At 38.2% G+C, this 144,179-nt stretch overlaps 1 protein-coding gene across 1 annotated transcript; it reads right to left on the bottom strand.

Annotated features, from left to right (window-relative positions):
- Positions 1-29,508: 29,508 nt before the first annotated feature.
- LRRC69 (leucine rich repeat containing 69) lies at positions 29,509-126,671 on the bottom strand. Its single transcript, XM_021688396.1, has 8 exons — positions 126,489-126,671; positions 100,923-101,049; positions 97,381-97,453; positions 90,119-90,314; positions 86,895-86,966; positions 59,780-59,881; positions 46,160-46,339; positions 29,509-29,619 (listed from the first exon to the last, which is right to left on the bottom strand). Exons 1-8 carry the CDS (start codon positions 126,669-126,671, stop codon positions 29,509-29,511), a joined length of 1,044 nt encoding a protein of 347 aa, XP_021544071.1.
- Between the last annotated feature and the right edge of the window lie 17,508 nt (positions 126,672-144,179).

Below are 144,179 nucleotides of genomic sequence, written 5' to 3'. Positions count from 1 at the left end.
CCCTTTAATATCAATTTATCCAGAGAGCAGAAATCTGGTTTCTGAAAGCCTTCAGAATAACAGAGTACTTGGAGCCCTTGGCTACATCCAAGGTCCTCTGCTGTACCTTTTTCCATTGTTTTTAAATTAAGGTGGAGAACTATTCTTTCAGCTTTCCAAAGATCACATGGCTTTCTATCTGTACAAAAATAACTTTCTTTATAAATACAATAAATCCCACATACGTAGGGATGAAGGTACACTTCGTTCGTATGTATAGGATAGAATTCGCTTTGCATTTTCCAATTGTTTACATCATGTTAAGTTTACAAACTCTTCCTTAGCTTAGATTTTGAGTCCCATTAGAGACTGAGTCATAGTATTTTAACCCTATCCTTTGGTATGAAAGGTAAAACCACCAGATAAGTAAATCCACTCTTTTTTTTTTTTTTAAGATTTTATTTATTTATTTTTGAGAGAGAGAGAGCACTCACGGGAGTGAGGGGGGGCGAGGAAGGGGGCAGAGGGAGAAGCAGGCTCCCCACTGAGCAGGGAGCCCAAGGCAGGACTCAATCCCAGGACCCTGGCATCATGACCTGAGTCCAAGGCAGACACCCAACCAACTGAGCCACCCAGGCACCCAGTAAATCCATTCTTAATAGTGATGATACATTGCTTTTCCTTCACAAACAGCAATCTTTAACTTTGTTTTATATACTATATTCAGTATATAAATACTATAGTCAGTATATAAAACAAAGATATATATGTATGTATTACTTCTATAATCAAAATCAACACTAAAGATATTTTTTCAAAACATATCCAGATCATAAATTCCAAATCTATACTGACAAACTTAAAAAAAAAGCTTGACTGAAGTCACCAAGCAACAGCTATGATTTGTGTAATTTCAATCATTTTTTAAAAAATTGTTTATAACAAAGAATTCACATGAATGGACTTTTAGAATTGAAGATGAATCTGTATATAAGTACCTAAATACATTAGTACCAGCAAATGTTCTAAAACATCCTAAGACCAGGAAGGAGGAGAAATTAGTTTGATAAAATAGTTCTGTTGTATTTCAATCAAAAAACTCTTAAAAAATACAATAAATCTTTCCAAAAAATCTTTGTTTAAGTATAAATCTGGAATTCCAATATCCAGACTTTTTTCCAATTTGATATGCTTGCACATTATTTAAAACATGGCAACATCTCACTCCAAAGCATGGAATCACTCCTATTTATAATCAACAATACCAAAAAATCCTATGAAGAAATTTATTCACACCCACAAGATTCTCAGAGTACTTTGATCCAGCCTGTAAAATTCAAAAAGACTAAATATATTTATTCAAAAGTTTCAATGACTAAAATTAGCTTAAAGTTCAGTACTATGTATCATCTGTATGAGACATCTCTTCCCAAATGTCCAGGCAACACTTATACAATAAAAAGATGACCATATGTTCTACCCCCTATGCAGAATGACAGAAAAATTCTTCTTCTTAAAATAATATTTTGATTATATCCCTGACATGTTTGAACTTCCAGTGATGTCCAATATCAAAGTTAAACTCATTAGCACAAACATGTGACCCTACTCCACTCCCCTACCCACCTCTGACTAGCTTCTCATCAACTCCATTTAATTAAGTATTTATTGAACAACTATTTGCTAGATTCTGTGTGACGTGCTATAGAAGTAGAGTAGGGTGGTGGGGGTGGGCAGACTGTCTCCACTTTCTGGGAGTTAACATTTAATGAAGGAAATAGAAAATGTATAACTAACTAACTCAAAGCAGAATGGGATAAATTAATAAAAGTTCACACAAGAAATGTTACGGTTGCCCAGAGAAGGGAGAATTGCATTCCCACTGAGAAAAAAGGTTTCCCACCTTACTTAGACCTTCTGTTCCAGCAGATAAGTATACTCATGGTTTGCTGCACATTACTTGACTCTTTAGTAGATCTCTCTACTGATTTCCCTTGTTCCATGGTCTTTTTCCTCATCCAAGCAGTTTACTCAATACTACCTCTCCATAAAGCCTTCCCTGGCTTCCCCATAGTTTTGTTCATACTATACACCCAACATCCAAGTAGCCCTGAAGCAATTCATGGGTATATAGCTGTCACATTTTCACACATTTTCATTGTATTTCTTCTTTGAAATCCGTTTCATTTGATTTTATTCAGTTTGGCTCATGAGATTGTAAATTCCTTGTGAGTAGGGATTATTCACCTAACTTGTTTTGTCTCTTTTCCTTAGGATCTAATAGAAAGCTCAGCATACATAGGACCCACTCAAAAAAGTATTAACATATGAATGTCCCTACTCCTGAAAGTATGCAAGAATTATTTAGTCTGTCTCAACCTGGTTTCCAGGCTGTGATGTTAAATTAGGAAAATAGGTATAGAGAAAAAGAAAGTTAAGAGAATGGGAAAGAGATTTCATTATTACTTGCTCAACTTCTCCCTATTCTCTTACAATCTAAGGAAAGTTCTATCTTTTTCAATACAATTCCTTTTTCTTGTATTAAAGAGTCTAGAGAATGGAAGAAGGAAAAACTAGATAGTAAATGGAGGAGAAAGGGAGGAGACAAAACAAAGATAGAAAACCTCATGTGGGGCTCAGTAGTTAAGCGTATGCCTTCGGCTCAGGTCATGATCCCAGGGTCCTGCTCTGCGGGAGGCCTGCTTCTCCCTCTCCCACTCCCCCTGCTTGTGTTCCCTCTCTTGCTGTGTCTCTCTCTGTCAAATAAATAAATTTAAAAATCTTTAAAAAAAAAGAGAGAAAACCTCATGCACTGGGGTTTCAGAGAGAGTTTTAGAGGGTTAGACTGTGAGAACCTCTGAAAAAAATGTGAAGTACAAAGAAATTGAGTCAGGCTCAAATGAGGAATGAGCCTTTTAAAAAATGTTGTACAGGTTATAAATTGCACCACATTCAATGGTTTTTGAGAGACACTAGTAAAGATTGAAAATCCTGGGTTACTTTTGATTGTGGCATTATGCTTCTTTGAATGTGATTTAAAGACTGGGACACATTATTCTTGGAAATATAGACTCATAAATTTCAGAGAGCATCACTCCAAACTCATGCCTACTTCAAGAAGTTGATCTACAATATTTCTAACAAGAGGACACTACAAAAGGTTCCCATCTGAGAAGGAAAGTAGAGGCTATGAAACTAAGGCCATGTTCTGCTCACTAAGCCATGTAACTGGCCTGGGGATACATCCACACAAAGGAAGCAACTCCCATTAAGTCATCTACCAGGAAGGGTACCTTTTCCTCATTCACCCAAAATTTATATAGGCTGGTACAGCCCTGAATCCAACTACTGTTTTAATTCCTCTAATGACTAAAATTAACAGGCTTTCCAATTTTTAGACATTCTAATTGTTAAACATCTTTTCCCAATTATTGTGCCAAGATCTGCTACTGAAAATGTTCATTCTTTAGTATTTATCCTAATCCTTGTGATACTAAACAACCCATCAGCTTTAGAACTAATTCATTTAGTTCTATCCCAAATAAGCTCTGGGTTTTTTGGGGGGGTTTTGTTTCTTTTTTTTTTTTTTTTGGTTGTTTTGTTTTGTTTGGTTTGGTGCTCTTCATTTCAGAAATACTTTTAGATTTAAATGTTTAAATGCGGATGCATACATGTAAGTCAATTACAGTCCTGAACAGTACAATTAATATTTTATTCATGACAGACAAACCACTATAGTAGAGTGAGCGAAATCCTGTGCTCTCAATGCTGATTGCTAACGTGCCTTACTTTGCCTTCTTTGGATTAAATAGCACTTCCCAGTCTGTTTCTTTACCATGTTTTTTTCTTTCTGCCATTTTTTTGTGTTCTGTGACTTGTTTTGACTTATAATGGGAACCAAAAAGAGATAGCTCTGGTGAAATAAAAAGATACCCAGGGGGAAAAAAATCAAATGTGCATTCCACAATTATCCAAGGCATTTTCAAATACAAGGGGAAGAAGAAAGAAAGAGACAGAGAGAGAAAAACAGAGAGGAAGGTATTATGGACTACATGCTTATGTCCCTCCAATATTCTTATGTTGAAACCTTAACAGTAAATGGAACAGTATTAGGAGGTGAGAACTTTGGAAAATGATTAGGTTCATATGAGGTCATGAGGGTACAGACTCCATGATAAAATCAGGGTCCTTACAAGGAGGAAAAGAGATGAGAATTCTTTCTCTCAGCTATGTAGGATACAGTGAGAAGGTGGCTGTCTAAAAGCCAGGAAGAGAGCCCTCACCAAACATCTAATCTTTGGGTGCCTTGTTCTTAGACTTCCCAGACTCCAGAATTGTGAGAAATAAATGTTTGTTATTTAAGCCACACAGTCCATGGTATTTCTGTTATAGCATTCTGAGCTGAAAAAGAAAGAATGGAAGGTTGGAGGGAAGGAAAGAAGGGAGGAAGGAAGGAAAAAGGAAAGAAAGAAACAGTAAAAATAGTAGTTCATTGAGAATTAGTAAAAGCCTTTTTTCATTTCCGACCAACAATTGTTACACAATAAGTGAAATATACTATGGCTGGGGACATATCATGATTTACGATTTGAAAACACCAAAAGAGAGAATTACCCAGTACGGTACTAGAAATCCACCCTTCTAAGGGTTCCATGATTATGAATCTATAACCACTGCTTTAGCTGTCCTATTTCTAAGAACATTAAGCCCCTATAACCACTGCTTTAGCTCTCCTATTTCTAAGAACATTAACATTATACATGTTAAAGGAAATATGCATAAATTGGAAGATTGTGATTGTGCTTATGCATCCTCATTTTCCAGCTACATGTCCTAAGTACCTTCAGTTATTGGCATAGATTGCAATTCTTTGATTTAGACCATTTAAATTTATATGATTATTGATATGGTTGGGTTTAAATACACCATTTTGCTATTTATTTTATACTTATTCCATCAGCTCTTTATTTTCCCTCTCTTATTACCATCTTCTGGATTATTTTCTATGATTCTATATTATTTCATTTGTTGTTTTATTTGCTATAAAACTCTTAATTTGTTGATCACTTTAGGGCTTATATTGCACATCTTTAACTTATCAAAGTCTATCCTCAAGTGATAGCATATCACTTCACATTTAGTATAAGGACCTTACAACTATACACTTCCACTTTCCTTTATGCTATTATTGTCATAGATTTAAATCTACATTATTACTTTCTGTCTTAAAGTTGCTTAACTTTTAAAGACAGTTAAATAATTTAAAAATTCTATTATATTTACCCATGAAGTTATCATTCCATCGGTCTTCATTTTTCCTTGGATAGTTCCAGATTTTCATCTGGTATTATTCTTCTGCCTTAAGTACTTCCTTTAGCATATCTTCTTGTGCAGATTGCTAAATAAATTCTTTCAGGTTTTATATATCTGAAAAAGGTTTTATTTTGACTTTTTAAAAGATTTTATTTATTTATTTGAGGGAGGGAGAGAGAGAGTGCATGCACAAAAGAGTGGGGAGAGGCAGAGGTACAAGCAGACTCCCTGCTGAGCGGGAAGCCTGACTCAGGGCTCTATCTCAGGACTCGGAGATCATGACCTGAGCCTAAGTCAGACCAACTGAGCCACCCAGGTATCCCTATTTTGCCTTTGTTTTTGAAAGATATTTCCATCTAGGTGTAGAATTCTAGGTTGGCAGAGATTTTCTTTGTTGTTGTTGTCCTTGTTGTGTTCTTTTTGTTTGTTTTAGTACTTTAAAGACCTTGTTCCACTGTCTAGCTTTTTCCAACAAGAAATTTTTTGTCATCTTCTTTGTTCTTCTGTACATGATGTGTCTTTCTTCTCTAGATCTTTTAAGATTTTGTCTTTATCATTGGTTTTAAGTAATTTCATCATACTGTATCTTGGTATTTCTTCCTTCCAGCATATTTTGTTCCTTTTTTGATGTATGTACTTGGTGTTTGTCAAGCTTCTTAGATCTGTGAGTTTACAATTTGAACCGTATTTGGAAAAACATCTGGCAATTACTTATTCAAATATTTTTTTCTGCCCTACATCGTTTGGAGACTCCAAATAAATATATATTGGGCTACTTGATATTGTCCCACAGTTTGCAGATGCTTTTATGTATATTTATTTCAGGCTTTTTTTATGTTCCATTTTAGGTAGTTTCTATTGTTGTCTTCAAGTTCTCTAATCTTTTATTCTGTAGTTTCTAATCTACTGTTAATTCCATCTAGTGTGTTTTTCATCTCAGAGATTAAAAGCAAGACCTGAAAGCACTATACTGATAGGTGGGACCAGAGGAACATTTATTCCCACTATTAAGGTAAAATCAAAGTTGCTACCTGATGCTCTGTGGATCATGAGATTTTCACTCAGGCTGATGGAAACATGAACAATTCCTGACACTGTATCCCTAGGATAGCTCCTTCTAGCCATTTCCCTAGTGTCTGTAGATTCCTCACACTCTTGTGTTGACCTTTATTTAGCTGAACACTTTGCATGTGCAGATTTCTGAGACTGTCTCTCTGTCACTATTTTCTCTCATACTCTGTGTGAAATCTATCTGCTTTGGCCTCCCAGTCTCCAGGATCCTTCTCTTCAAGTTAGGAAGACTACCAGTCTTCTGAGCTCTCATCTACCCCCATGCTCTGCTATACCCTGGCTTGGAAATTCTCCTAGCCGTAAGCTGGGACAATCAGTGCCTCATTTAGTTTGTTTCCAATCTTTCCAAGATTATGGTCCTTTGTTGCCTGATGTCCAAATTCTTGATTGTATTGTTTCACATACTTGTCAGGTTTTTATTTGTTCCAGGCAGAAGTATAAGCTTAGTCCCTTAGTCCATTCTGGTTGGAAATTAAAGTTATTCATCATATAATATGGCTTTCAAACAGTTTACCATTATGATCACTTCCTTATGATCTGCTATACCTTGCCAATTTTCTTTTTAGAATGTGGTACCAAAATTTAATAGTGATTAGCTATGTTCTGACTTGAGAAGTGTAAACAATACCATACAATTAAATTCTAATTTTTTCCAAACCACTCTGTTAAATGATTTGTTCTCCATCCTTTTTATGTAGGAGCTTTTCGTAAAAATCTAAGCACTAAGTTTTATATTAAAACTTATCTGACATATTGAATCTATTAATTCATTGGGCCAAAGTCTTTCTGAATCTGAGACAGTCATTACTAATACTGATAATTATACACTTCACTTCAACATATTAGTTATTCCTTCAAACATTGTGTTACCTATATTAGTTAGCTTGGGTTGCCATACAAAATATCATAGATTCAGTAGTTTAAACCTCAGGAATTTATTTCTCACAGTTCTGGAGGCTGGGAAGTCCAAGATTAAGGTATGGTCAGTTAGGTTCCTGGTGAGGACCTCTCTTCCTACCTTGTAGACATCTACCTTCTCACTGTGTCCTCACTGTGTCACATAGCAGGGAGAGAAAGAAGAAACAAGTTCTGATATCTCTTCTTATAAGGGCACTAATCCCATCAGAAAGGCCCCATCCTCATGACCTAATCTAAACTTAATTATCTCCTGAAGGCCCATCTCCAAATATCATCATATTGGAGGTTAGGGCTCTAACACAAATTTAAGGATACAATTCAGTCCATAGAATTGGGAAAAAATGATACATGTTATATGTCCTTATTCAAATCAATAAATAAGAAAAAACAGGCACATCTACTAGAATGTCCTTCAGATTAAAATTTATTCTTTAGTAGGAATTATTTGAGAACAGTCAGTCAAATATAATTGTTCTCATTTTGTCTAAAAAGGTATCTTAAGAGTTTATATCAGACTTATTCCTGAAATCAAATATACTATGTCTTCAGCAGTCATGTAATTATGTAACCTTTCAATCTAGTACTTCTATTAAGAGAGATAATGGGAGTTTTTCTAATAGCTTCATTAGACTCTCCCTCTGGGCACAGAGTCCTCATCTAGAAGGGATCATAATATCAGAGAAAAAATGAACTCTTTGGAACTGTTGTGATACTCAGAAGAAAAATAGCTAAAATAGTCCATATAGCCTATATTGCTGCATAAGGATCAGCCTCAAAAAATTTCCCCAACATTATCAATATTATTCTCCAAAATTATCAGTGTTTAATTTATTAAATTACTTTTAGTGAAAATTCAATACTAGAATGGATCTTGTACTGTTAGCCTTATTCAGTTTTAAGTCTTAAAGTTGAAATAGTACCTAAAGATGATTCCTAATTTAGAAGATCCAAGCAGTGTGGAAATAATTTTTATAGCATTTATGAGATGGTCACTCAGGGGCAACAAGAAGTGTTTTTCTTTTAAGTTTATTTCTTTTGTTTTTAGTAATCTCTACAAGCAACATGGGGCTCGAACTCATGACCCTGAGAGCAAAAGCCATTTGCCCTTCTGAGTGGGCCAGCCAGGCACCCCCAAGAGATATTTTTATCAAAAGACAATTATTGTATACATGTAATATGAGTAAACTTACAAAACTGAAAAATAACCAAACTACTCTCATAAATATATATGTATTAAAATATCAAAAATTAAAACTCAAGTTCCTTCTCATTCGATTGCTTTTAATTTCCATAATTAACCTCATGGCTTTGTATATGTTGTGTGAAAGATGAATAGAGCAAAATGCAGAACACTTATACTTTAACAAGAATTCAGAAATCATTTATTTTTTGAAATATTTTTCTTCATTTTCTAGTTATTAGATAATCAAATTACTATTATAAAATAGAAAATTTTGTAAAGTATAGAAAGGTGTTAAAAAATAGAAAAAGAAAAATATGCTCCAGAATCATACTGATGATTGAAACTTTGGTACATTTGTCCTATTTTTTTTTTTCCATGAAAAGTTTTCCTTTAAATAGTTGAGACATTACTGTAAATATAATTTTTCATTTCACTGAGTAGTATATCATCAGCCTTTATCATTTCATAGAAAACTCTTAGGGAACACCATTTTTTAAATGACTGCACAATATTCCTTCATAAAGATGGTTTGGTTTACATACCCACTCCCCTAGGAGTACTTTAGTTCTTCTAGTTTGGGGGCTTTTTTTTTAAATTACAGATAACACTGGGATACACATCTTTGGACGTAAATCTTAAACCAGATCTTGGACTATTTCCTTAGAAGTAGAATTATTAGGGTCTAACTGGCAAAGAATCATTACTAATGATGTCATTTTTATTGGTGGATATTTTTCCCATGCTCCAAGGCACTTTTTTGGGTTAACATCTTACACCAGCCCTGATTTATAATAAATTCATCTTTTGAGTGGTCTCACTGGGACATTCTTCCACCTATCCCATGCTGATTTCTACAACACTTAATGATGTCTAGTTTTCTGGATCAATTGATTCTCCAATAAAAATTTAAAGCACCATGCTTAGAATTTCTTGGGACCTTGAAGCCACAGAACATATTTTTCTTTTGAGATAGTTTTTACTTGCTGGTTTACATTCCATATCTGACAACATAATTCGAATGTGGGCTACCACTAATGTCTTGTTACCAAAAAGCACATAATAATATTCAGACAGCATAGGGAATATAGTCAATTATATTATAATACACTTACTGTGGTGAACATTTCATAACATATATAATTGTTAAATTACTATGTTGTACACCTGAAACTAATTTAATATATGTCAACTATACTTCAATTAAAAATAAAAAATTTTAAAAACAATAATATTCAGAAATTCTCAGTGCTCAACTTTATTTGTCCATAGGAAGTCAAATTCGGTGACCACATACATATAACTGGCAGTGGAGCCAAATAGAAAAAGAAAGAGTTAATAATTACAAATTTATCATTTATTGGAATATGTGAACAAATACCCAAGCCATTTTAATTTATTGAAAATTCAAATTTTTAAGGGACTTTTTAGACCTTCCTTAAAGCACTTCTCTTGCTTCAGGAAGTAGTATATAGGGAATAGTACCAGAGTTCTCATTCTCCCAATTAATTATTGGCATTACTGAAATTTACACTAGAAATTGCATGGTTTACATTGCACACAGATTGCAATGATATTTTGCACCATATCCACTATATTATTGACAGTAAAAACTATATATACTAGAGCAGATAAACCAAACCCTAGAGAACATTACTTTTTATTCATGTCAAAAGGAGAACAACAAAAAAGAAATATTTGAAGTGTTATACTATGGAGCCAGACAACCAACCAGCACATTGGCAAGCAAAGCTGAAATGCTATGCTAACTTTTCAAGGTCTTCGAGGGGAGGATTTAGATAAGTAGAGTACCAAGGACAATGCCTGGCACCTGGGAGAGGCACTGATAAATGTTAGTTGTTAACTCTTATAAATTTCTTTCATTGGTTGCTAAGATGATTTGAACAATGTGTGTATTTCAACAGTTTTGAATTGAGCTTTTAATATGCCTTAATGCATTAAAAGCACAGAAGAAGAACACCATATATGTCTTATTTCCCGTCATTATTCAATTAGAATGGAATGTTTTCTTCTTCTGTAATGGATACTCTTACCCAGTTTATAATTTTTTTCAAACCAGTCTACTTAGCCTCCAAGTTGAGTAACAACCCAAATCTATTTCCATCTGCCTTGCTTGAATCTGAAATTCTGACTTGGACTACAGCTTTATTTATCCTCAGAACATGGTCCTGTACTCCTGTCTCTCTAGTCTGAAGATCTGCACTCTCTCTGCTCAAACCCTAAACATTGTCATGTCCTCAAAGTGGTCCCGAAATTCCTAAACTCTTGACATTATCTTCTGGTATTTATCCTCTACATTCTGAGTATAATTAACAAAAGGGCCATCCATATCCTATGTCAATAGAGATGAATTTGTTCTTCAGTTGAATTACTGAAATTTGAAGTTGAGAAAAATTCTAAAGCAGTGCATCATGCTCAGCAAGAAAGTTTGCATAGATCTATTAGTGATGTCTGCCATGGGCATTGGCAGGAGTGACCACCCATACAGTGTAAACTTACCATTATTGCTCTAAGAATTTTTAATCTAAGGCAATTTTCTCATATTTTTATCTATAAATCGCCTTTAACAAATTGAGTCTCAATGCAATCTATAAAAAAACAAGGTTTTATTATACTTAGAAATTTAAAATTAGTGCAAAGTAAAAAGTGATGAATATGCTTAGTAGCACATAGTACTTATGCCTATCAATTCTTTTAGAGAAGAAATTCTTTAGAGAAGAAATTATTTTTAATGGACAGTATACTAACCTGTACTTAAAAGAAAATCTCCACCTAATTAAATATATATTCCCAAAGTCTCCAATCCAATGAACATTCTTATTATTTGAAACCACTGTTTTAATGGGTTGCTTAAACAATTTTGCAGAATGATCAGCATGTTTTCTGACATATCTCCATGGATTACCCATCCCCCAGGAAGTCTCAAGATGAGGAAGCATTATACTTTAGGATACCTAACATAATTAGGGTTGTAAAACCAAGGGCAAAAGATTTAAGAGTTCAAAGTATAAACTGCCCTTCTGAAATTGGTTCTTGAGATTAGAAATAAGGCAAACTGTATATATGATCTTTCCCATATTCTAGACCACATTTTGAGTAGATAATGCTCAAAACAGTGAATGTAATGGAAATACCTATATCATATTTATCAATAGAGCAATTTCTGAACCTGTTGACCCACTTCAGGTACAAGATAAGAAAAGTAGTTCATCTCCCACCTCGATTTTCATGGGTCAGGGGATCACTGCCCAAAAGCAACCAGCTGAAAGCAGAGAGCTCAGCAACTTATCCGTAAGTCCAGAAAAATAAAGAACCCCATCACAAGAATACACCTTTTATTCCTGTCACCCCAGAATAATCATCAGCTAAGGAGACTAAGGTGGGGAATAATGGAAAACAATTCCTCTCCAATCTTAAATTTTGAAAAATCTCTTTCCTTTGTTTGATTAATGTAATCAAATTAAAAATCAAAAGGAATGGATGGATGCAAAAATGTAGAGGCAGAAGCTGCATAATAAAGCAAAAAAAAAAAAAATGGGGGCCAAAGAATGTCAAAGACAAATCTTTCTAGTATTTGGGTCTATGGTGATACCATTATTACAATAGGGATAAAGACACTGAGAATCTCAGAATGCACCACAAGAAGGTGATGATGCAACCATGGGAAATAGTATGGAGAACTGAAATAAGGGATTAGAGATGGAACACCATCAAATAGAAGGAAAAAAGAAAGATGAGGGCTTAGAAAAGCATGGAATTTAGCAATCAGAAAGTTGGTGAATGCCTTTCAGGAGAGAAGTTTTATTACAGTAATAGGTACAGACACCAAATTGCAGCTATCTGAAGAATGAATGGATGGTAAGAAAATACGAGCTACTTTTTCAAGAAGTATAAGCAAATAGGATGCAGAGCAAGTTTGAGGTTCTTTGAGGTAGAAATCTCTAATCACTTTTATAAATGGAAAAAAGACAAAGTAGAGAGGGGGAGAAAAGTGAAAATGAGACATGCATGATGATACCAGATGGAGCAAGTCTGGAAAAAGTCAGGAAGCAAAACGATGAGGGGCACAGATCACAGGATCATCCTCTAAAAGGACAAATGTATATTCCTCAGACAGGAATGGACAGAGAGATATAGAGAAAAGGGAGAAAGTCCAAGACAGAGAAAAAGGAAATTTAGTGAGTTTTTGTGAAACTGCCTCAAATTAACTGGAATAATAGGTAAGGTGATATTGCCAGATCTAGCAAATTAAAATACAGGATACCTAGTTAAATGTGAATTTCAGATAAACACGGAATGATTTTTATTTTTTTTAAATATAGATATGCTCCATGCAATATTTGGAACAGACTTATACAAGAAATAAATGTATCTGTTGTTTGTCAGAAATTGAGATTTGTGCATGGGACATACTTACACTAAAACGTCATTTATCTGAAACACAAATTTAAATGGGGATCCAGTGTTTTATCCAGCAATTCTAAATTCAGGTTATCTGCTGTGAGTAAAAATATTAATCGGTATATCAAATAGACACAGAAGTTTTTTGTTTTTTGTTTTTTTCACAAATATGAGTTCCCAAAAATACCTTTTAAAAGTAATGTAAAGGAAACCATATTATGTTTATGTTAAAACCTGCTCTACTATTTTTTCCCTAGGCCCTGTTATTTTGGGTATTTTTTAATATTTTATTTATTTATTTGTCAGAGAGAGAGTGTGAGCATGAGTGTAGGGAGAGGCAGAGGGAGAAGCTGGCTTCCTGCGAGCAGGGAGCCCGATGTGGGGCTCCATCCCAGGACTCTTGGATCATGACCTGAGCTAAAGGCAAGATGCTTAACTGACTGAGCTACCCAGGCGCCCCTAGACCCTGTTATTTTGATCTAGAGAACTGGGTTGGAAATGCCATGACAGGCTCAGATCATGTCCTGCCACCAGCCTTTCAGGTGACTGGCCACCACATTATCAATGAAGGGGCTGGAGTAGCAGGGAGATGGGATCTGAATTCCCGTTCTGCCGCTTCTTGGCTGTGTCATCGTTAGCAAGCTTGACTGACAGAAGGACCCAATAAAATAATTTACCTAAAAGGCTAAGCACAAAGGTCGTCACAGACCAAGCAGTTGATAAACACTAGACATTGGTGTAGCAGCAGAAGTAGTAGTGGTTTGCTTTATTCTTAGCATGTGTAAATTGTATATAGTAAATAGTATTGTTAAAACTATTTTCAATAATATTGACAATCAATATTAGGTCAATTTCAGGCCAGTAAATCAAATATGCTTATTTAAACATTAAAAATATGTTTATAACAAACATAAACAATAGAGCTTCTCCTATAGCTTACATGGTTAATGGAATGTCCTGCGCTAACTCTGAAGCAACAGTGTCACCTAGTGGTTGTCAAGTCAAAAATAAACACTTGGGGCGCCTGGATGGCTCAGTCGTTAAGCGTCTGCCTTCCGCTCAGGTCATGATCCCAGGGTCCTGGAATCGAGCCCCGCATCGGGCTCTCTGTTCAGCGGGAAGCCTGCTTCTCCCTCTCCCACTTCCCCTGCTTGTGTTCCTGCTCTCGCTCTCTCTCTCTGTGAAATAAATAAGTAAAATCTTTAAAAAAACAAAAACAAAAATGAACACTTAAGAACACTAGGTAGGGGCGCCTGGGTGGCTCAGTCGTTAAGCGTCTGCCTTCGGCTCAGGTCATAATCTCAGGGTCCTGGGATCGAGCCCCGCATCGGGCTCCCTGCTCCGCAGGAAGCCTGCTTCTCCTTCTCCCACTCCCCCTGCTTGTGTTCCTTCTCTCGCACGCTCTCTCTCTCTGTCAAATAAATAAATAAAATCTTTAAAAAAAAAAAAAAAAAAAAAGAACACCTAGGTAAAGACTGTTAAGGGCTTGTATCTGCAAAGAACTTCCCAAATTTATCTCAGTGATGATGACTACTGATGCTAGTTAATATTTTCTGTAACATGATACATCATTTCTTCTCATTTTGTCTAATTAAAATGATGTGTGCGCTACCATCAAGAGAGTTTTGGGGGCGCGTGGTGGCTCAGTCGTTAAGCGTATGCCTTCCGCTCAGGTCATGATCCTAGGGTCCTGGGATGGAGCCCCGCATTGGTCTCCCTGCTCCGCAGGAAGCCTGCCTTTCTCTCTCCCACTCTCCTTGCTTGTGTTCCCTCTCTCGCTGTGTCTCTCTCTGTCAAATAAATTAATAAAATTTTAAAAAGAGAGAGAGAGAGTTTTGGCTATTTGCTGCTTTTACCTACTTCATCTGACAGTCTAATATACTTTGTTAAAGAATTTAACTGCCCAGGATACTTGAATTATGAAATGATTCAAATGGATTTTGGACTTCTCATAGCTTCTTCTAACTCTTACTACCTGAAACCTCGGCAGAAGGGGAAGGAGAAGTGCGGAGAGCTGGAAATTTGAAGCTTGAGGCTTACTCAATTACCAGCTTCAATTTTTCCCCCTTCTATTTAAGTTAGAGGTTTCTCTTTTCTTTCTCATGCAGTCAAGAGGATCTATGCTTTTCTTTGGGAAAAGAAAAGATATGATTTTCCCAAAGGTCAAACTCAGATATAAATAGACTACTGCAAATTTTGTTTCTGTATTAATTGGGACTAATGTCTACTCCAGATATATTCTACCACTTCTGTCCTGAGGGCCTCTCAAAGAGATGAGAGATTTATAGCTCACAAGGTTATACATGTGAGTAAAATGTTTAAAAATAATGAATAGTGTAGGGTTTTTTTTTTCACTTCCAGAAATGTCAAGAGACATTAAGTTAAGAATTCTAAGTAATTTGGTGGGGGGGAGGGTGGATTTTACTCTGACTCTATTTATTCTATTCCTTCTATGAGAATATTACAGAAGTTCCAAACCAAAATCTTAGTGGTTAGGAGATGATTAAGTAAACTTAGCATTTAAATTGGTAATATATCAATTCAAATATGACTTGAGAGTTATTAGTCAATGGCTGTTAGAAATTCTTCCTGTGTTTGTGAGAAATATATATAGTTGGAACATCCATTAGGAACCAGTCCTTTTAAAGAACCAATCTTTTTTTAGCTGTATTTTTTTAAATCCCCAGACAATGATTCTCAATCATCAAAATATCTGTGTCTCTCAGACCTTTCTCAGTCCTTTCTTCCCCCAGATTCTGCTTCATCCAGAATCTTTCATAAATATTTCATGGCTGACATTGTTTCACAATGTTCCTAGACTGGTAGGAATTTTGATTTTCTCTTTTTCTCCCGAAAGGAATGAGTAAGGATAGGCACATGGATAATTTATTAGAAAGTGCATGCCAGTGTCTCAAAAGTCCCCCTAAACATGAGGAAGAATATATCTCTTGCAATATTTCCTTCCATCTCCTCTAGTTGCTCCTTCTTCTCTGGAGGCTTATTTTCAGAATGTAGGGACTAAGCCCTTCATGACCAGAGGTAGACAGCTAAGACGACACAATTGTACATTGTAGAAATCCCAGGTACAGAGCCAGACCACTGAATCCTCTTAGGACCTCCAACTCCTGCACACCTGGGAAACCTGCTCACTAATTTATGGCATGTCTGTTTGTGGGGCATGAATGACTGCTCTTAGAAAAGGTAAACTTGAAGTAACAGGTAATACTGCACAGTCCCTTTGAACTCATCCATGTGAGTCAGGTGAGGAAAGGAATGACATGTTGTTCCTTGAGCATAGTGCTTATCAGAATATGTCTGAGAAAACCAAGTAACAGTACAATGATAGCTGGGTCATAATATGTCTATTCATAAAATGGGAAGACTGTTTTCAATCATGATCATTTGCTATCTGAAAAAATACAGAATTCTCATTCAGGTTTGGCTGTCTTATTTAAGAGCATCATACACTTCAAATTTGGTTTCTCAATTCCCTCATTAGAAGTGAGAATGAGCCAGTATTTTATGCAAGTGAAAAATAGGCAAAGACACTTGCCCTTTGCTGCCAAGTCTTTCTGTACCATTTTTGTAAATAATAACAAAGGGGCCACCTAAATTCAATCCATGCAAGGACAATTATATATATGTATATAGATAGATACAGACATAGACATAGATATGTATCTGCTTTGCTTTAGTAATAACTTAATGTTAAGTAACTACTCTACTTCCTAATCTACTTCTTAAGAAACCTAGAAGAATTTCCTAATACACCAACCAACTATAAAGGCTTTGGGAAGCCACTCTGAAAAATAATGGGTTTAACTCTTTGAGCAAGAATTAAAAAGAAAAGTTTGTGCTATGACCAACAGACTTGATTAAAACCAATTAAGTTATAAAGCTAGTAATCTCCAAAATATATTCCTGACTAACATTCCACCCCTAGAGGTGGTCATACTTTGAAGAGCAAGAAAAAAAACAGAAACTGAGACTTTCAGAGAATTGAGAATTATAGTCGTTGAAAAGAATTAAACTAAGTTAAATATGAAAATTAATTCCAGATTCATGGCAAACAAATTAAATCCATTCTTCTTATTGCCTTGGTCTTCTACATCTGCTATCTGATCTATTTGGAATAAGCAAATGTTTCTGAGAACTCAAAGTTGGAATATCATCTTTAAGGGTGTTAGAGAAGAGAAGAGATAAAAGAGGGAAGGACAGTGACAGGGGCTGGAAGGCAATAATTACATTTAAGGGTCTAAAGAATAGCACAAAGAATGGCCTTGTGTAGCAACAAGTAAGTTAAAATGATATGTTATAGGAAGTCTGGCTCTCTGGAAGACTCTATGGGCAAGGCATCAGTATATTTAAAAAAACATTGAACTAAGCAGGAAACTAAGAGTTTAGGCATTTCCACTGATATACTGAGTGATTTGGGACAAGTTACTTTACATTTTTGGATTTCAGGAACATATTTATTTCAAAAGTGAGATGATATCAGGTTATGTGTCCCTCCCCCACATTATCTGAGGGCAAATCAGCCTACTGCCTTCCACACTGCCTCTGCAGAGACCAACTTTTTTGTTGCTTTTTCTCTTCACATTTCCTCTTCTCCCCTTTTGGGCTTATCCTGCTTTCTATTTTGCCAAGAGTCAACCTGATGCATCTTAACTAGGCTGAAAGAAATGATCCTTAGGGTTTCAAAAGGATCCAAAAAACACACAATTTAAATACAATCAGGCAAGACCATGGAGGCATCTTGCAAACCCAAGGCATTCTCCACCAACTTAGAAATATTCCCAATATACTTCAGTTCTAATGAACACTGAGCAGCATTCTTGGCTAGAATTGTCAAACCTTAATTTGTCAGTAATCACCAGCTTCAGAAATGCATAGCCTTTCTTAGAATCACAGGACTAGAAAGATCAACATTCTGTTTAGATTGAGGCTTCATAGGAATATATCATCAGCCTGCTAAACATAGGCAGTGACTGATTCCTTTATACAATACTTCCCATCCCGTGGATGTTCTGTCAACAAACACAAAATAGGCCCATTTACCATGCCTGGCAACATCTTCACTGGTTCTGCCCTCCTACCACCTACACAAGCACTCTGGCACTCTGGTTGCTCCACGTCAAGCCACTGTGCTTTGCTTAGATGTTTCTGAAATTCAGCAAGACATGTTCAACCAGAACTGATTCTGGGACATATGCCCTGGAAAATTTATGAGTACTAAGCTAATGGGAATACCCTTAGCACTATAACAATCATAGTAGAGTGGAAAAGTACTTTTCTAACAATAAGTAATTCCTTTCATGAAATGAGAAGTTCGGAATCAGCAGTAAGATACCTGGTGTCTATGACATGAAAGATTCTCTCAGTTTCTCTAAATAACGCTTTTAAAACATAATGTATCATATGATCTCACTGATATGAGGAATTCTTAATCTCAGGAAACAAACTGAGGGTTGCTGGAGTGGGGGTGGGTGGGAGGGATGGGGTGGCTGGGTGATAGACATTGGGGAGGGTATGTGCTATGGTGAGCGCTGTGAATTGTGTAATAAGACTGTTGAATCACAGACCTGTACCTCTGAAACAAATAATACATTATATGTTAAAAAAAAAAAAAAAGAAAGAAGAAGATAGCAGGAAGGGAAAAATGAAGGGGGGCGGGATCAGAGGGGAGACGAACCATGAGAGACTATGGACTCTGAGAAACAAACTGAGGGTTCTAGAGGGGAGGGGGTTGGAGGGAGGGGTAAGCCTGGTGATGGGTATTAAAGAGGGCACGTACTGAATGGAGCACTGGGTGTTACACGCAAACAATGAATCATGGAACACTACATCAAAAACTAATGATGTAATGAATGGTGATTAACATAACATCATAAAAAAAAACAATGTATCAGAATTCTGGTTCACAATACAAAGCCTTGTATGAACATAAATACACATACCATATTGTGAGTAGATCCACTTGGTTAGATAAATAACCCCTGGAAATGCTTAGATTGAAACAATTTGATTCCATGACTATTTCTATCAGGAAGGCAATACTTTTTTATTGCTGTGTATTTCTAAAATACATCCAGAGGAAAAAAAAATAACTAAGATCAGTTTCTTTTTTCTTAATGAGTAATTCTGTCCTAAAAGGACTTTTCAGTTCAGAAATTTTTATTACAATACACGCTAACAAAATTATATAGAGTAATAGATAAAAATTGCATACACCTAATTCTCTAAAAAAGTGACACAAAGCTCCAGCATGATGACTAGGAAGTTTTTATTAGATCAAAGGAAGACCACAGTAGCAATGCCAGATCCTTCTCTGATCTTGGGTTCCTGCCCAGCAGTGGAAAAGAATCAAAACAAGGAAGACAGACAACACACATACACACACACACTCTTCCCTCTGTCATGTATTACTGGCCTCTTGACTTGAAATCAGGAATCTAACGGCTACCTACTGACTCCATCTTTTTCTTCTCAGTTTTGGGATTTAAAATAATCCACACTAAGCTGCAAATTGGAACACAGTGATTCAAAGTGCCAAAGTCTTAATCCTTGAGAAGAAAAGAAAAGAAAAAAAAAGAAGAAAGAAGAAAAGAATCACAGCCAAAGCCAGACCTCATTAAGTGGTTCCCTTCAAATACTGCTTCTTCTGACTTTTAAACAGGCTCCTCAGGTGAGCCCTTGGCCCTCTCCTACTAAAAGAGCCTTCTCCACCTGTCCTTGTATCTCTGCTACCTGAGACTGTGATGTGGAAAGAACAGAGCTGTCTACTTATTGGAATCCTATCCAGGGTTAGTCTAAATGAGGAATGAGATTTATAGAACAGCAATAAAAGCATCACCATTTTATTTCCTTGAAAACAAAATCCTCAGATGATACAAAGATATAATTGTTTCATGATCAAAATCCGTGCTTTTGATTGTATTTTTCCTCTCCACCATTCTGGTGGACGGTTCCACAGGTGTCCAGTAAGCATCCTGAATTGATCATGTCTAAAATCAAACTTATTTTTCACCAAATCCAGTCCCTCTACCTGAATCCCTTATCTCGTTACTTGGCACCAACCTTGTCACAGATAACCAAGACAGAAAACTCAGAGGTATCTGTCTCCACCATCTACTTCATTCTGACTTTCAGTCAGTCAGTTCTGTCTCCAAAATAAAGATCTTCTGAATCTCTCACATTTTCCATTCCTACTGCCATTACCTCAATTCCCACTGAGTGTACTCACACAGACTATTACTATAAACTCCCATCTGGTCTTTACCCCACCCCCGTGTTGGCTTTTGCCCCTAATTTCTCTTCCATTCTGCTGTCAACCCCTTCACTCCCCATCCATTCGTATGCAGTACACGTAAAGCATAAGCTTCACTCCCCATCCATTCGTATGCAGTACACGTAAAGCATAAGCTTCTCAAAATTCAAGTTTTCCACAACATAGAGTACTAACATTGAACACTTACTGGGTTGCCTGGCTGAGTACTTTCCGTTTGTTAATTCAGTTGATCCTCATAACAACCCCTTGAGAAAGGAACTCTTATTATTCTAGGACTCTGAACAAGGGTTACAGATAGAGGCCCACAGAGGTTAAAAAACTTGCCTACAGTTCCACTGTAGTAGGAGGAGCCTGAGCAAAATGTGCAGGCAGCCGGCAGGAAGCCGTATTCCAATCGGAGGGAACTGCTCATAAAAGGCCCAACGTCGAAGCAGCATAGACGTTCCACTTCAGGGCACTGAAAGGAAGATGACTGGAGAGGAGTAAACTTGAGAACAGAATAGTGAGAGGTAAGACCAGGGAAGAGGTAGGGAAGGCTAAAGCAGAAAGTGCCTACGAGGCATAGTAAGGAGTTGCTACTTCATCTAGAACTTGGCTGGCAGCCACTGGATGTTTCCAAGCATGGTTTGGTTCTTAGCAGATCATTCATAATAGACAGAAACTGGAAAAAAGCCCAAGGTGAGGAATGAGTGAACAAACAGTACTAAACTTATATTATGGGATACTATTCAGCAATAAAAAGGGACAAACTCATGAAATATATACACAACATGGATGGATCTCAAAACAATCACGCTGAGTGAAAAAAGTCTCATGGAAATTGTACGACTCCTTTTATATACGCTAAATCTATGGTGGAAAAAAATCAGAACAATGGTTCCTCTGGGGGTTGAGGCACGAATTTACTAAAAAATAGGGTTGCTAGATAAAATACAGGATTCTCAGTTAAATTTGAATTTCAAATAAACAATAAAGTCTTTTTTAGTATAAGTATGTCCTATGCACTATTTGAGACATTATTAAAATAAAAATGTGCTCATTGTAATTAAGAAAACAATCCCATTTACAGTTGTACCAAAAATAATAAAATACCTGGAAATAAACTTAGCCAAGGAAGTGAAAGACCTGTACTACAAAAACTATAAAACATTGATGAAATACACTGAAGATGACACAGACAAATGGAAAGAAGAGTCCATGTTCATGGATTGGGAGAACAAATATTGTTAAAATGGCCTTACTACCTAAAGCAACCTACAGATTTAATGCAATCCCTATCAAAATACCAACAATGTCTTTCAAAACAGAACTAGAACAAATAATCCTAAAATTTGTACGGCATCACAAAAGACCCCAAATAGCCAAAGCAATCTTAAAAAAGAAGAACAAAACTGGAGGACTCTCAATCCCAGATCTCAAGATATCCTACAAAGCTATAGCAAGTAAAACAGTATGATACCTGCACAAAAATAGATGCATAGATCAATGGAACATAATAGAGAGCCCATAAAAAAACCCACGATATGGTCAATTAATCTATGACAAGGGAGGCAAGAATGTATAATGAGAAAAAGATAATCTCTTTAACAAATGGTGTTGGGAAAACTAGACAGCTAATTGTTTTAAAAAATTAAACTGGACCACTTTCTTACACTATACACAAAAATAAGCTCAAAAATGGATTGAAGACCTATATGTGAGACCTGAAACTACAAAATTCCTAGAAGAAAACATAGGCAATAATCTCTTTGACATCAGTCATAGAAACACTTTTCCAGATATGTCTCCTTTGGTAAGGGAAACAAAAATAAAATTAAACTATTGACAGTACACCAAAATCAAAAGATTTTGCAGTGAAGGAAACCATCAACAAAACAAAAAGACAACACAGCGAATGAGAGAAGATATTTTTAAATGATATATCTAATAAGGGGTAATATCCAAAATCTATAAAGAATTTATACAACTCAAGACCAAAAAAACACAAATAATCCAATTAAAAATGAGCAAAAGACATAAACAGTTATTTTTCCAAAGACGACATACAGATGGTCAAGAGACACATGAAAAGATGCTCAACATCACTAATCATCGGGAAAATGTAAATCAAAACCATAATGAGATATCACCTCACTCCTGTCAGAATGGCTAAAATTAAAAACACAACAAACAACAAACATGCATTGGCGAGGATGTGGAGAAAAGGAACCTTCATGCACTGTTGGTAGGAATGCAAACTGGTGCAGCCTCTGTGGAAGACAGTATGGGGGTTCCTCAAGAAGTTAAAAATAGAACAACCTATGATCCAGTAATTCTATTACCTGGGTATTTACTCAAAGAAAACAAAGACACAATTCAAAAAGGTATATGTACCCCTACGTTTATAGCAGCATTATTTACAATAGCCAAAATAGAGAAGCAACCCAAGTGTCCATCGATAGATGAATGGATAAAGAAGATGTAGTGTACACACACACATACAGTGGAATATTAGCCATAAAAAAGAATGAAATCTTCCCATTTGCAACAACATGGATGGATCTACAGGGCATAATGTTAAGTGAAATAAGTCAATCAGAGAAAGACAAATACTGTATTATTTCAATCATGGGTGGAATTTAAGAAACCAAATAAACAAAGAAAAAAGAGACAAACAACAAAACAGACTCTTAAATATAGAGAACAAACTAGTGGTTGCCAGAGGAGAGGTGGGTAGGGGCATGGGTGAAATAGGTGATGGGGATTAAGAGTACAGTTACCATGATAAGCACTGCATAATATATAATTGTTGAATCACTATATTGTACACCTGAAACTAATATAACACTGCATGTTAATTAGACTGGAATTAAAGAAATCAATAAAAATTTAAAATAAATAAAAATGTATTCTGATATGTCATTTGCAAATATCTTCTCCCATTCTGTCGGTTGTCTTTTGGTTTTGTTGACTGTTTCCTTTGCTGTGCAAAAGCTTTTTATCTTGATGAAGTCCCAATAGTTCATTTTTGCCCTTGTTTCCCTTGCCTTTAGCAATGTTAAATTTAAAAAAAAAATGTAAAAAAAAAGTATTCATTGTTTTGCTGAAATTCAGATTTAACTGGGTGTCTTGTATTTTTATTTGTGGAATCTGGCGACCCTACAGGAGAGAATTTTCTGGGGTGGTGGTAATACTGAATATCTCAATAAAGGTATATAAATGCATTCGCCAAAGTCATGTAACTTTGTGCATGAAAACACATGCATGTAAATTTTACCTCAGGGAAAAAAAAGAAACAAGTATTGAACTCTAATTAGTTACATGCACACTGAAATATTAGAAGAAAAATACGCTGATGTCTCCAACTTCAAATTACATGAGAAAAAAAATGGTTAAATGGATTTATGCCTGAATAGAGGGATGAATAGATATGTAATAAAAGGAAATATAGTAAAATGTGAATTGTAGAATCTAGGTGACGGGCATATGAATGTTCACTGTAAAATTCTCCCAACTTTTCTGTATGTTTGAGAATTTTTATAATAAAATGTTAAGGGGAAAAGCCCTGCCCAGCTCTCATGGATTTACATTAGAGTGGAATGAGACAGACGATAAAGAAAATTGGTAAGTCAATTATGGAGTGAAATAGAAAGTGACGACGCATAGGGGAAGCTGAAGGTAAGGGGTTTAGTTATGCTGGGGTCAAACTCACAATTAAATACGCGGCCAGGAAGTACTCCCTGCAGGATGGGGGGGGATGTTGTTGTGTTCAGAACAGACTGAACCTCTGTAAGACCTTATCTATTCCTAGCTTTAAAGAGTGTCTTCCCAATTGAAGGTATCAAGAAACATGTGTTGGATGAACAATTATAAACATAAAATGGAAGACTTCCGATGGAACATGGATATTTTAGTCTCCTAAGTACTTTTTTTTTAAGCCAATATTACTTACTTGATGAGACATTTGAAGTGGTAAGCTTTAAAACCTTTTAAATGCCCTTCTTTTCTTCTATTTGGAAAGATAAAATAAAATTAAATGCAACCCCTGATTTACATGAGAAAGAAATTAAAGTTTAATTCAATTGATTGGAAGCTTTTTCTAATTTTACCAGGAGAGTGGTGGCTATTTATGATCCATTTCCCCTGCATCCAGCTCCCCCATCCTCCAAAACACTCCTTTTTCCTCTCTCCAAATTGTTATCAACTATTTAAGGGAATAAAAGGCAGATTTCCCATAAAATGGCCCTTGTGAACATCCTGCCCCACACAGCCCCGGCCCCATGCTGTTTGCCTGCAAACTGCAATTCAGGCTTGTCCTCACCTTGAGTCTGCAGTGATGCTGATGAGCCCCACCTCTCTTTGTGAGGCCCAGACAACAGCCCTCGGTATGTCTGATCTTTCACTCCCCTTGGGCGGCCTGACTTGACAACATTATAAATCCTTTGTTTTCTCTGCCTACCTTCTAAAGCATCCTCCCTCTTTCACCTCTTGTAGCTCATTCATCCACCACCAGCCCAGGTGTTTACTAATGCTGTTGCCCTATTAGCCATCCTCACTCACTCCAACCCTGTATGCAGAAACAGGGCATGCATCCTGCCTTCTACCTCAGGTGAATGCTCTGCCCCTTAGGATACCCACTCTAGCAGGATGAGGGTTATTTAAAAGTCCCCTCATAAATCCTGGGGTGTCACAGCTGGTCTAGGTGTCTCAAAGTCCCTTCTGAACTGCAGGTCAGGAGACTCCACGTGATTCAGAGTCCTGTGGCCTGCAGAAAGCTCCCCAAGTTCCAGGACTGGGTTTGCAGATTAAACTGCCTGGGAACTTTCTTGGCACCAAGAAGCAAACCATTCTTTTTAACAAGTGCAACTGACTTCCAGCTATTTATTTTCTCACAGCTACAGTGTGGGAAACAACCTAGACAATAAGGAACATGCAAAGAGGTATTTTATGGAGAAATACCAATGAGAGTTCCAATGGTTATTTTAGAGTTTTTAGAAGCTTTATCAGGCAAAAAACCCCTAAATCTCCCTTCATCTAAAACTTTCTCAGTGGGGCACCTGGATGGCTCAGTCGCCTAAGCCTCTGCCTTCAGCTCAGGTCATGGTCCTGGGGTCCGGGAATCGAGGCTTGCATCGGGCTCTCTGCTCAGCGGGGTGTCTGCTTATTCCTCTCCCTCTGCCCCTCACCCCTGCTCATGCGCGCTCTCTCTCTCTCTCTGCTCTCTCTCAAATAAATAAATAAAATCTTAAAAAAAAAAGAATATCCACCTTTAAAAAAATAATAAAAATAAAACTTTATCAGTAATCACCACTAATAAACATTAACATAAAGAAACAATTTTTTTTTAACCAAGAAGGTTAAAAAAAAGGCAAATATCACAAATATCATTAATGGCTTATTGCGTTGATTATACAAAAATAGTATCAGTACTTAACTAGATTTATGATTCTTTGCCCACAGGAACGGGATTCAACAAGCACCATTCTGAACAGTTTAGAAATATTGAGTAATTAATACTGTGAGAAAAATCCACATTGGATTGTGTAGACAAAGGGGATCCACAAATACAAATAACCAGAGATTATGCTTGAATTATTCATAGTAACTAGACACATAAAGAAATTCACTAATAGAATAGGAATAGAATAGAATAGGAATAGAATAGACTGGGAAGAAATTAGTAACTAGGGACAAATAGAATTCATTAATAACCCTAAAATAATATATATATTCTTCTGTTTGAAACTACTTCCCAATAGCTGATGATATGAGTTTATGAAAAACAGTAAAAGAGACTTAATTTCTCTTTCCTTACGCTCCTATATCCTTCTGAGGCAAATGTGAGTAAGCCAAAAAAATTACAGAGAGCACCCACAAGAGGCAAAAAAGGGAAAAAAATGAATCCAAATAATCCATAAAAAGTCAATGTTTCAGCTGCTTCAACTTCACCTGAATAAATAAAGGGTGGTTGTAATTGTTAGGAGTAAAAATATTTTGCAGTATTTCAGAATCTAATAGTGTCTCAGATGGATTACAGATTGGCAAGAAGAGACCACAAACTTACATGCACATACACACTCACATATGTAGGGAATAAGATTAACTAAATTTCTGATTTAATTAACCAATGATTCAGAACATGGGGTGGCCCCACAGGGTAGAAGCAGGTGCATCCTTCCCCAGTCTGGTTGCCATGGTGACATTTGATACATGACCATGCATCCAATAACACTAAATTTTCTGACATCAGAGTCATGATTTTTCTTTAGCACACCATTAGTTATTTGGCACTTTTAGCATCATCCTGAACTTTTTGCCTTTCAAACACTCAACTGATTCTGATTCATTATATTCTATCTGTAGAGCTCATGTCCTCACTTGCTTCAGATCTCTGATCAAATATTACCTTATCAGACCCAGACCACCCTCTATAAAAAGTATTCCCATCATTCTCTGTCTCCCGAATCTTAGTTTACTTCTCTTCAAAGTTTATATATCACCATATTGTCTATTTTTCCTCATTTGCCTCCCCTGCCTCATTAGAATATAAGCTTCCTGAGAGCAGGGGCCCTGCCAGTTTGTTCTGCTATATTCCTAGGACAAAAACACAGTGCCTGGTAGATAGTAGTGCCACAATAAATATGTGTTTACTACACGGGAAGAAAACAATTTGTGAAAAAGAACAATTTGGGTCCTGGGAGGCTCAGTCGGTTAAGCATCTGCCTTCAGCTCAGGTCATGATCCCGGGGTCCTGAGATCGAGCCCCATGTCGGACTCCCTGTTCAGCCGAGAGTCTGCTTCTCCCTCTGCCCCTCTCCCTGCACATGTGCTCTCTCTTGTGTTCTCTCTCAAATAAACTTAAAAAAAAAAAAAAAGAAGAAGAGAGTCAGTCCTATTTTAGAAATGTTGAAGTGGGGGAGCTTGGAAACATGAGCTACAGCTAAAGAGACTGGGGAGCTACCCACCCAGGTGTGATAAATGAAACTGGTGGGAGTAGATGAGTTCCTTCAGGTAAAGAAAAAGTGTTAAGAGAAGAAAATGGTACTGAACAGAGAGTCTCATAGAACCCTTGGTTTTGAAAGAAGCTATAGAAGAGAATTCAGTTAGGGCGCCTGGGTGGCTCAGTCGTTAAGCGTCTGCCTTCGGCTCAGGTCATGATCCCAGGGTCCTGGGATCGAGTCCCACATCGGGCTCCCTGCTCAGCAGGAAGCCTGCTTCTCCCTCTCCCACTCCCCCTGCTTGTGTTCCTGCTCTCACTGTCTCTCTCTCTCTGTCAAATAAATAAATAAAATCTTTTAAAAAAATAAAAAATAAAAAAAGAAGAGAATTCAGTTTAAAGGATGGGGAAGAGGCACCAAAGAAATAAAGAGTGAACCTAAGGCATATGGTTCCAAGAGGCAGAAGACAGTCAACTGAGCTCTGAGCTCAAACTTGCAGGGAAGACCAGCCAGATGAGGAGCAGGTGGATTGGTAGGAAGTCACTGATGACCTCCAAAATACCAGTTTTGGAAAAGGGGGCAGAAACCGGGTCTCAGAACCATGAGACAGAAGTAGATGAGGTGAAAAAGTATAGAGTTAACATTCTCTTTTCATGTCACCTGAGGTTCAAGGGTACTTAAAATATTTGTTGAACAAATGAGTACATAGATGAATAAATGGATACAATGTTCTCCCCAGAACTAGAATGGCACATAAACTGTGGCTGAGGTCAAGAGATTAAAATGGTAAACAAAACACTCTTGAACAGCACATGTTGCATAAAAATATTTCCCTAATCAAAATCAATTTTCCGAGTGGTTTTCCCTCAATAAGCATACATGGTTTATTCCTGTGACTCATTTTTAATGAGCTCCTATGACTTTCATTTGTACTTTGTTTTTTATTTTTGTTTAAAATGCATTCTTGATTAATGGAGCCTTTAGAAATTTTCTTGAGGCCCCATCTCTGTCTCAGTGTGGTCTGACTCCTGTATTCTTTGGGACTTACGGCCTTTCAGCTGTGCTCCATTGATTTAGCTTTCCAGGTATGCTAGAGGCAAGTCTGATACATAAAGGAGTATATCCTGAAGTGAACTAACAAAAGGTAACATAAATAATAAAATAAATGGAAAATGAGAATCCACTCAGCTTTCCACCAGAAGTACTGACAAATAGTTATGTGAAGAAACATATTTCTAGTGGGGTTTAAACATAAAATTATGATTAAATTTCTTGCTTTTCTGAACCTAGAGCAAATTTCTCCTCATCAGTACCTCTGGTTCTCAAATGAGAGCATGGCTCGAAATCACCTGGAAAATCTGTTAAAACACAGACTGCTGGGGCGCCTGGGTGGCTCAGTTGGTTAAGCGACTGCCTTCGGCTCAGGTCATGATCCTGGAGTCCCTGGATCGAGTCCCGCATCGGGCTCCCTGCTCGGCAGGGAGCCTGCTACTGCCTCTGACCCTCCCCCCTCTCATGTGCTCTCTCTCTCTCATTCTCTCTGTCTCAAATAAATAAATAAAATCTTAAAAAAAAAAAAAAAAAAAAACACAGACTGCTGAGCCATACTCCCCCAGTTTCTGATGTAGTAGGTTTGGGGTAAGGCCAGATAATCTGTACTTTGAACAAGTTCGCAAGTGATGTGGCTGCTGGACAGAACCACACATACAAAGACCCCTGGTCTATGCGACCTATCTCATAAATTTTCATAACTTCTTTCTCTACTTCTGTTGTCCTTCAGAGAAAATGAGTCAAATTCTCATTTCAGCGCTACTGCCCTGGCTTCCGTAAGTTTCTCTTGTGAAAAACAAAAATAAAGAACAAAACTTTAAAAGTAGAAACAAAGTGATGTTAGGAGTAAACAAGCCTGAGTTTCCAGGTTTCTACTCAGCTTTAAGTGGAATAAAGGTTTTATCTTAGTAAGACGTTAGTGCCTCTTAAAAAATAAGAGCTCAGCTGAAATCATACAAATGTGATACAACTGTCTCGCACTAAAAGGTAATTCTCTTTCACTTGCAAAACGTGCATAAAATAAATACTTGTCCCCATCAAAGTCTCTTAATACTTATCCAGAAAAGGAGGGTGGTGGTCATAAAATGACAGGAAAAAATAACACTCACTTGCCACACAGATCTTTATTTTTCTATTCTTTATTTTGTTTTTAAGTCAAAGAACAGCACACCTAGAGTCTAAACAAGCTAAAGGTAGGTTATAGTGCTTAAATTGGGATCTTTACAAGTAAATTATTTTTCTTCCTTTGCTTAATGTACCGGGAAAGGGAGGAGTCACAGCACGGTATCATAAATAGGGCATAATCTGACTCTGTGTGCAGAGCTGATGGGGCAAGTCATGTGAGGCTCTAAGTGAGCTGCTCACCAGCTCTACGCTTGAGCAATTCCAAAGAGGTTAGGGCCACGCTGATTAAAACATTTGTAAGAACAAATTAATATTCGAAGAGGTACCAGCTGTAGATTTCTGCTTATCTTCCAGTTCTAAAAGGTAAAGATTAAAAATAAAATTAAAGCAGTACTCAATAAATATTTTTGAATAAAATAAACATTAACTTTCTCCGAGATTTCACAACATTAATTTCTAAAGGGCGGGCGCCTGGGTGGCTCAGTTGGTTAAGCGACTGCCTTCGGCTCAGGTCATGATCCTGGAGTCCCGGGATCGAGTCCCGCATCGGGCTCCCTGTTCGGCAGGGAGTCTGCTTCTCCCTCTGACCCTCCTCCCTCTCATGTTCTCTGTCTCTCATTCTCTCTGTCTCAAATAAATAAATAAAATCTTTAAAAAAAAAAATTCTAAAGGGCACACTACTCTATTTATGCTTGATTTGCTCTTTTCCCACACACAAATTAACTAGCTAAGAAAGGCATATTCAAAACTATTAACTAGCTAAGAGAACAAATTAACTAGCTAAGAAAGGCATATTCAAAACTAAACAAAGGGGTACCTGAGTGGTTCAGTCAGTTGAGTATCTGACTGTTGGTTTCAGTTCAGGTCATGATCTCAGGGTCCTGAGATCCAGCTCCACATCATTGGGCTCAGTGCAGAGTCTGCTTGAGAGTCTCTCTCTCCCTTTCCCTCTCTGTCCCTCCTCCCGTTCTCTCTCTCCCTAAAATAAATAAATCTTTTTTTTTAAAGATTTTTATTTATTTATTTGTCAGAGAGAGAGAAAGAGAGAGAGCACAAGCAGGGGGAGCAGCAGAGGGAGAGGGAAAAGCAGGCTCCTCACTGAGCTAGGAGCCCGATGCGGGACTCAATCCCAGGACCCTGGGATCATGACCTGAGCTGAAGGCAGACGCTTAACAACTGAGCCACCCAGGCATCCCAAAAATAAATAAATCTTTAAAAAAATAAACAAAATTCAAATGATAAAGGATTATCTATGCTTTTATCCAAATATATTATTATACTGTCTAGCCATAATGTGTTTAGGATGAAGATAAAAAACAATACAGAATCCATACAAACCTGATTTCTGTCCTACAGGGATGTTAAATTGATCAATCAGCAGACATTTATTGAATTCCCCAATGAATATCTTGGTTTGGCCCGTCCAGCATCCATTTCCCATGGAAATTAATATTCTTTGCTCACTATGCATAATGTTCATTAAGACTGGCTGGATTTCAGACAATTTGCCCAATACATGACTTAAGTTTTCGTACTTCAAATCTCTGTTTTTCATTCTCAATACACAAAATAGGCAGTCAAAAACCCTGTTAGCCAACTTAGTATACATGTCTTCACCACTAATGCTGGAAATAATGGCAACTTCAAAAGCCTACCATCTGTATGCTTTATAAACAACTTCTGAAGTCAACATAGCTCTCAAAGAATCCAAAACAGTCACACAACTAGTAGTTTAACTCATTGACAATGCTACTTACTTTTATCATGGACTCACTGGGCTGTCATCATCACAAATCACAGTGAGAGATTTCATTACTGTTTGGTCCACTCTTCCACAAATGAACTGTGAGGGCCCATTTAAACGTTCAAACACCAAGGCACAGTTATTAATCCATCCTTGAGAGAGTAATAGCCTTTCAACCTTGGTGGGGAAGTCAAAGTCATATGTCATATCAGCTTCTCATCTACCTCCAACCACGACTATGAAGTACTCAGAGGATACATGGCACTATCTGATGATAAAATATTTGGGATTAAGGTAGAAAATGGTACAGAATCTCTACAAATCTGACTTTATTCCTAAAAGGAAGTTCAGTTGATCAATCAGCAAACGTTTATTGAAATCTCCAATCAGCATCTTGTTTTTGCCTGTCCAGCATCTATTTCCCATTCTGCTGGCACAAAAGCCCATCTTTTCCCTTTTGGGAAACATCCCTTCACTGATTTCAGTGTTTATGTTATGGAAGAGAGAGGATAACTGATTCCACTCCCTGGCTTAAGACTTAGCCATATAACTCAAATCCGGCACATAACCCAAGACAGTCCAATAATGAACATCAGCCCTAGGGCTTTCCCTGGATCTACTAAGAGAAGGAAGCTCTACCTCTATTGACAGAGGGCGTAGTGTAGGGTGCAATGAGTGCAAAACCAAACAAAGGAAAGCAGAGACAATACACATAGAAGGACAGATTCCTGATGATAAATTTGGGTTACCTGACTGAGCATGACTAAGTATTCAGCCAGACCCATTCCTAGACCTTCTTTATTACTTGTCATTAGTTAGTTAGTTAGTGCATAAGTTGGGTTTCTTTAACTTGCAACCAAAAGTTCTAAAAAATTATAAGCAACCTAAACTTGAACCACATTAAGCAAAGTACCAAGGATACAAAGATATATAACAATCTCTGCCTCAAAGAATCTTTTCAGTATCTAGTTGGAAAGCTAATACATAAACACAAAAAATAACTAGAAACATAAGGCTCAACACCATGATAGGTTCTATATTATTCAGAGAAGGGAGACACCACCATAGGCTGCACATTAAGCAAAATTTCACGGTATAAGAAAATGGTGAGCTGGGTTTTGAAGGATGACTAGGTTGTGACTGCCTGGAAAGGACACGAAAGGACATCCAAAAACAGGGAGCTCTGAGAGCAGAAGTTCAGGAATGTGCATACTGTATCGGGGAAACAATACAATATAAACAATAAACAGACCATAAAATGTTGAATCATGGACTATCAACAATAAGTGAATACATTAGTCCAGGGGTAACAATTCATAAAGTTCTCCAATGATATACAAATTATGTACAGTATTTTAAATCTATATGAGATCATAGTGATCAACTGGATTATAGTGGCTAAGTGTTGAAATTGTGCTCAAAAGCTAAATGTGTTTTTTCCCCTTTGCATATGGGTCCAACCAGCTACCCCTGCTTACTACCGTAGCACATTTCATCCACAACTAAGGGCTATCAAAATAAACCATGCTAATACACTTCACTTAGTTGTTATTTAAGAAACTAGAACAAAGAATAGAACCATCAACTAAGATGAGGTTATAGAAAGAGAAACATAAACCAAGGAAACAAGTGGGGCCATACAGTTAATCTGATTTGCTTTGTCCAGTTTCTCCATGAGGTAAAAAGGTTACAGTAGAAACTATTAAAAGACATTTTCTATTTCCACTGTGGTTTTAGCCATTTCCCTTGTGTCAGTAAGAAACTATATGGGCAAGGTTCGCATTGGCTCTTGTTGCAGGCAGGAATGCAAAGGGTCTGTATCCCTCTTTCCCCTTCTTGGGGGTATCAAAGTTTAGTTAATTAAAATAAAATGTTTTGTTTCAGTTTTGTACTGAATATGAATCTTTGCTTATAATTATTCTATAACTTAATAATTACTATTTCTGATATCTCTCAGTACTCTGATTTGTTTGCTGGAAATTTTACTAAGAAAAATGAACTTGGGGCACCTGGGTGGCTCAGTTGGTTAAGCGACTGCCTTCGGCTCAGGTCATGATCCTGGAGTCCCAGGATCGAGTCCCGCGTCCGGCTCCCTGCTCGGCAGGGCGTCTGCTTCTCCCTCTGACCCTCCTCCCTCTCATGCTCTCTGTCTCTCATTCTCTCTGTCTCAAATAAATAAATAAAATCTTTAAAAAAAAAAAAATGAACTCAACATAATTCCTTGGGAACATACTTTTCCATCTAGAGTCACTGGATGAAGTAATGTGTTTTCATAAAGAAAAAAAAAAGTCTCAAATACCTGACCTGTTGATATCCATTTAAATTTCTATGCCCATTTGTGGCATCATCACAATGGTTCCTACCAGTACACTTGTCCATTTGACATGAGCATGTTACAAAAGAATAACGACACACCCTCTTATGGAGGACCTCTCTTCATAAGCCTCAATTAACATAACTTCAAGATTCTGTGGAAGATAATTACTGGTTTGCTTGTTGTTTACAGATAGAAATTGAAACATCTGAAAGCTCCTTTTTGTCAAGCTGAAGATAGAAAAGGAAAAGGAATTGGTCTATAATTAGGCATGCTTTTATTCTGAAGTATCTTTGTAGCAAAAGGCTTTAATATGTGAAAATATACTACAGTCTAATTTTTCACCCTTTACTATTTATAGTGAAATGCATTATTTCCTAAAGCAAATGAATATATGATTACATCCTCTCCCTATTTTAGGAAAAAGTAGTTTTGCCCTTTCCCTTTAAGTTTAAAAACATGTATTTACTAAGTTTTATATTTTTTGAATGGTGGAATTGAGAGTTTTTTTTTAAAAATTCAACACATGCCTTATCAGTGACAATGACTGTCATCTTTTAAACTGAGAAATAAAAAGTTATCAAAATATATATTAATATCACAGTAAAAGTAAAGCTTTGAATAAGGTTTCAGTATTACATGAAGCATAAAGCATAAGAAAAAAGAATAAGATCGTTTCCTGTTTTCTTTGGAAAAGTATCATAGTAGGCAGAGCAAAGATGTTCATGTCCTAATCCCTGGAACCTGTGAATATGTATGTTACCTTATATAGCAGAAGGGACTTTACAGGTGTGATTAATATAAGGACCTTCAGAGGTCCATAATTATTCTGTATTATCTAGGTGGACCCAATTTCATTACAGGGATTGTTAAAAGTGGAAGAAGGAGGCAGAAGAGTAGATCCAAGTGATGTGATGTGAGAAGGACCAGATCTGCCAATGTTGGCTTTGAGGACGGAGGAAGGGGCCATGAGCCAAGGAATGTCAGTGGCCTCTAAAAGCTGGAAAGAACAAGAAAATGGATCCTCCCCTGGAGCCCCCAGAAAGCAATGGAGCCCTGCTGACACCTTGATTTTAGCTCAGTGAGACTCATGCTGGACTTCTGACCCACCAAACTGGAACATAATAAATTTTCATTAAGATACCAAGTTTATGGCAATTTGTTACATCAGCAATGGGACACTAATACCGGTATCATGCTCCAAATTAGCAGAACCATGAAAAGCATGACTATGACAGCCCCTCGGACACTCTGAAGCTAGAAGAGGCTTTGCTCTAATCCCTTCATTGCCCAGATGAGGAAATTAGTCCAGATACAGTGAGAAGGAAGGTGGTTTACCTTAAGTCTCAGGGTTCAAGCTAGAGACAGAACTAGACTCTAAGTCACTAAACTCTTACTCAGTGTTAGTCAGAGTATTCTTCCCACCTTCTTTCACCAAAGTAGGATTTTGACTGTGGTTTAATAACAATGTGCAGAGCTCTCTGAAAGAATGAACAGTTGTTGGAAAGTGCACACATTTTCAGATAATGTACAGAAGTACACTGCTTTGCTGTTCTGATCTATCTCCCAACTGGCCAAACATATTCACTTGAATTATCCGCACAGCACTTGAAACTCAGTATGTCTGAGATAAAAGTTGGGGTCTTGCCTCCCAAATCAGCTCCCTCTGGAGTTTTCTGGTTTTTCTCCTTCACACCCTTCTGCAGTTTCCCTTATCCAATCAATCAGGTTCCATCAACCTTCCTCCTCCCATGAAGGTTCCTTTCCTTGCATTTTCTACTGCTACACCTTACACCCACACTAGACAACCACTAATAGGTCTCTTTTCCTCAGCTTCTCTTCTCTTCAACCTCCAGTTAATCCTGCACAGTACTGCTAAATTATTCCTTCTAAAATACATCTTTCTTTATATCAGTGGCTTGTCCCCACACATTCAGTAGGACTCCCATTTCCAAATGGGATCAAGTTCAAACTCCTTATTCTGTCCTTTGACAGGTTCATAGAATTTGACCTCATTTTTTTTATAATGTCTCCTCCTCTCATTCCATGAACCAACTTAATTCACTGCCCTATGAACAAGATCCATTCTCCTCCATATCATTCTCTTCTAAAATATCCGCTCTGCTTCCTTCTCCATGTATCTGAATTCTACCTACATCAAGGCCTTGTAAAGTCACAGCATCTTTCTGGGTACCTTCCAGGCCCGACAACTTACAATGATCTCGTCTTCCATTTTGAAGCACAAAAGCTCTTACCACTCATTTAACATTTAGTTTGTATTGCTAGTGTCTTTTTCATCTTTAAAGTTCTTAGATTTTAAACCATTTGGGACCAACTAGGTCCCCTACTTATTTGCCCTATACTTAACTCCCAGAGTTTCCTGTTTAAAGCAGGACCTCAAATATTTACAGAGTGACCGAAAATAATTTTTAAAATCTCAGATGAACATTTAGAATGACAACTCCTCCACACCAGCAGTGATAAAAGCCAGCAATGAGCACTACTCTAGAGTTAACTGCTCCACTTAAGCAGGGGAGACACACATTCAGATTTGCCCAGGATAGTCCTGGTTTCCTGCTGGTTTTCCAGCTTATTAATAATGTTCACTTTCACTCTCAAAACCATCTTGACTTAAGTAATACATTATATGGTCATTCTGCCTGTAGGGCACTTTGGACTGTGGTAAGAGCAGAAACCAAAGCAAGCAGCATTCTCTCCTCTACAGAGTGATCCTGCTCTACAACACCATGTCTTCATCATCAATGTCCTTTGAATTTCACGTGGGAGGTTCAAACATTTTGGTGATGCACAGCTTCAGATAAAGGTACTGAAGTTGAATGCAATTTGAGATTCTTTAGAAGAAAAAACAATCATAGATATTGAATACAATTGTGACTCTACCCAGCAGTTTAAGAACAAAAGGGAGAGTTTTCTAAAGAGAAAAGAAAATTCAATGAGTTCCCATAGGAGTAGAAGTAATCAAGATATAGTGTGTGAGTTCGTTTATACTATAATTGTTTTGCTATTTTCTGAATAAAATAATAAAGAACATTCATACCATTTCAATTTTTCTGAATAAATACATATTACTTTCACGACTGTTTAGAATTAGAAATGTGATGCCTTCTGATCCTCTTAGTGCCTAATGTACATTAAATTGACTAACCACTGCATAAATGTTTTAAAACCTACATTCATTTTCACAGTTGGCTGGCTGAAATGATCAGTTTCATAAATGAATGTCAGTGGTATCTAAACAGTAATAACCTTTTACTGCAAAGTAAGATTTTGCTCTATAAGTAATGAGTAAAATTATTAAATGTAATCTTATATTATGTTTCATTACTGGCAGCTTGTCATAAAAAAGGAATTAAGGTAGCAAATTTTCATTTATTTTCATAGAGTAGATCAGCATTTTCACTCATTTGTAGTGAAACCTACTCAATCTAATCTCTTCTGAGGGTAGTTTTAATTACATTACATCATTCAATACAGGGTTGAGAGTTCATATTCCAAACTGTTCCCTCCCTAAACTCTTCAATTTTAAAGGTATCTGGGGAAATGTTAAGTTCAACTAACGTAACTATACAAAATGAAAACTATCAAATGCATATCTTGGGCCCAGGATCACTCTCAAGTGTTTGGAAAGGATTTTATGAGACTATTTAGGTTACCTCTAAGTTACTAGTTCAAATATGGCCCGAGTTGGTAGTAACTAAAAAGGATTAGCTTTGTTGCTATTTCAAAGATTTATATCATTAGCAGTTAATACTTAAATATCAATTACGCTGAAATTATTGATAATTCTATCATTGCTAAGGACTTGCTGAACTCAGATGGCAAGAGCTGTAACATTTGGAAAAACACAAAAGCATCTGGATGAATTATGGTAAAGGTTAATATCTGATATTGAGCGGAACTTTTCATCAACTACTTTTCAGTCCTCAATCTCACTATTTCATAAGTACCACATAATTTCACATTCACCTGAATAAAAGCAATTACAATTTGATATTTGGTTGTTTCTAGTTGTTTTATGTAAAGAATAAAGACCCATTTGTCATCAAGGGTCTCCCCCCTTCAACTGTGCCTTCAGATGGCAAACTCCGGCAGAGACAGAACATTCTGTAAAGCACAACAAAGCAACCAGACGTTGGCATTATCAAATGGGCTCTCCCTTCATGATCAAGTATTTACTCTAAAGGTCAGCATTCTCTAAGTTTCGTTCCTGAAAAGATAATTAAGATATAAATTTTTTTAAATAGAAAGGAAGGCTTCTAGGCCAACTAGTTTTTGTATAATCTCCTTCTACTTAAGTGGAAAGGCAACACACAATCCTAAAGATATATAAAAGCAACTGTTTACCAACGTGGTTAATCTGATTATCATCCCCACATATTCTGTGTACATTTTCATTCTAGAAACAGGGAACTAAACAACCCCACTAAAATAAGATGTTTCAATTGGCAAGTACCTGGTAATATATATCCAATCTATCCAATTTTTAAAGATCCTTAAATTTATTTGGCATAATTTATAATTTCATACTATACACTTATTCTAATTCCATTGTTACATACTTTTTTCACTGTCACAAACTTACTAAAGTTACTTGTTTAATTTTTTCAATTATTTTAATAAAGTTAGGATCAGTGGTTGTTTCAAAGCAAAACAATTTTCCTTTTCAAATTTTTTCTTCTCACAATTTCCTGATACCCCAATGTCTTTTGCCTATCAACTTATCTAGGCATAGAATTCTAGATTTTGAGTTATTTTCTCTTAGTGCTTGAAGATATTATACCATTTTTTCCCTGGCATCTGCTCTCAGTCCACTGTCATTTCTTTGTAGATGATCTATTTTATTAAAAATTTATCTTTAAAAAAATTTACCTTTAGCTCTTTTTTTTTTTTTAAGATTTTATTTATTTATTTCAGAGAGAGAGAATGAGAGAGAGCACATGAGAGGGGGGAGGGGCAGAGGGAGAAGCAGACTCCCTGCCGAGCAGGGAGCCCGATGCGGGACTCGATCCCAGGACTCCAGGATCATGACCTGAGCCGAAGGCAGTCACTTAACCAACTGAGCCACCCAGGCGCCCACCTTTAGCTCTTAATGGCTCCTCTTTGGCATAATGCAATTTTACCAAAATGTGTCTAGAGATGGATTTGTTCTTTTTTATTCTGCTTGGCACCCAATGTGCTTTTTCAATGTGAGGGATCATGTCTTTCTCCAATAACTGAATATTTTCTGCCATTTGCTAGGTCTCTGGTTTATTTTTTTAACCATTATGTTTTTAACCCATGCTATATTCTTAAGCCATTCTGTTGCTGTTTTTATAATGCACTCAGACATACTTAGTTGATAAAAAGGTATTCTTATCACCCTTTCAATTTTTTAAAGATTTTATTTATTTATTTGTGCGAGAGAGAACATGAGTTGGGGGGAGGGGCAGAGGGAGAGGGAGAAAAACAGACTCCCCACTGAGCAGGGTGCCCGATGCAGGGCTTAATCCCAGGACCCTGAGATCATGACCTGAGCCGAAGGCAGAAGGCAGACGCTTAACCAGCTGAGCCACCCAGGTGCCCCTCCCTTTTAATTTTTAAAATGAAAGTATGTAGATACCAAATCTCTTTATTCTCCTATTCTTTCTTCCATCCTTATTGTTTCTTCAGTCATGACTAATGTTAACATGCATGAGTGCATGTGTGTATGCATCTGTGTAAAATCCCGTAGGAAAATTCTTCCCTTCATCTGGCCTGAATATCAGTGGTTCTATGTTCCACTCCATGAGTCAACAGAGGAAAGGCCTCATCTCTCTTCCACCTTTCTTTCAAATATGGAAGGCAGCTGTTGTGAATAATTATACAACCATCAATCAATGAATTTATTTGCACTTTCTTTTATGGTTCAAAATAAAAATGTATATGCTATAGAAGTACAACAAAAAGAGACCTAAAGGGGGTATCAGGAGGCATTAACTCAAGTCCTGTTACTTCAAAGATTTGAAACTTAAGATGAACAAGCTGCTTATCTTATTTAGTTGCTTCACCTCTAAATGGAGGCAATGAAAAACAAGTCATAAAGTTAATATGAACACTGTGACTTCATGTTACTCAAATAACACCTCCTCAGCAAAGTTTCCCTTAAGCCTCCTGTGTCCTTCCAAAATTCATGCGTTAGTCCTCATAACTAATGTCATGATTTTAGGAGATGAGGCCTTTGGGAGGTGATTAGATCAGGAGGACAGAGTCCTCATGATTGGGATTAGTGCCTTTAGAAGAGACACCTCTAGCATCTTCCAACACTTGAGAATACAACAAGAAATATGTGATCCAAAAGAGGGCCCTCAACCAACCATGCTGGCACCTTGACCTCTGACTTCTAGCCTCCAGAACTGTAAGATATAAATTTCTGTCATTTATAAGCCACTCAGTCTGTGGTATTTCATTATAGTAGCCTGAACAGACAGGGACACCTAAGTAGTTGCTTGCTCTGTCTGTGATGTCATAGTATGAGTATATAACACCTTATTACAATGCTTATAACAATGTATTTTAATAAACAGTATGTGATTTCCTCAACGGCATGGACTGTCTTATTCATCTTTGGATCCTAAGAGACAAGCACAGTACCTTGCACATAGTAAGCACCCACTAAAGGTAACAAACACATACAAATCATACTTAAGTGGGAAACTACCACCACTATCCATTTTCTAGTTGGTTTTTTTTTAAGATTTTATTTATTTGACCGAGAGAGACACAGCGAGAGAGGGAACACAAGCAGGGGGAGTGAGAGAGGGAAAAGCAGGCTCCCCACTGAGCAGGGAGCCTGATGTGGGGCTTGATCCCAGGACCCTGAGATCATGACCTGAGCTAAAGGCAGACACTTAACAACTGAGCCACCCAGGCATCGCCCCCATTTTCTAGTTGTTTAAAAACTTTCGTATCTGCTCTTTTTAGCTTACTCAATCCCTTAAGGTGATGGAAAAGATGAGGCTCATCATGTGGTAACCAAATTCTAGCACTATTAATTCCTTAAAGTAGGCAGTATATAATCAAAACACTAAACCCTTCCTGAATTAGCACACAACACAGACTAATTTTAAGTTCCACCTTTTACTAGCCCTTTCCACAGCCTACAATCATGCACATATTTCCCCATCCTCAAAATCTTTCCTCAAGCCTTCCTCACCCTCTAGGGAACATCTTATTGCTCTCCTACCTTTACCCTATACATTTCATGGAGATTAGTTAAGACTTGTAGACTTCACTTCTGTGTTCCAGTTTGGTTTCTGATCGAGGCAATCTGCTTCCCATTTAATGACACAAAGGATACAATCTTCCTCTCCCAATTTTCCAGCCCAGTTTTTTCTCCTCAGCTCTGAATCTCTCAACTTGGAACCTTTAACCAACTCATGCTTGAGCCCATAGTAGAGTAAGGGAACAGCCAAATTATCTCATCCAGAGAATACTGTGGTAGGAAAGGACCAGCAGGACAGAGACTCCAAGGTCAGAACTAGAAGGGACAGGGCACAGAAGAAATAAGCAGAAGTCAATGATAGTGGGCAACTCAGCAGACATTGTCATGAAGATACAACCACATCTGAGGTCTTGACAGGATGACCATACCCTTCAGAGGATGACCACATGGGACAGTACTCAAGAGCTCCAAAAGTTGGATAATACAGGAAGAAAGGGAGGAGAAGGAAATCCTGAATGATCAAAATTATATCTTAAATGACCAAAAACTTCCTAAAATTACCACATAAACTTGGAATTACCTAAAATAAGTTTTCCAGTAGAATGAGGGCCCAAATGGAAGATAAGTTCAGCAGAAGAAAAAGTAAGAAAATCCTCTTTCTCACACATCTGTGTTTTATAGCTAGAAAATCTGTGCTCACACTACCTGATTTTGGCCCTCACTGCCTCCCTGATATTTTCTCATTCCCCTTTGCTGACTCCTGCTATTGTTCACCCCTTTGATAGTATGGTATTATCATCCTCAAGGGTTCTGTCCTTCTGACCTTCTCACCTCACCATATAAGTCTCCTTGAGCAATCTTCATTCCCCTGGCTTCGAGTATCTTGCAAAAAATAAATAAATAAATAATCTCATCTGGCTACTCCACTGCTTCAACAACTATAAGTAGGTGTTATGGGCTGAAACATGTCCCCCACAAATTCATATGTTGAAATCTTAACCCCCAGTACTTCCAAATGTGACTATATTTGGAAATAGGGTCTTTAAAGCCTTAATTATGTTAAAATGAGGTCATTATGGTGGGCCTTAATTCAAGATGACCATGTGCTTATGAGAAGAGGAAATTTGGACACAGACATGTACAAAAAGAAGATTATGTGAACACACAGAGAAGATGATCATCTATGAGCCAAGGCGAGAAGCCACAAAAGAAACCAAGGCTTCTCATGCCTTGGTCTCATACTTCTAACCTCCAGGAATGTGAGAAAATAAATTTCTGTTGTTGAAGCCACTCAGTCTGTGGCACTTTGTGACGGCAGCTGTAACAAACTGTAACAAACCAAGAGAGTAGCTTTCAAAATTAAGTTCAAACTTCACACACAAGAGCCATCGTGATCTCACACCTGCTTCTCTCTCTAACCTCATCTCCCATCTCTGCGAGTTTCTGGCACTCATTGCATAATTTACTTGCACAATGTTACTTTGCACAGGCAGTTCCCTTACCAGAAATGCCTGTCCACTGGTACTTTATTCTAATACCTTCCTATCACTCCAAGCACATTTACAAGCAATGCTTATTAAAATGATGTTAACATGTATTATGTATTCAAGCACCAAGAATGATCACTGTGCTAGGCCCCAGGGATAGAGAGAGAATGTCCCCATTTAAATGAAATGACTTCTTTATTTTATTTTATTATGTTATGTTAGTCACCATACATCATTAGTTTTTGATGTAGTGATCCACGATTCATTGTTTTTGTTATAGCACCACCCTGTGCACTCCTCCATCATTGTACTTACATAAGAATGTAATAATTCTTTCTTGTCTGAAGGCCTTAATTTTTTTTAAATCTATCCTATTAAGTATCTATTATGCACTACCTTTATGAAGCACCTACTATGCTAAGCACCATCTATGAAGTACTTCATCTCATCCCTGTGAGATATGTACTATTATTATTATTGCAATTTTACAAATGGGAGTTTAGCCCCAAAGGTAAATTAAGATGACACAGGTGGTTAAGTGGCAGGGCTGGTCATCAAGCCTAATTTGTCAGATTCCAATCACCTTCTTATACCACTTCTCCTTGGAACGTGTAAGTTCCTGGGAGGCTGGAGCTCTATATTCCCAGCCCTTGGTAAAGTACCTGACACATACTAGGAAAAAATTCATGAGTTTGAGTAGATAAATAAATAATGACAGAATAAGTCTCTTTAACATGAATGCCTTAAATTCAGTTGAAGCAAATGAGAAATAACTGGGTTGAAAAGCATAGGAAAGATGGTCCACCATGTCTGGTTAAGAGCAAGGAATCACATACATGGGTTCCCTCCGCATAGCCTCTATTCAGCAGCTTTGTGAACTGAGCCAAAGTATTTTGCTCCTCTGAACTTGGATTTATCACTGGTGTCATGAGGTTATTTTGCACATTAACGGAGGGATGCCAAGGCAACATGCTTAGCATGACATGAGACACAGTACCAAATAAGTGTTGGATGCAGTTACTATCATTAGGTTGTGACTTCTCTACTTGAAATGAGACTAGCAGCTCATCAGATGATTTTAAGAAAAAGTCTATTAGAGCAAGAACATTCTCCTCAAGAAAGACTGAAAGATGTTCATTGGGAAAAAAATGAAAAATGGCAACTTCTCCAAGGTGTTCGTGTCATGACCAGTGAAAAGCAGAGTGTTTTGACAACTTTTACCAAGTAATATGGCATGTGTTATACTCATTCAACATCTCTTGAATGTAACAATTCACAGATAGGTTACATAAGCAATCAAGATTACAGATTTACTCCCATCTTGAGAATCAACATACATTTCTATTTTCATTTTTCCACTGATGATCTCTCTCTTCTCTTGGTATTTCATGTCCAGATGGTTTTGACTTTTAAATTTCACTTCAACCATTATTTTACCTTGATATTAGCCCTCATTGGCAGCAGTTCTGCCAGATTTTTCTCTAAGATACATTTGATATAATATATTAATAACCTAATAGAATGGAAGAGCTGGTTTAAATCCAGATCTTGTGATTCATCAGCCTTTCTCAGAAATAAAATATGTACCAAGCACTGTGCTAAGCTCTCTATATTCTTACCACTCCTGTTCAACAGAGTACTGAAAATCCTAGCCAGAGCAGTCAGGCTAGAAAATGAAATAAAAGGTACCCTAATAGAAAACAGTAAAATTGTCTTTGTTTGCAGATGCTATGATATTATGTAGAAGAAATCCTAAAGACTCCTCCAAAAACCTTCTAGCACTAATCAATAAATTCAGTAAAGTCAACATACAAAAAACAGTCATGTTTCTGTACACCAACAACAAAACATCTGAAAAAGAAATAAAGGAAGCAATTTCATTCACCAGCACATCAAAAACAAAGTTCTTAGGACTAAATGTAACCAACGAGGTGAAAGTTCTCTACACTGAAAACAATAAGACTTTGATTAAAGAAACTGAAGGCACAAACAAATGGGAAGATATCCTATGTTCATTGATCAGAAGAATTAATGTTGTCAAAATATCCATATTACCCATCTATAAATTTAATGTAATCCCTATCAAAATTCCAATGACATTTTTCACAGAAATAGAAAAACAACAATCCTAAAATTTGTATGAAACCACAAAAGATGCCAAATGGCCAATGGAATCCCCCCAAAAAGAACAAAGCTGGATGCATCACACTTTCTGATTTCAAACTATATTACAAAGCTTTAGTAATCAAAACAGTACAGTACCAGCATAAAAACAGATACTTAGGCCAAGGGAACAAAATCTAGATCCCAGAAATAAACCCTCACATATATGGCCAACTAATTGACAAGCAAGCAAGAATACTCAATGGAGAAGGGATAGTATCTTCAATACTGTTGGAAAAACTGGACAATTACATGTAGAAGAATGAAATTGGACCCCTATCTTACACCACTCATAAAAGTAAACTCAAAATGGATGAAAGATTTAAATTTATGAATTGAAACTGTAGGGGTGCCTGGGTGGCTCAGTTGTTAAGCATCTGCCTTTGGCTCAGGTCATGATCCCAGGGTCCTGGGATCAAGCCCCTCATCGGGTTCCCTGCTCAGCAGGAAGTCTGCTTCTCCCTCTCCCACTCCCCCTGCTTGTGTTCCCTCCCTTGCTGTGTCTCTCTCTGTCAAATAAATAAATAAAATCTTAAAAAAAAAAAAAACTGAAACTGTAAAACTCCAAGGAAAAAACTAAGGGAAAAACCTTTTTACCTTGGTCTTGGCAGTGATTTCCCGGATATGACACCAAAAACACAACAAAAGGAAAAAAAATAAGTGGGACTACACCAAACTAAAAAGCTTCTGAAGCTTTTTAGCAAAAGAAACTCAGTGAAACGAAAAGGCAACCTACAAAAGGAGAGGAAATATTTATGTTATATATCTAATAAAGGGTTAATATCCAAAATATATAAAGAACTCATATAACTCAACAGCAAAAAAATTAATAACCTAATTACAAAATGGGCACAGGAACTGAATAGACATTTTTTTTTAAGAAGACATACAAATGGTCAACAGGTACATGAAAAGGTGCTCAACATCACTAATCATCAAGGAAATGCAAATCGAAACCACAATGAGATATCATTTCACCAATTACAATAGCTATCATTAAAACGACAAGAGATAAGTATTGGCAAGAATATGGGAAAAAAGAATTCTAGTGCACTATTGGTGGGAGTACAAATTAGTACAGCCACTATGAAAAACAGTATGCATGTTCTTCAAAACCTAAAAATAAAACTATCATATGATCCAGCAATCCCACTTCTGAGTATATATCTAAAGAAACTGAAATCAGTTATCTCATAGAGGTATCAGTTCTCTTGTATTCATTGCATCACTACTCATAATAGTGAGTAGTAAAGACATGGAAACAGCCTAAGTGTCTGTCAGTGGATGAATGGATAAAAAAGATGTGAGATACACACACACACACACACACACACACACACACACACACACAGAGGAATATTATTTAGCCATGAGAAAGGAAATTCTGCTATTTGTTACAACTTGGATGGATCTTGAGGGCATTATGCTAAGTGAAGTAAGTCAGACAGAGAAAGACAAATACTTTATAATAACACTTAAAATATAATATCACTTATATATCACTTATAATATCTAAAAAAAGGACCAATTCAGAGATATAGTAAAGTAGTAAAGTGGTGGTTGGTTGGGGTGGGAAAAATGGGGAGATATTGGTCAAAGGGTACAAACTTCAAGTTATAAGATTAAACAAGTCGAGGGATCTAATGCACAGTATGGTAAGTACAGTTAATAATCTGTTTCATATACTCGAATGTTGCTAATTTAGTAGATTCTAGGTGTTCTCACCACAAAAAAGAAATAACTATGGTGGTAATCATTTTGCAATTTATAAATGTACCAAATCAACATGTCTTACGTAAACCTTAATACCATAAAACCTTACACGATGTTATGTGTCAATTATATCTCAATAAAGCTCAATAAAAAACATTATACTATCATAGAAGTCAATTCTTAGATAAAAATCTAGTTAGTACTGGTTGATTTAGATAAGGACAAAGAATAAGAGAAGGTCTTAGGCTCTATTCACACAAAAAGCACCATTTACCTTTGGTGGAGGAACAAATTCAACACATTCCAGCCATATGGTTAAAAAGCACTTTCCACATATTGCGCATTTTCTTCCCTGAGAGATTATGTTCCTGACCTGTGGGTGCTGTTCTATGACGTGCATTATGAAAGGATTCTTTCCTGCTAGCTCATTCATTATAAATCTTGATGTTATTTCCTAGATAAAAAAAAAATGGTTCCTCAGATTATTTTTAAGATAACTATTTTATATTACAATTGACATTTCACTAATTGACATTTTTGGCCTATTTCTCACAGTTAATTATCCATTATATATATGTTATAAATTATATTGCTAGTGACTGACATTATAAATTCATTTTCAATAATATAAGAAAAACAAGTTACTTCCATTTCAATATCTCCATGTCTTTTATGTACAGGAATCCAAATTAATAAAAATTTACATCATTAAAGTTTAGGTTCAAATTCTGTACCTCTCATTAAAATAAGCAAGGTATAAATTATAGGTTCAAAAAATAAAATAAAATAAAATAAGCAAGGACTGTACAAATATTCAGACTGGACTCAAAAATTGAGTCTGTCATATTTACTAACGTCTACATCCTTACTACTTAAACTATGACTCATGGACCAATAGCATCTGCATCACCTCAAAACCTATTAGAAATTCAGACTTCCTGGGGTGCCTGGGTGGCTCGGTTGGTTAATCTTCCAACGCCTGATTTCAGCTCAGGTCCTGATCTCAGGGTCCTGAGACTGAGCCAAGCGCCAGAGTCCGCGCCCAGCTGGGGGTCTGCTTCTCTCCTCCCTCTCCCTCTACCCTTCCCCCTGCTGCCTCTCTCCCTCTCTCCAATAAATAAATAAATATTAAAAAAAAAATAAGAAGAAAGAAATGCAGACTTCCACCTGCACCCCAGACCTACTAAACCAGAAGCTGCAATTTAAAAAGTTCCCCAGGCAATCAGTATGCCTGTTGAACTTTGAGACACACTGGTCTAAGTTACCCACTGCAGCGAGTACTGGAATAGAGTCATATTGGTAAAGAGCACTGATTTCTATTACCCAAATCTCTGAATTCAATAGGTATTACACCTATCCACCCAGCTATATCCAGAAACTTCACTTTAGGTAATAATTAGAATATTAAATAACAAAAGGGGTGGTGAGAAAATATAAGCTGGCTTTTGCCATGACCACCAACAATATCATCATCTTGAAGTAAAATACTATATAATACATAAAATCAAATCTTCACTGATGAAGCAAACAAGATAAACACTTGATTTACTCCACTAAAGGAGCCTCATTGTTTGTGCCGGTAGCATGGAAGTCCTGTATAAATGTTACACAAACACTGCGTGAATTTTAACAGTTTGTGGGACTTTTTTTTTTTTTTCCTGGCCAAAGTGAAAGATTTCCCTCTGGTATTATAATAGCCCACATCAGGCTCTAATAGGAATCTCTGGGAATATATACATTCATACATATGTACATACATAATCTTCACTCATTCACCCCAATTAAAATCTTAAAAAATAACAACAAAATTCTGTAACTTGTTGCCTCCCTGTTCCTTATTACTTTATCCCTTCCATTTACCAAGCATCTGAGAAAGCTGCCTTTCTACCGCGAACAGCCTTAAGCTTGGGTTCCTTAAGTGTCTGATCCTTCAATAGCACAACCTCCTACCTACTTCAGCTCTTTCTCCTGGATGGTTACATAATAAGGTCAACCTTTCTGAAAAAATACTCTTTCACACTAATATTACCAGGACTCCTAAATTAGATGTCCATTATCAAATCCTTTTCTTTAACTATTTACACAGAGCAGGGTTTGTGATTCAGAATGAAACACTGATTTTAGAGGCAAGTTTTTAGCTACCAGATCTCAATGGCTAGGTCTCACAATAAAGCAGAAAACAAATAAGGATTCACTCCCAAAACAGCAGATGGTAGAAAAATTTGCTGAAATACATCGGACCTATTTATAAATAGGTCACAATTCATACAGTTCACTTTTTCCATTTATGGTTTCTGGAAACCAAACATGTTTGTTGCATTTGATATGTCTCTTGACAACTCTTATGTTACCCATTAATTATGTTCTTCTCCTACTTGCTGCCAATATATTACTTTGGAAGAACAACATACACCACTGAAACATAAAGTTATGACTTGGAACTGCTAGTATATATAAAGTAAGATACTATTAGCATGACCACTAGTATCTTTCAGGACACCTCTTAAAGATACAGGCAATGCAGTCTTCGATAACATAAGACTTAATGATGGCCTAATTCTAGTGTTTAAAAGTCAAGAAATCTTTTGTGAACAAATAAATTGTTCCTTTTGAATAGTTTATATGCTATTTTGTTAGAACATTTGTTAGCTAACTGTATGTACATCAGAGATTATTCCTATGCTTAACCATCATATATTAAAATCAGTTTCAGCTGAATTCTTTTATTTTCCTTACATATGATTATTTAATTTTAATTTTAAAATTATCCATATACAAATTATATCTTTATAAATACTAAAAATTATAAAATGTACAACAAATATGAAGGTTTAGAAGGAATGATGAACTTTGAAACTGATGCATTACCAAACATTACTGTGTATATGACAGGCACTAAAACATCATCAAGAGGAAAGATTCTGAGGGGGGAAAGATGGCGGAGGAGTAGGGGACCCTATTTCAACTGGTCCCCGGAATTGAGCTGGATATCTACCAGACCACTCTGAGCACCCACGAAACCAGCCTGAAATGTAAGAAGATCTAGATCTCTAGCAAACAGAATATCGCAGGCGGTTGGTTTCAAGGTACAAAGCGGGGAGCAGTGATTCTGCAGGCAGATATCAGAGAATAAATGGCAGCGGGAGGGTGCCTGGCCATGGGGATTCTACACCGACGGTGAGTGACAGCCTTGCAGCTGCGGACGGGGCACAGACTCGCAGACCGGTAGCAGCGGGGAAAGGACTTTAGGGCAGCCCCCGGGTCAGAAACCCGGAGCAGTGGGGACACACACGCCCGCGAACTAGGAACTGCTCGCGGTTTTAGAAGCACAAAGGGCAGAGATGTGCCCCCACCTGGAGGCAGGACTGGGAGCACTGCAGAGGGGCGCACAACCTAGGCCGCCGCAGCCACACGGACAGAAATGGAGATGGTGTGGCCTGGAGAGCTCACTGAAGAACAGATTGTGGTCTCTCTGCTCTGAGGCAGAGGATTGGAAAGGGTCTCTTCTGCTCTGACTCGCGGAAGAGACGCGGAAAGCCCCCAGGGAAAGCCGCCAGAGAACAAAAGCCCCAAAGACTGATTCCCGCTGAGCCCATCCCCCGCCACAGGGGGGCAGGGCAACTCCGCCCAAACAGGGTTGCCTGAGTAACAGCGCGGCAGGCCCCTCCCACAGAAGACAGGCTGGGAAAACAAGAGGCCAGCAACCCTAAGGTCCCAAGAAAACAGGTGCATCTTGCTTGGGTTCTGGTCAATAATTTGGACTCTATACATTCCCTCAAACACCCATCAACAGAATGACTAGGAGGAGGAGCCCCCAAAATAGAAAAGACTCAGAGATTATGACTTATGCTGCATATTTACAAATGGATGCAGATATAACCAAGATGTCGGAGATGGAATTCAGGCTAGCAATCGTGAAGACAATGGCTAGAATGGAGAAATCAATTAATGGCAACATAGAGTCTCTAAGGGCAGAAATGAAAGGTGAATTGGCAGAACTTAAAAATGCTATCAATGAGATCCAATCCAATCTAGATAATCTAACAGCTAGGGTAACTGAGGCAGAAGAGCAAATAAGCGATCTGGAAGACAATATAATAGATAAAAAGGGAAAAGAGGAGGCCAGGGAAAAACAACTCAAAATCCATGAAAATAGAATCAGAGAAATAAGTGACACCATGAAGCATTCCAATGTCAGAATAATTGGAATCCCAGAGGGAGTGGAGAAAGAGAGAGGACTAGAAGATGTATTTGAGCAAATCGTAGCTGAGAACTTCCCTAATCTGGGGAATGAAACAAACATTTGAGTCCTAGAGGCAGAGAGGACCCCTCCTAAGATCAAGGAAAACAAGCCAACACCCCAGCAGGTAATAGTAAAACTTGCAAATCTTAGAACCAAGGAAACCACCTTAAGGGCAGTTAGGGGGAAGAGATTCCTTACGTACAGAGGGAGGAACATCAGAATAATGTCAGACCTATCCACAGACACCTGGCAAGCCAGAAAGGCCTGGCAAGACATATTCAGGGTACTAAATGAGAAGAATATGCAGCCAAGAATACTTTATCTGGCAAGGCTGTCATTTAGAATGGATGGAGAGATGCAGAGCTTCCATGACTGGCAGAAACTGAAAGAATATGTGACCACTAAGCCGGCCCTGCAAGAAATATTAAGGGGGGTTCTATAAAAGGAGAAAGACCCCAAGAGTGATATACAACAGAAATTTACAGGGACAATCTATAGAAACAACGTCTTCACAGGCAACGATGACAATTAATTCATATCTTTCAATAATCATTCCTATCGTGAATGGCCTAAACGCTCCCATAAAACGGCACAGGGTTGCAGACTGGATAAAAAGACAGGACCCATCCATATGCTGTCTCCAAGAGACTCATTTTGAACCTAAAGATACATCCAGACTGAAAGTGAAGGGATGGAGATCCATCTTCCATGGCAACAGACCTCAAAAGAAAGCTGGGGTAGCAATTCTTATATCAAACAAATTAGATTTTAAACTAAAGTCTGTAATTAGAGACACAGAAGGACACTATATCATTTTAAAGGGTCTATCCAACAAGAAGATCTAACAATTGTAAATATCTATGCCCCCAACATGGGAGCAGCCATCTACATAAGCCAACTGTTAACCAAAATAAAGTCATATTGATAACAATACATTAATTGTAGGAGACCTCAATACTCCACTCTCAGCAATGGACAGATCATCTAAGCAAAAAATCAACAAGGAAACAAGAGCTTTGAATGATACATTGGACCAGATGGACCTCATAGATATTTACAGAACGTTCCACCCTAAAACAACAGAATACTCATTCTTCTCGAGCACACATGGAACTTTCTCCAGAATAGACCATATTACTGGGTCACAAATCAGGTCTCAACCGATACCAAAAGATTGAGATTATTCGCTGCATATTCTCAGACCACAATGCTCTAAAACTGGAACTCAATCACAAGAAAAAATTTGGCAGAAATTCAAACACTTGGAAGCTAAAGACCACTCTGCTCAAGAATGTTTGGTTCAACCAGGAAATCAAAGAAGAACTTAAACAATTCATGGAAATCAATGAGAACAAAAACACATCGGTCCAAAACCTATGGGATACTGCAAAGGTGGTCCTAAGGGGGAAATACATAGCCATCCAAGCCTCACTCAAAAAAATAGAAAAATCCCGAATTCACCAACTAACTCTACACCTTAAAGAGCTAGAGAAAAAGCAACAAACGATGCCTAAGCCATGCATTAGAAGAGAAATAATTAAAATTAGAGCAGAGATCAATGAATTAGAAACCAGAAACACAGTAGATCAGATCAACGAAACTAGAAGTTGGTTCTTTGAAAGAATTAATAAGATAGATAAACCACTGGCCAGACTTATCCAAAAGAAAAGAAAAAGGACCCAAATTAATAAAATTATGAATGAAAGGGGAGAGATCACGACTAACACCAAGGAAATAGAAACAATTATTAGAAATTATTATCAACAACTATAGGCCAATAAACTGAGCAATCTGGATGAAATGGAGGCCTTCCTGGAAACCTATAAGCTGCCAAGACTGAAACAGGAAGAAACTGACAACCTGAATAGGCCAATAACCAGTAACGAGATTGAAGCAGTGATCAAAAACCTCCCCAAAAACAAGAGTCCAGGGCCTGATGGATTCCCTGGGGACTTCTACCAAACATTCAAAGAGGATACTGAAGCTGTTTCAAAAAATAGAAACAGAAAGAAAACTTCCAAACTCATTCTATGAAGCCAGCATTACCTTAATCCCCAAAACAGGCAAAGACCCCATCAAAAAGGAGAATTTCAGACCGATATACCCGATGAATATGGATTCCAAAATCCTAGCTAATAGGATCCAACAATACCTTGAAAGGATCATCCACCACAACCAAGTGGGATTTATCCCCGGAATGCAAGGGTGGTTCAACATTCGCAAATCAATCAGTGTGATAGAACACATTAATAAGAGAGGGAGAAGAACCATATGGTCCTCTCAACTGATGCAGAAAAAGCATTTGACAAAATACAACATCCTTTCCTGATTAAAACTCTTCAGAGAATAGGGATTGAGGGAACATTCCTCAAGTTCATAAAATCCATCTATGAAAAACCCACAGCGAATATCATCCTCAATGGGGAAAAGCTGAGAGCCTTTCCCTTAAGATCAGGAGCACATCAAGGATGCCCACTCTCGCCACTATTGTTCAACATAGTAATAGAAGTCCTAGCAACAGCAATCAGACAACAAAAAGAAATAAACGGTATTCAAACTGGCAAAGAAGAAGTCAAATCTCTCTTTTCACAGACAACATGATACTTTATGTGGAAAACCCAAAAGACTCCACCCCCAAATTGCTAGAACTCATACAGCAATTCAGTAATGCGGCAGGATACAAAATCAATGCACAGAAATCAGTTGCTTTCTTATACACTAAAAACACAACTGTAGAAAGAGAAATTAGAGAAACGATTCCATTTACAATAGCACCAAAAACCGTAAGATACCTTGGAATAAACCTAACCAAAGAGGTATAGGATCTATACTCTAGGAACTACAAAACACTCATGAAAGAAATTAAAGAAGACACAAAAAGATGGAAAAATATCCCATGCTCATGGATCGGAAGAATAAACATTGTTAAAATGTCTATGCTACCCAGAGCAATCTATACCTTCAATGCCATCCCGATCAAAATTCCAATGACATTTTTCAAAGTGCTGGAACAAACTATCCTAAAATTTGTATGGAATCAGAAAAAAACCCGAATCACCTAGGAGATGTTGAAAAAGAAAAACAAAGCTGGGGGCATCACGTTGCCCGATTTCAAGCTATATTACAAAGCTGTGATCACCAAGACAGCATGGTACTGGCACAAAAACAGACATATACACCAATGGAACAGAATAGAGAACCCAGATATGGACCCTCAACTCTATGGTCAAATAATCTTTGACAAAGCAGGAAAAAACATGCAATGGAAAAAAGACAGTCTCTTCAATAAATGGTGCTGGGAAAATTGGACAGCCACATGCAGAAGAATGAAACTCGACCATTCTCTAACACCATTCACAAAGATAAACTCAAAGTGGATGAAAGACCTCAATGTGAGACAGCAATCCATCCAAATCCTAGAAGAGAACATAGGCAGTAACCTCTTTGACATCGCCCACAGCAACTTCTTTCAAGATACATCTCCAAAAGCTAGTGAAACAAAAGCAAAAATGAACTTTGGGGACTTCATCAAGATAAAAGGCTTCTGCACAGCAAAGGAAACAGTCAACACAACAAAGAGGCAACCCACAGAATGGGAGAAGATATTTGCAAATGACACTACAGATAAAGGGCTGGTATCCAAGATCTGTAAAGAACTTCTCAAACTCAACACTCAAAAAACAAATAATCAAGTCAAAAAGTGGGCAGAAGATATGAAAAGACACTTCTCTGAAGAAGACATACAAATGGCTAACAGACACATGAAAAAATGTTCATCATCATTAGCCATCAGGGAAATCCAAATCAAAACCACATTGAGATACCACCTTACACCAGTTAGAATGGCCAAAATAGACAAGGAAAGAAACAACAAATGTTGGAGAGGTTGTGGAGAAAGGGGAACCCTCTTACAAAACCCTCCCACTGTTGGTGGGAATGCAAGTTGGTACAGCCACTTTGGAAAACAGTGTGGAGGTGCCTCAAAAATTTAAAAATAGAGCTACCCTATGACCCAGCAATTGCACTCCTGGGTATTTACCCCAAAGACACAGATGTAGTGAAAAGAAGGGCCATATGCACCCCAATGTTCATAGCAGCAATGTCCGCAATAGCCAAACTGTGGAAAGAGCCGAGATGCCCTTCAACAGATGAATGGATAAAGAAGATGTGGTCCATATATACAATGGAATATTACTCAGCCATCAGAAAGGATGAATACCCAACTTTTACATCAACATGGATGGGACTGGAGGAGATTATGCTAAGTGAAATAAGTCAAGCAGAGAAAGTCAATTATCATATGGTTTCACTTATTTGTGGAACATAAGGAATAGCATGGAGGATACTAGGAGAAGGAAGGGAAAAATGGGGGGGGAATTGGAGAGGGAGATGAACCATGAGAGACTATGGACTCTGAGAAACAATCTGAGTGTTTTAGAGGGGAGGGGGGAGGGGGGATGGGTTAGCCTGGTGATGGGTATTGAGGAGGGCACGTACTGCATGGAGCACTGGGTGTTATACGAAAACAATGGATCGTGGATCACCACATCAAAAACCAATGATGTATTGTATGGTGACTAACATAACATAATAAAATGTAAAAAAAAAAAAAGAGGAAAGATTCTTAGAGCTAGACAGATAAATAGGTACAAATCCTGGCTCTACAACTTATCAGCGGTGTGACCCTATCTGGCCAAGTCCTTATTAACTTCTCTAATCTTGGATACCACACCTGTAAAACAGGGATTTTTTCCTAATACAATCACATAGAATTCAGAGAATTAAATTAACTAACATGGATAAAAACTCTACTGGTGCAGCATCTACTGGTGCAGTATGCTTTGGTTAATATTTTGTTATAATCTAGTCATAAACATTAAATTTATTTCATAAATCTTTGAGGTGAAGAAAAGTATTTTAAAATCTTAATCAAGGCATAGCCTAAATCAAAGCTCTACAATTCTTTGACAGATCAAGTAGTTTAAATCAGGGGTACCTGGCTGGCTTAGTTGGTGAAGCATGTGACTCTTGATCTCAGGGTTGTGAGTTAAGTAATCTCTATACTGAGATACTTAAAAAAATAAAAAATCATAAAAAATATTTTTTAAAAATAGTTTATATCAGTAACATTACCCAAATATCCACTGGAAATGACTTTTACTTTAAGTACAAATATGAAATATATAATAAATTTGGCACCTTCCTAAGAAAAAATCTTAGAGATACTTTCAAAAATACCCAAATCATTGGGGCACCTGGGTGGCTCAGTCATTAAGTGTCTGCTTTCGGCTCAGGTCATGATCCCAGGGTCCTGGGATCGAGCCCCACATCGGGCTCCCTGCTCCGCGGAAAGCCTGCTTCTCCCTCTTCCCATCCCCCCTGCTTGTGTTCCCTCTCTCACTGTCTCTGTCTCTCTGTCAAATAAATAAAACCTTTAAAAAAATACCCAAATCATTAATATAAGTAAAAATCATTATTTCTACTAAGTACAAATGACCCTTTTGAACAACACGGGTTTGAACTGTGGACTCATCTATCAATGGACACTTGGGCTGCTTCCATCATCTGGCTATTGTAAATAATGCTGCAATAAACAAAGGGGTGCATGTATTTCTTTGATTTAGTTTTTTGCATTCTTTGGGTAAATACCCAGTAGTGGAATTACTAGATCATATGGTAATTCTATTTTTAACTTTTGAGGACCCTCCATATTGTTTTCCACAGTGGCTGCACCAGTTTGCATTCCCACCAACAGTGCACAGGGTTCCTTTTTTTCCATATCCTCACCAACACCTGTTGCTTCTTGTGTTTTTTATTTTAGACATTCTGACAGGAGTGAGGGAATATCTCATTGTGGTTTTGGTTTGCATTTCCCTGATGATGAGTGATGTTGAGCATCTTTTCATTTGCCCCTTGGACATCTGTATGTCTTTTGAAAAATCTCTGTTCATATCTTCTGCCCATTTTTAATTGGAGTATTTGTTCCTTTGGTGTTGAGTTGTATAAGTTCTTTATATTTTTTGGATATTAACCGCTTATCAGATATATCGTTTGAAAATATCTTCTCCCATTCACTAGGTTGTCTTTTTGTTTCATTGATTGTTTCTTTTACTGCACAGAAGCTTTTTATTTTGAGGTAGTCCCAATAGTTTGTTTTTGCTTTTGTTTCCCTTGCCTCAGGAGACTATCTAGAAAAAATGTCAGAGAAATTACTGCCTGTCCTCTCCTCCAGGATTTTTATGACACATGTCTCACATTTAGGTCTTTAATCCATTTTCAGTTTATTTTTATGTATGGTATAAGAAAGTGGGCCAGTTTCAATCTTTTGCATGTAGCTGTCCACTTTTCCCAACACCATCTGTTAAAGAGACTGTCTTTTTCCCATTATATTCTTGTCTCTTTTGTTGTAGATTAATTGATCCTATAATCATGGGTTTATTTCTGGGCTTTCTATTCTGTTCCATTGATCTATGTGTCTATTTTTGTGCCAGCACCATACTGTTTTGATCACTACAGCTTTGTAGTGTATCTTGAGATCTGGAATTGAGGTTCCTCCAGTTTTGTTCTTTTTTAAAATTGCTTTGGCTATTTGGGGTCTTTTGTTGTTTCATACAAATTTTAGGATCATTTGTTCTAGTTCTGTGAAAGACACTGTTGGTATTTTGATGGGGATGCATTAAATCTGTAGATTGTTTTGGGTAGTAAGGCCATTTTAACAATATTTGTTCTCCCAATTCATGAGCATGGACTCTCTTTCCATTTGTTTGTGTCATCTTCAATTTATTTCATTGATGTTTTATAGTTTTCAGAGTACAGGTCTTCACCTTTTAGGTTAAGTTCATTCCTAGGTATTTTATTATTTTTGGTGCAATTATAAATAAAATTGTTTAATTTCCCTTCCTGCTGTTTTGTTATTAGTGTACAGAAATGCAACAGATTTCTGTATACTGCTTTTGTATCATGTGAGTTTACTAAATTCATTTATCAGTTACAGTAGTTTTTTATAGTCTCCTGCTCTTACAGGTAGTGGCCTTATGAAGGACAGGTCCTGCAGTGTCCTTTAGTGTAATGTCCCCTGTTCATCAAAATTTGGGGTTTCAGGGATGTCTCCTGTGAGCTGTGTGGGCCCTGCTGTTGTGGCTGAGCTGTATTTGTCTCAGTCCAGTTGTCAGCAGTGGCTTACTTTCCCTGTTGTTGGAAGGGTTTGGTCCCTCTGTCGTTCATGGGCCAATCTGGGGCTGCCCTGGGCCTGAGTTGGGTCAGACCAAGTGTTTGTCAGAGCTGCAGTAGCACCAAACTGCAGGGCACTCTTCCTGTGTTGTCCCGGGGGGCCGGGGGGGGCGCTCTCACTGATGGGTGGAGTCTGTAGTTAGACCAGATGTTTGCACTCAGCCCACTGCTGGGGCTGCAGTTTAACTGGTATGCGTGGTTATCTTCCAGTCTCCCCAGGACAGGAGTCACTTTGGAATGGTGCTGCCCCCTACTGGGGCTGCTTGCACAATACCACACTTGTGGCCTAGCTTTGGACTCTTGTGGGGGGCCAGGATGGAGGGGTCTGCTCAACAGGAGAATGCAAGGGCAGGGCACATAGTGTCAGGAAGTTCTGTGCAGGTCTACTGTGGGAGGGGACCTGTAGCCAATTTGGAAAACTCCTGCAGGGTTGGAGGGAGTGAGGCTGCAGAAGAGGGTGGGTGTGGGGTACACTGTTAGCAAGCTAGGTGGAGTGTTCACACTCTGCTGGTTCCTGCATGTGTTGCGTATCTAGGCTGGGGTGTGGGCCTTCCAGCTCTTTTGTTCTTAGAGAAGTCTCCCAAAGATCCCTGCGCCTCCTGCACAAGTTCTGAGATAATAAGCAAATCTCTCTCCCATACCCCAAGTGTTGTTCAAACTGCTGCTTCTATGCTGTATCACTGGGGCTGTTTGTTACGCTGTCTCTTTAAGGGTGGGAACTCGGTGTTTTTCACCCCCTGGCTCTCCCACAGCCAAGCTGCTGAGTTTTAAAGTTCCAGGTGGTAAGCTCCACTGATTATAAAATCTCACAATGTGCCAAAACAAAACAAAACAAAAGTTTTAAAAACTCATGATATTAAGCCCCTCTGGTTTCCAAAGACAATGAATTTTTTCAATATAGTATAGTACTGTATTTTCTTTTTTTTTTTTTAAAGATTTTATTTGTTTATTTGAGAGAGAGAATGAGAGAGAGAGAGAGAGAGAGAGAGCACATGAGAGGGGGGAGGGTCAGAGGGAGAAGCAGACTCCCTGCTGAGCAGGGAGCCCGATGCGGGACTCGATCCCGGGACTCCAGGATCATGACCTGAGCCCAAGGCAGTCACTCAACCAACTGAGCCACCCAGGCGCCCTGTATTTTCTTCTTTATGATTTTCTTAATATTTTCTTTTCTCTAGCTTACTTTATTGTAAGAATACAGTATATAAAACATGTGTACAGTAACACCTATTTGTTATGTGTTAATATGTTAATCCACTATTTATATTATTGGTAAGGCTTCCAGCAACAGTAGGCTATTAGTAGTTAAGTTTGGTGGAGTCAAAAGTTATACATGGATTTTCAACTGCATGGGGCTGGCACTCCTAGTCCCTGTGTTGTTCAAGGGTCAACTGTATTTGTGTGTGTGTGTGTGTGTGTGTGTGTGTGTTTGTCTAAAATGTTTGTGCTCCTGGGTCTTTACAGTTTTAAAAAAGAGGAAAGAAATACTGCTCTCTCACTCTGCATCTTCATCCCAGCCACAGGGCAACACTCTTGAATACAAGGGCTCCCAATGAGACCACTGCCACATTGAGTTAACTGCTCATTCAGTCCCCTCCATAAATCAGAACCTCTTCCAGGAAGGGACCACCTCTGTTTCCTTTTCCCTCACCTTCCAGCAGCATCTTTCTGAGACAATGGAGCTTTCTGAAAATGGAATCTGAAGCCCAGCTGCTTAGGTTGGCATCATCATCCCAACACCTACTAGCTCTGTGAACTTGGACAAGTTATTTAACCTATCTGAGTCTCAGTTTATCTATAAAAGGAGGACAATAAGGGTACTACCTTTTTAAGATTATTAGAGGACTAAATTAGTTCATTCCTGTGAAGCACTTAGAACCTGAGAAGTCCAAATGCATGATGGAGATGCATACTCAAATGTGGAAAGATCTACAATCTTTAATTCACCTGTCACCAAAAAACACACAAAGAGAGTCCTCTAATATGCTTTTCTATTCCATCTTTTAATATCATCAATTTGTCTGACTAAAGTCAACATGATTTCTGGATCATATTCTTTCATCCACTAGAAATAGGGACGAGTGAAAATACAATGGAAGAGGCAAAGATCCTGGTAAGAACAAATCAAATACATCTTTATATAATACTGAAAAAATACTTGGAAGGTTAAAGTGAAAACCAATTCCTCTCTTTTCTTTTCATCCAACAAAATGTTTCCATTTCTCCAAATTTGGTCACTCTGGAAATCAGGATTACATTGGATTCTGTAAGCAAGTCAAAGAGATTATGTCTAGGATCCACACTGCCAATGGACTAGGATTGCAGTAATCATTTGCTGGCTTACAAGAATATTTACAGAAAACTCTTTAAAATGTAAATCATAGCTTTCGTTTGAGGACTTGTGTAAATGACATAAGGCTTCACCTGTAGACTCCAGGCGTCCTCCTGTTGTACAGCATTAACTGGCTGCTTCAGGAACAGTGGGTTTCCTTCACAGTAGAATTCCTTCAGCTTCAGATTCTGAAACTTTCAAAACAAAATAAAAACTTCATTGCATGATAAAATAACAAACTTCACTTTTGAGGCTACATCTTATTTAGGACTTACATTCCATGTTAGTATTTTAACAGCAGGACGTACTCTAGTTGTTAGAAGCCTAAGAGTCTTCATGCTGGCGTGAATGGCAATGACCTTACAAGTCCCAGGTGGCATCCCCCATACTAGACAACTGCGAAAACTTATTCAGGATAATGGGATTGATTAGTAATAGAAAAGGGGCCGTTAATTAACCAAATGCTAGGGATATTTTGCAAATAACGTATCTGTTAGAAAACCAAGTATGATGAAAAATAACATTCTAATATACACCAGAATCCATGTCTCAAAGACTGTGAACCATGATCCATTTATGTTCAGTGAAAAAGGTAAGAGAAACAAAGGAAAATCAAAATGTTCTCACTATAACCTATTGTGCACAGTGAAAATAAAAAAAGGAAAACAGATTTCACAAGGATATTTAATCTTCTATGAAGGAATCCTAAATTCAATTGTCTGCCATTTAAGTCTACCGTTTTAGTAGAAAAATAAGGGATTCGCTCATATTAATAGCATGCCTTGCTTCCCAGGAACCTATGTGTTTTCCAAGTTAAATTCATTTAGAGAATTACTTTTCTGAGCCTCAGTTTCAGCTGTGAAATGGAAAAAATAAGACCCATCTTCAGTGGTGCACTGGTAAAACAGTTCTCTGGAGATAAAACATTTTTAAAAGCCCTGAACTGTGGCATGTTTTGATTCATTGGTGTAAATACTGCTACCACGGCTGATTCCAGTCACCAAACACAGAGTTGGGAAGAGATGTGGAAAATTGGTTCCTGTGAGCCAGGATGAGCCGGCATCATCACACTTATGGAGGGATTAGATATTTCCCTGATTTCAGCTTAGGGTTTGAAATATAGCAAACATGCAACAAATTAAAATAATTGATTTAAAACACCTTTCCAGGTCATCATGTCACTAGACATTTTGAAATAAAATACAGGGCTCAAGGTTATGTTGGAATCACCTTGCCTCCTGGTCCCACAACAGACATTCTGACTTTCCTAAGGCAGTTTCCTATGTTGTCTACCATCAGGAAGCAAACTAGAGAGTTGAATCCAGTGGTAGCCCCAAGTCAGTGCTGGATGTGCTGAAATCAAGAAAGCACTCCCAGCATATCATTTTTTCCTTTCTGTCCTAAAGAACACTCCATAATTTATATCAAAACTCATAGCCCTTTTTCAAACAGATACAAACTTGAATACCTTGCTATATGTGAGTATCATTAACATATATGAACCTCATTTCAAATTTGACCATGGTTCAAAGGGCATACATTTCTCTTTAGGGGTCATCCTTCTCTTCCTTTGAATCCTATCACTACCCTTCCATCGTACATGGTAATGAGTGACTCAGTTTGCTAACTTGCTACACAAAATATTTCAGAAAGAAGTTATCCTCAGGAAAGGACATTAATTAATGAAATTCACTAGCATGTGTTTCGAGCAGGTAAGTTTCAATAACCTGAAGTCACACAATCTCTCAATGTCCACTCTGAATATTCCTCAGAACAACATTTTTTTCATACCCTCTCTCTATGTGCACTACTGGGTTTCCGGTCAGCCTTGCTTCTTACTAGGACAATATTTTTGGTCATTGTCGTCACCCCAGTAGCACAATTAGCTACGTTCTCTTCTGTTTAATAAAATGTTGTTACAGCCTTTCAGAGTCTTTGCACCTGCCTACTCAAACAAGAGTTTTGAGTTTTATCTCAAGTGGAACAAATCTGCCCCACTCCCATAATAGATATTTTTGGTTGTCATAAATGGGGGCGGGGGAGTATTACTGACATCTAAATAGTAAAGAGCAGGAATGCTGCTAAACATCCTACAATACACAGGATAGCCCCCACAAAGAATTATCGGATGCAAAACAGTGTTCAAGTTGGAAAACTCTGATATAGAGGGAAAAAAATCATAAACATTCACTGATCTGTCGTATCTGGAGAGGGGATTTGCAGCTTCAGGGAAATGAAGGTTAAAATGAGGGGTTTTATTTTTTTAAGATGAAGATCACATGAGCACAAAGAAGGTAAGTGCCAACACAGAGATTAACAGAAAGGAGATAAAAGGATAATTGAAATAGTAATGATCAGGTGAACACAAATGACCTTTGAATACTAACATCTTTGAATTACTTCCTCTTCTGTGGCCAGAAGAAAGGAAGTGTAAATGCAGGCAGGCATATGTCTGAAGGTGTGGGCTTGGATCACTGAAGAAGTCAGACAGGTTCCCTTCAATTCTGTGTCTAAAATAGAGAGTAAGACCATCTGTCAACTGAATTGTGAAGCAAGGCGTCACTGTGGAAGGAGGCAGGAAGAAGGAGGTGAAAGTTTGGAATGTACTACAGATTTTTGAAGAGAAACGTGGCCAGAGACAAGCAAAAATATCATACAGAGGTGCTGAGGGACCTGCTGGAATCCACACATTTGTGGTGATCCATGTCTACACACTGTGTGCTTCCATTTAGCACCCAGCGTCCCAGATCCAACACTGAGAGTCTGCAGAATGGATACATCAGAAAGCAAGGGAATGGGTGCACTGCATGTACTAAAAAGTAAATGCTTTGGGCTTTATGGTCTAGGCTAGATAGAAAAAGAAGTAATAGTACAAAGTTTCGATGGACCAGGTACTAAAAGGAGAAATAAAGGGATATGAATTGTCACTGACCTAAAAGATACGGCTGTAAAGCAATAGGGAACTGGAAAACAGGAGGAACCAGTGCTCAAACTGCCGTACTAGACTTTCATCCTTCCAACTTAGAGCAGGTGAAAATGATGGTAAAAGCCAGACATGAACGTGGAGGCGGTTTGCTCAAGTGCAGACTGGGAAAGCTCATTAAAATCAAGGATTCAAGGAACTTTGTGCTGAAGTTGTTTGTATCGACCACCTTTACAAATGAACTTCCTGAGTAATGCTCTCAACTATCTGGCTATCTATGGAACATCTCCAGCTGGAAGTCCCACAGTCACCATAAATTCCAACATTTGAAACTAAACTCGTGTTTCCTCTACATTTTCCTCCTTCCTTTGCCTCATCACCGACATCAAATCTCTTTCCATGTTCTGTCAATTCTACGTTCTTAAAATTTCTGGAATCTATCTTTTTTTTTTTTTAAGGTTTACTTATTTATTTGAGAGAGAATGAGAGAGACAGCACGAGAGCAAGGGCAGAGGGAGAGAGAGAAACTTTAGCAGGCTCCATGTTCGGCACAGAGCCCAAAGCAGGGCTCGATCTCACCACCCTGAGATCATGACCTGAGCCGAAACCAAGAGTTGGACACTCAACCGACTGTACCACCCAGGCGCCCCTGGAATCTCTCCTTTATTTCCATCCTGCTCTCCCACCCACCTCCTCACTACCTCTGCAGAATCTCCTCCTACTCCCAACCCCAGCCACTAACCCTCTGCCTTGATTAAGGCCCTCACCTTATATGAATTATTACAACAGTACTCAAATTAGTCTCCATGCAAACTTCTGCTGCCAAAGTTGTCTTTTAAAATGAGAATCTGATCATAATACAATCCTGCTTAACACTTTTCAGTGTTCTCTTTTGTCCACAGAATAAACTCAAAAGCCCTAGTATATCATAATTGGGTTTTCTCGGCCAGTTTCTCCAACCCTATATCCTGGTAAGCCCAACCTTCACCCTTATACGCCAGTCATCCTAAGTTACTTAGGGGTCTCACAAGAGGCCTGTGTCTTATCTCACAGTTATTACTCATGCTGTGCCTTCTACTCACCCTATTCCTGGATCACCTCTTCTTCAAGATGAAATATTACCCACCTAAGCTTCTCCGGCTTCTACCAAATGTTTCCGTGTCTATGCCTTGGGCCTTATATATAATACTATGAAACAATCATTGAAAAGTCTATCTTCATCTCTCGGGCTTTGGTCTCTTTAAGAACCACATCTTAAGTGCCTATGTAATGCAATTCAGTACTTAGAACACAACTGATGCCCAGTAAATAACTGGTAAATTAACAAATGTCTTCTCAGAAACCCCAGGCACACACAGCTCTCCCTAAGAACTCAAAATTTTCAAAGGCCTTTTTCTCCAGAGGTGGTCAATTGTAACTGTTCCTCCAAAGCCCCAGGCCTCAGGAACAATGTATAAATTCAGCAAGTCCTTCTGTTGCTTCAGACTAAAGTAATAAGGGAGATCAGAAGGGTCTGGTTTAGCAAGAACATTGTTAAAGTAAACAAGAAAAAAGGAGGATGAGATTTCATATTGACTAAAATAGAACTGACAAGTAGGCTAACAGCAAATTACCATGGACTCTTCGGACCATCCCAAAGCTCATGGGTTCCTGTTAGCAAGAATTAGAATTTCTAAATAAGCTAAAGCCCAACTTGTAAAGAGGATAAGATCTTAAGTGTGGGGCTATGGCATTCAAAAAATATATGAACAATTCTAAAAAGGACAGAAGATATGTAACCAATGAGAAATTTAAGAAAATATATGATAAACTTCATATCTAATCAGAATTGTATAATGAGTAGGCTGATGATAACATTTGAACATAAGAAAGCCAAAAACTCTATTCTGGGAGTGGGAGTGGAAATAGGCATAAAGTGACCTAAAGTCAGGATCCTTCAGTATCAGTTGGATACTTGTCCCTAAAGAAGACCCTGAGAAGGAGTTGAAGAATGGAGGCCAAGAGAAAACTAGAGGAAAGGAGATTACTAAATTCTCTGGCTCTAAACACACACACACCCCTTCCTCAATTCTGGCCAGGGAGAAGTGGCCAAAGCCCCAAGCCCAGGCCCTTTCCTGCCTTCAATACACTGGGCCTTAACCTGATGGGACAATGATTCCAGCATCCTCTTCAGGCCTCTTGATTTAAACATCACTGTAAAAAGAACAACTGGTCTACAAGGGCTTGTTTGTCTCTCCTCACGATCCCCACCCCACCCCTGCTTTAGACCCCACTTCTGTCTTCAAACCACCTGAGAACCAGCAGAGGAAGAGGCTTCTCTTTCCACAGGCCCTGAGTGCTCCATCCTCAACAGTGTGATCGCCTTACAATGTAAATTAGATCATATCACTCCCTTGCTCAAAATCATCCAGTGGTTCTCATCTCACTCCCCACACTGGCCTATAGGACTCTTATGATTGGACCCTGCACTATCTTTGATCCCATCTTTGACCCCTAGCCCTCACTCTCACTTTCTCTAACCCAATCTCCATTCTGGCAACATTGGCTTTGTTTCCACACGTTCTTCACCTCAGATCATTTGCACTTCCCACTTTTTAGCGCTCTGCTCTCAGATTTGTCCATACCATTAAAATTTAGAAAAAAATGTAATCTTACATTTAGCCATTTGGGAAGGAAAATCCTGATGACCCATGGATTCGAAATCCAGACAAGTTTTCATTAACATGCAAAAACAATGGAAAGACTTCTACATGTATGAGCTAATTACCTTAACCAAAGAAAATTCCTCAAGATACAAAGCAGCTGAAAGAGAGTAACAAAAACAAAGAATTTGGGGAATACGTTTATTTTGCCAACCAAAATGCAAAAAATAAAAATTAGGAGGTGGGTGAGGAGATGGGAAAAATAGATAAAGGGGATTAAGAGTCCACTTACAATGATGAGCACTGAGTAATGTACAGAAATGCTGAATCATTATATTGTACACCTAAAACTAAGATAACACTGTATGTTAATTATACTTCAGTAAAAATAAATAAAGTACCTTCTTAGAAACATCTAAAGAAAAAAATTTTTAAAATAAAAATAAACATCAGAACATCCACTGCCCAATGTAAACAAGATTAGGGCAATCTGCTTATAAACAAATTTGCAATGTCATCAAAAAGCCTAAAAGTCATTCTTTCCCTTTGTTAATTCTACTTGAAGGAATTCGCCCAAAATAAATATTTGAAATAGGAACAAATATTTATGCACAAAATGTGTTTCTCAGAATTACTTAAAAATTTAAAAGATTCTCCTATATTAAAAAAAATGTCTGGTAAATTATATGACATACCTGAACCCTCTGGCCCTCTGTCTTTTCACTACCTGTGTTTAAGAAAACCTAACCCTGGGTCATCCCTGCCATCAGCTTTCCCTGTCTCTGCACTCAAGCAAATAAGTCCCATTTGCAGAATCACACTGCAGGGTAGACAGGAACCACAGTGACCACCTTCCAAAATGCCCTCAGGGGTTGCCAGAAATTCTTCTCTACTCAGCATGCTAGCCAACATTAACTCAGCTTTTTCTTTGCTGTCCTATCATTCTTTGCCCAACCATGAAATAGTTCTCCACAGAGCCCACCACATTCTCTTTTTACTTTATTTTCTTTTCCCTAGGCAATTTTACCCACTTCCACAATTTCAATTAAATCTCTAAGCCAATGACTCTGATTCCACATCCGATAGCCAATTGCTTACTCAAAATCTTCACTTTCATGTCTTAAATACAAGTCAAACTCACCATGTCCAAGATTGAACTCATGATCTGCTCTCCTAAGGTTGGTCTTTTCCCAGCATTTTCTATCCTAGACCATAGAAAGCTTATAACTCATCACCATTTCCAAATTTACCTCTTAAATGTCTCTTGAATCTGTTCAAGTCTTTCCACTCCTACTGCTACCACCTTAGACCAAGTTACCATAATTTTTTACTTGGCTTCAGTAAGAGTCTACCTGAAGTGTACCCAACATTCCCTCTGGTCTCCTCCAATAGGTCTTCCACCCTTCAGACAAAATGATCTTTTCAAAATGCAAATCTGATTATATCACCCCCTGCCTAAAATCCTTTGAAATTTGTGTTGCCCTTCAAATAAAGATAAAAATCCTTACACATACCCTATATTCTTTGGCCATGGTCTCTTCCCATCCAATCTCTGAGCTCCAGCTACACTAAATTATTTCCAGTTCCCTGAACATCCATGTTCCTTCCCAAGCCCTTTCCACATGCTGTTTTACTCTGTCTGAAATGTGTCTTTTCCTTTCACCTAAATGATTCCTACTTATTCTTCAGCTCTCAGCTTATGTTACTTCCTCCTGGAAGCCTTCCCTAACCTACCTGTTGACTACTGCTCTCTCTCTCATAGATCAGGGATTCTTCCTTTTAGTGGATGGATTTCAGTTTGTAATTATATATTCATAATATTAATTAGTTGATCAATATGTTTTCCCACTATACTACAGCTCTAAGAGAGCAGAGACCCCATCTGGTTCCTCACCATTATATCCCCAATTCCTAATGCAAGACTCAGTATATAACATGCATGGGTCTAGGAAGACACACTTGGTAATCAAATTGCCTTGTTTAAATTTCAGCTCCATTAAACATATACTAGGACCACCAAGCTTTTCCTACTCTGCTGATGCTGCTCCAACCCCCACTTTCCACCACTACCCAGGGACCCTGCCACCTATAGATTTTACATGGTATGATTCTACTACTTGGACACTTAAACAGGGGCTTGACTCCTGAGCCAAAGAAAGCTAATCATAGGCCTGATCCAATCATATGCGATCCAACAGACTTGCCTAATCATATACTCTTTTGGGAATTTAAACCGAGAAACATGGAAATAATTTGCAACTGAGTTCTGGAAGCTGGAATAAAACAGCTATTATGTCAAGTTTGTGCAAACTCCACAGTACGTTATATGTATGCTGATCTTATAGGAGACCAGAAACAAGGTATAAACAGAGCAACGTTTGGAATATGGCTACATTATAACAACATACCAACATTATATCAACAAGTGTGATGACCTAACAATTCATCCTCATGCTGCTGAACATCCCAGCAGCAACCTGAACTGAGAACACTCTCTCCAATCCTCTGAGCCCTGCCCAACCTTACCGTAGCTGCTGCTTGAATCCCCGTGAGATTCTCCTTACTCTTCCCTATGTAACTTTAGTTAAATTCTATTTATGTTGCAACCAAAGAGCCAAAAGAAATCATGCACGCCAATTTCAACATGTCATAGAATTCTTTTGTCCCACCATCAGCAGATAAACAATTCTCTCCACTGTTTCTAAATTACTCCAACTAACCTTCCTGGGTGCTTTTCTTCGAACTCTTCTTTGCAAAACATAAAAATCTACTCCTCCCTTCTCTCAAACTATTTAAGACTTTCAAATACTCACTCTTTAGAAACAGTTTCAGGCTTCTGAAAGCAAATTATGTAATAATTAGTACCTCTCCACTGGATAGGGAAGCCATATACCTTATGATATTCTTTCATCCATATTTCTAAACCTCACAGATCTGGTTACAGATAAAAAGCAGTCATGAGCAGCAACCAAACTATAAAAGGCACTTTGCTTGGGGAATAACAAAGAAATCAAAGTCCCCAACCTCTGCCTTGGGATAGTCTACAATTTAAACTAAAGAATTACATATTAAAATTTATTCAGACCAGGCAACAATTCAGAGTAGTGAACCAGAAGAAAGATATTCAAAGATTTTATGAAAGCTGTTTATGGTTTAAAAACCAATTGTGAGATATTCAGTCTTCCATTTTTTTTATTCTGACAGGAAATTAAAATTTTAGTGGCCAGATTCATGATGAGAAATGCAGAAAGAATGCCAGTTTGTAGCTTCTGCCTTGGTTTTAATGCAAGTCCCAATGTGGTTTTAAATAAAGCACCTAAAGGTAAAACACCTTTAATTCCACTCCACATATCTTTGTTGTCCTTTACTCAAATTAGATATCAATGTTTCAAGAATTCTGGAATGCTTTTCTTTACCTTCCCTTAAGTCACTGTTATTTTAACTAAAACACCCTTTCTTTTAAGCTTTTCCTATAACTAAATCTATACTTAGTTGCAGAACAGAGAAAGCATGGTCTTAAAGGCTGGGGACTGGGATCAAATCCATTTCCTCCACACAATCTCTTTACACAAGTCATTTAAAGTATCTTAGCCTGTTCTTTATGTATAAATATAACAATAACTATCTTACTAATTGTGAAGGTCAAACGAGGAAGTATAAAGTATGTGGTAAACTTTGAAGCATTCTAGAAAAATTAGGTACTACACCAACATGTAGTCCGTTGTCTACAATAGGCAAGTTACATTTATTGTTCTTCTGGCTTGTTAAGATCAGCCATTATTTTGTCTTCCTTTTCTTCCCCCAATACTTTGCTTGATTTAAGTGCTACCAGACAAGGGTAAAGGCATTTCCGCATGCTGCAAATGTATTAGCAAACTGATATAAGTACTTCTGGTTTCAAGATGGTAAAACTAAGCACAATCAGCAATATCCCTCTCCCATGACAAATCCTAGAAATGACACAAAGATACCTTTTAAAATAAAAAATAGCCACTTAAAAACAGGAAGAGAAATTCTCACAGGAACAAAAACTATAAACAGTTATCATCTGAAGAAAGAAGTATCAACCCAGGATGCAATGGAAGCCCAGGGGGAAATTTCTACACACACACAAAAATGGAACGGAGGGACAGTACACAGAGGTAGTAGAGGTCTCCAGAAAAGAACAGGTAGTGAAACAACAGACAGGAGGATTACCATACTAAGAAGCTGGCAGATACCATAGATTCATCCACCCATTCTTATCACACGGCCACACTCCACCTCCCACCTCCATACCTCCTTTCCCTGAATCCCACACACCTATAGCTTAATAGGAGCAGTGCTTTGAATAGAGAGAGGTGAGAGGGACCCTGAGTGGCTGGCAACACCGGGGAAGAATGAGCAGCTATCAGAATGCATTACACCGGCTGGAATATATTCTCAACCATTTCTCTACTGTCACTGACCAACACAAACTCCTGTAAGAACTTTATCTTCTCCCATAAAGTGAATGGCAAAGACAGCTGCCAGCTTTCAGGAAATCTCAAGTGTCTCAAATTCAAAAATAAGATGAAAGCTTAAAAATAAAATGACCTGAAAATCACTGAGTGTCAATACCATTAGAAATAACAGAGGCAAGAACTTATATCAGAAGAAACAGAGCTAACAGGACAGGACTCTAAAGTAATTAGTATAATTAATATTTTTAAAGAGATATGTGAAATACTGCCTAGGTAAAGCAAGAATAAGAACCAGTTTTAAAACTTGAAAATGTCAAGCTTTCTGAAGCAAAATTTGACATTTATCAAAGCAGTAAAAGTATGCATAATTTGGATCTAGCAATTACATTTCAATGAATCTTTCCTGAGGGAGTAACTAACGGTATGTACAAAGATTAGTTACAATGACATTCACTGAAGCATTTTAATTGTGGCAAGAAGTTTGAAATCTCCTACCTGTCAAAAAAACAGGAGACTGCTTAAATATAAACAATATCAATATGATGCACCCACCCACTAGAAATAGAGAGGTAGCGTCGAATGACTGTCACACACCTGAAACTAATGTAACATTGTACACCTAAAGTTAATGTCAACTATAATTTTTTAAAAGTTAGCACAAATTGACCTAGATAAAAGAATATTCAATAATTAAGTCAAATTTCCACAATAAATCTAGATACCCAATGGGGGGGGGAAGAAGAAAGAAATAGGAAAATACTTCAAGCAATGGGGAAATGTTCACAACAGAAGTTGAAAAGGCATATTATAAAACATGTACATAAGAATAATACACTAATATGTACAAGTAATACTAATAATACTAACACATTAGCATGTATGAATATTCCTTTTTTTTTTTTTACAAAAATCTATATCTGCACATACACACATGCATTCATAGACCTAAAAAAAAACCTGGGAGAATAGGAAAAAAATAAACCAACATGTTAAGGTATAAGCATTCCCCCCTTCCCCCGCCTAGCATGCTTAGATTAAGGGTAATTTTCCTTTTTTTCTTTTTGTTTATCTCTATTTTCCAAATAATTCACAGTGAAAACAAATTCCCAATTTTTTTTCCCAAAATGATCAAACTCACATCACCCTAATTCTGATTTCTGATCTGCAAACTTTCAGAAGATGCATTTGGGAATGGCAACAGGATATAGACTCTTTCTGTACTGGGTTGAAAGACTGAAAATACAGCTTCCCAAAGTGGATAAAATTTTCCCAGGACTAAAAGTATTTCAAGGATTTCAAGCAAGCTATCTCAACATCTGTGCTGATTCTAAGATTCTCTCAGAAGTCTGAAAATTCTCCCACATATCTGGCCCATGAGGTATAAAAGGAAGACTGTAAGAAATATTTTTTCAAATTCTGTGCTGGTTCGGCTCATGCATTTCAATAGTGAGGGCTGATATGATCCTCAAGGAAATGAAAATTGGTTAATGGAGGAGGCAAAACAATCTTAGATATTATTACAATGGCTCGTGGCCCTCCAAAACTCAATCCTACCTGACAATATAAACATATGTACAGTTTCTCTCCAGTGCTAAAATGTAATGGGGTGGGGGACAAGTTATTAGGGGAAAAAATGTCTAAAAAGCTTCGGTGGAAGGGGGACAATAATGAAAAAAAGTTGAGAAACACTGGTTCAGCTACAGGAACTTAAAACCCAAATTCTTTTTTTCATATATCCTCTCTTGGTTAGGCTGCTTAGAGCATTCACTACTGTTATTTATTTTTTTATTACACATGTTCACACATACATGTTCACATGTTCCTTTGCTTTAGAAAACTCAATCAACTGACTCTTCAACAATTTGCTTGTATACTGAAGTTTGTAGACAAAAAGAATACTCATAAAAATGCTAGATTTTTTCTAAGCATTGTGTTGCTTTCTGTTTTCAAATATAAGTGTTGGAAGCTTTGAAGAAGTATCTCCTGACAACTATTAACATTAGTTAATAATAAAATAATAATAATAAAAGTTTTTCCAGAAACCCCACCCAAAAGATTTCCATTTCTTTTTCTCTGGCCAGAACTGTGACACATGGTCACTCCCTGCAAAAGTAGTTCAAGAGAAGAGGGTTTGAGATGGAGCCTTCAACCAGCTTCCCAGCAGCACCTGCCACATGGATTCTTCTATATCATTCCAGTCTCTCTGATCACATGTCAGCCGCACTTAGAGTAGGAGACCCTCCTTTATGATGATTTGTTCTTGCAGTGGTGTAAGCACTGAGAATAGAGCAGTGCACAAAAAAATAATCCATAAAATCTCCCCTTCTGGGCTTATAATGCCCTGTGTGCTTTCTTCATGAACTACCTAAAATTATATTTTTTGTGTATTTCCTTATTATGTCTTCCCCTCTAGAATATAAGATTCAAGAGGGTACAGAGTTTATTTTATTCGCCTCTGTATCCAGAATGCCTAGAACAATAGTTCCTGGCATATAAAAGATATGTAAATATATATTTAATAAATGAATTAATAGTAAGGAAATGAGACTAAGGGAATTGAAGGATCTCTACCCAAGAATAGACAGCTTGTAAATAACAAAGCTAATATATTAAGAATCTCTGGCACAAAAGAAAGACATATAATCTCTTTAAATTCTATACCAGTGGTACCAAGGTTTACTGCCATTGATTTGCTGACTGGTACCAGATCAGGAAAGCCAAATATGAGCATCAATGTTCAACCTGGCTTCCAGTGATATCATGTTGGGAACCTGATACAGGCTGTGGGAGTATTTACCCCACAGAACTTGGTGGATGCCACAAAGAGAGCTAGTTGTCAAACATTTAACACCACTGGTTATCTCCTTCCCATCTCACTTCCTTGTCTATTCATGCTGAAAACACTTACATGAGTTACCCAGACTTCTCTCCCTAGGGGCTGTCCTTATTTTGCTGTTTCTGTGGGACTCTGAGTCTTCAGCATGGTGCCCTCCTCTTGCTTTCTCCACTTTCCAAATCTCTAAATTTTTGAACAAGGATCACATGTAGCTCAACAAGGGTGGGGCAAACCAGTAACTAAAAATTGTGGCTATTCAGCAGGCAAGATCACCAGGGTGTAGGTGGAGAAAAGAGAACAGCAGAATTTATAACCAGCTCTGTGTCTATGAAAATGGGCAGGGGCAGAGCTTTTATTGAAAGACAGCGCCTGGTTGGCAGTCCTGGGCTTACTCCAAAGACACATAAATCCTCTTGTTCTTTTTATATGAGGACAGTTAGTGCTGGACTGACTCTACTTATTCCCCAGGGGACATTCAGTGGAATGTACTCCAAAACACTGAATACCTGAATAAAAATTACATGGGAGCGCTGTAAAATAATTTCATAAAATGGCCTCTTCCATATTAAATGCAAGCTACATGCTTGTTTCACTTTATTTTGTTCTTGCTTTACAGAGTGTATATTTGATCCATAAGCATACATTATAACTGTTCTTCCTGCCATAAAGTTGAAAAAATTGCTAGCATTAATTAGATTTCTAACAATACCCCCTCAAGTACGCATAGGTTATATATTTTTTCCATTTAGTATTCCCCCATCCCCTCCCCACATTCATTCTCTCATTGTCTGGGTCAGATTGCCCAGGGGGCACGTAGATCTGTAAGGGATAATCTAGGACAAAAGTAGGGGAGGAAGCAGCAATGACATCTGGCATCACACCTCTAAAGCCTTCACATCATGGTGGCAATCCAACACCACTGTCATAGTGTGGGCAGGGGCACATGCTTGTGCTTTGCTGGTGAAAAGCAAAGACAGGAGTCAGGACTAATGTAATATATAAAGCACTAACTAGGTTTCTGACGTCTTACACTTGCCAGCTCAGTTAGTTATTACAGCAGCCAGCATTATTTGTATTATTAAAAGCAAAATATTTATACTCTAAAACAAAGAACTGTAATATCAAGTGTCCCCACAGTGACACACTCAACCTTCCTCAATGTCACCTACTGTCTCCCCACCTGTGAGTGGGTTCCCTGGTAACCACTGCACCGTTTAGCTGCCTTAAGCCTTCTACAAATCCAGTGTCTTCGGTCTGGAATTATTGTCTTGATTTATAGCTCTGCTTTCTCTTTAGTCTACCCTCCTAAGAAGTCACACCTGCAGTTTCTTTGATAGTTCCCCCCCTTTAATCCAGGAATGCCAGCAACAGACTCTCCCACATGGTATCTAAAAATATATTCCAGGGCACCTGGGTGGCTCAGATGGTTAAGTGTCTGCCTTCGGCTCAGGTCATGATCCCAGGGTCCTGGGATCAAGCCCCACATCGGGCTCCTGGCTCAGTGGGGAGCCTGCTTCTCCCTCTCCCTCTGCTCTCCCCCTGCTCATGCTCTCTCTCTGTATCTCTGTGTCTCAAATGAATAAATAAAATCTTAAAATATATATATAAATAAATAAATAAAAATATGCTCCAACCCCAGTATGTTTTCTTTCCCTCAATAGTAAGGTTAGAGGTTCCTTTTGTAGAGGGACTTCAGATGTTACCAATTGTTCCTCCTAATTAGTAGGCACAAAAAGCAAGAGCTTGCAGAGTTAATTGCTAATCTCCACTCCTCATCTCAGATGAAACTATGCTTTTACTTCTCCTAAAGAACACATTTCCAGGGGTCTTGACTTGAATTTTCTAAAGTTAGCCAGAGCCTATAGGAGTATAGCAGGCTACGCAGCATGGGTAGAGGGTTCAGAGGTCAATCCTTTCTCTGGCTAGTTCAGCTCAGCCACGCCTTCCACAAAAATCAAAAGAATATACAATCTTGACAAATAGAAGCCATCTATGATAATCAAGCATGGTATATTTATATAAATTACTACCAGTAATTAAGAATATTTGGACTTTGAAGTGGCCTAGGTTTGAATTTCAGCTCTGTTATAGGTGCATTAATCTCTTTCCACAGCCTCAGTTTTCTCATCTGTAAAATGGGAATTGCAACAGTACCCATCTCACAGACCTATAATGAGGATTAAATAAGATGATGTTTCTAAAGTGCTTAACACAAAACCAAACACACAGTTTTCAAAGAATATTAGTTATCACATTTTGTTTTTACATAGTAACTTTTATATATCTTCCTTAGCATAATACTGTTTCCAGCAAGCATCCGTGACCCAGGTAGACAAAACCCTTACTAACAATATAACAATACATTCACAAATGGAAGAGCATCCCTCCTATGATGGCCTTTGCCAACCCCTGCTGGTTCTTCCCCTCAGACTCTATCTAGTCCAGGGAAGTTTCTTGCCAGAACTTCCTAAAGGGAAGCTGCCCTGGTACTAACAAAAGAAAGAACCACTTCCTGGGCCGAGTTCCCTGACACCTCGGGGTAGCTGTCTTCTTGATACACAAGTGTATCAAGAAGTATATCCCCCTCGGGGCGCCTGGGTGGCTCAGTCATTAAGCGTCTGCCTTCGGCTCAGGTCATGATCCCAGGGTTCTGGGATCGAGCCCCACATCGGGCTCCCTGCTCAGCGGGGACCCTGCTTCTCCCTCTCCCACTCCCCCTGCTTGTGTCCCCTCTCTCGCTGTGTCTCTGTCAAAATAAATAAATAAAATCTTTAAAAAAAAAAAAGTGTATCCCCCTCATTATGTTCCAGAACCTTGAGTCTTTACTGTCACTAATCACTATACATACCTATCTCCCCATTGTATCTTCTCTGCACACTATTGTGATTTTTTGCATATGGGCACTTAGAGGGAAAAAAAAGTGAGAGAGAAAACTAACATTTATACAGTGAGTAGTTTTCTATAAATTTATTTGATCCTTGCCTCATAAAAGTCTTATAAATAACGAGAAAAGTGACCCCCTTCACTCCTACCCTCACTGCTGATTATAAATAAAATGTTAAATGCCCTGTAACTTAATATAGGGAACTTTGGAAGTCTCCTGGGATACCTACTCAGCCAGGGCTTAGGTTTTTATTTTTGTTTTGGTTTGTATTTTAATATATTACCAATTATCTTCCAAGAACTTCAGGTGGCTTATGATAGAAGACTTATAAATTGTGGCAAATAAAATTAGAGTTCAAAAATATGAAAAAGATGAGGATTCTCAAATTAATTTCTCAGGGGTACCTGGCTGGCTCAGTCAGTAGAGTGTGCAACTCTTGATCTCGGCGTCATGAGATAAAAGCTTACATTACCATCTGCCAAGCACTCCTCTAGGCACTAAGAACATAGTAATGGGGTTATCTGCTGGCTCACCTCCTGGGTGTACAGCAACAGGCCTACCACACCTCCACCTTGCTGGGATCCTTCAGCTTCTCAGACTCCTGGGCCAGGTATGTGTGTTTGCTCCATGACAAAGGGTCCTTGCTTTTGCAGGACACCCACATCAACAAGAATGACACCTCAAAAAAGAGAACAAGAGGTAGTACTGACTGCCAGGGACTTTATCAGTAGGGATATTAGTAAAATGTCACAACTAGAGTTCAGAATAACGATTATAAAGACACTAGTTGAGCTTGAAAAAAACACAGAAGATTCTAGAGAATCCCTTTCTGGAGAAATGAAAGAACTAAAATCTAATCAAGTCAAAATCAAATAGGCTTTTAATGACATGCAATCAAAAATGGAGGCTCTAACTGCTAGGATAAATGAGGCAGAAGAGAGAATTAGTGATATAGAAGACCAAATGATGGAAAATAAAGAAGCTGAGAAAAAGAGAGATAAACAACTACTGGATCACAAGGGGAGAATTTGAGAGATAGGTGATACCATAAAGTGAAACATTAGAATAATTGGGATATCAGAAAAAGAGGAAAGAGAGAGAGGAGCAGAAGGTATACTGAAACAAATTACAGCTGAGAACTTCCCTAATCTGGGGAAGGAAACAGGCATTCAAATCCAGGAGGCACAGAGAACCTCCCTCAAAACCAATAAAAATAGGTCAACACTTTGACATATAACAGTGAAGCCTGCAAATCTCAGAGACAAAGAGAAAATCCTGAAAGCAGCTCGGGACAAGAGGTCTGTAACCTACAAGGGTAGAAATATTAGACTGGCAGAAGACCTATTCCTTTCTGGCAGGCCAGAAAGGACTAGCATGATATATTCAGGGTGCTAAATAAGAACACAGTAATGAATAAACAGACAAGCATCCTGCTTTCATGGGAATTTATATTCCCTTGGACATAGAAGAATGGATTGTGGATAGACATACAATAAGCAGGTGAACAAATAAACATACATTTATAACAGTCCCATAAAGAAAATTTTAAGAATTGAGATATTAGAGTAATGAGATGGCTACTTTGGGTATCCAGGGAAAGCCTTCCTGAGAAGTTGATACCTGATCTGAGACCTATAACGATATAGAAGAACCAGGCATGCAGAGAGGAGGGAAGACTATTTCCTCAGGAAGGCAGGAAATAAGGAGACCATACATACCTCTTAACCAGAGAACCAGATCTAGTATCTATTTAACAGCAAGAGAATGGTTTGAGTGAGTCAAAGTTAGAGTACTTTGCTACTTCATATTCTGATACCTGCAGAAGAGTCCTAGAAACAAGCAGAAGTGATCATTAAAGAAAAGGAAATGCACTGGCTGTTGAAGAAGGTAACTGAGTTTTTTGGAATGAAGTCACTCAAGTTTTCTCACTCTCTTAATGAAATCTATCAAAAACTTCCAAATCCAGTAATGGAAAAAAAGGTAATTCAGACAAAATATCTCAATAAACATATCTCAGAAATCTTCAAGGCATCAAAGAACAGAAAAGACCAACAAAAAAACCAAGACAGGATCTAGGAGCACATGGATATCCAAAGATTTGAGTCTCACATTTTTTCTCCTGAGAAAGAAGTCTCACACTTTTTCCCCTGAGACCAGAAAGAAATTTTCACCTAGGAATAAGGAAAATAAAAAAATATCCACCCCACACAGATAGCAGTCCAACTTTGACTATTCTGGGTGTCTCTTAAGCAGTGAAACTAAAGTGAAACCATATTCTTATTTCCATTGTACTAAAGGGTGCCATTACATCACTGTCAAAGTGGCAGAAGAAAATGAAAATGTCTCTAGGAAGTTACATCATCTGAGGCCTCAAGTAATTCTCAAAAATAGTTTTTCAAATACAATGTCCTGAATATAATCAAATATAACCAAGAATTATAGCATTATACAGCTAAAATATCACTATGTTGTACACCTGCAAATAATATTGTGTGTCAACTACACTTTAATAAATACATGTGTTCAATATATATACATATATGTGTGTGCATTTATATACAGAGAGAGAGAGAATATTCATCTATATATATCACTAAGCACATAAAAAGAAAAGATGGTGCACTGGGTTGAATAGCATTTCTCTGGAGAACTCTGACTGATACAGGTAAATTAAACTGCACAAACAACAGACAACAGAAATCAACCCAAAAGTACTTCCCAATAATGGAATTTATCAGACTCCAACATTAAAACAACTATATTTAACATGTTCCAGGAAATAAAAACCAAGCTTAAAATTTTCAGTAGATTACTGAAAAATATAAAAAGTAACATGGGGGCGCCTGGGTGACTCAGTTAGTTGGGCGTCTGCCTTCGGCTCAGGTCATGATCTCAGGGTCCTGGGATTGAGGCCCACATCGGGCTCCCTCCTCAGTGGGGAGTCTGCTTCTCCCTCTCCCTCTGCCGCTCTCCCTGCTTGTGCTCTCTCACTCTCTCTGTCAAATAAATAAATAAAACCTTAAAAAAAAAAAAAAAGTAACATGGTAGCACCACCTAGGTGGCTCAGTCAGTTGAGCATCCAACTCTCGATCTCAGCTCAGGTCTTGACCTCAGGGTCGTGAGTTCAAGCCCCCCTTTAAAAAGAAAAAAAAGTAACATGGTAGATATGAAAAAGGACCAACCAAAAATTGTACCACTGAATAAAACTGAAAGAAATAACCTAATGGATGGGTTTTAAAATACATCAGACACAGCCAAAGAATAAATTATTCCATTGTAAAATATATCAGGAGGAAATATCTAGAATGAAGCAGAGAGAGAGAAAAGGAGAGAAAACAGTGGGGGAGGGAAGGGTAAGACAAGAGATACAGTGAGAAGCTGTAACATATAGCAAATTAGAGTTGCAAAAGAAGGGGGAGGTAGAAGCAATACTGAAAAAGACAATGACTAAGAATTTTTCAAAAAACAATGAAAGACATTAATTTACATATCTAAGAAGCCCAATAAATTCCAGGTGGGATAAATAAAATGAAGTTTACATCTAGACACATCATATTTGAAATGCAGAATATGAAAGACAATGAGGAAATGTTTAAAGTTGCCAGGAAAAGAAAAACAGGTTACCTAAGGAGGAGCAACAAACTATACTTCTCCCAGACCTCTCAACAGCAACAATAGAAGCTAGAAGATGATGGAACAAAGTTTTGAAAGTAGTGACATATAATACTGTCAATTTAAAATTCTATACCCAGTAAAATTTATTCTTCAAAAATAAAGTTCAAAGAAAGATAGTTTAACTCAAACAAAAACTGTGAAACTGAATCACAGGTAGGCTCATTCTCAAAGAGAACTAAAAAAAATGTGCTTTGAGCTGGAAACAAATATAGAATCCCAAAAGGAAGACTGGAGATATGGGAAGAAATGAATAACAACAAGAATGTGAAAACTGCAGATAAATCTAAATGAATACTATCTGTGTAAAATAATAATAAAACCTTTTAAAATAAAAAATTATATTTAAAATATAATTGTATTTAAAATGCAAAATTATAGTACACACAAAATATTTAAGAATGGAGGTGGACAAATAGAGTTAAAATGTCATAGTTTTTACACTGTCTAAGAGGAGGGTGTAAGTATTAATTAATAATACACTTTCATAAAGCAAGTAGGATTTTTTAAATTTTAAGGTAGTAAGTTAAAAGAATAACAAAACTGTATAAAAATGCCTTATAAAGATTCTTAAAAATGGAATCACAAAAATTTCCAATCATACCAAAAGAAGAGATGAGAGAAAAAGGAACGCAGAGTTAGTGGAACAGATTACAAATATACAGGAAGATACTGAGCTAGCCCAAAATAAATCAGCAGCTACATTAAATTTAGATGAACTAAATGCTGCAATTTAAAGACAAAGGTTATCACACTGAACTTCTTAAAATGAAGAGTCATATGCTATTTATAAGAAATATATCCAAAACCTAAGGATATAGAAAGGTTGAAAGCAAAGAATTAAAATAGATGTATCCTGCAAACATGAATCAAAATAAATGTAGCTGATAAAGCCACATTAATATAAGAAAATTCAACTTTAAAGCAAAAAGCATACATAATTCAGAATACATAAGCATGAAGCCAAGACATCAAAATTTTAACAAGCACCAATGCCGATTCTTACACACTCTCAAATCTGTTTGATAAGGATATATTTTATAAGGATTAAGATCTGGAAAACACAGAGGAATAAATAGTAAATCTTTAAAACCAGGGTTTCTAAACCAAGACATTGACGTTTTAGACCAGATAATACTTTGTTACAGGGGACTGTCCTGCACATAATAGAACATTTAGCAGGATCTCTAGCCTCTACCCACTATATGCTAACAGTACCACCACAATTCCTCAGTTGTGACAGCCAAAAATGTCTCCAGATACTGCCAAATGTCGCTGAAGGGCAAATCTTCTCTGGTTGGAAATTACTGCCTTAGACCAACTTCTTCGTTACTCATTCTCACCAATCAGTGTTTTGATTTTTCTAGCAGAACAAAGCCGTTATGTTTGTTTGTTAGGTAAAGTCCATATCCACCCATCCACCCATCTGTCCATTTAGCAAGTATTTATTGGGTGCCTAGTTTGCAAGACACACTGTTCTAGGAGTTGGGAATACATCAGTGAAAAAAGATAAAAATCCCTGCTTTCATAGAGCTTACATTTGGGGGTAGGGGTGTGCGGTAGAAAAAACTCACCATCTAAATCAAAATGAATGCTTAAATAGGCTGCCTAAGAACTACATTACTGAATTTCAGTCCAAGTCTCTCTTTAAAATTTTTCTTACTTTTTATTAGGTTTACCCTTTGAAAAACACTGGCCCTCATTTTGAAATCATTTAAACTCAGCTTTTATCACACAGCAGAAAAAAACAATAGCCCTGACTTGACTCTATGAGCAAATACCCCTATGCTCCCTTTTCTCTCAACAAGTGAAGTGTGTGTTACTTAAATTTTGGAGTCTACATTTTGAAAATAAAAGCATCCCCTTTGTCACCTCAATCACTCTTTAGCCACTTGGCTAGAACAATAAAACTTCCAAGAGTAACGAGCGACAGTTAAACACTGTTCACCACCCATCACACCATGTGGAACGGGGTACTCCGGAGCAGTTACAGTCAGTCATTCGGGACCAGCCCATCCCTAATTCTGAGAAGAGCACATAGAGAAGTAAAAAGGCAGAACTCAGATGATTTACTTTAGCTAAGCAGGGAATATCAGTTACACCTGTAACTTAACGGAGCCCTCAATTTTTGAGCTAGAGTTTTAACAAAACCCTCACTGCATCCAGGGTAATATTTTATGAATTTTCTCTATGCTTTTCATTTCAAAAAGTCTGTCTCGTGAAATTTTAGAATTCGAAGGGTGAAAGAAGCAATCACATATAATTCGACACTCTCCTCCCTGCCTCCCCCCATATAAGAAACAGCAGAAAACATGATCTCATTCTCGTAAAAGCAGCGACAGGCATGCATTTCGTCAAGTTTTGGAACTCACTGATTCTCTATTAGCTAAGTTTACATCACTTACATAAAACCACAGAGGCCACAAGGGGTTTTCATTTGGCAAGCATTGGCTTGTATCCCATTTTTTTTTAAAGGTCACTGAATGTTGTTTTAAATGTATATCTCCTAATAAACTGAGCCACTGAAGGCAGCACCGACAACCAAAGAAAATATACTATTTTCAAATTAAGGTCAAATTTTAGAGAGGATTTAATGAGCTTCAAGGATAGGGTACAGTTTTCCTTGATATTCAACAGAGACAGAAAATAAACTATAGATACGGGAATAAGAACAACGTGGATCTCTAATTTTGCTGTTCAAGAGGCAGAAAAGCAAAGGGGATGAGGTAGACAAATGGAATTTCTCATGGGCTACTGAGCAAAGTGGATACTTCAAACCAAATCACTAGATGGTGGAGACATTTGGAGATGTCCTTGAACACAGCTTCATGGCCACTTCCCTGCACATCAGTTTTAAACTTTTAGGCTAATTCCTAAACATCTTGCAACAGAGTTTCTGGACAGAAGTTTTGATACAAGACAAACATCACAATTTCATTTTCCCAGGCAATTCCTTTCCCACGATTGCACCGCACTTTTGATCACTCAAGCACATTTTTGATCATGGACATTTTGAAATTTTATATAACCATTCTCCATGTGTTTGGTCAGTTTCACAGTACTATTTCTCTCCATCCAAAGCTAAATGGCTTCCCTATGTGTAGTGCACATATTTGTATGTACTTGCTCATATACAGAAATCATTCTATTGAAGGCAGGTGACCTCATTTGTAAATGATGAGAGTCATTCAAAAATAAAATGCCTTTCTTCACTTGGACTTTGAATTAAGCACAGAAAAGTAAAACAAAAGGCACTGGGAGCATCTGTGAAATATTTAGGCTTTACGGATTAGACAACTATGAGGCTGAAGTGACACTAAGCCAGAGTCTGTGCCATGCTAGATGCAGGACAACAAAGATATGCTTAGACTGGCATGGATCAAAATCAATCAGCATCAGCTACAAATAGAGAAACCATTTTAAACTAAAGATATTCAAGGGAAGAAAGGACATCAGGATAAATAGTAGGCAACAATTTCAGTAAAGGGAGTTCAGTAACGAGGGGTCCTATTTTCAGAGGAATCCAGTGTGACAATCAGAAAACAAGTGAGCAAGTGAGCCACAGGGCGAAAGGATGAGACAGAAATAAACAGAATCACTGGTGAAGATCCAGGGAAAGAAGGACCCCCTTCAGGGAAATTGTTTGTTGGTTCTGTTTTATTGCTTAACCAAGGTAGGCCAGAAGACTGTAAATGGGTCTGCAGAGGAAAATAACTTGGAACCTGTTCAGGCAAAAAGCACATGGAGAACAGAAAGCGTAGTAAAGTACTATAAGACTGTACCCTCCCCCACACCCCGCCGTACACCTGCACCTACAGATCAGTGTTTATCCTGCTTTTGGCAAGTTAAAATCATTCAGGTGCTCTCATGTGTTTAAAAGCATGCGAAAGTGTCCTGCATTTGGGATGGATTCAGTGGCAGGTAGCTCAGACCAAACTTGAAAATAAAAAGAAAATAACATTCACTCTCTACCATGGGCCAAGCACTAGTAAAAGCTTTATACATATAATCTCATTTAATCATTTATTCATTCTATATTTGCTGAACACCAACTGTTGTGTCAGACCCTTTCCCAACAATGTTATGATATAAGTGTTATTAATATCCCCAATTTCCACAGGGAAAAAAATGAAACATAAAGTGATTGAATTATGTGTTCAAGGTCACACAACTGGTAAATTGCTAACTTAGGCATATTTAATTTTTGTTTGGGAACAGTGGATTCAAATAGTCTCTTTGCCATTCAAATGATTTGTGTTTCTGGGAAAGTTACTCACATTTTTTTCTCCTGTGTTTCTCATACTGTGAAAGGGGAAAGTGTTTGCACTGTTCTCAATTTGATTTATGATGACTCTGAAGAATTCTTGAAGGAAAAAAGGGGGGCACTGATAAAATGGAATAGGTGCTATAACTATTATCCTTCCCATAAATAGTCCAAACATATTTTTCTCATGACAACACCACTGCATGGGGCTTTTTCTCCTTGTATTTTTTCTTATGAAAACACTATATGCCTGCAGATCTTAGGCATATACAAATACTCAAGATTCTTAACTCTGACACAGAACCTCTTTATGGAGGCCACGGCTTCAAATGAATATTAATATCATGAATTTGAAACTGAAAGCAAACAGCAATTGTGGAAAACAAAGGGTTGGCTATGGTTTACATCTTTTAAAGCATATTTCCTCTATGTCTACCCTCAGCAAAGCACTTTCCCATAAGTTATCATATTTATATGTGTCCTTGTAAATATTTTACCTAGACCTGAGCCCCACTTCCAAATACAACCACCTAATGCAAATGGGAAACTTTTTAAAGACAAAACTTAGAGACTATTACAAGTTACATGATGACGGATTTGACCAAACTTTCCCCAAAATAAAGTTTAGTGTTTAAAGTCATATGTTAAAAATCTCTTCAGTGTTTAGATTGGCTGATAAATAAATGTTTAAGAAGTTGTGTCAGTGGTATACATTCACCAAGTGCATCCACAGGGTGGCTGAAGAGGAGCAACATATAAAACTTAGCTTCCAACTTTACAGGCATTCCTTGTGTTCACATACCAAAATCCTGGTTTCTGTGTAAAGTATTTTCCAGAGCATACAGGTATTGTATTTGTTCAAGGAATGTTCCTTGAGTATCGTTTTAGTGAAGACACAGGGAAGTTCTCAGAACCCAAACTCCCTGTGAGATGAAAGAAAGGTCTCATTTATTTGTATAGCATAACAGAGACTGCCCCTGCCTATCATTCCTAAGACAAAGAATTTGTTGCTCAGTATTTTTTTTTTTTTTAATCAGAGGCAGAGTTCTAATATGAGAAGAGCCCTGGCCTTGCAGCCGAAAATCTTGAGTGCAAATCCAAACTCTATCACTGCTCTACATTTCCAGCCCAGGGTGCTCCAGGTGTGGTCCCCAGACTTGCAGCATCAGTATCACCTGAGAACTTAACAGGAATGCAAATTCTCGAGCTCCCCAACCTACTGAATCAGAAACTCTACAGGTATGGGCCAGCCCTCTGCCAATTCACAAGTCATCCAGGGACTCTGATGCCCTCTCAAGTCTAAGGGCAGCTGCTGTTAAGTAAATTACTTCTCTGGAGCCTCAGTGCTAAACAGGAATAATAATACCAGATTGGTCTTCTTCAATGGGCTATTCAAAATCAAACTGTTATAAATATTTAATAACATGCAAAATTGCTTTGCAAATCTGCTAATTACTAAATAATTGCAAAGTACTGCTTTAGAAATATAACCTTTAGTGCCATTTCTCAATCTGAAAAGTACAGTCATGATAGTTCAGGCAGTTAGACTAATGGAGGATTCTGATCACAAGTGTTACAGAAATGTGAAGTTTTCTGTTAGGTCTGCGAATGTTTTATAGATATTTTGTTATAACCTTCACATCAAAGGCAAATGTCATGATGCCCCCTGGTGATCACCATTAAAACTTTTTCTCACTTTTGTCAGGTCAAATTTTTCTTCAAATGACTGCAATTTGAAAAATAACTGGGCTCTTGAGGGAAAGAGGAGCTGGAGAAAGATCGCTGCTTAAAAGATTTTTTAAAAAATTTAAAAATAATTGTTTCGAGGGAACTAAAAAACTCAGTAGTTTACTTAGCTTACCGTCTACCTGCAAGACAGACTTGAAAAGAATTACTCTCCTACGTGGTATAAACTCTAACGGTCCCACAGAAATGGTGGCACCGGAAGACTGCTTTGGAAAACCTGGAAGGCATCACAGGGCAGAGAGAGGTGAGCTAAGACTTGCAGGATGATAAGACCTGATCGCCTTTACCAGGTCAATATTAACAACATCCAATCATTAAACATTCAAAACTGTGTATTTTTGGAGGATAATCTGGCAATTCCTACACAGTGCATTTGTTGTGAGGAGCACTTGTTGTATGGAGATGCTGAATCACTATACTGCACACCTGAAATGAATGTTACGCTGTATGTTAACAAACTGGAATTTAAATAAAAACTTTTCAAAAGAAGTAAACATTACCATATGACTCAGCAATTCCACTTCTAGGTATATACCCCAAAGAAATGAAAACAGAAACTCAAAGATACAGTTGTACAACCCATGTTCATAGTAGCATGATTCTCTATAGCCGAAAGGTGGAAGCAACCCAAGTGTCCACTGACAGATGAATGGATAAACAAAGTGTAACAGATACGTACAACGGAGCATTATTCAGCCTTTAGGAAGGAGGGAAATTCTGACACAGGCTATAACATAGATGATCTTTGAAGACATTATGTTAAATGAAATGCGGTCACAAAAGGACAAATTATTGTATGTTTCTATGAGGTATATTGTACCTAAATAAGTTGCCCAGAGTTGTCAAATTTGTAGAGACAGAAAGTACAACGGCGGCTGCAAGGGGTCGGGGGGGGGAAGGGAACGGGAAGATAGTGTTGAAGGGGAACAAAGTTTTAGTTGGAGAAGACAAAACACTTCTGGAGACAGTTGGCGATGGCTGTGCAGCACTGTGAATATCTACCTAGTGCTGTAGAGCTGCACACTTACAAATAGTGAAAATGGTAAATTTTATGTTACATATATTTTAACACAATTAAACTACATTTTTTTCTAAAACAGACTTTACACTCATTTTTCATATTTGAGTCGCCTTGAGTGCAAAAGAATTTTCTAAGGGTAAAAAGGACTGAAATTTCAGTTTGAAGTCAATCTATCAGCAAAAGTATTTAACAGATCAGAAACTATTTGTTGAATACCTTCTGGATTGATGAGCTTCTAATTATTACCCTGAATGTGGAACTACGCTTGCTCGGGCATAAAAATGCAGTATGAAAAACTGCCGTTTCTTTCTCAAAAGTCAAACATTGCCAAGACCAACTGTTCCTCAGTTTTTTGAAATACAGTAAAGTCAAAATTCATTCCCAAATGGAAAAAAGTGTGTTTTTCATTGTTCATGGCTCAAAAACAACTAACAAAAGTGTCACCTTGGATTAATTAGAAGGGATAAAAATGTATGCTCTGGAAAGCCTTTTCAAAAAGTCTGAGGTGACCAAAGCAGTATAAAATAAAAAACATTTAAAATATTTATGATAGCAATCAGAGTTCACTTAGTTCAAACAATCTAAGCAGGCAGAGAACACATGGGAAGGAATGGGAGAGAACAGGTTTTGAAATTCTAGAACAAAGAAAATCTTTGAGTCATTTGTATAATACAAGGTTCCAATTACTACAAGGTTTTACAACTGCTCATATTTTTCGAATCTCAATAGCATAAACAAAGTTATATTTCATTTATAATAGAGGTAGACTCTACTTACTCCTGATGGAAATGTCTGAATAAAATTTCCAGCTATGTCTAGGATTCTTAGTTTTATAAGATCACAAAGTCCCTGTGTCAGAAAACAAAAGAGAAAGATTTTTAAAAATCTAATATGTAGAATCATAAATATTTCTTCCAACTTCAAACTTGATGGGATTGACCATCTTTCCTAATTACTTGATCAATGCTTCAGTACCTCCTAAGATCCCTATGTCCTTGGGTGCCAGATTCTCTGTGGTCTCCATTTCCTCTGACTACTCCAGGGCAACATAACATGGTGGCCAAAAGTTAGGCTATTTGTAGGTTCAGGTCTGATGTCTGACACTATGTAACTATGGACAATTTCTTAATCTCTTTGCACTTCAGTTTCCCCATTTGTAAAACGAAAATGGTAATGGAAGCCCTTACTTTGATATGGCTGATGAATGGATTAAATAAGTTACTAATCAGAAAGTGCTTACTGAAGGGCCTTATAGTGAGAACTTAATAGACATTACTAAAATTAAAATACAAAGAACTTTTGAGAGGGGCGCCTGGGTGGCTCAGTCATTAAGCATCTGCCTTCGGCTCAGGTCATGGTCCCAGGGTCTTGGGATCAAGCCCCGCATCGGGCTCCCTGCTGGGCAGGAAGCCTGCTTCTCCCTCTCCCACTCCCCTTGCTTGTGTTCCCTCTCTCACTGTGTCTCTCTCTCTGTCAAATAAATAAAATCTAAAAAAAAGAACTTTTGAGAAACAGAAAACAGATGTAAAAGGTCTATCAACAATTCCAAAGGCATTTATTTCACATTTACCTTTTGCTTAGCACTGTGCTAACGCAATCCTTTCCTTATAAAAATAAAGTAAAATCTGTTAATGTCTCTATCTACATGCCCAGTGTGACTGAATGGGCATATACATTCACACCCATGTGCAGGCCTACACATAATTTATAATGTACCAGGGACTCCTGGGTGGCTCAGTCTGGTTAAGTACCCAACTCTTGATTTTGGCTCCGATCATGATCTCAGGATCCTGGGATCAAGATCCACATGGAGCCCAGCGTGAAGTTCCACGCTCAACGTGGGGTCTGCCTGAGATTCTCTCTCCCTCTCTCTCTCCCTCTGCCCCCCCCACCTCATGCTCATGCTCTCTCTTCTAAGTAAATAAACAAAATCTTCTAAAAAATTAAAAATATAGAAATAAATTTAAAAATTATTTAAAATATAATGTACCAGAAAATGATTCATAATTTGTTCATTATCAAGACAAATGAGTATTTCCTATAATGCCTTACCATTTATAATGCAGACCAAAAAGAACAATGGTAGACTGAATCATATTAAATGTACAAGGACATATGATCATAGGCATTCTTTACATAATAATTCAGAACTGTACTTAGTAGCATTTAAATTTTTTAAAGTCCAAACTCTTCATGATTTAAAAAAAAAAAAATTGTAGGAAGAGTACTGTTCGAAGTACAGACTTTTAAGTCAGACAGACATGGATTTAAGCCCCTTTTCTGACCTTTGCAAACTGTGTTCAAGTCATATAACCTCTCATTTCCTTATTTTAAATGGGTAGGGGCACTGGGTGGCTCAGTTGGTTAAATGTCTGCCTTTGGCTCAGGTCATGATCCCAGGGTCCTGGGACTGAGCCCTGCATCAGGCTCCCTGCTCAGCGGGGAGTCTGTTTTTCTCCCTCTCCCTCTGCCCCTCCCCCATGCTTGTGCTCTCACTCGCTCTCCCTCTCTCTCAAGTAAACAAAATCTTTAAAAAATAAAATAAAATAAAATGGGTAAATAAGAAGAGCAACATCACAGAGTTGTTATGAACACTAAATAATATAATGCTTCATGACAATGATCGTGGTACTACTGTTACTGTTTTTCCCTCAAATAAATGTATTACACTTTTAATAGATTTAGTTTGTAATTTTGAGAACTGTTCTTACTCATTTACAGAAATTAGGATTTTTTAAGGAATTGAAGAATAAAATTTTTGAAATATTTTTACAGCCTACAACTTGCTATATTTTCACATATCACATTACAGTGTGCACAGAATTTTTATTTATTTATTTTTATTTTATAAGATTTTCTTTATTTATTCATGAGAGGCAGAGAGAGCGAGAGGGAGGGGCAGAGGCAGAGGGAGAAGCAGGCTCCCCGCTGAGCAGGGAGCCGGATGTGGGGCTCGATCCCAGCTCCCTGGGAACATGACCTGAGCTGAAGGCAGACCCTTAACCAACTGAGCCACCCAGGCTCCCAGAATTTTTAAAGGGAATATCCTCTTGAGAGAAAAATGAAACAGCAGGAATTGATCTACTTTTTGTATTCCTCAATTTACTGCATGACATGCATTCCCTCCTATCAAATTAACTTTAATTTGCATAGGGAAGGAAGGTAAACTCAGTGACAAGTTCCTAGCAGGAAACAGTACTCTCAAACTGGGAAATTTGAGGAGAGTTTAATAAAGCCACCATTTATAAAAGTTTGGCAAGGTTCCCACAACATTCCCAAAAGCTGGCAACAGCAGGGAGTTCTTTACTGCAATGGGCCTTAAGAACCAAGGGGAGGTAGTAATGGTCCATATGAGGATCACCTAATATTCCTTATGGTCTGCCATGCACGCAACTTACAATATCCTATCAGGAATGGTACCAGGGGAATACCATCTGGTACTCACTCTCCTCCTGCCCTTTCATGTCCTATTGGCCAGAGGACAAAGGAGCTTACTGATGCCCATGCAGGTCAGTTTTCCAGGCACAGAACATGTTGTAAAAAGATGGAGAGTAGATATGTAGGAAAAATGGAAGACATATAGCACATATTCCAAAACCAAAATGTACTTACAATTTATGCCATACATAGGTTGCCAGATAAAATACAAGAGGTTCCCTTAAATTTACATTTCAAACAACAATTTTTTTTTTTTAGTGTAAGTATGTCCCATGCAATATTTGGAACACACATATACTTAAAAATTATTCCTTACTTATCTGAAATTCAAGTTTAAGTGAGCATCGTGTATCCTTATTTACTAAATCTGGCATCCCTAGCTATGTGGAATAATCCAAGTTATAACCCTCTTTTGTGATAGGGCTTTGGGAACTGACTAGGCCTAATGAGAGGGAAAGCAAATGATGGCTTGTACTCAGATGTCCAAACCTATTCCATAACCACTCCCCATTGTGTCATAATGAGTTCTTCCCCAAGAAAATTTGGTTCCATGTTTTCCTTACCTCTGGCAAAACTTCAATGTTGTTCCTGACCAGAAGAAGCTTCCGGAGCTTCTTCAAAAACTTAATCTCCTCAGGTATGCAAATGAGCTGATTGTAGTTAAGTTGAAGTTCAGAAAGATTCTTAAGAAAACAAAGTTCTTTAGGAATGCTGGCTAGCTGGTTATGATTTATACTCAAATATACAAGACTTTTTAATCTAAAAAATAAAGCATATGAATGAAATTCATGAGAATAAGAAAGCCCATTGTACTTTTCAGAAGCCATGTGTCAATTCATTTTTTTGTAGCTCATCTGAGCCTTACTTTAGTCATGGGTTCACAACTACTACAAATACTTTGAGCATAAAAAAATCTTTACTATAATTTAACTTTTAAAGATATTTTATAATCAGATAGCTTATATCAAAAGAATTTTAGGTAGTGGCGCCTGGGTGGCTCAGTCGTTAAGCATCTGCCTTCGGCTCAGGTCGAGATGCTGGGGTCCTGGGATCGAGCCCCGCATCAGGCTCCCTGCTCCTCGGGAAGCCTGCTTCTCCCTCTCCCACTCCCCCTGCTTGTGTTCCCTCTCTCGCTGTGTCTCTCTCTGTCAAATAAATAAATAAAATTTTAAAAAAAAGAATTTTAGGTAATCAAAACCTCAATTTAAGAGAGAGAAAACTCTATTTTCACTTTTTGTATGTATACATTGGCTATAATAAAAAAGCAGCCAGAAGACAAAGGAGGACATAGACATGCACAAATATACATATACATATATACATGGATATATATGGATAGAGGTATAGATATAGGTTAAATATGCTGCACCAAACAGATGTGAGAACTACTTAGTTGCTATGGAAGATACAAAGATGAATCAGCCACAAATTCTGCCCTTATGGATATCATGGTCTAGAAGGAGATATTAGAGCCATAAAATGAAGATAGGAAATGCCATCAGACAGGGAGAAAGGGATTAAGGAAATTTGAGTTTCTAGTTGCAGGTATAGTAGTAAGGTATATCATAAGCATTTTGGAAGAATAAACATTTGAACTTGGCTTTGAATAACGGAACTTGTAAAACCAGGGCAACAGAGGCAACATAGTAAGCTGAGAAAAATATTAATATTTTGAATAAAGAAGCGAAAGAAATTAGTAATGTTCAGCATCAACTATGTACCTGTGCATTAAACTATATCATCAGCACAACCCTAAGGCTGGAATTATTACCCTTAATTTAGAAATGAGGAAAATAAAGGACGAGAGGCAGTAAATAACCAGCCCAAATTACCCATCTAGTAGATAACACTGTCAAGATTCAAATGCAGATGTGTCTGTTTGCAAAGCAAAGAATGAAAATATATAATAATCTCAAGGTCCAATGTTTTGAGATTAAAGTAATAACAGAATGAGGTGATGTTTCTTAGGCCATTAAAAAGGGGGGCCTGGAGGAAGGAAAGTGGTCAGGGCAGGTGAAGGGGACTGGGGGAAGACTACAAACCTGACAAGAAAAGCCATGTGAACAGATGAGATTGACAGGAAGAACAACAAAAAGGGCAGGAGAAGAGAGAGAAGCAGCAAGTGGGAAAGATTCTTGAGGAATGTGAACATCTGACAAAAAAAAACAAAAACAAAAAAGGCACCTAGAAAAGGCATGAATAGAGAAACAGGAGATGAACCAGGTTAACAAGGAATCTTTAAAGGTATGGGAGGAGAGCATTTCAAAAATAAAGAGATGGTCAACACTTTAAATGTTAAAGAGAGGTAATACAAACAACCCTACTAGAACCAAAAGCAGGGTCATAGACTACAAAGTCGCTATTTAAAAAATCTATTGCACTTCTAAACTATAGCCATAAAAATTGGAAAAGAAAAGCTCTAAAAACTCCACTTACAGTAACATAAAAAAAAACCACCATAAAATAGTTAGGAAAACATTTAACAAAGGATAGGAGAGAACTCTATACTGAAAACTGTCAATTATGACTGAGAAAATTTAAAGGAGCTCTAAATAAAAGTAGGGTTATGTCTTGTCCACATATAAAAAGAAACAACATTGCTAAGATGCCACTTCTCCACAAATTGATCTACAGTTCAACTTAGCGCAAATAAAAATCTTTTTTAAAGATTTATTTATTTATTTGAGAGAGAGAGAGAGAGCGCACAGTGGGGAGAGGGAGAGGGAGTCTGAAGCAGACTGCGCTAAGCACAGAGCCCCATACTGGACTCAATCTCACGACCCTGGGATTACAACCTGAGCTGAAACGAAGAGCTGGACCCTCAACTGACAGCACCACCTCGGCGCTCTCCCAAATAAAAATCTTAAAGTTTCTTTGTGTAAAAATTGACAAATCAATTTTAAAATTTACATGGATATTCAAAGTACCTAGTGTGACCAAAACTATAATAAAAAATACAGTCAAAGGACTAGTATTAACTGATTTCAAAGCTTACAGTACAGCTACAGTAATTAAGATAGTATTTAGGGAAATTATAGAAAAATAGATCAATGCAATAGAAGGGAGAGTCCAAATAGACATATAAATGGTCATTTGATTTTGGGAGTGTCAAGGTAACTCAATTAAGAAAAGACAGTCTTTCAATAAATGGTGCTAGAACAACTGGATAAACATACGTGGAAAAATAAACTTTGACCATTACCCGACATCACACACAGACATTAATTTGTGATGACTCATAGACCTAAATATAAAAACTAAAACTATAAAGTTTGTAGAAGAAAATATAGGATAATGTGGGAAAAAAGTGAACTTTGACTATAACCCCACACTATGCACAAGCATTAATTTGAGATGAATCATAGACCTAAATATAAAAACTAAAACTATAAACATTGTAGAAGAAAATATAGGATAACATCTTGATAACTTTGGGGTAAGGAAATATTTCCTTAAAAGGCCACAGAAAGCACTAATCTTAAAATAAAAATATTTATAAATTGGCCTTCATCAAAGTTAAAAACTTCAGTTCATCTAAAGGTACTGTTAAGAAAATAAAAGGCAGGGCGCCTGGGTGGCTCAGTTGGTTAAGCAACTGCCTTCGGCTCAGGTCATGATCCTGGAGTCCCGGGATCGAGTCCCGCATTGGGCTCCCTACTCAGCGAGGAGCCTGCTTCTCCCTCTGACCCTCCCCCCTCTCATGTACTCTCTCTCATTCTCGCTCTCTCAAATAAATAAATAAATCTTTAAAAAAAAAAAAAAGAAAAGAAAAGAAAAGAAAAGGCAAGCCACATACTAGAAGAGATATCTGCAATACATACACTTATCAAAACACCTGTATCCAGAAAGGATAAGGAACTCTTACAACTCAATGCTAAGAAAGAAAAAAAAACACAAATTTTTTTCAATGAAAAAGTACTTGATACAAACACTTCACAAAAGAAGACATAAAAATAGGGAATGAGAACATGAAAAGGTGCTCAACTGTCATTAGACATTAGGGAAATGCAAACTAAAACTACCAAGAGATATGACTTCATATCTACTGCAGTGGTTAACATTTTAAAAACTGCTGGAATGTAAAATGGTACAACCACTTTGCAAAACTATTGGCAGTTCTTAATAAATTAACATACGCCTATAATCCTACTCAATGACTCTACAACTCTACTCCTAGGAAGTGAAATGAAAAATAGGGGCGCCTGGGTGGCTCAGTCATTAAGCGACTGCCTTCAGCTCAGGTCATGATCCCAGGGTCCTGGGATCAAGCCCTGCATCGGGCTTCCTGCTCCGCGGGAAGCCTGCTTCTCCCTCTCCCACTCCCCCTCCTTGTGTTCCCTCTCTCACTGTGTCTCTCTCTGTAAAATAAATAAATAAAATCTTTAAAAAAAAAAAAAAGAAATGAAAAATAAATTAAACATATGTCCACAAAAAGATTTCTACAAGAATATTTATAATAGCTTAATTCATAATAGCCCCAAATGGGAAATAATCCAAACGTCCATGAACAGGCAAAAATAACTTGTGGCATAATTCATGCAATGAAATGCTACTGGGGATAAACAAAAGACAACGAATTGCTGACAAATGCAACAATAAGGTGAATCTCAAAAAAAAATTTATGCTCAGCAGTAGACACAAAAGAATACAGACTGTATGATTCCATTTTTTTTAAGATTTTTGTTATTTATTTATTTTGAGAGAGAGAATGAGAGACAGAGAGCATGAGAGGGAGGAGGGTCAGAGGGAGAAGCAGACTCCCTGCCGAGCAGGGAGCCCGATGCGGGACTCGATCCCGGGACTCCAGGATCATGACCTGAGCCGAAGGCAGTCGCTTAACCAACTGAGCCACCCAGGCGCCCTGTATGATTCCATTTATTTAGTTCTAGGACAAGTAAAACTAATTTGTAGAGGTAGAAATAGAATAATAGTTGCTTATGAGAGGTAAGAATTCAGGAAGTGTACATGAGGAAATTTGTGGATTGAAGGAAACGTTCAATACCTTATTGCTGTGTGTACATTGGTCAAAACTCAATGAATGGAACACTCATGATTTTTGTGTAATTTGTATTCAGCAGAGAGAAAAGGCCATTAGATTTGATTGCCCAAAGGATACTAATGGTCTTTAAAAATAATATAAAGTAGAATGAAGCGGGAAAAAAGATAATTTTAAGGGGTTAAGTAGAAAACAAAAGCAATAGACAGATGACAGTTTAGAGAAATTTGACTATAAAAGAGAGAATGAGGGAGCAAGAGAGAAAAGGCAAAAAGTAGACTTTGTCTTAAGGTCTACTTAAGGCAAGATAAAGAGGCTGAAAAGAAGGGAATGAGGGAGCCAAATTTCTTGGTAAAATAAGGAGCAAAGTCATTTGCAGAGAGGATATAGGGTCAAAACTGGACAACCCAGCATTAAAAGAGAGTGAAAGTGTGTGGAGTAGGTCCTGTGAAAAAAAGGACAAGAAATTTTCTTCACTAACCACTGTTATAATCACGACTCTAATTGATTCTACTCTGAATTACTACTATGGCAGTTGGTTTTTCATTTTGTCCTTATTCCAAGGCATAAAGCTGAGCTCAGAGGCTACTGTAAATAGCCATCATTCATTGGTTGACTAAAGAGCAGAAGGGAAAACAAGTATGTGTCATTGTTTCCATTTCCAGGAGCAGGGAGAACTTTCACTCTTCCAAGAGAAAACTACAGGAAGCACACTTGCAGCTTCTCCCTGCCCCCCTTCCTCTCCAGTAGGCTGAAGAATAACTTCACTGAGTGGCGAATTTGGAGAAAGAACTGAGCCCACTGGCTTAGTCCCTTCCTTTCTCCCTTTCTTTCAGAGAGATTCTGTCCCCAGGATGCCCACATTCTCCTTTTCCTTCTGTGGCTGTGCAGCCCTGCCCAAGACAGAGCTGTTTAGGGGCAAAACTCTCTCCTGTCCAGGTTTGACTCCAAATCCATGAACCAATACTCTGTAGTTTAAGTAAGCCAACAAACAGAACTCTCCCCCTCCCAGATGCTAAACAAATGGAGAAATAAGATATGGAATTCGGAAAGAAGGGAATCACACATCAGTATAGAGCTGACACGAACATTCTCAGGCTCCCTACCAATCCTCCCCTGAATCAAACATACCCACCCAGTCACAGCCTTTCCTGCTAAGGAAGCTGCTTACTCAAAGGCAGAGTAAAAAGAAGACACTGAGCCATGTACACTCAATGCTTTTCCCAAATTCACCAGTAAGTCAATCTTTCATCTCTAAAAAGGGAGGAACAAAAAGAAGAATAAAAATAACAACCCATAATAAGAATAGCTAACATCCACTGAGCACTTAATATGTCCCAGGCTCAATCCTAAATATTTTTGATGAATTTGCCTATTTAACTGTCAAAACAACACTATGAATAGCACTATTATTGTCCTCATGCTGCAGCTGAAGACACTAAGGTATGGGAAGGTGAAGAAATTTTACCAACATCAGAAAATGGAATCCAGCTTGAGGAAGTGACCAATCAGCCTACATATAGGACAAAGCCAGAATACAGACAATCCAGAATTATCTATAAAATAGTGTAGACTTATATATTTTGCAATTCTACATTTTTTAGTGAAAGATTTCATTTCATATCATCTTCTAACATGTCACTATAGATTTATACAGTTCTGTGACTATTATACTTAATACTCAAATCAGATCTAAGCTTAATAAACCGTGAAATCATAATATATTACAGCTGAAAAGGTTCTGAAGTACATCTACTCAAAATTTTTCCTTTAGAGACAAGAAAGCTAAGGTGCAGTTAAATTACTTGACCAAAGTCATAAGGCTAGCTGCACAAAGATATGACCTAGTTTGCCAGATCTTCCCCTTCTTCATTATATCATTGATACACAAATCCATTGATAAGCCAAATAAATGAAAGAGCAAGCAAACAACTTTGGCATTTTCATTGTTATAAACAGTCTTCTTCAAAAATTAGATCACTTAAAATTTTTTCTAGTCACTCTGACTTAAAACATTACTTTCTCTGTGAAAATCTCTCTGGGAAGCATAATATATTGACTAGAAGTATAGACAAGTGAATTGGAATAGATTTTAGGTGCTGCACAAATCCCTTTGTTAAGGACTGTTCATAGTTCTGTATCCTTTAAAAATCTGGATGCTCTTATGTTGTAATACATCTGTTTCTATTCAACAGGCAATAAAGAGAGTCTCCAAAGTCAAGTAAACCCAAGTAGGTTTCTCTCCATCTGTCAGAGGAAAAACCCAAGAGAGTGTTTTGCCTGCAGAAGGACGAGGCCCTCAGCTGGCTCAAGAAAGCCACTGTAACGGCAGCCCATCTGTGCAGATGTGCAGGATAAGATGTGCAGCATGTTGTTGTTGTTGTTGTTAATGATAATAAAATGTGGGGGTTTTTAATGAAAATGCTATCTTGATTTTCAACACTTTGTTTTTACATTACCTTTTCCATCAAGCTGAAAATGGTTTCCAGTACTTTATGAAATAAAATTTAATGTCCCCAATTCTGTATCAGAGCAAACTCCAAGAACTCCAGAGTTAGGAAATCAATAATGCAATCAACTTTAGAACTTTAGGTTTCAAACCCCCACTTTTACACTTAGACCACCAAGTCATGCTATTTCTCATTTCCCTGAAGTGTTTCAAGAATCGTCTGCTTAAAATTAGTGGCTTGTCTCAGTCCTTCAGATGCCTCTTTGCCATGTACAAACCCCACAGGGACTTGAGGCCAGGCAATGGAGGTTGAGGTTCAGATGGCCAGGGTGGAGCTGGTGAAGGGATGTTTAACCAAGTCTCACTATAAACCAAATTACCTGCTGACTTCTTGAGGAATCCATGTGAGCTGATTGTTGTTCAGATTAAGCAGAATCAAATTTTGTAAGCCATCTGTTGGAAAATAATTTTGGTTACGTTAGCTATCTCTTAGAGAATAACTTGTAGCCACTTTTCTATATACCGTTGTTTTCCTTCTGGTTTCTTGCCTTGGTCAAGGCTCTTGGGGTTGCTGGTGACAGATACCCTCTTAAACTAGCTTAAGCAAAACAGGGGGACTTCATCACCAAATTAAAAAGCTAAATCACAGCGCCCAAGAGCAGAGAGCCCAGCCAGGCTCACCACGAACTGGAACCAGAAACTAAGTGGCATCTGAACCCAGGGTTATTTTGTTTTAGTTTTAACTCACAAGGGCTGTCCCATAAATGTTTGTTGAGCGAATAAATGAAGTCCAAAGAGTCCTCCTTACTGGCGGCATTCACTCATCCATCAGGAAAACCACGCGGGCAGAGCGGTCTAACGCGCCGGCCACCAGCACCCTGCCCCGGCGCACGACTGGGAAACGTGAGTGGGCAGAGCCCCGTGAGCGAGCCCGGCACGTGCGCGCACACTCACGCACGCACGCGTACCACCGTCTCTGCGCACGCGTGCACACCTGTCAGGCTCTGCGCCCCTGTGCATGCCCCGCAGCCCCACCGCTGCGCAGCACCTCGGGCAGGTGACCCACGACGGCGCTCTCTTTGCAGCTGCGCAGGCGGAACTCCCTGGAGAGGAGGACGAAGGGGACATTAAGTGTGTACAAGTGTCCACGCAGCTCCAGGGCCAGCGTGACCTTGGAGGGACGAGTAGACGCGCTAGCACGTGGCGCGAGGACTTGGGGATCTTCTTCACCAGAGGTGTGAAGGAGCTGAGGCACTCTGCCGCATTTTGTGGGGAATAGGCCCTCCTCGGCCACTAACCTCTGCGCAGAGCCCAAGGCAAAGTGGACGGACTGGGGGCCTGTGCACTTGTCCTTCTTCCCGGCTCGTCGGACTGGCAGCACTGTGTGTCGCACACGGCGTGGTCCGGCACGCCTCTCCTGCGCGGAATTCGCAGATGGTGCTATATGCAGGCCGGCTGGGGGGAGAAGGTCATGGCGTGGCTCGCCAGCAGCTCATTGAGGTCCATCTCCCGAGGCAGCACCTCCAGCCCCTTGAACTCGAAGTCGGTGACTCAAGGCAGCTCCAGGTACATCTCCATGGCAGGCTTCTCTGTCAGGCTTGGTTATGGCTGTGCCGGCCGCCCAACACACTGGGCCCTTAGCCCGTGGGGGTGGGGGGGAATCATATTAATATAAATGCATGTGTAATGCAACATGATTATAGGCTCATATATGTGTATTGGCTGTGTATGCATATACATAGGCCTTTCGTTGCTCTTGGTAGTCACAGAAATGCTCATGCCTGGGTCTGCTGGGCTTCTCATGGTTTTTCTGAACCACTGAACCAAGTTGTGATATCCAAGGACACACACACCATGCTCCAGGCTAATACTCTATCTCCCCCAGGAGTTTCTCAAAGTCCAGTGGATATATTCTCAGGGCATCTCTGCAGAACACAGAGTTTTATTTCTCATTACAGCTTCTCTCAGCTTCATATTTATATTCTCTCTCTCTCTTTCTCTCTCCCCCCTACTCCCATCTTTCCCCCACTCCCCAGGCTTTCTCTTTTGAGCAGATTTTCTCTAATTTTCCATATATTCATAGCCATCCTACAATTCCTGTGTTTGAATGTTCACAGACAGGGTAGACAGTTCTCAAACTGGGATGCCTACAGGAACTGAGAAGATAACTCAGAACATTGTAGTGGCCCTGGAGGGAATGTACCTGGCAGGAGTGTGTAGAATTGGTGAGGACCTGCCTTATCTAACAGGGCAATTACCATTCAGCCAGCTCCTGGCCATTGCTATCATGTGGGAATGTGATTCTGGTGTTGCCTAATCTTTCTTTTTTAAAACAGACAAAAAAGGGAGAGATCCAATTTTTTTTTAATGAACTCTTCTGATTTGCAAGTTTTGATACCCTAATTCAAATTTTTAAAAAGGCAATCAAAACAGAACCAACTTATTTGTGAACCAGTTTCAGCACACAGGCCACCAGTTGCAACCACTGTCTTAGTTCATATGATTAGCTCAGACCAGTTACACTGTTTTAGACTCCATCATAATTCCCAAGAAAGAGACTAATATTGGCCTATCTTGGGACACAAGTCTAGCCCCGGCCCAGTCTGGTTCTGGTCAGGGGCACTGGGTCATGTAATACATGCTGGATAGTGCTCAACTCCCTGATACCAAACTACTTCTGCTCTTGGATAATAAGGACACAACATAAAACATATTCCGTGTCACTCACATGGGTTTTTCAAAGTTCAACAGCCCAAAACCAAGAAATACAGAAACTACAGACATCCAAGGGCACTGTACACAGGTTACATATATTTTATAAACCTCAAATTTAAGGGCACATGGGAAAAAAATTTTCTTTATGGAAACCTAAATTAGCATTAACTAGGTTGCTTAATATTATTTATATAAGTCGGGTTTTACCTAAGTTTGTCCCCTCAATATGGTTTATAAAATAGTTTATAAAATTGTGTTTGTTTTCATGCCCTTAATTTTTTTCTTGTGTAAACTGTTTTCCTCCTAAGTAAACTGTAATTGAACCCTTAATCTATGGCTTTGATATATAATGTGCATAACCATCAATAAGTGTTTGTTACAGTTCTTATTTTGAAAAAATATTTCTCCAAGATACATGATTTAAGATTTTTAAATAAAGAGATCATACCAAGTCTATTTGTGCTATTTGCCAAATATTCCCCTAACTTAGCATCCCATGCAGTGATATCCTTAATAAATGCTGCTTGATGGTGACAGTGATTATATCTAGCACCCATGTCTCAAAAATTCACATAACATATCTTTAGTTTTACTAATAGAGGCAAAGACATAGAATGATGAGGTGCTGTACGTGAGTCAATGAAGCTATAAAAATCACCTAGATCTTTGTCATGTGTTTTGTCCTTAAGCCCACTCTACCTATATTAAATAGGAAGAATGTCCTGTTGAACGGACAAGTTACAAGTTGAAAAGAAACACCAAAAAAAAAGCCAATTATTGGATCTCATATTTTTTCTTTCAAATTCTCCTGATTTTAAACTTAGCATCTTGATCAGATATTGTAGCTTAATATTGAGACAATAAAAAGTGTAAAGAACAAGAGGAGCTTTTCTTGATTTGATTTTTAACCAGTTTCCTCTCAGGCACAGGGAAAGGGCCTCCAGATTCAAGAATCAAAATGTACACTGATTCTGAAAAGGGAAAATTCGCTAATACTAACTTGTTTTCTTAGGTCCACATTAGAGAAATATATAATACAATGGTTGAAAAAAAATGTCCCCCAAATTCCTTAATTTCAAGAATAGTGTATAAATATCTGCAACAAAAAAAGATTAAAAAGTAAAATTTCTTTTTTTACTTTTTTACTTGTTCAATATAAGGAGATTAAGTTTGATCCCATAATGTTGCTCTTCTTTGACTAACTTACCACATGCTTCAGATGCAAATTTACAAATCTTATTTCCAAATAAATGAAGCTTCTTCAGGGATGTAAGGTATTTCATCTCTTCTGGAATTTCTTCCAAAAGGTTGTTTCCCAGATTTAGTACTATCAACTGTAAACATATAGAAATTTAATGAACTCATGCATTATTCACCTTCAAATGAGATGAAGAAATCATTAAGAACTTTTGTTGATAACTTTACACCTAGAGGAGTTTCAAAAAGAACACATGAATCCTAAACCAGTAGCAGAAGAGAAATAATAAATATTAGAGCAGAAATCAATGATACAGAAACAACAACAACCCAGTAGAACAGATCATGAAACCAGAGCTGGTTCTTTGAAAAAGATTAATAAAATTGATAAACCCCTAACCAGTATTTATCAAAAAGAAAAGAGAAAGGACCCAAATAAATTAAATTGCGAATGAGAGAGGAGAGATCACAACCAACGCCACAGAAAAATTCTATGCCAACAAACTGGGCAATCTGGAAGAAATGGACAAATTCCTACAAACATATAAACCACCAAAACTGAAAGAGGGAGAAAGAGAAAACTTGAACAGACTGATAACCAGCAATGAAATTGAATCAGTAATCAAAAATCTCCCAACAAAAGTCCAGGGCAGGATGGCTTCCCAGGGGAATTCTACCAAACATTTAAAGAAGAGTTAAAATTCTTCTGAAACTGTTCCAAAAAATAGAAATGGAAGGAAAACTTCCAAACTTATTCTATGAGGCCAGCATTACCTTGATCTTAAAACCAGACAAAGACTCCACTAAAAAAGAGAACTACAGGCCAATATGCCTGATTAACATAGATGCAAAAATCCTCAACAAAATACTCGCAAATTGAATCCAACAGTACATTAAAAGAATCATTCACCACGATTAAGTGGGATTTACTCCTGGGTTTCAAGGGTGGCTCAATATTCACAAATCAATCAGCATGATACACCACATTAATAAAAGAATGAATAAAGGCGCCTGGGTGACTCAGTCATTAAGCGTCTGCCTTCGGCTCAGGTCATGATCCCAGGGTCCTGGGATTGAGTCCCACATTGGTCTCCCTGCTCGGCGGGAAGCCTGCTCCCTCTCCCACTCCCCCTGCTTGTGTTCCTGCTCTCACTATCTCTGTCTCTGTCAATTAAATAAATAAACTCTTTTTTAAAAAAATAAAAGAGGAGTGCCTGGGTGGCTCAGTCGTCAAGCATCTGCCTTCGGCTCAGGTCATGATCCCAAGGTCCTGGGATTGAGCCCCGCATCGGGCTCCCGGCTCCGCACAAGGCCTGCTTCTTCTTCTTCCACTCCCCCTGCTTGTGTTCCTGCTCTCACTATCTCTGTCAAATAAATAAATAAAATCTTTAAAAATAAAAAAAATAAAAGAATGGATAAGAACCATATGATCCTCTCAATAGATGCAGAAAAAGCATCTGATAAGTACAGCATCCACTCTTGATAAAAACCTTCCACAAAGTAGGGATAGAAGGAACATACCTCAACATCATAAGAGCTGTATATAAAAGACCCACAGTTAATACCATCCTCAACAGGGAAAAACTGAGAGCTTTTCTCCTAAGGTCAGGAACACGACAGTGATGTCCATTCTTACCACTATTAAAATGGTATTAACATCAGCAATCAAATAACAAAAAGAAATAAAAGGCATCCAAATCGGCAAAGAAGAAGTCACTATTTGCAGAAGACATGATACTCTATATAGAAAACCGGAAAGACTCCACCAAAAAATTGCTAGAACTGATACATGAATTCAGTAAAGTCACAGGATACAAAATCAACATACAAAAATCTGTTGCATTTCTCTACACCAATAATGAAACAACAGAAAGAGAAATCAAGGAATCAATCCCATTTACAATAGCATCAAAAACCTCAAGATAACTACGAATAAGCCTAACCAAAGAAGTAGAAGATATGTACTCCAAAAACTATAAAACACTTCTGAAAGAAATTGAAGATGAGACAAAGAAATGGGAAAACATTCCATGCTCATGGATTGGAAGAACAAATATTGTAAAAATGTCTATACTACCCAAAGCAATCTACACGTTTAATGCAATACCTATCAAAATACCACCAGCATTTTAAAATTTGTATGGAACCACAGAAGACCCAAATAGCCAAAGGAATCTTAAAAAAGAAAAGCAAGGCTGGAGGCATGGCAATTCTGGACATGAAGCTATATTACAAAGCTGTGGTGATCAAGACAGTATGTTACTGGCACAAAAACACATAGGTGAATGGAACAGAACAGAAAATGCCAAAGTGGACCCACAAATTTGTGGTCAACTAATCTTTGACAAAGCAGGAAAGAATATCCAATGAAAAAAAAAAGACAGTCTCGGGGCGCCTGGGTGGCTCAGTTGGTTAGGCGACTGCCTTCGGCTCAGGTCATGATCCTGAAGTCCCTGGATCGAGTCCCGCATCGGGCTCCCTGCTCGGCCGGGAGTCCGCTTCTCCCTCTGACCCTCCCCCTCTCATGCTCTCTGTCTCCCATTCTCTCTCTCAGATAAGTAAATAAAAAATCTTTAAAAAAAAAAAAAAAAAAAAAGACAGTCTCTTCAACAAATGATGTTGGGAAAACTGGACAGCCACATGCAAAAGAACATGGACTACTTTCTTACACCATACACAAAAATTCAGAATGGGTGAAAGACCTAAATGTGAGACAGGAAACCATCAAAATCATAGAGGAGAACACATAGAGGTAACCTCTTTGACGTCAGCCGTAGCAACTGCTTACTAGATACATCACGTGAGGCAAGGGAAACAAAAGCAAAAATAAACTATTGGGGGTGCCTAGGTGGTGCAGTCGGTTGAGCATCTGATTTTTGGTTTGGGCTCAGGTCGTGATCTCAGGATTGTGGGATTGAGCCCTGTGTCAGGCTCCACACTCAGTGCAGTCTGCTTGAGATTCTCTCTTCCTCTCCCTCTCATGCTCTCTCTCTCAAATAAATAAATAAATCTTAAAAAAAAAAAATAAACTATTGGTGGGCACCTGGGTGGCTCAGTTGGTTAAGCGACTGCCTTCGGCTCAGGTCATGATCCTGGAGTCCCGGGATCTAGTCTTGCATCAGGCTCCCTGCTCAGCAGGAAGTCTGCTTCTCCCTCTGACCCTCCCCCCTGCATGCTCTCTCTTTCTCTTTCATTCTCTCTCTCAAATAAATAAAATCTTTTAAATAAATAAACAAACTATTGGGACTTCATCTCAAGACAAAAGCTTCTGCACGGTGAAGGAAATAATCAACAAAAATAAAAGGCAGCCTATGGAATGGGAGAAGATATTTGCAAATGACATAACTTGTAAAGGGTTGGTATCCAAAATGTATAAAGAACTTATGAAACTCAACACCCAAAAAAACAAAAAATCCAGGTAAAAAATGGGGAGAAGACATTTTTTCAAAGAAGACATACAAATGGCTAATAGACACATGAAAAGATGCTCAACATCACTCATCATCCAGGAAATACAAATCAAAACCACAATGAGATACCACCTCACACTAGTCAGAATGGCTAAAATTAAAATTAACCAGTCAGGAAACAGCAGATGTTGGTGAGGATGCGAAGAAAGGGGAACCCTCTTAAACTGTTGGGAATGCAAACTGGTGCAGCCACACTGGAAAACAGTATGGAGGTTCCTCAAAAAGTTAAAAATAGTATTACCCTATGACCCAGCAATTGCACTACTAGGTATTTACTCAAAGGGTACACAAATATTGATTCAAAGAGATACATGCACCCTGATGTTTATAACAGCATTATCAACAATAACCAAATTATGGAAAGAGCCCAAATGTCCATTGACTGATAAAAGGATAAAGATGTGGCTAAATATACAACATAATATAGTCAGCCATAAAAAAGAATGAAATATTGCCATTTGCAATGACATGGATGGAGCTAGAGAGTACTATGCTAAGCAAAATAAGTCAGTCAAAAAAGACAAATACCATATGATTTCACTCTTATGTGGAATTTAAGAAACAAAAACAAAACAGATGAACATAGAGGGGAAAAAGAAAGAGGCAAACCATAGAGCAGACTGTTAACTATAGAAAATAAACAGAGTTGCTGGAGGGAAGCAACCAGCAAGGACTGGTGAAGTCTCAAATCACAACATCATTCTGATGCTGTCTTCCATATTTAAAGAACCTCATACTCTGATTTCTCTTCAGACTGTATAAATCTTTCATCCTTTGCTAAAGAACCTCACAATTACACAGGGCCTACACATATTATCCAGGATAATCTCTTCATCTCAAGGTTAGCTGACTATCAACCTTGATTCTATCTGTACCCTTGATTTCTCATTGACATGTAACCTAACATTCACAGATTATTGGGATTAGGATGTAGGCATCTTTGGGGGACCATTATATGTCTATAGCAGTGACTATTTGAAATCTCTTTTCCAAAAATCAAGTCAATTTCTTTCTTTTGCCTAAATTTAGTGAGAAATTCATAGCAGTAAACTAGTGCTCGACAAAATCTTTGTACTAGTGAGAAATACAACAGTTGGGAACTGTGAAAGGTCTGAGATTTTACTCAATTGGCAAGCTAATAGTTAACCTGCCACTATTTCATAGATGCTGGCAGAAAGCATGAGACCTCTGGGCAGGAGACAAAGGTCATTTTATTACCTACAGCAACAGTGTCCAGAATACTGTTATTTTTGCACCAGCAATGCAAAAAAACCAGATGATACCTGGACATGCAATGGATTGTGTTACAGAAGAGAAACCATGAATTTAGGGAACCTGAATCTTTTAGAATAAGCAATAACTGTGCTTGCCCTTTGCTCCAGAGGAGACACAATTTCTAATTTCCAAGGCTATCTGCTATATAAATGTTCCCGAAAAGTTAGTTCAGAACAAAGCTAGTCAGTGCCTCTGCATACAGAGATGTGCAAAAACATGAGAGACTCATGGAGAATTGTCTTCAATGAAAATATGGCAACATATATTTTTAAAGTAAATAACAAAGAACTGAACTTGTGATTTCTCACACTATCAGGGCTTTCCAGGTATTTCTGAGGGCACAACCTCTATAGTGCTTATTTTGCATGCTATGTCATAAGTTTTCATCTATGAGTTACATATATTGTCATTGTGTTTTACAAAATCTAAGGGCATGGCCCAGATATTTGAAGATAACACAGTAATTTGATTTCAATGGGAAATCACAGGATATAATCAAGCTTGACTATAAAGTAGATTGGGTTTTTTGATGCTTTGAGATATATCCACAAACAAATTATGAAAAAATGCAATCTAAACTGCCCACATAATCATTTATAAGGAAGCAAGTGGGTCAGTATTCATTTGAAAATATGCACTGTATGCCTATTTTGAGCCACCAGTTCTAGATACTAGATACACAGAGGTGCATAAGACTTGTAAGGTCTTGGGACGCCCGAGTGGCTCAGTCGGTTAAGTGGCTGCCTTCAGCTCAGGTCATGATCCTGGGGTCCTGGGATCAAGTTCCACGTGGGGCTCCTTGCTCAGCGGGGAGCCTGCTTCTTCCTCTACCTCTGCTACTCCCCTGCTTATGCTCTCGCTCTGACAAATAAATAAAATCTTAAAAAAAAAAAAGACTTGTAAGGTCTTTACCCTCAAGACACTTACACAGTAACAGTGAGAGAAAAGCAATCCAATGAATGAAAAATAAGTGAATGATGATGGGGGAGTAGTAGGGGGACCCTAAGTTTGTCTCATCCCTTAAATACAGCTAGATAGTTATCAAATCATTTTAAACACCCAAGAAATCAATCGGAAGTCTGAGAAAACAAATACTGCAAGTCTACAAGTAGAAAAGCAACCACCTTTTGGAAGATAGGAGGTGCAGAAACTTGAATCTGGTGTGATAAAGCTGAGTATATGGCAGCAGGGAGGAAGCCTGCTTAAGGAGGCTACCACAAAGCATTATAAGCAATGGAGTGAAAAATTAGAACTTTTAGAAGTCTTCTACACTGGGAGACATGCCTGGCTTAAAGGTGCTCAGGTGGTGAAGTGGAGTGGAATCCCAGGTGTGACGCCATGATCTGAGGATCCTCTGGGTCACAAAAACAAGTGGTGCCTAAGTGCACCACTGTTCCCAAGCATAGGAGTGTGGAAGCCAGCTGAGAACAGCAAGTCTAGGTGCTGGCTTTCTGCTCTGTGTTGCCATAAACTGTGAACCACTGTGCGGTCGTATGACCACTTTCCTGGGATGGGTCCAGCAAAAGGCAGAAGAGTGGGTTGACCCTCCCCAGGAGGAACAGTAAGAGGTCCCTAAAATTTGGAGTTTTGAAACTTGGTCACATGCCTGAGATAAAAAAGCTCGGACGTAGGCAGGGTGAATACAGAGTTCTGACAGAAACTGGGGAGATGAGTGATTGATTGCTCTTCTGTGAAGACTCACCAAAGAGTGGGGGGCATGAATTTTCAGCTCCCAGGCTAGAGAGCTGGGCACCCCCCATATTCATCCTGCCCATCAGTGCTGAAAGCCTTCAGGGAGCAAAACAGCACCACCTAGTGGAGTCCAGAGCCGCTTACATCAAGCCCTGCCTCCCTATGCACTGGAGGTGCATTTGCACTAGGACAAGTCCACGAGAATCAGGGCAACAGGACCCACCCCAAGAAGACCAGCACAAACAACTTGCTCGCACCAAATTTACTGATTATATAGAGGGCTGCAAATCTTCAGCTCTAGGGGAAAATAGTATCTAGTATCCATTGTACTTTTATTCTTTAGGGGTTTTTTTAAGTTATTTCTTTTTTTTCAATTCTCTTTTTTATTCTTTTTTAAGTTTTATATATATATATATATATTCTATTTTTTTGTTTCCTTTCATCACATTTTATTTATATATCCTCTTTCTTTCTTTCTTTCTTTCTTTCTTTCTTTCTTTCTTTCTTTCTTTCTTTCTTTCTTTCTTTCTTTCTTATTTTGGTATCTAGTTTCTTTAATAAGCAGACTAAAACACACCCAGGATGGGTGATTTGTTGTTTTTGTTGTTGTTTCTTTTTCTTTCTTGTTTTCTTTTCTGGACAAAATGATGAGATGGAGAAATTCACCCAAAAAGAAAAAACAGGAGGTAGTACTCATAGCCATGGATTTAATCAATACAGATATAAGTAAGATGTCTGAACTAGAATTTAAAACAACAATTATAGGATACTAGCTGGTCTTGAAAAAGCATAGGAGACTCTAAAGAATCCCTTACTGCAGAGATAAAAGAACTAAAATCTAGTCAGGCCAAAATTCAAAATGCTATTACCAAGATGCAGTCCTAAGTGGAGGCCATAAAAACAAGAATGAATGAATTAGAAGAGTGAATCAGTGATATAAAATATAAAATTATGGAAAATAGTGAAGCTGAAAAGAAGAGGGAAAGAACACTATTATATCATGAAGGTAGACTTAAAGAACTCAGCAATTCCATAAAGTGAAATAATATTCGTGTTATAGGAGTCCCAGAAGAAAGATAGTGGGAAAAAGGGGCAGAAGGTTTATTTGAACAAATTATGCTAAGAACTTCCCTAATCTGGGGAAGGAAACTGGCTTTCAAGTCCAGGAGGCACAGAGAACTCCCCTCAAAATCAACAAAAATTGGTCAACACCACGACATATTATAGTGAAATTTGCAAATTACAAAGATAAAGCCCTGAAAGTAGCTCGGGACAAGAGGTCCTTAACCTACAAGGGTAGACACATAAGGCTGGCAGCATAGCTGTCCACAGAGACCTGGCAGGCCTGCATGATATATTCAATGTGCTAAATGGGAAAAATATGCAGTCAAGGATACTTCATCCATCAAGGTTGTCATTCAAAATAGAAGGAAAGATAAAGAGTTGCCAAGACAAAGAAAAACTAAAGGAATTTGTAAACACTAAACCAGCCCTGCAAGAAATATTAAAGGGGACCCTTTGAGAGTCCAAAAGTAACAAAGACTAGAAAGGAACAGGGATAATCTACAGGAATAGCGACTTTGTAGGTAATACAATGGCACTAAATTTGTATCTTTCAATAATTACTCTGAATGTAAATGGACTAAATGCTCCTCCAATCAAAAGATATAGGGTAGCAGAATGGATAAAAAAACAAGACCCAATGATATGCTGCTTACAAGAGACTCCTTTTAGACCCAAAGTCACCTCCAGATTGAAAGTGAGGGGATGGAGAACCATTTATCATGCTAATGGACATCAAAAGAAAGCTGGCATTGCCATCCTTGTATCAGAAAAACTAGATTTTAAACCTAAGACTATAATAAGAGATGAAGAAGGACACTATAGCATAATAAAGGGGTCCATCCAACAAGAAGATCTAACAATTGCAAATATTTATGCCCCTAACTTGGGAGCAGCCAAATATATAAATCAATTAATAACAAACTTAAAGAAACTCATTGATAATATTATAATAATAGTAAGGGCTTTAACACCCCACTCACAGTAATGGACAGATCATCTAAGCAGAAGACCAACAAGGAAACAAGAGCTTTGAATGACACACTGGACCAGATGGACTTCACAGATATACTCAGAGCATTTCATCCTAAAACTGCAGAATACACATTCTTTTTGAGTGCACATGGAACATTCTCCAGAATAGATTACATACTGGGTCATAAATCAGGTTTCAGCTGTTACAAAAAAATTGGGATCATACCATGCATATTTTCAGACCACAATGCTATGAAACTTGAAGTCAACCACAAGAAAAAATTTGGAATGACCACAAATATATGGAGGTTAAAGAACATCCTACTAAAGAATGAATGGGTCAATCATGAAATTAAAGAAGAATTTAAAAAATACATGGAAGCAAATGAAAATGAAAACACAACAGTCCAAAACCTTTGGGAGGCAGAAAAGGTGGTCCTAAGAGGGAAGTATATAGCAATACAGGCCTTCCTCAAGAAGCAAGAAAAGTCTCAAATACACAACCTAACCTTATAGTTAAAGGAGCTGAAAAAAGAACAGCAAATAAAGCCTAAATCTAACAGGAGAAGAGAAATAATAAAGATTAAGGCAAAAATAAATGATATAGGAAAAAAAAAAACCAGTAGAACAGATCAACAAAACTAGGAGCTTGTTCTTTGAAAGAATTAACAAGATTGATAAACTCCTAGCCAACTTATCAAAAAGAGAAAGGACCCAAATATATAAAATCATGAATGAGAGAGGAGAGATCACAACCAATATAAAATCATGAATGAGAGAGGAGAGATCACAACCAACACCACAAAAATACAAACAATTATAAGAGAATATTATGAAAAATTCTATGCCAACAAATTGGACAATCTGGAAGAAATGGATAAATTCCTAGAAACACATAAACTACCAAAACTGAAACAGGAAGAAATAGAAAATCTGAACAGATGCATAACCAGCAAAGAAATTGAATAAGTAATCAAAAATCTCCCAACAACCAAGAGTCTAGGACCAGATGGCTTCCCAGGGGAATTCTACCAAACATTTAAAGAATTAATACCTTTTCTTCTGAAACTGTCCCCAAAAATGGATGGAAAACTTCCAAACTCATTCTATGCGGCCAGAATTACCCTGATCTTAAAACCAGACAAAGACGCCACTAAAAAGAATTACAGACCAGTATCCCTGATGAACATGGATGCAAAAATTCTCAACAGGATACTAGCTAATCAGATCCAACAGTACCTCAAAAGGATTATTCACCGCAACCAAGTGGGATTTATTCCTGGGCTGCAGGTGGTTCAACATCCACAAATCAATCAACGTGATACACCACATTAATAAAAGAAAAGATAAGAACCATATGATCCTCTTAATAGAGCAGAATAAGCATTTGACAAAATACAGCATCCTTTCTTGATAAAAACCCTGCCTCAACATCATAAAGGCCATATATGAAAGACCCACAGCTAATATCATCCTCAACAGGGAAAAACTGAGAGTTTTCCCCCTAAGGTCAGGAACATGACAGGGATGTCCATTCTCACCACTGTTGTTCAACATAGTACTGGAAGTCCTAGCCTCAGCAATCAGACAACAAGTAGAAATAGAAGGCATCCAAATTGGAAAAGAAGAAGTCAAACTTTCACTCTTTGCAGACGACATGATGCTCTATGTAGAAAACCCGAAAGACTCCCATCAAAAAATTGCTAGAACTGATACATGAATTCAGCAAAGTTGCAGAATATAAAATCAATGCACAGAAATCTGTTGCATTTCTATATACTAACAATGAAGCAGCAGAAAGAGAAATCAAGGAATTGATCCCATTTACAATTGCACCAAAAACCCTAGGATACCTAGGAATAAGCCTAACCAAAGAGGTAAAAGATCTGTACTCTAAAAACTATAGAACACTTATGAAAGAAATTGAGGAAGACACAAAGAAAAGGAAAAAACATTCCATGCTCATGGGTTGGAAGAACAAATATTGTTAAAATATCTATGCTACCCAGAGCAATCTACACATTCAAGGCAATCACTATCAAAATACCACCAGCATTTTTACAGAGATGGAACAAATAATCCAGAAATTTGTATGGAACCAGAAAAGACCCTAATAGCCAAAGTAATGTTGAAAAAGAAAACCAAAGCTGGAGGAATCACAATTCCAGACTTGGAATTCCAGCAAAAAAAGCTGTATTACAAAGCTATAATCATCAAGACAGTATGGTACTGGCACAAAAACAGACACATAGATCAATGGAACAGAATAGAGAACCCAGAAATGGACCTTCAACTCTATGGTCAACTAATCTTCGACAAAGCATGAAAGAATATCCAACAAAAAAAAGACAGTCTCTTCAACAAATGGTGTTGGGAAAATTGGACAGCCACATGCAGAAGAATAAAACTGAGCCACTTTCTTACACCATACACAAAAATAAGTTCAGAATGGATGAAAGACCTAAATGTGAGACAGGAAACCATCAAAATCCTTGAGGAGAACATAGGCAGCAACCTCTTTGACTCCGCCATAGCAACTTCTTGCTAGACACATCTCTAAAGGCAAGGGAAACAAAGGCAAAAATGAACTGGTGGGACTTCATCAAGATAAAAAGCTTTTGCACAGCAAAGGAAACAGTCAACAAAACTAAAAAGCAATCTACAGAATGGGAGGAGATATTTGTAAATGACATATCGGATAAAGGGCTAGTATCCCAAATCTATAAAGAACTTATCAAACTCAACACCCAAAAAACAAAAAAATCTAGTCAAGAAATGGACAGAAGATATGAATAGACATTTTTCCAAAGAAGACATATAAATGGGTAATGGACACATGAAAAAATGCTCAACATCACTCATCATCAGGTAAATACAAATCAAAACCACAATGAGATACCACCTCACACTAGTCAGAATGGCTAAAATTAACAACTCAGGAAACGACAGATGTTGGCAAGGTTGCAAAGAAAGGGGAATCCTCCTACACTGTTGGTGGGAATGCAAACTGGTGCAGCCACTCTGGAAAACAGTATGAGGTTCCTCAGAAAGTTAAAAATAAAATTACCCTATGACCCAGTAATCGCACTACTGGGCATTCATCCAAAAGACACAAAATAATGATTCAAAGGGACACATGCATCCCAATGTTTATAGCAGCAATATCCACAATAGCCAAAATACGGAAAGAGCCCAGATATCCACTGACAGATGAATGGATAAAGAAGATGTGTTGTATATATATATACAATGGAATATTACTCAGCCATCAAAAAGGAATGAAATCTTGCTATTTGCAATGACATGGATGGAACTAGAGGGTATTATGCTAAGCGAAGTAAGTCAGAGAAAGATAAACACCATATGATTTCACTCATATGTGGAATTTATTTTTTTAAGATTTTATTTATTTATTTGAGAGCAAGAGAGCACACAAGTGGGGGGAGGGGCAGAGGGCAAAGCAGACCCTGCTGATGGGGGAGCTCAACTCAGGTCTCGATCCAGGGACTCTGGGATCATGACCTGAGCAGAAGGTAGATGCTTAACAGTCTGAGCCACCCAGGCACCCCCATATGTGGAATTTAAGAAACAAAACAGATGAACATAGAGGAAGGGAAGGAAAAACAAGGTAAAACCAGAGAGGATACAAACCATAAGAAACTCTTAACTCTAGGGAACAAACTGAGGGTTGCTGGGGGTGGGGGGAATGTGGAGGGGGGATGGGATAATTGGGTGGCGGGCATTAAGGAGGGCATTTGATATAATGAACACTAGGTGTTATATGCAACTGATGAATCACTAAATTCTACCCCTGAAACTAATAATACTCTGTATGTTAACTAAACTTAAATTTAAAAAAAAGAAAAAGAAGTGAATGAAAGTCTAAAAATTAAGAAAATAAAAATATTAGGTAGCATTAAGTGCTCTGTATATAATTAAAATAAGAGATAGTGATTCGCTGATCAGGGAAGCTTGTCTTAGAAGTTGATATTTAAATTGAGATCTGAACGATGATAATAAAAAAGAAATGGCCAAAATAGAGACCTCAAAACTGGAACATTCTTCACATAGTTGAGGAACCAGGAGATATGGCTGATGCGGCTAAGCATAATGGGTAAACTCAGCAAAACATGGGGTTGCAAAGGTATACTTGGGCCAGATTGTCCATGGTTTTGTAAACCAGGGTGAAGGGTTGGGATTTTACTCTAAGTGAAGTGAGAAATGAGTGTAGGGTTTTGAGCAAATGTAGTATTAAGTGGTGTATGTCTTATCAGGAGCACTCTGACAGCTGTATACAGAATAGTCTTCAGGGGAGCAAGGGACAGCACACTCTTCAGAGGCATGACTGCAGTGGTCAGGCCAAGAAATCAGGATGGTTTGGGCTAGAATGGTGGTGATGGAGGTGGAAAGAAGTGGATGAATGTGAGATATGCTCTGGAAGTAGGGCCAGAAGCTTGTGAGATGTAAGAGAAAGAGAGGAGTCATGTGTAGAATCAAGCTTTGGAGCTTGAACGCCTGAGATGAGGACAATTAGGACAAGGGCAGGCTGGGGGGAAGGACAAGGTATCAAGAGTTCTGTTTTATCCCTATTAAAATTAAGATGCCTTTTAGAACTTGAAGTGGAAATATCAAGTAAGCAGATGTAAATGCAACTCCAGAACTCTCTAACGTGCTCAAGACCAGAGGGTTAAATTTGAGCCTTCCCCAAGAAAAGGTATCCTGTGCAATTGTAAGAGATCACCAAGAGTGAGAGTATGAGGAGAGAATTGAGCCTAGCAGAGAGAAGGAATGGCCAGTGAGGTAGACAGCGAGGGTGGGACACCTGCAGTATCTGGTGTAGCAGATCTCCTTTATTGAGACAGTGCTCAATCCTCAGGAACTGGACATTTCCGGCTGAGGACTTTCTACTGCATCCTTCTCTGAAGAATTTCCCTTGGCTTCTAGGAGATGCTTTACCTGGAGGTGCCTGGAAAGTTATGCCTCTACTCCATCCTCTCAGGGTGGCCTATATCCCATAATGAATGCAGGGTTGTAACAGCCAGCCCCTTTGCCTCTGTGGGTCAAGGCATGTTCCAGAACTCTGATGGGATAAGGCTAAGGGTAAATTTCTCCTGAAATCAGATTTAACCTTGATTCTTTCCCTGCTCTGTTCTGCTTCCTCACACTTTTATAGGTTTCTCCTGAGAGCACAGCCTCAATAAATTACAAAAATCTATGACTTAGGTTCTCCAAGATACATAGTGTAACAGAAGCCAAGGGGAAAGAAAAGGAAAAGAAAGCTATTTTTTAAAAGAAGATGCAGGCCATATCCCAGGGGAAAGTTAAGTAAAATAAAAGCACAGATATAACCACTGGATTTAGCAACATGAAAACCATTTGTGACCTTGGCAATAGGGGTGAAGTGTTGGGGAAGAAACTGATTGAAGTGGGTTAGGGAGAAAATGTGGAAAAGTGAAGATAATGGGTAATAGACAATTCTTTTAGGAACTTTGGCTATGAAGAGATCTTAGAAAATTAGCAGGCAGCTGGAGGGTTTTTCTTTGAAAATAAAAGATAGTACAGCTTATATTTACATGCTAATGGAAATAATTCTGCAGAGAATGAGACACTAATGATATAAGGAGAGGGATCATTTCAGAATCAAAATCCTTTAGAAAATGAGAGAGGATATAGTCCAAAGTGTAAGTGGGTGCTGGCTCTGCATAAGAGTAGGGACTCTTCACTGAGGTTGTAGGAAGGAAGTTGAAGAAAGCACATGCAGATCAGGGCCGTGGATGGATTTGGTGATAGAAAGCTGAGGAAGTTCCTGACTGATAGTATCTGTTTGTTTTTTTTTTCAATGAAATATGAAACAAAACCATCTGCTTGGAGGGGGAGATGTATGAAGTTTGAAGAAATGTAATTTTGAAGAGCAATCTGGGCAAATGTGATAGGGTGGCTGATAGCCATAACTGGTTTTCTGATCAAAAGGCTCCAAAGAAGATGTTATAAAATGGATAGATGACCCAGGAAAAGGCACCAGCTTTGGATGACACATTAAATACATGGCCCTTTGGCTAGAAAAGGCTACCATGTGAAATTCTGAGCTCAACACCAAGACAACGACATATAGAAGATGAAGAGGGCTCAACTGAAAATCTCAAGATTTATACGATTCTAAAGTTAAAACTAAGATGAAGTGAATGGAACCAGAATTATTCTTGATAGAGTAGGGTAACTAAAAGAAGATTCAGGAAGGAAGGAAAGGAAGAAAGGAAGAAAGAAGGAAGGAAGGAAAGAAAGAAGGAAGGAAGGGACTCAAGGCCAGATTGGGTCACTAGAGAACACCTCTCTGGGAAGGTGATGTTTGAGGTGAGCTAACTGGGATGCCTTAACAAGTTGTTTGAGATGAACTATTTCAGATGCCTTGCCAAGGTTGTTACAAATGTTATTCCATTCACAAAGGGTCTCAAAAATACCAGGCATCCAGAAAGAGCACATACAGTGTTTCACTAGTAACACTATGGTTATGGATAGTTCCTGAGGGGAGGCCTTTAGTCATATAAGAGACAGCTACTGGATAAGTTTGAAACTTCTGTTACTTCAATAATTATCTATAATGAAGTTTCTGTTGGCATATTCAGAATATAACTCTTCTGTCCTTTGGAAACTAGCATATTGCCATTGATTGAAAGACACCATCTCTACAAAATGGTTTTTCATGGTCCCATAACCAGGAAATTATCGCATCTTAAAATCAGGAAGAACTTGTATAAGTCACCTAGTGCAGCAGATAAAATGCAAATGGGCAGCCCTCATGTACACACTTGGTAATTGGTAGCTCTTTTATTTCTTAGGAAGTGTTATTTACTTATTTATTCATATTTTTTTTTGTTTGTCAGCCTCTCTATAACTTCTATCTAATTCTTCCCATGGCAATCATAAAAAAAACAGCTTTATTCCCCCTCCTCTCTGCCACATAATAATCTTTCAAATATCTGAAGATTGCTATCATAGTCCCTCTGAATTTGTTCCATTCTTCCTTAACCATTTCCCTCAGGACATAATTTCCAGACCTCTCACTGTCCTGGTCACTCTCTCATTTTTATAAGCACCCCTCTCTGGAAACATGGCGCCTAGGGTGAGACAGGAAATGTGATCTCATAGCATAGATGCTGGTGAGACCACAGAATCTCCCTCGGGCAGATGACTGCACTTATATTAATGCAGCCCAACATGGCATGCAATCTTTCAGCAGCAGGGCATATTATTGTTGCATAATTGATTTTGTGTGTGGCCATAAAAAACCCACTGCCAAAGAGGTAACTGTGAAGGAGATAACCCACATCCTGGACTTGTGCAGTTGAATTATTTTCTTAAATGTAGGAATTTACAGTATCCCTGCAAAAATTGAATCTTGTTGGTTTTGACTCAAAAGATCTCTCAAGTTAACGTGATGTTGTCACTCTTGTCACTCTAAATTCAAAGCCTAAAACTGGACAATGTCACTGGGCATACAAGATCTGTTTTTTCCATCCCCACTTTGGTTAATGCACCCACCATTCTTCTAATCCTATCACCTCTTGTGGCCAAACTTTGGAATCACCTAGAACTTCTTTCTCTCTCTACACCCAAATTCAATCAGTCACCACTCTTAGTCTCAAAATTCCTTTTAGATGCATCTTTTTCAGCTGTATCTCATTGCAGTCACCCTAAAACTGGTGATCATTACTGCCTGCCTATAGCATTACATAGCCAAAGAATGTAGAGAATCGGATGTGTATAAAGAGTATTTAAATTCCCTTTATCCAGGCCTACTATATTATATATAAACGGCTGCCTAAATAACCAGTCCACAAGGAATCGCCCTACCCAATAATGTCCTAAATGTTTTCAGTATCCCTATTACATTTTCTGCATCTTGGTATACTTGTCCCAAACAGTGTCTATCTAGCCCAACTTTTCCTAAATTTGATTTGATTTATTCGATAGGCTTATTCATACCTCTAAGTTACAGCCTGTCTGTGGCCCACCTCAAAATAGATGGATGTGTTTCCTCTTACAGCTTGGATGTGAGGTAGGCATCTCAGTGTCACCAATGACTCTGGATTATGGAATCCAGGTTTAATGTGTAGCAATCTTTGTATAAATAGGAGAGAAGAAGCCAAGAAATTTGAGAAGAAAAAGTACCGATTGACTTATTAATGATAATACTAATGACTAACACCTAAACAGAATTTTATTTGTGCCAAACACTGTGCCAGGTAGCCTTGTACATTCCTTGTACACTCTTTAGTCAGTATTGCACAGTGGGCAAAGCACAGGATTTGGAGACCATCTGCTCTGCAATGTACTAGCTTCTTGGGCAAGTCCAATTCCTAAGTGTCAGGGTTTTTTTGGTTTTTTTGTTTGTTTTTAATGGGGATAGGGTGCCTGGCTGGCTCAGTCAGTAGAGCATGCAACTCTTGATCTTAGGGTTGTGAGTTCAAGCCCATGTTGGGGGTAGATATTACTTTAAAAATATGGGGATACTAGTGTCTACTTTTCAGAGCCATCTTATGGATTACAGACAATACAATAAAGTGCCTGGAAAATAGCAGATACTGTGAAATGTTAACTATAATCTTTTAGATCCAGAAGAAGACCATAGTACAAAATGTTGGACATGCATGGTGCTAGAACTTCAGTAGGTGCTTCATATATATAAGTTGACACTTCCATTCAGTTTTCAAATTTTCCACCTGTTTTAATTTTTTTTTAATTTCTTCAAATTTTTATTTAAATTCTAGTTAGTTAACATATAATGTAATATTGGTTTCAGGAGTAGAATTTAATGATTCATCACTTACATACAACACCCAGTGCTCATCGTAACAAGTGCTGTCCTTAATGCCCATCACCCATTTGGCCCATCCCCACAGCCACCTCCCTCCATCAACCCTCAGCTTCTTCTCTCTCATTAAGAGTCTCATGGTTAAAACTGTTTTCTTCATGATTTCTAACTCATTTTTTCAAACATTTCTAAGTTCAAAGCCACTTTTTAAAGTTGAAATATAATTGGCCTATAATATTTTGTAAGTTCAAGGCACACAGTGTGTTGATTTGATACATATATATACTGCAGAACGATTACCACCATAACCTTATCTGCCACCTCTATCACATAATTGTCATCTCTTTTCTTTTGTGCTAGGAACAATTAAGATCTAGTCTCTTAGCAACTTTGTAGTTTTTAAAACAGTTATTATTGACTATAATCACTATGCTGTGCAGGACTTACTTATCTACTAGTTCCTAGTTTGTACCTTTAAACAAGGTAACCCCAATTCCCCCACCCCCCAGCCTCTGGTATGCACCATTCTGTTCTCTCAGAGCCACTTTTCAATGACGTTTTCAGAGAAGAGAAAAATTTTGGCCACAGAATAATGACTTCTGTTAACTTGTTAATTTTGCTGGGAAAATTTTTTTATTGTGTCTAGTGATAATGTGTTCCAGGATTCTGTTTCCATTAAACTATCACTTTACCTTAGTTCTCCAGTTATTAGGATAGGTTTCTGTATTTACTGCTCCTCCTTGGCATATACCTCCTTCTTCAGGAAGCCACCTTCCTTTTGTAGTTGCATGGCCCTGTGTACTTTCTATGACCAATTATTATCTTCTGCTTTATATTGTAGTGATTTATGCATATATATTACCTCTACTATTAAGTGGGGTCTCTATGTGGTTCACCTAGCATTCAAAGAACAGTGTCTGGAACATAATTGTTGCTCAGTAAACATTAGTTGAATGCTGCCTGCTTAGATCATTTCTGCAACCTAATGGTTCACCCTGTGAAATACTCATTATGGCTCCACATCATTTTTTTTTAATCAAGTATCTATGGAGTGCAGTCAGCTCCAATCTTCCCAACTTGATATACTTCCTTCTGAGGACTGCATGTTTTCTTTATTCTAACCATCTGCTCATTCTCACTAACCCTATACTCAATTTGGCATAGAGCCCGCCTGTCAGATGTATGCCTGGAACTTGCACCAGGCAACTTCTAACATTTAATTAAGCTGTGCTTGTCACTATTAATTGCCACTGTAAACTCTCTGCTATTTATTGTGTCTTTCAATTGCTTATTTGATTTTTAAAATGATATCTATGACTAACTTGGATAAAAACATTTTTAAAAGTGTAAAAAAATGAGTTCAGGGGCACCTGGGTGGCACAGTCAGTTAAGCCTCTGACTCTTGGTTTCTGCTCGGTCATGATCTCAGGGTGGAGATCTCAGGGTCGTGAGATTGAGCCCTGGTCACTCATGTCAGAAAAGAGGAATTACAAGACACAGAGTCTGCTCAAGACTCTCTCTCCCTCTTCCTCTGCCCCTCCCCCTCTAAAAATAAATAAATAAATCATTTTAAAAAGTTCAAATGTCCATTTTATCTGGACATCTTTTTGAACTAAATCATGCTTGATGATACCATTTTGGAATAAGCTGTTAGATCATTTGCCTATAACATATATATGTATATGTTTTAGCTAGTATGTGACTATTAATCCTGAAATTCTTTAAGGACAGTGAATATTCCCATTCACTATACCTAAATAATACATAATATAATGTTAGGTTCTGTAAACTATTTAATAAAAAATAATTGAATCAAATTAATGAGAGAAGACTAACGGGATTTTTACATTTTTTAATTAGCATGTATATGACCAAGGTGTATCAGGGAGGGTAGCATTATGGCTCAATCTGCTAATTCTTATAAATGCCTTTTTAAAATTTTTTTAAGGAATCTGTGGCATATTTAAAATCACACTTTAGGGGTGCCTGGGTGGCTCAGTCGTTATGCGTCTGTCTTCGGCTCAGGTCATTGTCCCAGGGTCCTGGGATCGAGCCCCGCATCGGGCTCCCTGCTCAGCAGGAAACCTGCTTCTCCCTCTCCCAATCCCCCTGCTGTGTTCCCTTTCTCACTGTCTCTCTCTCTCTGTCAAATAAATAAATTAAAATCTTTAAAAAATAAATAAATAAAATAAAACCACAGTTTAATACAATTGTAAAATGGTTTTTTCTAAGTCCAGCTATTCCTGACTTTGCTTATTTGAATAATTTTGCAGATTTCAAAACTATTATTTAAATTTGCATATCTTCTTAATATATAAAGTCAGATTTCTCAAAACAATTGTAATTTCATTGGAAAGAGAGGCAAAGGTTCCAAAGTCCAGCATACCATCTAATCTCTATAGAGATACCTGCAACCTTTAAGCACTGTCCCCTTAGACCCCCAACTTGAAACCCAGTGTCATGGAATTGGCAAGTCCTACTCACTCATTATAAGAAAGACTCTCTGATTGGCATTCACAGTAAAATCATGAACAAAGTATTACCTGTTAGCATCCTGTCAGAAGCTTCTTAAGAATACTGAAGAAACAAGAGTTTCGAATTGTCAGAAAAGAGGAATTACAAGACAAAACTGACATTCAGTTAAAATGTAAAACCCAAAGTGTTTGGAAGAATGAAGCATTTGGATGTTTGAATGAGGGTAGGGGCTACAATTTTCCGAGTAACCAGGATGTCAAGGCATTCTATACAAGGTATTGTTGACAGCAACATTAGGTGCTAAGAATAATGAAGCATGTTTTAGAGATAAGGCAAGCAGGGCATAGAGAGATAATGTGAGCTATTTCCCATCACCTAGCCAGCAAGTGAGAGAAGAGGGTTGAGCCTCTTCTGGACACCTGACTGCCAGCTAGTGGAGAAAGCTCAAGTTCCAGAAAGGGTGCAAGAGGCTTAACACAGGCTTGAGCAGAGAGGTGGAGGCAAAGGAAGAATAAAGGAGCTTGGAGAGAAGGAACTCCCTAGGGGCCTGTGTACCTGGACAGGATAGAGTAAAGCAGGATAATAAATCCCTGTTTGATAGGAAAGCCAGGCTTAGAAAACAGAGGCACTACTTGATGGAGGAAGAAGAGATTTCCAGTGGTAAGGACAGAAGAAAGGACAGTACGGCTGACAAACAGTACAGATGACATCAGTTCCCTACTGTTTCTTGAGGCTTCTAGAGTGAGACCTGGAACCCCAAAGGAGGGAGAAAAGGAAGTGTTTGCATGTGCTGTCCCTCTTGTGTTCCTCTGCATAACTCATCCTCCAGATCTTCACTCTGTTGCACTTCTCAGGACCACCTTCTCTTACCTCTCTGACTAGAGATGCTCATAGCACAGTGTAATTCTCCTTCATGGTACTTTTCACAATTGTAATTTTACCTCTATTTGATTGCCTTTCCCCACCAAACCTGAGAATAGGAACACATGGATATTTTTGTTCTTTTTTATATTGCCAAAATCTATCAGAGTGCCTCATCCACTGCAGGCACACTTAACTATTTGCTGAACATGGGAAGAAAGGACGAATGGAAGGAAGGAAGCAAACGAGCAAGCAAGGGAGGGAGAGAGAGAGGAAGAAAGGAAGTTGATTGTGTTAGGGATCAATGAGAAGGACAGTAAATATAAGAAAAGGAGAGACTAAAAACACAATAACAAATTTACAAACTACCCAACTCTGCTTAAGATTGGCCTTATTTACTGTCAATTGTTTATGGTCAAATAAAAAGCTTTGGTAGACCGTATCTTATTTCTGGGCGGTCACACATGTGAGCCTCATAAGGGGAACATTATTGTACTACCATTGGACCGTATGAGGCGTGTTAACAATGCTACACACGAATAGAGATGATAGTTATTTGTTTCTCTGGGGATTTTAAAACTATGGCTGATTTGCCTATGAAAGGACTTTGCTCCTAGATGATGCCATAATTATGATAATGTTGTGTTTGGCTAAGTTGGACTCTGAAAATGGCTTCCATCCCATTCCACTCAAGTCCACATTATATGGTTTACTAGGTGCCAGGCACTGGGGACAAAACAAGATCTCCACCCTCAAGAGTTACAAAGTGCTTCTTTGAAAATTGTTGCTATCCCAGCCCTTCATCAGTCACAGACCAAATGCATTCACTCTAAATTACAGGGCATTAACTCATTTTTTTCATGTCATTAGAAGTGATTAAAATTTCCCCAAATTTCACTAGTCAAATAAACAAAGAAAGAAGAAGTAGGATCTGTATTTTCTAAAGAACCTCCTCCCATTTTATGCTTGTTGCCAGTTACACTACCATGGTAATAGTAATCATAATAGCAATTATAACTTTGAAAATTTCTTATGTGCCAGGCATTGAGCTTTACATATATTAACATTTAACTTAATCCTCAAACAAAAAGATAGGGTCCATGTGTTTTTCACATTTGTATCCTTGGGACCACCACAGACACAGGAAGATGAATTGTAAATGTTTGTTAAAAGAATGCATATGTAGGGCGCCTGGGTGGCTCAGTTGGTTAAGCAACTGCCTTCGGCTCAGGTCATGATCCTGGAGTCCCTGGATCGAGTCCCGCATCGGGCTCCTTGCTCAGCGAGGAGTCTGCTTCTCCCTCTGACCCTCCTCCCTCTCATGCTCTCTCTCTCTCTCATTCTCTCTCTCTCAAATAAATAAATAAATAATCTTTAAAAAAAAAAAAGAATGCATATGTAAAGAAATGGTAAGTGGGGATGACCCATGTAGCATTCAAACCTGCTCTCTTTAGGCAACCCAGTTTTTGTTTTTAGGAACTACAAGTTGAAATACCATGCCCTGGTAAAGTTCACATTAAGTATATAACTAATGAAACAGAGCTGAAAGCAACCTTGAAAGAGACTTCATTTTATAGATGTATTCACTGGTTGAGTGACCTTGACAAGTGATTTAACCTCTTACTGAACCATACATACATTTTATTAACAATAGGAGGGTAATAACTTCCTTGAAAATGAACAGAATTCCTAGCATTGTGCGTGGCTCTCAAGAAATGATTGATGTTGTTATTCTATTTGATACCATTTTATGAGTGCTGAAATTTAAAAGTATTATTTTTGCTTTAGGAACTTAAAAAATATCAAGACCATTTTAATATTTTTTAGAAAATATGACCAAAAATCAGAATATTGGGGCAAACTGGACTTCCTACAATGATTTAGAAAAAGGCTAGTCCAAAAGGCAAGCACAGTATAGACCCCCCAAAAATGTGGTAGGGGGATACTTTTAATAATTACTCATAAAATGTAGGATTTGAGGCAATACAAGAAAGAGTCCAAACTAACTCTTGAAAAATACATTCAGGGATTTTATAGAAAATGATGAGAATAAGAATGATGATCTTAGAACTATGATATACATATCACCAGGTTATAAAGATCACAAAGACACTTTGTGGCTTAGATCATTCCTCGACTTTTCAGCTCGAATGCCACAACATGTCCTGCCTGCCTTCTCTACTGTCTTCTTAGCACTGATCACTGCCTCACATCCTGTTTGTTTTGCTTGTTGGTTTGAAGCTCCATGAAGGCAGGGATTTTCATCTGTTACTCAATCACCAGTTCCTAGTGCCTAAGACACAGATGGTGCTCAATACTTACGTGTGGATGGAGTAAATGAAGGCAGAAATTGAGACCCGGGGGGATTAAGCCCCTTTTATTTAGCTGGTACGTGGCTGAACCAGTTCAGATATCCAGGTCTCCCAAACATTCCTCCAGGGCGAGAAGCCCCTCTTAGCTCTCTCTTTTCTGAAACTATCATCTGTCCTTTCTGTTAGAAACTATGGGAATGACTGTGCAGCATTTCTGAACCATATGAACAATCTATATCTTTTGAAGGCTTCTAGCACATTTTATTTGAGCTATGTCTACAACTCCCATTATAAAGGGGAGATTGACTTTTTTCAAAATTCCACAACTAGGGAGACTCTATATGAGAAAAATTGCTAGTTCATGAACAGCTAAACAGCTATGCCATTAGCCTGAATCTGACTTGTAAAGCACTTTAAAGGTAGACCACAACAAGTCTACTTTCTAAATCAGATGAATTTGTCTTTAAAACTAAGGGCTGAGCTTAGCCACCTCCCTATTTAAGGAAGTTGTGAGCAAACAGAAGTCAAAATTTAAGGGCTCTCCTAAATAGAAGGATAGGGAGGAAAGTACTGGGGGAGCCATGAGAAGAAGACAAAGTAAGGATAATCAGACTCAGGCTTTTTTTCCCTGAGGAAATATATTTTACAGTCTTTAATTTTTTTTTTACTAAATAGCTATTGACAAAACATGAAGGAAGAATACACATTTTTAGACATGAAAGAGTTGAAAAAAATTGAACTACCACATACCCAGACGAGGATGGCATCTGGAGACTTACTCTTACAAAATAAGAAAGGAAACCAAGAAAGAGGAAAATATGGGCCAGAGGAAACAATGGGTCCAATTCAGGAGAGCCACCTAGCCTAACATTATCCAGCAAACCTACACAGTAATCAGCTTCAACTGGAGCAGGAGGATGGAGGCCCCTGGGGGGATGTCACTCAAGGAAAAAGCACATTTGATAGAATATGTAACATAATCCAGTTCGAAATAAAATGAGGCCATGCCAAAGGCAAAAGACACAAGAATAAAAGAAAGGCAACTGGAAACTCCAAGGGAACAGAAATGGGATATAAGGAAGAAAATATAATCATAATACATTAATTAACTCTGCATAAATGATATTTAATGAATGATATACATCTTAGAATTCCCCAAGAGACAAAATATTTAACCACAGTTATAACTGAATACAGTGTAAATGGTATACATCTTATAAAAGTAACAAGTTTAAAATTTTTGGTGAGGAGGAGGGAAGGAGAGCTGAAGTGGATTAGAGATGCTGACACGGTCATCTTACAAAGTGGGGACTAAAAAGAGACTGCAGTTGGGAAGAGAAGAAATGAAGGTGTAGTAATATTAAGTTTAAAAGACAACTATGGAGAAACTAAGTATATTAATAGTATTTGGAAGAATGAAGAAGAGTGATATCTAAAACAGAAAAATCAAGGAAAAAAAGATGAGTGAAAAATGTTTATACATGGAGATCAGTTTTGGGGGTGAGGGAGGGTGGGACAGAAGATAGTATCTTTTTATTATAAGCCTTTGGTAATATTTGATTATCTTAAAACAATGCATTGTGTTACTTTAATGGAAAAAAAAATCAAGTGGGGGGAGAAAATCAGGTCATGACTCAGTCAAATCCTAAATCCTTTTGCATAGAAACTCCTCTATTCTATTAGAAAAGTCCAAATCTTTTTTCTGTAACCATATATGCACTATTGGAAGTTACCATTAAAAGGAGGAGTTTGTGAGTATTGCCCTATTTTTTTAAAAGACTTGGCCACAGATTACAAGTTCAAAAAATTTTGTGAATCTAAAAGGAAATGAGGTAGGTGAAGGTAAGAAAATAGTTTTGTTTTTTTTTTTTTTTTGGTAACTCTGAACTCAAAACCAATGAACTGCAATGACTTTACTGTTTATAGGTTCTTCTAGTGTTTGGTGACAGTTTAGAAGCAAATAAAAAGAAAACTGCAAAATTAATATCCCTTGCTTTCTCCTAACGTCAAGATTTTTAGCCGCTGAGGTTTCACATTGTTGGGCAGAAATGTTTAACACAAGCATCTGGGATTCATTCATGTCAACTGTTGCTCTTTCAGAAGGGTATTCTTTATTTAAAATACTAACCTTCTTTTAAAGCCTGCTTCAGAAGAAATGAATGTTTCTTCCTTCCCATTCCCTGCCAACACTCCCATTTCAAAATTCAGCCTGCTCTAGGAAATTGAAAAGGAACCCCCTTGCTACATCCAAAAACTATCTTCATTCCATATGTAAAGCTTCAGGATAGTCTCCAGGGTGAACCACATCTCGGTGATCCTCAATCCCACTTCCAGATGGAGCCCCCAAGGTAGGCAAGCAGTTCCAGGCTCTCATCCCTTTTCCAGATGACAGCCTCCAGAAAGATGAGTGTGGCAGAGACCTAATCCTCTGATTCCAGATGTGCACACAAATAAGTTGAAACGTCTTCTCCCCTACCATATGTAATCCCCTAAGGGAGAGAGCTTTTTGATGCCTCTCCAACAACACTCCACAGTAAGTCTCCCGGGAGCTGTCTGCAGAGATCAAAGGCTTATTTTTCTCTCACCTCTTTTCTCTCTTCCTATTTTCCAACCTCAATCCAAAATGATATGCTATTCCTTACCTGGGTCAAGGTGCTTATCTCAGGGCACACCTTGGGTATTTGGTTATTCTGAAGATCCAGAGTCTTCAGGCCAGGCAATTTATCTAATGTTGAGGGCATCTTTGTTATCTTCTTCCCATTCAAGGTAACGATCTTAGTGTTTTCACCACCCTTCAATGCTCTTACTAACAACCTTTCAGTCATGGGCTTATAAGAGAAATAGATGAGAGAGAAGGTAATTGCGAGGGATTAAGTTACTTATTGTGCCTCTTTAGAACCTCTAATTACAGAATTGGTGTGTCATGGAAACAAAAACATTCTGAGATCTACCATGTCGAGGACAGGAGGCATCAGAGTGTTTCCTGTGAAAAACGTAGGGAGAGGAAATAGCTGATTCCAGATTTGGAGCAGGAAATGTACAAGAGGAGCCTAGGATATCTTATGCCAGAGACATAGAAGTTATCAGACTAATGAGATCACACATCAAAAGGACACAAAAACCAACTTCCAGAGGTTCCCATTGGTCTAAACCGGGAAATTTGAGGATCAGAAAGAATAATCTAGAATCAAACATGTGAAAATACATTAAAACCGGGGCGCCTGGGTGGCTCAGATGGTTAAGCCTCTGCCTTCGGCTCAGGTCATGATCCCAGGATCCTGGGATCGAGCCCCGTATCCGGCTCCCTGCTCCGTGGGAAGCCTGCTTCTCCCCCTCCTTCCTGCTCGAGCTCTCTCTCACTATCTCTGTCTCTCTCAAATAAATAAATAAAATATTTAAAAAAAAAAAAAGAAAATACATTAAAACCTAAGCGTTCATAATGGTATTTTAAAAATAAAAGAAACTCATTGATTACAAAGGGATTGCTAAGGAACTCATAAGTCTGAAAATTGATAAAGGAAAAAAAATGAAGCGTTTATTCTGCTTTTCCACTACAAGTGCATTTTAGTGTAACTTAAGGGTTAATAAAGTTCCTACTCAAAGAAAAAATAAAAGCTAATAAATGAGGAAGGAAAAATAGATTTAGAAAAATCACTATTTTTGCAAATCCAAATAAAAGAACAGATCTCACAAAAATCATAATTGGATGCTAAGAGAATTAGGTAAGAGATTGATGAGAAATTTATAAGTAAGAAATCAGGCTAATAACTTAAAAATCAGTTTTAGCATCATTAAAATTGAGACCACCACATGTTTTAAGTCTCATGATGTGATGCTATAAAAAAAGCACACAGCACCACTTATGAAATATTCTTGCCTAAAAATTAAATCTGAACGTAATCATGTGTCCAGATCTAGCTGCCATTTACAGAAAATATGAGGACTAGAAAACAAGCTAACTTCATGTCAGGGAAGCAGTGAGCCAAATCCAGAACATGAGAAATTCTGCAGAATAGATAAAAGGTTCAACCAACAAATCAATGGCATTAATAAAAAGGAGAAACAGGAAATAAATGAGACAAGAAAAATTACAGCCAAATGCAATATGTGGACCTTGTTTGGATCCTGATTTGAATAAAAATATTATGGAGTCAACTGGGGAAATGTGATCACGGACAGGATATTAGATGATAGGAATTGCTAATTCTGTTATGTGTGATAATGGTGTGCTGGTAGTGTTTTTTAAAATGTACTTAACATCAGGAAATGCATATGAAATTTGCAGGTGAAATGACATAATGTCTTGAATTTTCTTTAAAATACTGCGGGGGAGGGCAAGTGAGTGGAGAAACATCAAACTTATTGATGCTCAGTGATGGGTATATATGGGTTCATTATATTATTCTCATTATTCAAATAAAAGGTTAGGACAAGACAAAAATAACAGGAATGAGGTGGAGCTGAAACCTATTTGATTTGATTACTATTAGAACTTATGAGTCAGTTTGAGGCTTGGAGGCATTTGGGATTGTGTGTGTGTTATATGTTATATGTTTTATATATATGTTATATGTTACATAAATATATATATTCCTATATATATGTATATATATAGTCCTAAAGAATCATCATTAAATTTATGAAGAGTAGTATGTACATCAGTACCATCATAATAGTAAAACAAGAGGTGCTGATTAATAGTGACTTACAGTTGCTAGAATAAAATCATTTTTCAGCTACTCAGTCACTGTGCTTTGTCTTATCTCTTCCAAACCTATCTTCCAGCTTCTTTACTCTGATACTGTTTTAGTTTCTTAAGAACAATCATGCTGTAACTATCTAAACAAACTGATCACAGGCTTTAAAAAAGAAACCTCATGGACACTCATCTCCTCTGAAGTAACTGTGTGCAGCCAGTACCCCAGCTGACACTATCCAAATACTGGTAATTTGTTACTGCCAGGTAACAGGTAAACAGACCACTTCAAGCTAATACTGCTTCATATTAATTTGCTTAACCTAGAAAATCTGGTAAACATTCTTGACTCCTCCTTTTCTCTTACTTCCAACATCAGTCAGTCCTACTAATACTACCTGTTTCAGTTATCTATTGCTGGGTAACAAACCAATGTAAAACATGGCTTAAGACATTTATTTTATTCACAAATCTGCAATATGGGCAGGGCTCAGTGGAGAAAGCTTGTCAGTGTTGCTCTTGGCAACTGCTGGGATGGCTCAAAGGCTGAGGTGGAAATCATCTAAAGGCTCATTCACTTATATCTGGTGGTAGGTGCTGCGACTTTTGGGCAGTCAGCCAGAACACCTCCATGCAGCCCATCCAAGGTGGCTTGAGCTTCCTCCCAACATGGTAGCTTAGTTCTATGGGTGAGCATCCCAAGAGAGAAAGTGAAATGGAAGCCATATCACTTCATGACCTAGCTTCACTATCATGTAGCATCACTTCTGCCACATTCTATTCATTAGAAGCAAGTTACTCAGAACAGCCCATATTCAAAAGAAGATGAATCACCTCTCAGTGGTAAGTGGACATGTCTTAAAACTCACCACAGTCCAGCCCCTGGCCATGAGTTATTTATATTCCTTTAACACACAAAATAGACTTTCTTCCAAGATCCCCATTCTCCAAAAGTTTCATCCATTTAGAGCATCAGATTCCAGAATCTTGTCATCTTCCTTGAGTCCATTTCAAGGACAGTTCATCTTGATCTGAAGACCTATGAACTAAAGAGACAAGTTATCTTGTCCTCACATACCCAGAATTTAACAATGGGTGAGGTGAAATGTAGGACAGGCAATAGACAATGCCACTCAAAAAAGGGGAAAATGAGAGGTACAAGGAAGCCTTGGTTTGTAGCCATTCTGGAACTTAACTAGGTATGTGTTGTCAGATCCTTGATTAATGTTCAGTCCAACTGCCTGGGCTGGCTTTTGGTCTCCTATCTGGGCTCCTGAATTATCTTTACTTTTTCATAAAACATTGCCCTTGTTTGCTAAATTTTCTCAGAGTGCTTGTCCATAGAAGCTCAAGACACCAAAGACCTCTTTTCATTTTTCTCCTTTTTTGGTAACAACTCTGATTTGTAATTCATGTTCCACACAATTCATCCATTTAAAGTGTGCAATGCAGTGGTTTAAATATATTCATCAAGTTGTGCAATCATCACCACAATCAATTTTAGAACTCTCATTGCTGAAAAAGAAACCCTGTGTCCTTTAGCTATCACCCTCCCATTCTTCCCATCCACTCCAGCCCTAGGCAGCCACTGATCTCCTTTCTATCTCTATAAATTGGCCTATTTTGGACATTTTATATAGATGGGATCATACAACATGTGGTCTTTGGTGACTGTCTTTCACTCAGTGTTTCCAAGGTTCATCCATGTTATAGCATGTACCACTACTTCATTCCTTTTTATCACCTAAAGATGTTCATCATATGGCTCTAATACTTTTTTTGAATCAATTTATCATTTGATGGAAATTTAGGTTGTTTCTACTTTTTGGCTATTACAAACGATGCTATGGACATTTATGTAAATTTTCTTGAGTATCTACCTAGGAGAGGAATTGCTACATCATAGGGTACTTTTAAGGAACTGCCAGACTGTTTCCCAAAGTGGCTGCATCAGTTTACATTCCTATCAGCAGTGTATGAGGGTTCATCCTTTCCTCTTATTTTTTAAAGATTTTATTTATTTGAGAGAGGCAGCAAGAGCAAGAGAGAGCATGAGCGCATGTGAGGGTGGTGCAGAGAGACAAGCAGACTCCCTACTGAGCTGGGAGCCTGACGTGGGGCTCAATCCTAGAACCCTGGGACCATGACCTGAGGCAGACACTTAACCAACTAAGCCACTGGTGCCCCCATCCTCTCATTTTATACTGTCACATTTGGGGGCTCCTGGGTGGCTCAGTCAGTTAAGTGTCCAACTCTTGATTTGGCTCAGGTTGTGATCTCAGGGTCCTGGAATCAAGCCCCACATTGGGCTCTACACTCAGCAGGGGGGAGTCTGCTTGAGGATTCTCTCTCTCCTTCTCCCTCTGCACTTCCCCATTCTTGTGTTCTCTCTCTCTCTCTCAAATAAATAAATTAAAAGAAAAAAGTTCTACTGGGGGGAGGAGCAAGATGGCAGATGAGTAGGAGACCTAAATTTTGTCTGGTCCCAGGAATTCAGCTAGATAGTTATCAAACCATTCAGAACACCTACAAACTCACAGGAGATCAAAGAAAAGAATAGCAGCAATTCTATGAACAGAAAAGCGACCACTTTCTGGAAGTGTATATTTTTCTGGGGTCATGGTTACCCTTTTAGCATTTTGTTCTCTCATTCATCTGTTTTCCTCTGGATAAAACGACAAGATGGAAAAACTCACCTCAGAAAAAAAAAAAAAAAAAGAACAAAAGGCAGTACAGACTATCAGGGACCTAATCAATATGGACATCGGTAAGATGTCGGAATTAGAGCTAGAGTTCAGAATGACAATTATAAAGATATTAGCTGTGCTTGAAAAAAGCATAGAAGATACTAGAGTATCCCTTTCTGGAGAAATGAAAGAACAAAAATCTAACCAAGTTGAAATCAAAAAGGCTATTAATAAGGTGCAATAAGAAATGGAGGCTCTAACTGCTAGGATAAATGAGGCAGAAGAGAGAATTAGTGACATAGAAGACCAAATGATGGAGAATAAAGAAGCTGAGAAAAAGAGAGATAAACAACTACTGGATCACAAGGGGAGATTTCGAGAGATAAGTGATACCATAGAGCAAAACAACATTAGAATAATTGGGATCCCAGAAGAAGAAGGGGTGGGAGGACAGAAGGCATATTGGAGCAAATTATAGCTGAGAACTTCCCTAATTTGGGGAAGGAAACAGGCATCAAAATCTAGGAGGCACAGAGAACCCCCCTCAAAATCAATAAAAATAGGTCAACACCCCGACATCTAATAGTAAAACTCACAAGTCTCAGAGACAAAGAGAAAATCCTGAAAGCAGCTCAGGAAAAGAGGTCTGTAAGCTACAATGGTAGAAACATTAGATTGGCAGCAGACCTATCCACAGAGACCTGGCAGGCCAGAAAGGACTGGCAGGATATATTCAGAGCACTAAATGAGAAAAATATGCAGCCAAGATTACTATATCCAGCTAGGCTGTCATTGAAATAGAAGGAGAGAGAAAAAGCTTCCAGGACAAACAAAAACTAAAAGAATTTGCAAACACGAAACCAGGCTTACAAGAAATATTGAAAGGGGTCCTCTAAGCAAAGAAAGAGCCTAAAAGTAACATAGACCAGAAAGGAATAGAGACAATATACAGTAACAGTCACCTTACAGGCAATACTATGGCACTAAATTCATATCTTTCAGTAGTTACCCTGAATGTAAATGGGCTAAATGCCCCAATCAAAAGACACAGGCTATCAGATTGGATAAAAAATCAAGACCCATCGATATACTGTCTGCAAGAGACTCATTTTAGACCCAAAGACACCTTCAGATTGAAAGTGAGGGGGTGGAAAACCATTTACCATGCTAATGGACATCAAAAGAAAGCTGGGGTGGCAATCCTTATATCAGATAAATTAGATTTTAAACCAAAGACTATAATAAGAGATGAGGAAGGACACTACATCCTACTTAAAGGGTCTATCCAACAAGATCTAACAATTTTAAATATCTATGCTCCTAACATGGGAGCAGCCAATTATATAAGCCAATTAATAACAAAATCTAAGAAACGCATCGATAATAATACAATAATAATAGGGGACACTAACACCCCCCTCACTGAAATGGACAGATCATCTAAGCAAAAGATCAAGAAGGAAATAAAGGCCTTTTTAAAAAATATTATTTAATTATGTTATGTTAGTCACCATACATTACATCATTAGTTTTGGAAATAAAGGCTTTAAATGACACACTGGACCAGATGGATTTCACAGATATATTCAGAACATTCCATCCCAAAGGAACAGAATACACATTCTTCTCTAGTGCCCATGGAACATTCTCCAGAGTAGATCACATCTTGGGTCACATATCAGGTCTTAACCGGTACCAAAATTGGAATCATTCCCTGCATATTTTCAGACCACAGTGCTTTGAAACTAGAACTCAATCACAAGAGGAAAGTTGGAAAGAACTCAAATACATGGAGGCTAAAGAGCATCCTACTACAGAATGAATGGGTCAACCAGGAAATTAAAGAAGAATTTTAAAAATTCATGGAAACCAATGAAAATGAAAACACAACTGTTCAAAATCTTTGGGATGCAGCAAAGGCAGTCCTAAGATGAAAGTATATAGCAATACAAGCCTTTCTCAAGAAACAAGAAAGGTCTCAAATACACAACCTAACCCGACACCTAAAGCAGCTGGAGAAAGAACAGCAAATAAAGCCTAAACCCAGCAGGAGAAGAGAAATAATAAAGATCAGAGCAGAAATCAATGAAATAGAAACCAAAAGAACAGTAGAACAGATCAACGAAACTAGGAACTTGTTCTTTGAAAGAATTAATAAGATTGATAAACCCCTGGCCAGACTTATCAAAAAGAAAAGAGAAAGGACCCAAATAAATAAAATCATGAATGAAAGAGGAGAGACCACAACCAACACCAAAGAAATACAAACAATTATAAGAACATATTATGAGCAGCTCTATGCCAGCGAATCGGACAATCTGGGAGAAATGGATAGTTTCCTAGAGATGTATAACTACCAAAACTGAACCAGGAAGAAATAGAAAACCTGAACAGACCCATAACCAGTAAGGAGATTGAAGCAATAATCAAAAATTTCCCAACAAACAAGAGCCCAGGGCCAGATGGCTTCCCAGGGGAATTCTACCAAACATTTCAAGAAGAATTAATACCTATTCTTCTGAAACTGTTCCAAAAAATAGAAATGGAAGGAAAACTTCCAAACTCACTTTATGAGGCCAGCATTACCTTGATCCCCAAACCAGACAAAGACCCCATCAAAAAGGAGAACTACAGGCCAATATCCCTGATGAACATGGATGCAAAAATTCTCACCAAAATACTAGCCAATAGGATCCAAAAGTGCATTAAAAGGATTATTCACTGCAACCAAGTAGGATTTATTCCTGAGGTGCAAGGTTGATTCAACATCCACAAATCAATCAATGTGATACAATACATTAATAAAAGAAAGAACAAGAACCATATGATCCTCTCAATAGATGCAGAAAAAGCATTTGACAAAATACAGCATCCTTTCTTGATTAGGACTCTTCACAGTATAGGGATAGAGGTTACATACCTCAATATCATAAAAGCCATCTATGAAAAACCCACAGCGAGTATCGCTCTCAATGGGGAAATACTGACAGCTTTTCCCCTAAGGTCAGGAACATGCCAGAGATGTCCACTATTACCACTGCTATTCAACATAGTACTAGAAGTCATAGCCTCAGCAATCAGACAACAAAAAGAAATAAAAGGCATCTGAATCAGCAAAGAAGAAGTCAAACTCTCACTTTTTGCAGATGATATGATACTTTATGTGGAAAACCTAAAAGACTCTGCCCCAAAACTGCTAGAACTCATATAGGAATTCAGTAAAGTGGCAGGATATAAAATCAATGAACAGAAATCAGTGGCATTCCTATACACCAACAATAAGACAGAAGAAAGAGAAACTAAGGAGTCAATCCCATTTACAATTGCACCCAAAACCATAAGATACCTAGGAATAAATCTAACCAAGGAGGCAAAGAATCTGTACTCAGAAAACTATAGAATACTCATGAAAGAAATTGAGGAAGATACAAAAAAATGGAAAAACGTTCCATGCTCATGGATTGGAAGAACAAATATTGTGAAAATGTCTATGCTACCTAGAGCAATCTACACATTTAAAGCAATCCCTATCAAAATACCATCCACTTTTTTCAAAGAAATGGAACAAATAATCCTAAAATTTGTATGGAACCAGAAAAGACCCCGAATAGCCAGAGGAATGTTGAAAAAGAAAACCAAAGCTGGTGGCATCACAATTCCGGACTTCCAGCTCTATTACAAAGCTGTCATCATCAAGATAGTATGGTACTGGCACAAAAACAGACACATAGATCAATGGAACAGAATAGAGAGCCCAGAAATGGACCCTCAACTCTATGGTCAACTAATCTTCGACAAAGCAGGAAAGAATGTCCAATGGAAAAAAGTCTCTTCAACAAATGGTGTTGGGAAAATCGGACAGCCATGTGCAGAAGAATGAAATTGGACTATTTCCTTACACCACACACAAAAATAGACTCAAAATGGATGAAAGACCTAAATGTGAGACAGGAATCCATCAAAATCCTAAAGGAGAACACAGGCAGCAACGTCTTCGACCTCAGCCGCAGCAACTTCTTCCTAGACACATCGCCAAAAGCAAGGAAAGCAAGGGCAAAATGAACTATTGGGACTTCAAGATAAAAAGCTTTTGCAAAGCAAAGGAAACAGTCAACAAAACCAAAAGACAGGGCGCCTGGGTGGCTCAGTTGGTTAAGCGACTGCCTTTGGCTCAGGTCATGATCCTGGAGTTCCTGGATCGAGTCCTGCATCGGGCTCCCTGCTCGGCAGGGAGTCTGCTTCTCCCTCTGACCCTCCCCTGTCTCATGTGCTCTCTCTCATTCTCTCTCTCTCAAATAAATAAATAAAATCTTTAAAAAAAAAAAAACCAAAAGACAACCGACAAAGGGAGAAGATACTTGCAAATGACATATCAGATAAGGGCTAGTATCCAAAATCTATAAAGAATTTATCAAACTCAACACCCAAAGAACAAATAATCCAGTCAAGAAATGGGCAGAAGACATGAACAGAGATTTCTGCAAAGAAGACATCCAAATGGCCAACAGACATATGAAATAGTGCTCAACATCACTTGGCATCAGGGAAATACAAATCAAAACCTCATTGAGATACCACCTCACACTAGTCAGAATGGCTAAAATTAACAAGTCAGGAAACGACAGATGTTGGCGAGGATGTGGAGAAAGGGGAACCCTCCTACACTGTTGGTGGGAATGCAAGCTGGTGCAACCACTCCGGAAAACAGTATGGAGGTTCCTCAAAAAGTTGAAAATAGAGCTACCGTATGACCCAGCAATTGCACTACTGGGTATTTCCCCCAAAGGTACAAATGTAGTGATCCGAAGGGGTATATACACCCCAATGTTTGTAGCAGCAGTGTCCACAATAGCCAAACTATGGAAAGAGCCAAGATGTCCACCGACAGATGAACAGATAAAGATGTGGTATATATATATATACACACACACAATGGTATATTATGCAGCCATCCAAAAAATGAGATCTTGCCATTTGCAACAATGTGGATGGAACTAGAGGGTATTATGCTAAGCGAAATAAGTCAATCAGAGAAAGACAAGTATCATATGAGGAATTTGAGAAACAAAACAGAGGATCATAGGGGAAGGGAGGGAAAACAAGGAGGGAGAGGGAGAGAAACCATAAGAGACTCTTAATCTCAGGAAATAAACTGAGGGTTGCTGGAGTGGAGGGGAGTGGGAGGGATGGGGTGACTGGGTGATGGGCATTGGGGAGGGTATGTACTATGGTGAGTGCTGTGAATTGTGTAAGAATCACAGACCTGTACCCCTGAAACAAATAATACATAATATGTTAAGAAAAAAAAAGCTATACTGTTTCATTTGATCCAAACTGATACAGGCCCTTTAATATTTTGCAAGCTTGGGGCACCTGGGTGGCTCAGTTGTTGAGCGTCTGCCTTCGGCTCGGGTCATGATCCCAGAGTCCTGGGATCGAGTCCCGCATCGGGCTACCTGCTCCGCGGGGGGCCTGCTTCTCCCTCTCCCACTCCCCCTGCTTGTGTTCCCTCTCTCGCTGTGTCTCTCTCTCTCAAAAAAATAAATAAAATCTTTTAAAAAAAAAAAGAAAAAAATATTTTGCAAGGTTGTCTTGAGTTTATAATTCACTCCATCAGACAAAAGCCACACCCCCAATGTCTTTGCTAGAGTTGTCCTCTATTTTGGGTTTCCATGTGAAACTACTACGGGACAATAGCCTTAATAACTTGAGAAGCTCTCGCATCTGTTGACTAGAAAGCATCTTTAAGCTTCCTGAGGTCTCAACAAAGAGTTTTGCAGTCATGTTCATGGCTTCATCTTTATAATTCATTTTCCTGATGGTTCCCTGATTTGTTCTCTGTCTGGAACTCATTTAATTTTAGCATCATTTACTGTCTGGAGAGACTAGGAATAAGAAAATTTAATTTTTCAAACCCCCAAATTTGTGGCTCATTTACAGTTCTTCTTGCTTGCCTTTCTCCTCTTTTACCATAGGCAGCTAGAAAAATCTAGATAGCACCTTTAACATTTTATCTAGAAATCTCCTTAGGTGGGCCATCCAGTTGATGAGATACACTTTTTATTTTCCATGTTAATGCTGCTGGCATCATTGCTTAACTTTCTGCTACTATGTAACAAGAGTCACCTTTCTTCCAATAATGTAACAATAACATTTCCAATAATATTTTCCTCATATTCCTTTAAATCCTCACCAGCAGCCTCCTGGGTAACATCAGGCTCCTGCTAACAGTCTCTTCAAAACCCTTCTAGGGGCACCTGGGTGACTTAGTTAAGCATCTGACTTCTTGATTTTGGCTCAGGTCATGATCTCAGGGTCATGGGATTGAGCCCCAAGCCGGGCTCCATCACGGAGTCTGCTTGAGATTCTCCCTCCTTCTCCTTCTACCCCACCCACCCACTCACACACAGTTTCTCTCTCTCTCTCAAATAAATAAAATCTTAAATAAATAAATAAAATAAAAAGACCCTTCTAATTTAACCCAAGTCCCAATCCCAAAACCCATTACATGGCTTAGGTATTTTGTTATAGCAGCAAATTCTTTATCAGAGAAGACCAAGAATCATACAGACTGGCCTTACGTAATTGTGGGAGCTGTTTAAGCCATCTATATAGGGCTGTTGCTGATGTGTGTGGTGCTGTGCTTGCCCCAGGATTCAGAGACGCCGAAGGAGAAGATCTGGCAGAAGTGGGAGAAGCTGCAGGCTCCATGGTTAATTCACACCAGTGAAGCGAGCCAGCAGATCGGCAACAGGACACATGTTATTGACACTCGATGCCTTCACGCTAATGTTCCAAGCTTCTGCTTGACTTGTGCCTTCCAAATGTGCAAAACGTCTCTTGTGGCCAGGACTGGGAAACTATACAGGGAAGGGGATTCTGAGATAAAGTCTAAGTTTAAACTGATCCAGTACAAATCCACCACACCATCACCCTTCACACAAATCTGCTTCTCTTTCCATTGCTATTATCACAAGTCAGTCTCATCATCTCTACCTGTATTACTGCCTATTCTCTGCCACTCTGCAATTATATACATTGTCAGTGCCATCAATCATCTTATAATACATCTTACTCTATGATAAATTCATAATAAATAAAATCTTTCATTCACCCCTCATTGCTTATAAGTTAAAATCCCAACTATTGAGTTGGAATTAAAGTATCAGTCTAGCCCCAGCATCATATGTGTCATTCCCTTTCACTAACCTTCTATTCTGCCTCTAGAAGACCACTATTCATCAAAAGAATCAAATATATTTAGTCCTTTGTTTATGCCATTCATACAAATATGAATAACAGTCATTGTCTTCAAGGGGTGTAGAGTCTAGTGGGAAATTAGAAATGTAAATCGGTCATTCATTCATCAAGTATTTATTGTTTTCCAGTTTCACTGAGATATAACTGACATACAACATTGTATAAGCTTAAGGTGTACAAAATAATGATTTGATACGTGTAAATGTGGCAAAATGAATACCACAATAATCAGATATTTACCAAGTGCCCATTACATGCTGGGTACCATTAGAGCACTAAGACACCTTGTTGGTTCAAGGAAGATTTCCTGCTGTTGACTGTTGAGTCTAGTCATAACAGGTTAAGAAGAATTAAGCAGTTGATTAAATAAATATAAGGAGGTGGGGGTAAATTTAAATAAAAGGGGTGTGAGAAAAATGTTCACAGGCATGAAATACACGGGACCATGAGGAATATAAATAATTCTAGTGCATAAGTCTAAAGAAAGGAGTGATGAGAAGCAATGCTGGAGAGGTACGCAGGACCAGTCATAAAGGACCCCCCTTAAATGCCATGTTAAGGAGTGGACTCATCCTCTAGGACTGGGGAGCCACTGGAAAGTTTAGGTTAGGAGACAGCCCTCAGATTTGCATTTCTGGCAGTTCACTTGGGCAGCATGAAGGAAGGGGGCAGTGTAAGGGAGTAGCTCTGTGGGCAGGGACAGCAGTTATGACATTTTTGTACTATTCTAGGTGAGAGGAGAAAGGGACAGGGAAGAAATGATAGGGTATAATGTGGGTGGGATTGCCACTACAACCCGATCTCATAGGTACATTAGATTAGATGTGAATCACAATTGAGGGTGTGAAGTGGGGAAATGAGAGTGGGGTAATATTTGGTAGGGTGAGGCTGTGGCACAAACCCAGTTCATGAAGACATTAAAAACCTAGGAAGAGAAATGTAGAAAAGGGGATGGGGTTTACTATTTCAGACTTTGGAGTTTTCACTTGCATCTTAAAACGTGCTCCCTATAAGCACTCAGTTGAAACAGCCTCTGAGCTCTGCTATATGGGTTGGCCTCATGGAATGTTGGCATCCAGAGCTTTCCCAGCAACCAGAAATCTATCTATTTGCAGGAAAATTGAAAAATCACCAGTTTCTTGAGAATGCATCATCTTGTGAACTCAGCACAAAACTAGGAACCTTAAATTGAATGTTAATCTAGAATGTGAAGGTGACTTATGTAAACAGCAAGTCAGTCAAACTGGCTTTATCTCTCTTCTCATCAGTAAAATTACAAGAATACCAATCTATACCACTGAGATTGTGTGGGAAATATCTAACTGCTGATTATAAACTACTTTGGAAGTATACAGTGCTGAAGGAATGCTAAAATATATAGCATCCTAGAATCTCAAGGACTTTAAAATAATCAGTAATTTTATTAACACATTAATTAACATCTACAACACATCTACTAACATTTATTAACATCTATAGTAGAAAAGAACCTGGCTAATTCCTATGACAGGGGCCCCGGTGACAAAGGATTTTGAAAGCTGCAAAAATGCATTAGAAACAGGAGTTCATAAACACAGGTTATGGCAGAAACCAACACACTTACTTGAATTATTTTGGCAAGCTTATTTTGTGATTAAAACGTCTGAGATTTGGGGTAAAAGTTTTCAAACATGAGCAGATTCTTCGTATACTAAAAACCTACTGTAAAAATTCTCTGTCCTGTAATAAAAAAGGGCACTGGCTTTCTCTTGGTTCGTTTTCTTTTTAAATATGGAAATGGAAGCTCTGATTTAAAGGGTTTTAGATTCTCAGGGTCCCTGGCTGGCACAGTCCGTTAAGCATCCAACTCTTGGTTTTGGCTCAGGTCATGATGTCAGGGTCGTGAGATTGAGCTCCATGCTCAGCGGGAAGCCTGCTTCTCCCTCTCCCTCCGCCCTTTCCCCCTGCTCATGCTGTTTCTCTCTCTCAAATAAATAAAATCTTTAAAAATATATAAATAAGAAAAATAAAATGACTTTACTTGGCAAAATTAAGAGTTGATAACTGAATTTCTTACAAATTGCTTCCTGTGTTAAAGTCTGTGAACCACTGTTACATTTCTAACCTCATAGCCAACAAGAATTCTTTGTACAGCACTGTTGACAAATCCTCACTTAGTTCCCTATTTGAACTCCTTTAATGAGAGTGCATTCAGATATCTAAGTAATAAGTTGCAGTAGTGATGGATAAAGGATAGTGTACTGCAGGTTGCAGCAGAGACAGGTCCTTGACACAGTAGGCATATATCAGCACCTTAATCAGTCCCAAAAGTGGTACAGGTGCACATCAGAAATTTAACAAAAGGTAGAGATCTTGATTTAAAATGTTGTACAAAAGAAAACAGAACTACGTTTTATTGAACATTTACTATATGTGTGCTAAGTGCTTTACCTAAGTGGGCTTTAGTCCTTGCAAAAGGTCGGGTTGGTATTCTCATCCCTGTTCTAAACATGGGAATGAGACTTGAAGACTTTGAGAGTGAACAACTTGCTAAGCCACGTTGATAGTAAGTGGCAAGGCTGACCTCAGAAGGCAGGCCTTTGAGAATGCAAAATCCTTTATATTTTTTATTTTTATTTGTTAAGATTTCCTTATTTATTCTGGGGGGAGGGGGCGGAGGGGCAGAGGGAGAGGGAGAGTCTTAAGCAGACTCGAAGCTGAACATGGAGCCTGATGTGGGGCTCAATCTTACAACCCTGACATAATGACCTGAACCGAAACCAAGAGTTGGATGCTTAACGGACTGTGCCAGCCAGGGACCCTGAGAATCTAAAACCCTTTAAATCAGAGCTTCCATTTCCATATTTAAAAAGAAAACGAACCAAGAGAAAGCCAGTGCCCTTTTTTATTACAGGACAGAGAATTTTTACAGTAGGTTTTTAGTATACGAAGAATCTGCTCATGTTTGAAAACTTTTACCCCAAATCTCAGACGTTTTAATCACAAAATAAGCTTGCCAAAATAATTCAAGTAAGTGTGTTGGTTTCTGCCATAACCTGTGTTTATGAACTCCTGTTTTCTTTCTTTTTTTTTTAAAGATTTTATTTATTTGACAGAGAGAAACACAGCGAGAGGGAACACAAGCAGAGGGAGGGGGAGAGGGAGAAGTAGGCTTCCCGCCGAGCAGAGAGCCCGATGCAGGGCTCGATCCCAGGACCCTGGGATCATGACCTGAGCCGAAGGCAGACGCTTAACGACTGAGCCACCCAGGCGCCCCTGAACTCCTGTTTTCAATGCATTTTTGCAGCTTTCAAAATCCTTTGTCACAGGGGCTCTTGTCATAGGAATTAGCCAGGTTCTTTTGTATTATAAATGTTAATAAATGTTAGTAGATGTTAATATATATACATATATATGTATAAATTTCATGCAATTAAATGAATTTGCCTTATGAAAAATTCATCATCTTATACAAAATTTTCTTATTTTGCAAATGGTATCAGCTTAGAGATCAGCATTTGATTACCACTAAGTTAGAAGAACCTCTCAGATTCTACTCTACACCCCCCCACACACACAAATACACATATACATATATTTTGGAAGTTTCTACCAAAAATTAGATACATAGAAAACAGAAGGAAGTAACCAATTAAAATTAAAAGTAGAAATGAAAGTATCAGGAAAGAGAACAGTGAGATAAAACCAAGCTCAATAAGGTAACTAAACATTTACAAAGTCTACGGATAGAATTAAAGAACAAAAAGGTGAACGTAAGGGAGGATGTTATGATGCCAATCAAGATTTTGCCTTGAGAACAAGGTACCCTTGACTGAGACATGAACTGTACTTTCCCAGACCAGCTGGGGATGGTGGCAGGCGAACCGGGCCCATGTATTGGCTTAAGGCCACAGCCACGGCTCAGCCCCTCCTGAGTGCTGCCATGAGGAAGTCCTGGCCCAGTGTCGACAGCTCTGATTTCTTGGAGAAGTAGAAACATGGACTTTAAGTGAAATCTCCCAGCTCTTAAATACTACCAACTAATTCACTTTTGAATTTTCTTTGAACCACTTCAAACAAAATACCTGTCTGGACCCCACTCAGCCAGCTCGGGTGGAGCAAGGCAAAAAGAACATCAAGGATAATATCCTGAAAGACGGTCAAGAGACGAGGTGCAGCCAGAACAGAGCCTAAGGAGGAGGAACCAGCAGAATAGTGTTGACAGAATTTCAAGGAGCAAGTGGTCCAGTGTCAAATGCAGCAGAGACTTCCAGAGAGATACAAGAACAGGAAAGTGATCACTGGTACCGCTTTTACAGCAGTTTCAGTGGAGTGGTGGTATTAAACCCAGGCTGTTGTGGGTATTCTTTGTGAAGCTTAGTAAAAGTGTTTCCTTTATTCACATTAATTCATCAATATCAGAAAAGTTAAAAATTCATTAAAGAATACCATAACCAAACCTGAAAACTCTATTCTGATCAAGAATCTTGACAGCTCAGGGCGCCTGGGTGGCTCAGTTGGTTAAGCGGCTGCCTTCGGCTCAGATCATGATCCTGGAATCCCTGGATCGAGTCCCACATCGGGCTCCCTGCTCGGCAGGGAGTCTGCTTCTCCCTCTGACCCTCCCCCATCTCATGTGCTCTCTCTCATTCTCTCTCTCAAATAAATAAATAAAATCTTTAAAAAAAAAAAAAAAGAATCTTGACAGCTCAACTCCAAACAGAATATAAATGTCAAACTTTGAGATAACACATAAGAAGCAAAACTATTAGAATTTTTACCTTATTATCTCAGATTCTTCCTGGGTCTCATAATGGCCTAAAGCTACAGAAAATCTTCTACGCTGAATACCAAGGGCAGCAGTGAAATTTCCCCATTCCAGCATCTCAGGCTCTGCTTTGTGAACTACCTTCATGATCCAAAACTTTTCCAAAACAAATCGTTAGCCTTTCTATCACCTCTGCTTCCCTTCCAGGTGACACACAGGCAAAAAAAAGAAACAAAACAAAAAACAAAAACAACCCCCCCCACACACACAAAACACAGCAAAATAATAACCATTATTTTCATATTGAGCATTTGCTAAAATGCTAGATTCATTATTTGAACTTTCATACTTACTTGTATCATTCTCCTACTAAGGTAAATGTTACTATTCCTATTATTCCTATTTTATAACAAGCAAAGCTCTGAAAGTTTAAATATATGCACAAGTTTAAAACATAAGTGCCAGTCAAGATTTAAATCTAGGTCTAATCCCAAATTCCAGTATTTTCAGTACATATGAAAATCCTTAATGCTCATCAAATATTCCAGCTCTGCCTTCAGGACACATGCATGGCAGGGCTGAACCTCTGGGTACTTTCCTATTTGCGTGAGGCCATATGACAAATTCAAGCCAATGAATGGAAACGAGTGTTTCTTCTGAACCACAAAATTTGTTGGAGTGAAACTCCAGAACACTGTCTCCTAGAAAAGTTTAAGACAGTGACAGCTTAGGTCCCAGGGTATAGACATGGAGCACAGCTCCCAGCCAATTGGCAAAATGTAGCACATATAAGAAATACTCCTTGCTGGAACAGCCACCAAGATTTTTGAGTTGTTACCACAGCCTGACTTAGTCTATCCTGACTGCTACCACCAGTGGTCTCAAAAGTCAAATATCATCTCATCTCAATGGGTCAGGATGCAGTATGAAAATAGAATGGAGT

The sequence above is a fragment of the Neomonachus schauinslandi genome, chromosome 4 (assembly GCF_002201575.2).
Source record: "Neomonachus schauinslandi chromosome 4, ASM220157v2, whole genome shotgun sequence".
NCBI classification, from domain to species: domain Eukaryota; kingdom Metazoa; phylum Chordata; class Mammalia; order Carnivora; family Phocidae; genus Neomonachus; species Neomonachus schauinslandi.
This window is presented reverse-complemented; position numbering and strand designations above follow the sequence as displayed.

Coding starts and splice junctions, on each gene's coding strand:
- LRRC69 (XM_021688396.1), bottom strand. CDS start 126,671: ATGACTGAAAGGTTGTTAGTAAGAGCATTGAAGGGTGGTGAAAACACT. Junction 101,050..126,488: donor AGATAAGCACCTTGACCCAG/GTAAGGAATAGC, acceptor ATATGTTTACAG/TTGATAGTACTAAATCTGGG. Junction 90,315..97,380: donor ATTCCTCAAGAAGTCAGCAG/GTAATTTGGTTT, acceptor TTTATTTTTTAG/ATTAAAAAGTCTTGTATATT.